The sequence below is a fragment of the Ambystoma mexicanum genome, chromosome 11, assembly GCF_040938575.1.
Source record: "Ambystoma mexicanum isolate Mex_15411 chromosome 11, UKY_AmexF1_1, whole genome shotgun sequence".
Taxonomy (NCBI): domain Eukaryota; kingdom Metazoa; phylum Chordata; class Amphibia; order Caudata; family Ambystomatidae; genus Ambystoma; species Ambystoma mexicanum.
Window position 1 is genome coordinate 59,912 of NC_090934.1, and position 144,179 is coordinate 204,090.

At 47.9% G+C, this 144,179-nt stretch overlaps 1 protein-coding gene across 1 annotated transcript; it reads right to left on the reverse strand.

Moving 5' to 3' along the window:
• Positions 1–9,620: 9,620 nt before the first annotated feature.
• On the reverse strand, positions 9,621–120,107 carry LOC138504647 (vomeronasal type-2 receptor 26-like). Its single transcript, XM_069625239.1, has 3 exons — positions 120,024–120,107; positions 119,268–119,391; positions 9,621–10,522 (listed from the first exon to the last, which is right to left on the reverse strand). The coding sequence occupies exons 1-3, from the start codon at positions 120,105–120,107 to the stop codon at positions 9,621–9,623; spliced, it is 1,110 nt and encodes a 369-aa protein (XP_069481340.1).
• Positions 120,108–144,179: the final 24,072 nt, after the last annotated feature.

The window sequence follows — 144,179 nt, forward strand, 5'->3', positions numbered from 1 at the left end:
GATAGACCCGTTTCTCCTGTTCTTCGCTCGAATGCTCTTTTGTATATCGCTAGTATTTCCGGTGGGCTAGCCTTATTGTTTTTTATGTCCTTGTCTATTAAATGTTCAGCCATTGATTGTAGTGCCTTTCTTTTCATTGGTATAGAATATTTGTCAAATATGTCATGTATGACCATTGTTGGGATGCTAGGATTCGACATCCACTTTATCGCTTCCCGTATACATACTTTCAGCTTGTCGCCCCTCTGTATAGATGATATTGAATGTCTCCTCTCTATGTATGGTTACCCCCCCTCTCCCATCTCTTCTAATGTCCCAACCCCTGTGCCCAGGTGCAGCAAACATTTCAGCACAGTCATTATCCAACTCATTTTTAATATCAAAGAGTCCATTCACATGTTCCTTTACTTCTTCTTCTTTTATCCTACAACATGCTAATTGGTTCAAATCTAACAATCGCTGTGGTGGTAATTTCCCAAGTGACTGTTTCCAATTCCCCACGAAAAATTCTCCCATGCATTCCAACACTACCTGTCTCTCATTGCTTCTTCGGTATCCATACAATGAAGCCAATGCTGCTGCCGCATCATTTCCTTCTATGTAAATTTCTGCCTCTTGCTGTAATTCAACCTTTCTTTATTTGCTGATCGCGCTGCGAGTTACCCATCCAAATCCTGTTCCTTCAGCCCCGCCTCTCGCCTCCCCGGTCTCAATTTCGACTTCGGGAGGGGCGGATGGTGCTGAATATGTCTCTGGAACGGGAGGTGCGGATGGGACAAGTGACACAGTTGGCATCTGTGAAGGGCCTTGCTGGGTGCTGTGAGATGGCGCGTGTGCGGCCTGCGCTTGTGGGGGGGCTCGAGTTGTGGGCGGGGCGTGGATTAATGCTTGCATGAGGGGAAGTGCTTGGGCTGCGGGAGGAGGCATGACAACTACTGAATGAGTCTGCGCAGTCACTACTGGCTTGTTTGGTTTCGATTCTGATGTTGGGCCTCGACCCGTATTTGTTAACAGATGTTCCATTAATTCATCTCCTATGTGTAGTTCCTGCTGCGGGTATATTCTCTCTATGTTCATTTGCTCACGTCTCCCTTCCCGTCTCAGACTTGCCATCCACTCCTCCTCCTCCTTTTCCTCTGCTATCTCAAGCTTTGTTTTGTGCCTATGCGCATGCTTTTCTCTACTCCTAAGTCGGAGCATCGCTTCTCTTCTCCAATCTTTAATAGTTTCAAAAGCTGCGGGTCACGCTTTTTTTCTTATCAACACCCTTTCCAGGTTATCTATCCTCGCAATCTCAAAACTACCATTAATCGGCCACTGATGGTCCTGCTGTTTTCTAGTTTGCCTATGCCAAATTTCACAAAATATTATCGCACCCACACCGTATTTTGCATACATATCATACGCAGGCGTTCCCCCAGGCGGTGCACTTTGGCCATTTTCCAAGGTCTGTCTACCGCAGCGGAAAAGCCCTGATAAAGTGGACAGTACTCCAGGCATGTTTTTAACCTTCCCCTTGGTTATTTTACCTTACTCTGGATGTTTGAATTTGCAAAATCAACCCTCAACCAACAATCCGTTTTTTTTTTTCTGCTATTCTAACGCAGCCCTCGACGTCGTGTCTGCGTTCCTCTGGCTTCTGCCTCGTTTCGGGACCCTCGCCTCCTTTTCCCTCTGGCCCGGTACATCGATCAGGGATCAGATGTGTGCAGATCTGCGGAGGAATCTCTCCTCACTTCTACAGGGCACCCCGTACACCTCTTGATCCCGGTTCGATCGTCCCGTCCTCGCCGTTCTTCCGCCTCTACTTTGTTATAACGTCTGCGATGGGGCAAGTGGGGGAGGGTCTCTATTCGGGCGCCATCTTGAAAGGGGCCCTTAGGGGTCCCTCGTGTTATGGAAACAAGGCAATAACCATACACGAAAAGATACGCCAGACACGAGGTTCAAATTCCCAATGCTAGGGTTTATTGCAAGCAAAATAGTCCCAATTGGCCAATGGTGGTCTCACGCCCCGCGACGTGTATCTCTAGACCTCGAGGGACGCAAGAGAGCGAATTACGTACATCAGTTACAAATATACAAAACATGTATCATATAATCAGCTGTGACACGTTTAACACTCCATTCTACTGTGTTGCTCTGAACTTGGAGTGATGATGGACATTTGTGACAATTATGATATCGTGTCTAATAACAATATGTAATTTCACAAGTGCGGAGGCATTCTCTAGTTGTTGAATAGAACACAGCGTTTCTGTTCTTAGACGCAAGCTGCACACGGGGGAAGAGTCACATTCCGGCCCTCGCTATCTATGAGGTACTATTCGTGTCCTGGGAGCCAACACGCTCTAAAGGGCTCAGTGAAGGGGGGCTGTAAGGAAAGCATAATTCAAGCCTTTAGATGCTTTATTCTAACATATTCTACCATCATACGAGACTGGCTGGCAGCCGTGAAATGATTAAAGTGCCCTGTGGCTTGTCTTCAAGGCTGCAGAGAGGGAGCGCGGGCATTCCTTTCTGGGCTACTTGTGGGGAGTTTTCAGTGAACTCCTCAGTCTCGTGGCCTTGCCCTTTTCATATTCAGACAACAATGTTAACAGTTGTGCAGCGTAGGCAGAATTTGCAAGAATCGCAAGCTGCAAAGCAGTTTAGACAGAAAGCAATGAGCAATGGTTAACAAGCAAAATGGCGATTCTTGCTATGTTTAAAATGGCCGTTCATTGGTCAAGTATAGCAATCTGTATTTCTATAATTCTGTGCATAAGACGGTTGGCCTTCGGCCATCAAGATACGTCTGTAATACGAAGAGAAGGGTATTCGTTTTTCCAGATTGACAAAATCACCTCTGCAAGACGAGTAGGTGACATCCAGGCCCTGTCCTGCAAGCGACATTACTTGACTTTTCACGAGAAGATGGTGGTGGTGCAGACGCACCCCTCGTTCATGCCCAAGGTGCCTTCGGAATTTCATCTCAACGAACCCTTGCTGTTACCTGTGTTTTTTCTGACGCCTTTGTCGCCGGCTGAAAGGACTTTGCACTCGCTGTATGTGGCTAGAGCGCTCAAGTTTTATGAGGCCCGCACAAAGAGTTTCTGTAAAACTTCTAAGCTTTTTGTGAACTTTGGTCCTGTGAACCATGGGAAGTCCCTTTCCAATTCTTCAATTTCCAGGTGGCTCTCTGGCTGTATCACCCACTGTCACCGGTTGGCACACCGACCGCTGCCTGGCCGTCCGAGAGCCCCTTCTACCAGAGTGATCGCTGTCTGGTGTGCCCCTGCTGGACATCTGCAGGCCTGCTAAATGGAGGATCCTGTGTCCTGAAGAAAGCCTTGAACCGATGCCCATTTTTTAATCTTTATGAAAGGCTAAAACTGTTCAATAACAAGGCTGGAAACAGATCTATACTGTCCTTCTCCCTAACAAGGGATCCTGTGTCCTGAAGAAAGCCTTGAACCGATGCCCATTTTTTTATCTTTATGAAAGGCTAAAACTGTTCAAAAACAAGGCTGGTAACAGATATATACTGTCGACACTGTGATTTGGGGTCTTTGCATATGTTGATTAAAATGAATGCATAAAAAGTCACCCGTAGGTTACTAACATCACCTTGATTCTGCATGGGCTAACTATTCCCCAAACAACTATTTAGGCTTCAGTGCTGTATACATATGAGATACATGTTTTAGTTTGTTTTTTGTAGTTCTTGTATGACCAAGCGGTCAGAATTTTATGATGTGCTATATTGAATACATTTTGGATATTTTCTTGTATACCCGACCTCTTCCATCTTTTGACATATGATTATCACGATGGTCCATCACTCTGTTTGTTAATTGCTGGTCTCCAACTGTTTGTGCAACATATAAGGGTAGCCTCTTGGGGATTGCTTTCTTGATGTTCCAATGTCCTCTCCCAAATAGGCCCCCTTCTATAAAAAAAAAAGGACCCCCTTTGTGCTCTTTGAGTATATACATCCATTATTTACATGCCAACTTGATGGCAAGCAGCTCCTTTTCCAAGACAGAATGATTGCATTCTGCCGGAGATAAGGTCTTGGAAACAAAGACACGAGGCTGTTCAATGTGATCTTCTAAGCACTGTTTTAACACAGCTCCTATGACTGAGTCAGAAGCATTGGACTCCAGGATAAAGACACGTTGGTAATCTGGCCGTTTTAGCAGTGGAGCGGAACTGGTAAACACCTCCTTCAAGTCTTCAAAGGCCTTCTGTGCAGTATCAGACCAGATGAATTTGGTATCTTTTTTGAGCAGTCTGGTCAGAGGAAGAACTATGACTGAAAAGCTGTTAATGAATTTATGATAGAATTTTGCCAGGCCAAGAAAGCTCTGGAGTTCTTCTACCAAACGAGGTGCAACCATCTTTAGAATTGCCTTCACCTTCTTTGGGTCCATGGATACACAGTCTCTAGAAAGGAAATGCCCCAAATAGGGCACTGACGACACATCAAACTGACACTTTTCCAGCTTAACATTAAGTGTTGCGACTGCAGTCTCTCCAACACCTGACAGATGTGACCATCATGTTCCTTCTGGGTAGCCGAGAATATTAAGTTGTCGTCAAGATATATCATGACTGCTGCATCAGTAGGTCAGCAAATAGATGGTCCATATATCTCTGGAACACCGCCAGAGCATTGGCTAGCCCGAAAGGCATTACCTGATATTGATAGTGCCCAAAAGGTGTTCAAAACGCTGTGTTCCACTTGTCATCCTTTTTTATTCTTATCAAGTGGTAGGCACCCCGAAGGTCCAACTTATTGAATAACTTGGCATCTCAAACTGCTTCCAAGATGTCAGGAATTAAAGGTAAGGGATATTTATCCTTTACCGTGATCCTTTTAAGACCCCGATAATCAAGAAAGGGTCTCAATTCCATTGAGTTCTTCTTCAGAATGAAAAATAAGGATGTTCCTCCTGCTGATCTGGATTCTGTGATGAGTCCATTGTGTATATGCTCATCTAGGTACGGCCGTAATGCTTTCTTTTCAACTGGCGAGGGCAAATACATTCTACTGAAGGGAACCGTGGAGCCGGGTATCAGGTTAATGATCTCTTCAGGACAAAAGATTTCTTGGAAGGCAGCGTACTTGGCAGGAAAAATGTTAGCTACAGAAGAAACCACGGTAGAGGCCTTGGAGGTGGTTCCATCGGTTAAACCTGGATCGTCTATCCTGCACGATTGCATGCACTGCTCTGATACTAAAAAATAGAGTCCTTGCCGCCCAATTTATATAGGGGTTATGAAGGGATAACCAGGGTATGCCCAATATTATCGGATAATGTGCCGTCCGTATCAGATCAAAACTGATGTTCTCCTTGTGTTGTTGAATTGTCATGAGTTTTCCAGTGTGATTCTGTATAGGTCCACTGGTCAGTGGTGAACCGTCAACGCCTTCCACTTGAACCGCCTGATCCTTTCTTTCAATAGGTATCTTCATATTACAGGCCCATTCCTGATCCATAAATAATCCAGCAACTCCCGAATCGACCATGGCATGTGTAATTATCTCCTCCGGTTCGGTAACGGACAAAAGTATCTGAAGGATCAACAGGCCAGATCTAGTGGTATTTCAGGTTCCATAGTCATGGGGCAAGCCGTAGATTCCCGCACATAGGTTCCAACTACGAGCAGGAGTTGGTGTTTCCCGACTTGCGCGTGGGAGCCAGAGGACACATCCTGACTAGGTGTTCTGTGGAAGCACAATACATGCACAAGCCTTTATCTCTGCATCGTGCTCTTTCTTCGCTGGTCAACGGTCCCCTTGCCGACCAAGTTTGCATGGGCTCTTCTTTGATCTTGTGTTCCAAAACTGGCTGAGGTTGGAAAGCATGAGGAGCTAGACCTCTAGCATGCCTACGTTCTTGTCTTCTCTCCTGAAGCCTATAGTCGATTTGGAGAACCAGTTTCACTAAATCCTCAAAGGAGGCAGGTCTGGAACGCAGGCAAGCTCATCCTTTAGCTCGTCCGATAACCCCCTTCTGAACAGGGTTATGCATGCCTCTTCAGGCCAGGCAGTCTGATAGGCTTGTTGCTTGAATCTCCTCACGTAGGTGACGACTGCCCTGGGTGAAATCCAGCAACGTTTTCTGCTTGTTGTAGGTGAGTTCAGGACGATCGAAGATACTGGCAAAGTCCCCGATAAAACTCTCGTAATCGTTAAGTAAATGACTTCCGACAACTACCAAGGGGGTGGTCCATGACAAGGCACTTCCAGTCAAGTGGGAGATCACTAAGCCCACACGGGAATGCTCAGAGGGAAAGGCGGCTTGCCTGAAAGTGAATGCCACGGTGCAAGCTTCCAAGAATTCTTTATACTTCTTTGGTTCTCCACCACACTTTTCTATCGGAGGTCCCTGATACTGACCTAGGTCTGCAGGTGGTTCTCGCTGCAGCAGAGCTTGTCGCAAATCTGCATTTTCTGTTTTCAGGTTTTGTACTTCCAGGGACAACCCTTGCATGGCTGCCACTAGTTCTTGAACTTGCTCCGGTCGTTGTCTTCTTTTTCATTTGCCGTTGCAAACTGTGAGTGGCAGCTCTTACCTCTTTTGGTTTGGTGTCTTTCGCAGTGAAGAGGTAAGGCCTGTCCTTCCAGGTAGCCACTGTGCAAGGCAAGTATGTAAATCCGGTGGGCACCGAGGCCACCCAGAGAGTCAGGTGTCAGGGGAAAAAAACTTTTGTGGGGAAAACCCCAGAGGAGATGATGGAGCTTTCCTGGAAAGGTCACAGTTCTTCAGTATATCCCGGCAAGGTAAGGTAGTAGAAAAGAACGCTACCGTGAACCAAGCGAGATGAGAGCAGCAGCTGACTCGACGAGCCAGCAGGAGAACCCCCCAGGGAGAAGGCCAAGGTAAGTAGAGCCCAGGTAAAAGAGGGAAAATGCCAGGGAGGAACAGGGAAGCAGGAGGCGTGGGGACACTGAGAAGGGAAGGAACTTTGAGAAGGAAACAAGCAGCGTTTGGAATGGAAAATAATTGCAAGGCAGCGCTTGCCCAGTCCGAAGGCTACTTATTTCCGGGTAGGTGGTTGTGTTTCAGAACGTGAGGGTCCTTACCTCAGCACGCAACACGAACATTGAGCTGCCATCTTGTATCAGGCTGCAACAATGTATCGCTTCCATCAGGAGAAGCGATTGGAGATCTGCCAAGATCGAGGGCGCACAACAGTAGGCCTGCTCCCAAAAGCAGGATGGTGGAAACATGTGGCTTATACTCTCCATATGGAAAGTGAGATATCCAAAAAGCGAGGTTGCCCCCCTATTTGAGAACTTTGAAAACAACTCAATAGACTCGCTAGGTATCGCATCAATGGACATGGGTCTTAAGTATACAATTAATGTGATTCCAATGTTACTGTTCGATTTCTATTCTTTGCGATTAGCAATCTTTTCTACGCCAGGACACTCATGGCTTTGTCACGTAGTTGTTAGTTAGTGGTCACTTGTGTTATATAGTCGATAAGATGAGCCTCTACAAGAGCACGCCCTTTCCCTGCACGGTTGTCAATTTTCATAAACAATATAATATCTTGAGTGCTGTGCAGTGGCGTACCAAGAAGCTGCCCCCCACTGGCTCTTTTGAGAGCCTGACCTGGACTTTTGTCACTAGGACACCTCTCCCTTTCGGCACCTCAATGAGGGTGCGCAACGGGAATGGTGTCCCGCTCGCAGGACAATGTGTGCGCATTGTCCTGGCAGCGCTACCCTTTCAGAACGAGAGAGGTGCCCCACTGCCAGGACAATGCCCCAAGGAGCTCTGTGAGCTAATGTGAGCCATTAGGCACTGATGGGAGGGAGGGGGGCTATTAGCAGGGACTTTTGTCCCTTGAGAAATATGTATGGGAGGGAGTGATCAGCAGTGAGAAGGGTGCATAATGCTGCAGGCTTTATGAAATAATGACTATGGCTTTAAAACCCAAGGGGTGTTTGTTAGGCTAACATTCATCTGCAGGATGCTACTGTGACTTTGCATGCAGGGTGGGGAGAATAAAACTAAAGCCATCCTGTTTTTGCACAACATATTTCTATGATGATGTGTATAGTGTAAATTTAATTATGAAAGGGTAGTTTCTTATGTAATGTGCTTTGCTTCCAAGGCATTGATTTAAATAATGTATTATTTAAGCACATGAAATGCAAGGGGAAACCTTAATAAATATCTATATCAACTAAACCTGCGAAGATGTGCTCAGTTGCGTAAATTGTCCACATCCCGGTATCACCATTTAACAAAAGTGTGTGATCCTGGGCATATCATTTAATCGCACTGTGTCTTATCTGCAGCTCTGTGATTCACTTCAGAGATGATGTTAATATATCATGATGTTATTTTAAAAATTCCTGACTATAGAGTTGCTCGATAACTAACGATAGTGCAATTTGAGTATTTTGCACCACAAAGTTATTTGCCACTTGGCTTACTTATGTCAACGTTTTCTAAAGTCGCTTCTATGGTGCCTCCAAGTATCAAAGACTGATGATGCTCCTTGCAATGTCCTTTTCTGTGAAGTCATTTCTGTTGGTGCAATCCATATGCAAATTAGGAGGTTTGTATGCCTGGAAAGAGCTCTAATAGATGAGCTTCCTGCATCTGTAATGATTCTGAAGTTTTATTTTATTTATGTGTTAAATGCCATCTACCACTAATGTTACCAGAAAAGTAGATTGGGGCAGCAGTGGGCAGTTTGTGGGCGTGAATGAGACCATATGGAATTGCACGCACTGCATTTGGGGGAAAGTAGCAGGACTTTTTTTGTGGCTCGCCCCCCAATGCTGGATTCTCCCCTGGTGCTGTGGCCTTGGTGTTTGATGATGTCCACCTGTCTCTCTGGTTACTTCTGTCTCTCTATTTCACCTCAGCATCTGCCCTTCCTCCCATACACCCGTATCTATTATCAATAGAATATTGTATATATAATCCCCTGCACAGCCTACTCCTGATATTACTAAACCTATGAATTGCAGTTGTGCTAGCCAATGTCTGTATAGCATATGGGATGTGATCAATCAGTCGCGCCTCATTGGTAATCCTACTGCAGGAACAGTGAAAGTATATGTCCTAACAGGTACTGCATTAAGGAATCCTGAATTCCTGCTATTTGTTCAGATATGGTATTTTATTAAAATATCACAAACTTAAAAAGTTCACTCTTTACCTTTGTTTAATCCTTCCACATCGCCCGTGTGACAGTCCACACCAGACGTGCCAAGGGAACGTACCCTCACCAACGCAAATGGTTTGGACCATTCAACTGGGGGTGCGGAGGGGTTCGGGAGTCACATTATGGACCTGCACACACATGTTTTTCCTATGTTACAGAGTTTCAAGTATAACCAGACAGTTATGCATGCCCACTCTCTAATCAATATAAATAGCTAGACTGCACCTTTCACAGAGTAGCCGTGATCTCAACTCTCTTCACAGTGAGGAAATCATGTTGTTAATTATATATCACCCCGTTGTCTATGTGCTTCAAATAGAACATGTGATATATATAGCTTAACCTGTGCAGAGTGCTAATACAATGTATACGCTATGAAGGAGCAGACAAATGCAAAGGTTGATTGCAGTGTAGAGCTGGATAGCAACACCCTTCCTCTTTCATTCATTCCTCATGGTTGAATGCTTGCTAGTGTTCAGATCCGGTTTGAATAGAATGATGTAACATTTGGGGATGAATATACAGCCCAGCAGTCCAGCGCTAGAAGCCAAGATGGCGAAGACCTCCACAGCCACCATGTACCTGCCCTTAGTGCTGAGGTAGGCTGGGATGAAAGAGACCCAGACACTGCAGAAGACCAGCATGCTGAATGTGATGAGCTGGGCCTCGTTGAATCTATCAGGCAGGTTCCTGGCTAGGAAAGCCACCATGAAGCTGGAAAAGGCCAAGAGTCCCATGTAACCAATAACACTGTAGAAGGCAGTGACAGAGCCCTCAGCACACTGCAGGATCATCTTCCCAGTCTCAGACTGCATGTCAGTGTGAGGATGAGGAGGAGAGGTGAGCAGCCAAGAGAGGCAAATTACTACCTCCCCCAGTGTGCACAAGAGAACCATAGAGAAGGACACCCGGGACCCCAGCCATCGGCTCAAACTGCTCCCAGGCCTGGTGGCATTAAAGGCAATGACAACAGTGATGGTTTTTGCCAACACACAAGACACAGCAACAGTGAAAATAATCCCAAATGCAGCTTGTTGGATGAGACATGTCCACGTCACCGGGCATCCAATGAATAAGAGAGAACAGAGAAAGGCCAGCATTAGGGAGACGAGGAGTGCATAGCTGAGATCCCGGTTATTGGCCTTCACTATCGGTGTGTCCCGGTGTCGGAGAAAGATTCCCAGCACCGCAGCCGTGGTTATAGTGAGGAGAGTAGTCATGGATGCCAATGTCCCGCCAAGGTAGTCGCTGTATGAGAGATATACAATAACCTTGTAGATACAGCCGTCCTTCCTTTCATTGGGCCATTGGTCCTCAGGGCATATCAAGCAGTTGTTCATGTCTGCAAGTAAAAATAATACATTAATATGTAACATCAAACATTTCCATCTCTTAAAGAACATGATCTAGGCTGCAAAATGGAAGGTGTTGGAGATTGGGCTAAAACTGAAAGACACTCTTGACTTGTTTCTGTGAACTGCAGACTATGGAACTCCACAGCAACTTTCCTGTATTAGATATTCCATTTATTTAAACATTTGTAGCACACCACACATCACCTTATGGTACATTGTACATGCCAGGGGGAACAAAAGCCATTAACAGCATAATCAATTTCATTGACAAGAGAAGCATTCCTGGGGGATGCAGTCCCTCCAATCTATAAAAAAAGGGAAGAGAGGGAGAGACATTTACAAGAGAGACTTTTATATGAAGGAGATACAAAATTGCAGGTGTTCTGTTGTTGGGATAAAATTGCAAAAGATTGCAAAAGTTGTGTTTGTGAATAAGACAGTAACCAATCACAAGACATGACTATACAATGTGAACCCCCCCCCCTTCCTTAAATGACTTCTTACATGCTCAAGGAGAACCAGTCATACCTTGAAACACCTGTGTATAGGCGCGTTATAAATGCCATATCATATCATATCATACATACCTGCAGTGCATGGACTCCATGTTTATGCTGAAAGGAAAACATTTATTTTAATGCACTGTTTAGGAAACTATGGACAAGAACAATTTGAGAACTTGCCCCCATTGTCACAGGATGAGTCAGTAGGTCTCACAGAAGATGGGAACTGTATAAAAATGCTTGCCAAACATTATGGAACGTCAATAAGTATTATTTTAGAAAGGTACCACTTCTGCAAAAGGAAGCAACACAATGGAGAATCCGTAGAACAATGAATCACAGCTCTCAGAGGTCAGGCCGCCTCATGTGACGAGACCAATTCATGCTGGAATGTAGCAATGAGAAGTTAAGGGACTGTCAGAGAGATCTTCCTCCGAGTCGACTGACTCAGTCTCAAAGACCCCCTCGTCCTTGATATGATATGATATGGCATTTGTAACGCGCCTATACACAAGTATTTCAAGGCGCGACGAGGCAGGGAGGGGGGAACAGGGGGAAGACAGACAACGATCCTACTAGGCCAGGTGTCATTCAGATCGCTCAAGTGCAGGGGTAGGGGGAAGGGAAAAGTGCAAGGGGAAGGGGAGGAGGGGAAGTGCGGTACAATATAAGTAGAATAAAATAAATAAATAGGGCCAGCTGGTGGCAAGTGCAAGGTAAGTGCAGGCAAGTGCTGGGAAGGGGGTGCTGTAGGGATACAGAGACAGTCCCCAGTGCAGGGGTTGCCAGGGAGGCAGTGCAAGTGGAGAGTGGCTGGGCCCAGGACCAAGGTCGCTGAGAGTGGCCCAGTTGCAGATTCAGTGCAGTTTCAGTGAAGAATTTAGCAGGGGAGAGGGAGAGAGAAAGCAGAAGCAAAGAGGAAGGTTTTGAGGTGCTTCCGGAACCAGAAGACGGAATCTTCTTCCTTCCCCTTGTCTGATACGCCTTTTTTTTTTAATGAAGATAAGGCCTACCACAGAAGGAAGCCACTGTGGCCATGAAGTATCAGCAGGCCAGTGACCTTGCTTTCGGGGCAGCCAAGAATCAGAGGGAAAAATCCCTGGTTGTTCCAAAATCCAAGCATGATGGCAGTTATGGCGATTAAACACTTTCTTGCAGATGGGTCCCTGATAAGACCCTCGGATCCAGGTCTAGTAAGAGGCAAAAAGAGGATTGTCTACCAGGCAAGGCAGAATGGTCGAGAATGCAAAGGGCGAACCCCCAAAGAGAACAGGGGAAAACGGAAAAACCCAAGTCAAGAATAACAGCCTAATAAAGGATAGGCTCAGGGAGGAGGAGCCCCAAGCGTAGAGAACCACGCACAACACAGAAGAATGTGTACACAGGGCAAGTCCTGAAAGCAGGGCGAGCCCAAGCAGAAGGCAGAGCAGCAGAGCCGGGGAGATGCGGAAAACACAGAAGGAAAGCGAACCGGAGCAGAAAGAGAGAGTAAACTGCGGTTGGGTAACCGCTGCAGAAGATGTGAGAGAGAGACGGGGAGACCGCGGGTGGGGAGGGACTGCCACAGGGAGCAGGCAAAGCACAAAAGCACAGTCAGAGGACCAAAGTAAAGCAGCGGAGCACTGCAAAAGAGGAAAACAGATTGGCGACCGCAAAGGGAAATCCAAGAGAGTTGCAATGCACCGGCCGCCTGGAGGAGGTGACATAAGAACCTCGCTGTGGCGTACATATTGCAAAACCACTAGACCGCGTAAGGAGAAGCGGCGAGCAATGTGATGGCAAGTTTCATGGAGTCGCTGCCTCCAGTGATTCCATGTGCGCCAACCCCCCGGGATCGTGACAGGAACGCTCCATGGTCCAAAAGTAATTTCCTCAATTTATGAAGTAATTATAGTGGAAAAAGAAGTAGAACGCACACACAAATGTGTGAAAGAATGAGAAAAGAAAACTGAATCAGAAGTGAAAAGGACCGAGGGCGTTATGGAAGTATGAATAGTACAACCAAGGAGGTTGGACAAGAAGAAACAAAATGGAAAAAGGGTTGGTGCTGGTGCAAAAAAGAGATTTGGCAAAGAACAAAGAAGCGAAGGAAGACGATGACAGAAAGAGATGTTTCGGCTGTGACAGTTTGTTTCACTTCGCGAGCAGCGATAAACGCCCGTTCATTAAGGCTTAATGTAAAACATGCAACAAGAAGCGGCATTTCTCAGCCTTTTGCAAGACCAAGCCTGAAAATACTGACCTTGTAGATGAGTTGTGTGATGATATGCATGAGTGCACATGCGTGGTGGATAGCACCATTGATGACACTGCCATGGTTGATGATGATGCTGACATTGAGAAACCCATGTCCACCATTGAAATTGAAGGGATAGATATTGGTACAGTAATTGACTCCGGAGCTAAGTATACCCTGCTTCAAAAATCTCTTTCTGACAACAAATGAAAGACCTGCTTCTCTCAATACTGTTGATAGCAGACGTGTGACATATGGAGGGAAACAAATAGAGCTAGAAGGTTGGTTATGGGAAAACATGAGATTTAAGGATAGGTCTGCCAAAGGCAAGCTTTATGTTTCCAAAAAAAGGATATGATCCTCTTTTAAGCTTGTCACACCAGAGAATATTGAAAACTAAAGCTTCATTTGAATGCTGAGGAAGCAGTTTACGCAATAGAAAGTATGAATGATTGTGGCAACACGAGGTATTTCGGCAAGAGTTGGGCAACCTTAAAGGTTTCATGCATAGAATAAGATTAAAGGCCAATTCAATCCTGGGGGTCTAATAATTGAGAGCAATACCATTGACAGTTAGGGCAGCTGAAAATATGGACAAGCAAGGTGTGATTGAAAGGATTGAAGGTGGGTCTCTCCTTTAGTAATGGTACATAAACCAAATGGCAAATTGAGACTTTGTATTGACCCCAGATCTGTAAATCGATGTGTGATACACAACAGACATCCCCTGCACAATATAACAGCAATGTTAGGGACCATCAAAGAGACAAATGTTATGAGCCCTAGATTTGAAATCGGCATATCACCAAATGGTCCTACACCCCTCCTCCAGAAGTATTCTGGGTTTTATCACGCCATAGGGCCTATTTCAAAGACGGTGCATGCATTTTGGTTTAGTTTCCGCTGTGTCTGTATTTCAACACGTTATGTATCAGCGTTTCCATGACATGAAAGGGTTGCTCTGTTTCAGGATGATGTTTTGGCGTATGGTCAGAGCCAGGAAGAGCATGTTGTTTGACTAAGAAAGGTGCTCGATATATTCATGAATGCAGGTCTAACTCTGAGCAAAGAAAAGAGCAACTTTAGCAGGTCCACAATTCAATATTTGGGATATAAATTCTCTTCTTCAGGCATTAGAATGAATACAAGTTTGGTAAACAATATTATACATTTTGTGAGCCCTATAGATACATTTCTGCACTTGTGCTTTTAATATGTCAAACTGCCCTTGTCATGGTGCAATCGTTTTCTAGTGTGTGCCACTCTTTTTAAAAATAGGGCAAACTTTGCCCTAGTGCTAATACCGTGCAACTTTGCACTTCCACCGGTGCAAAGTTTCTGTAATCTGGCCCCATGTAGTTTCATTTCTTGACATGTCTGAATATTCTGCCAAATTCATTCCAGGTTTGCCAAGTAAGTCTAGTCAAATGAGAAGCTTGGTTAAGAAAGGTGTGAAGTTTTTCTGGAGTGAACAGTATGAAAAAGAATTTCAGGAGGTAAAATTGGCTTTAGTAAGGGCCCCCACTCTGAGCAATTTTGAACCAGGCAGGCACAGTATTTGAACAACGGATGCAAGCAATCATTGTTTAAGTGCAAATTGTGTTTGCTTCGAGGTTTTAAGGGATGCTGAAAAACCTATTGCACAACTGAAAAGGAGCTTTTAGCCATCAAATGAGCCATTGAGAAGCGTATTTCCCTTTTGTGGGATGTGAGATTTATGGTGAAATCAGACCACAAACCTTTAAATGAAATCTTTAAGTCGAAGGGTTTGGATAAGGTCTCATCCGACATTTGCAAGTGGGTTGCAAGTTAACAGGAATACTATTAGGAGATAGACTATCTTCCAGGTGCCAAGAACAAGACAGTAGATTGCCTATCAAGACTTACGAATGTGGTTAATGATGACGGAGATGAGGAAGACAAGGAGGATCACATATTGTACATAAGCCCAGAAGTAGGGATGGAAAGTGAATGGCGCAAAGCCATGTTGACTGACGCAGTTATGGCAAATGTCAAAGAAAGGCTTGAAAGCGGCTGTAAGAGTAGTGAAAGTAACAGAGGTGGGATTCCTGATGCTATCACACATGTTTTTTTATGAACTCCTTATTAAAGATGGTTTGGTTCTCAGGGGTGACAAGTTTCCTCCCATAGGAATTTGGGGAAGGATTTTGGAAATGGCACATGAGGGCCATCAAGGAATTTCCAAAACCAAACAGTTACTAAGGCAGGGCTACTGGTGGCATGGTATGGATCTACAAATTGAGAGGGTTATACGAGAGCGTGCAGAATGTGAAACTGAAGCCAAAGGGTGTGTTACTAGAGTTGTATATCACAGGACCCATAAGATTGCAAAGCCTGCTCAGTTATTGTATAGTTTTACTTGACATGCTTTCACATTGGGCAGAAATGCACTGGGTGCACAATGTGTGCACCAAAGAAATCATTTGGTTTCTGGATGAAATTTTCAAAAGGGAGGGTTAGCCCACTACAATTGTAACGGATAATGATGTTAAACTCATTTCTGAGGAAATGGAAATGTTTTTGAAAAGTAATGGCATACAACATAAAACCACCTGCATATATCATCCAGAAACCAATGGAACGGTTGAAAGATTTAACAGAGTTATTAAGGAAAGTATCAAGTTTGCCATTTCAGAAGGGAGAGATTGGAGAAAGGCTGCAGAGGACACTGTTGCTTATAGATTCACCCCACACACCACCACTGGTGTGTCTCCCTTTGAGGTGTTTAGACGAAGGAAGCCCAATACCAGGGTTTATCCAGCGTGGCTTGGAAGAGTATGCTTAAAAGACATTGATTTAGTTGCTATCAAAGGGAATGTTAGTAAAAGGCAGGTGTAAAATAAAACTTTTTATGTTAGAAATAGCTTTAAAGAGATGTACGGTGAGGAGGAGTGATTGGGTGCATACAAAACATCCCCACAACACAATGGAAGGGGGAATAGGTTAGTATAAGCCAGTGGAAGTCTTCAAGAGACTACTTGGCGCTGTAAAGGCAGCAAATGGGAGAGTATGGAATGTTAATAGAGTCTGCAAGTGTGTGGAAAAGCAGGTATGCACCCAGAGCTTTCCTCAAAAAAGAGGCAATTTTACAGGACTCTGGTGTCCACAAAGAGAAGGTTCAATTCAGACAGGGTGATGTAAAAGTTTGTCCATTATGACTTTGTAGGAAGCCTGCGTATCTGAGAGACTATGTGGAATAATGGTGCACTCTAGAAAGGTTTGGTTGTACATGGAGGTCCATCTTTCGTCTCACGCTCAGGGGACTCCTGGTCTTATTATTCATACAACTTCAGTCGTTTGTGATTTTGCCCTCTGTAAATAGTTCATCCCATGGTTTCTTAATACTGTGTTCTTGTAGGATGTTCTCATTTTAGTTTGCCTTTATTCCTTAATGCAGTCTGCTTTTATGTCAGCATTTTCAGTTTTAGGAAAAAAGGGAGATGTGTACCATCTTACCATAAGTGGAATGCCAAGTAGAATGTAGAATTTAGAACATGTAGGGAAAAATGCAGAACCTTGGTCAGTTAAGAGGCAGCCATCGATGTATCCGGTGGGGTTGAAAAGAGCTCATAATACAGGACGCTTCGTCGCCTGCGTCACTGATCCTGTCACGGTGTCGAGGAGATTCAATAACACTCCTCACCCCGCCTGCGCAGAAGGAGTACAAAGTGGGGGTGTAGTGTTTGGCTGAATACCGTATAGATGGCCAAAGTGTTTGGCCGAAGCCGAATACGGAGGCAAATAGTTCCTTCCCGCCTATGACATTAAGCATAAGCTGTCATTGGTTATGTATTGCTTGAAACATATGTATGATATGATATGATATGATATGGTATTTGTAACGCGCCTATACACAAGTGTTTCAAGGCGCGACGAGGCAGGGAGGGAGGGAAACAAGGGGAAGACGGACAAGCGATCCTACTAGGCCAGGTGTCATTCAGATCGCGCAAGTGCAGAGGTAAGGGGAAAAGGAGAAAGTGCAGGGGGAGGAGGTGGGGGGAAAAGTGCAGTACAAGGTAAGTGGCGTAATAAAATAATAAATGATAAATAATAAATAAAAGGGCCAGCTGGTGGCAAGTGCGAGGTAAGTGCAGAGCAAGTGCTGGGTAGGGGGCTGTAGGGATACAGTGACAGTCCCACAGTGCAGGGGGAGCCAGGGGGGCAGTGCAAGTGGAGAGTGGCTGGGCCCTGGACCGAGGTCGCTGAGAGTGGCCCAGATGCAGGTTAAGTGTAGAATTCAGGGGGGAGTTAAGCAGGTTTAGCAGGGGAGAGGGAGAGAGAAGGCAGAAGCGAAGAGGAAGGTTTTGAGGTGCTTCCGGAACCGGAGGTGGTTCTCCTCAAGTTTCAGGGAGGCAGGCAGGCTGTTCCAGAGGGAGGCCCCTGCTGCGGAGTGTCCGCCAGTTACTATCACTGGGGCGGGGTGACATTACTGGTAAAAGCAGGCTTTCTACATGCTGGGCACACTATTGTTTTCCAAATGTGCATCGTATCCTTGCATTGAAAGAAAAAGACATGTGCAAACTCAAAAATGCTGCTGAAACTTGCATTCACTAGTTTTCTTTTTACTTCCACACAAATACCCTGTCATTATTGTGCCCCTTCCTTTGTCTTTTATCACAGGTTATATTTATAAAGATATTATATGTTTGTCGCACCTCTCAGGGTGGGTGACATATGATTTATTTTATTTTTGGCAGCTGCAAGCTCACAGAGACGTATGGGTTGGTTGGGGGATTGGCGGGTGAGTGGACTGATCAATTTCACTTTATTTACATCCATTTGCTGGTTTAATTACTGTGATTAGCCTGAAAGAATAAAAATACAAGTCACAGCCCTTTCACCAGGTATCAGTCTGGACGGTGGGGTGCAAGAGATGGGAAGGCAGTCCACTGTCTCCATAAATAGCAATCAAAACCAGAAACCACCCCTCCTGCCCCCCTCAACTCTCTCCCTCTCAGACATCCACACCTGCACAATGACACGCTATGACACTCACTCACAGACAGCAACACCGACACACACACATACACTCTCACAAAACATGGACACCCGCTGTCCAACACACAGATGCATACACGCATATATAGGCAGGATAGCAAACACAGGGACAGGAATTCTCAAACACCACACTTTTTCACTAAGGCGGGGGGGGGGGCTCTGCCAGAAAGAGGTGCTTTTTCGGTTGTATACTAATTGACCTTTTCACAATTGAACTCGGGAGAATTGACCTTGGGAGAATTGACCTAATTTAGAAGGTCAATTAGAACATAAATGTGGGGGGAAACCCCCAACAACCCCCCACCCAATCCAAAAACCCCTGCAACCACCCACCCAATCCCCTTATATTATTTATAATCCAAAACCAACCCAATAGATATATAAAATAACTAAAATAATATAAAGGTCAATTGTGCAGAAGGTCAATTAGGACCACTATAATTAGGGCAATTGTGCAAAAGGTCAATTGTAAAAGGTCAATTTGGGTAATACTGCATTTCCTACCCCCTGCTTCTCGATTGAGCCCCTGTGGACACACATTTAACAAGATACTAGAAGGGTATTTAGGAACGCCCCGTTAGTGGGGGCCTTTTGTTCTTCTTAAATCATCTCACCTGCCTGCACATCTTTTGGTGTTGTGCTGCAACCCCCCAGGGGAAGGGTCTATTTAGAAGACGCCACAGAGAGCCCACCATATGCTGAAGGCTTTCTTTTAGAGTTGATAGGATTGTCTTTTGTGGAAGGGCAGCCGAGTGGTGGTGGAAGGAGAGAGTGTAACTGCTATCTAGGCTCGATGGGGGACAATTAGGGGAGAATGTTGCATTTCCCCTCATTCTGTGCTTTTTCCATGCACTCTTTCGCCTGGAGTTTACCTCATGCTAGGGCATGAGAAGTGACCAAGATGGGACCCTGAACTCAGCAGTTATATGTCAAGCGACACATGCCAGCTTCACCCACTTTGAAGCGCTAGGGGTGTTATGTTAAATCTTGTTATAGTCTGACAAGGGAATTCATGGTGAATTTTCCCAGGCCAGCAAATTTCCTTTCGCACAAAAAGGCCCCTTCCATCAAGAAATGGTGACAACTTTGTGGTCACTATTGCAATGAAATTTCAAAACTGTGAATATTTGATACGAAAAACCCATAAATAGTTCTAATGTTGTGTGCAGCTGCATTGGAATTCCTTTTTTCATGAAATGGACGATGAGAAATTTCAGAGGAATTTCTCAAATTTCGTCCATTCGAGGGTGTAGGTGTGTGCTGTGTATGTGTTGGGGTGTTCGAGTTCTTGCTAATCTATATTTTACTCTTGAGCACTCTACGGCTGTGAAAACCCAAGGTGGATTGCATATATGTGGACACATTATAGTGATCTCGCGAGAGAGGTGTCGGATATTACGGCCGGGAACAGCAGCCTAACCCTCTTGCACATGTCGTGACACATCGCAGTTTCTGACTTCCTGAGGTAGGTTCTCTGGCACACAGGCACTGTATGGTAATCAGCATTGGGAATTCCCCCTACACACACACACACACGCGCGTTATACGTGTTGCTCATTGAAAGTCACTAACTGATTTTTCGCAATGTCTCTTAGGTGTCTCAGGCGCTGGCTTTCTCTGGTAATTTGTTTTAACGGGCCAGTCCTGAAAGCTGAAGAGGTGGGATGGCACAGCTGCAAGCAACGTCACTTGACCTTTGAACTCCCATGACACTGCAGGAAATGACATTAATAGGAGTAATATTTCAGGGTGTGACGTTCTCAAGATGGTTACGAAATGCTAAAAATAAATAGCAAACCAATTAACCCTGAACTTCACCTTCGAGTAAGGTTCACAGTAAATATTCGGCCAAAGTCTAATAGATGGTTTTCAGACCAATTTCGGCTGAATACTTATTCGAAGCTGAAGTTCGGTACACCCCTAGTACAAAGTGGAAAAGCAAAATTGCAATACTGCCATACAGGGTTAGAATATTTGGGGCAAGTGGCATTGCCCGCAGGAAGAAAAGTAAATGCCTGAGAGAGCCAATGCCGTGCAGAATATTCCTCAGTTAATTACTATAAAACAGATGCAGCGGTTTTTGGGATTTTGTAACTATTGTAGATCATGTATCTTTCACTACTCAAGTCACATCAGGCCCTTACTGCAAGGACTTAAGGGAGTGCAGATAGTGAAATGTCTGATTGAATGGTCTGAAGAGATGGTCACTTGTTTTCAGGAGCTCAAGGCTGCAATGGCTTATTAAAGCGACTCCTAGACCCAGTTATGCAGGACCAGTTTCATTATGAACAAGCTCTAGCAGCAGCGACTTTTGCGATACAAAAGTCTTCGGCCATTACTATGGATTGCCCAGTGACATTGTATGTGGAGCATGCAGTTTTTACGATTTTGGAAAAGTCCAAATTGACTCTGACAACACAGAAAGCCTTTGGGTCTATTATGTGCTTCCATGCATTCAGTAAGGTATCACCTAGTCAATCCTGCAACATTTGTAGTTGAACCAGTGAATCTTGATGATATTGTCCATGACTGTGCTACTTACGATGGAGTACCCCACACTTAGGGGCTGTAACTGTAACCTCTACAGTCTCCTGCCTCCTTGCAGTTACCCAGATCCGCACTGCCCTGGTTGCATTCACTAAGAGCATTGCTGCCCTGATTGCACTTCCCCTTTCCTCTCCCTGGCACTTCCCCCTCTCCCTTGCCCCTGCAATTTTGCGAAGCCACATTTGCACGATCTGAATCACACAAGGCTTAGTAGGATCATTTGTCTTGTCCTCCCTCTGTCTTCCCCGCTTGTCTTGTTACGCCTAGAAAAACATGTGTACAGGCGAGTTATAAATGACATTTCATATCATATCATATCAAGATGGCAAAGGAGAGGGTTTGGGAGATCTGACGGGACCCCTGTCCAGCCTGTTGCACTATTATCTAGACTAATCAAAGCGTTAACTTTGTGAACCGAAATAGGAATAGTTAAATGCGTTGTGCATACTAACCATACAAACCCAATAGCGCTTGGAAACAATGCAGCCAAAGAAGCAGCGTATTTGCTATTTACAGATTCCCAGGAAATTGAAACCATGTCCCAGCAGGTACAGTTGCCAGCCCTGAATACTGCGATCCCTTTTCCTCAAATTATAGAGAGGCAGGAAAGAGCACTAAAAGATGAGAAGGAGCTCTGGGCAAAGAAGGGATGTGCGTTCTCGCCCACGGATTTGCTGTGGAGATAGGAGCTTATGGGAAAGGTAGTGATGCCTGTAGAGCTACTTCTTGTGGCCCTAGAGCAGCTACATTACCTGTCACACACTTCTCAGTGACAAATAACAGAAGAGTGGTTCATACCCAATCTGCATGAGCAGGTGAGTACGTTTTTAAGAAATTGTAAAATATGTGGAGAATGTAACCCTGATAATACAATGAAGATAAGAGGAATTTTGCCTTGACTTTGACCTTTAGGGCTCTTTCGAGAGCTCCACATGGATTTTGTGGATATGATACAGGTGCATGAGGTGCAATAATTTTTAGTATCTCATTGTAGTCGTCTGCATATTTTCCTGATGGCTGGAGGCTGTGTTCTGTGTACACCCAGATGCCAAGCCTGCAGCAATGTTTTTGGTGCAGGAAGTTTTTCCACAGTGGGGAATTTGTGAGGTCCTGAATTGCGATAATGTGACCCACTTTTTTAATGCCTTGCTTTCCTAGATCACTTTGCTCCTGGGGATCAAGCACAGGTTGTGTTTGGTGTAACACCCTCAGGCTAACGGGATTGTGGAACATGTTAATGAAATTCTTATAGTCCCATTGTCTAAACTTTGCAATGATCTAGGGAAAAGTTGGCGGTACTGACTTCCGTTGGCCTTGTTTTATTTAAGGAATCAGCCAGGGAAGGAACATCATCGCAGTCCTTGCTGCGTAGACTAAACTCACCACCTTTGCCTGCATGCACAGTATCAGATGTCCACAAGTCAGCAGACATCCTTGGTGAGGAGTTTAGGGAATACCTTATGTGTTTAACCAAAAGTGTCAGACTTATATTGCCACAGGTTGTGTTTTCTCATTAACAGTCATAGGAAGGAAACATTCAAGAACCCGAAGGTCTACGTCGGCCTCTGCTGCTTCCCAGGGATATGGTTTTCATTTGCTCCTTTGTACGAAAGGTGATACCATGGGCCATACCACGTGATTTGTTTTACTCTGACTGCTGCGAAGGTGGAGGACAAGACAAGCTGGATTAATATTGTAGGGATACCAACACCCGGCATAGGAACAGGATCAGGCTCAAATTTAAGTATCTTTATGAGGACTACAGGCGTGTGGCGCATTACAAAAATTACAATAAATAAATTAATGTCCTAGGATTCGCAGGTCATTCCAGGTGGGCAAATGAAGCCAGAGACTGTTGTTATAAATATTAAGAAGAAATTTGGTTTTGAAATGAATGTTACGATATTTCATTGTATGGCTTTCTCGTTGTTCTGGTTATTTTGTTCAGGCATGGCAAACAGTGCAAATATGAATATTTTTATTTATCTAGTGATGTAGGAGTTGACAAAGTGTTATTTAGACGACAAAGAAGTATTGATTCTGAACTCATGGAAGATTAGGACAATGTAAATTCAGATCAAATAGTGGATGCACATGGCTTTGCAGCTGATAACGTCTGGCATAAGCATACTAGGAAGGTGGGGAGAGAGATATATATAGGGTCTTGCTATATATGCTCTCTTATCCCCCAAACGTCAGGTGTCCTCAGACTATTTATTGCTGATGATATAGAGTTAAACACTGAACCTTGCACAGGGCTCGAGGGCATCTTCAAGAGCAATCGGTTAAAGATTCTGTCCTACCTGTTGGCAAGGAGTGTTTGAATACGATTTTAAAGAACAGAAGAAAGTACACTGTACACAGACAGTCTGGTTACATTTGGAAGGGTCTATTGTTCTGAATAACCAATGGGAGCAAGGGGTGAAGAGTTGCAGAACTGGAGGAATGAGGGCAATTCGGAATAAGGGTTAGCATTGACTAATGTATGGGAGGGAAGGTCTTCATGGCCCCCCTCCCCTCCATTCTATCCAGGCATTCAGACTATGACTCATCCAGCGGCCACCCGTGCGCCTATGGCCAGGGACACAAGATGGCTGCTGACCGACACATGTGGCTGCAATGCTCGCTCATCTGTTAGGATGGTACCAGACTCTATTTTGTGATACACTCAGACTCCATTTTGAACATGATAATGTAGGTCTCACTGGCACAAGCAGTCTGCAGGGCTGCAGCTCTCCCCTCCAGACCGCGCACAGCAAGCCGGCGCTTCCCTCGTCTCCTCCCCTTGGCAGCTCTTTTGCAGGCCTGTTCTCACGGGAGACTAGGCGCGAACAAGCTACATTACAAACACTGTATCTTTCACCTTCCGCAGTCCATCATTGACCTGCAGATGACTGGGCCGAAGCTGGGGTTTGGAAAAACAAGCTACCTCAATAAAACTTGTCTTGTCCTCTCATTGCCCCCCCTACATTCATGACATATGCTGTGGGTAACCCGCAACCCTGTTCCCCGTTTGAAGTACCAGACATGTATGCTAAGCCTGTGTGCTACCCTGTTTCACCCTTGCAGCTAAGCCATTTGAAGGGACAGTAAATTTGCTTCGAGTCCATGAGATTGATTGTACATATTGAAATAAGATGGCCCTGACCCATCTCAGATCGCGCACGAAATGATGAAGTGTATGTTCAAACCTCTTTCATTACTAATCAGGGATTGCTGCTGCTGCACAATACACAAAGCAAAGTATGATATCCTTATATACTCTATGATTTCCTAAAAATGTACAATTCTACATGCATTCAATTAAGTGTTGCAATATGTATAGTTTTGATGCAATGGGTGCTGACTGTATAAATAGAGTGTCCTTTGTAGCATTTGTTTACCCCCTGAGTATTGAGAGATGCACGTCATATTATAAGCAGAATGTTGCAGACTTTTCCCTGCACCAATGCACACACTAACCTATTTCTACCTCAATTGAATGCAAGCTTTATGTGTGTGTCCATCACAACGTAGTAAATATACAGCCCAACATGCTACGGGCCCATTTATACCCTCAGCCCTCTCAGGTACCACCACGCTCACAGCAGCCCCCACCTACCCTCCCCCTCTGGCCGGCCCAGGATTCGATGCCTCAGCCCTGCGAATGATGTGATACTACAACTATGACCTCTCCCCCCTTTCGTTGAGCCTGAACCAAGCATGCACCCCCCCTCAGCCGCCCCCGTAACTCACAATGCTACCATGAATCTGCCAGGCACCCCCAGACTATGGTTAATGAAATATGGGCAGTAAGACCCTCAACTTAATCGTAATTCTTTTTGAAGTAAGAGTGCATGCCCTTCCTGAAGTGTACCTCCCCAGCTCACCCCTGACCCCATGTGTGGCAATATATTCTTCTCACACAAACAAATAATACATAATTGCCGTAGGAGATCTAACAGAATGATTGACGAATGTGACACCATAATCTTATGAGTACTTTTGCCTTCTGGATCATGTGTTCTCACTTTTATTGTTCATGTCAAATGTTTAAAAGTATGTCTCTCACATGTCAACTTAGATAGATGATGGTCAAAGTATGTATGGCCACAAGGGCAACTTTTATGTAGCATAAATTGTAACAGCTCAGACTTCCTTGGACCCAGCGCTCCACCCAGATGAGCCCAGCTGACCCGAGCACCCCACACTGACACCACGTGGATCTCCGCCAATCATGGAGCACCACCCGTATACCATGTATAGTAGCTAATATTCGCCACCCAATACCCACGACTGTGTGCCCCCTGTAGCTTACGCCATCCATGACGCGATTCTGTAATAAATGTGAATGTTTTACTGAGGTTTGGCAGAGCGCTCTCGGAGTTTGCAGAGTTCTCTATTTGCCTCTATTAGTTTAGATAAACTTTTACCTTTTCACTTCACCCGTGTTAGGACAGTTTTTCTGGAGTCCAGTTAAGGGCCTAGCAAAACCATTCTACTGAGGCAGTACAAGACTCCACTCTTAGAATAAGGCTGTACCACCTGAGTTCGGGGTAGCGTAGACAGAGCAGCCAGGCTTATCTTAGGAGGGAGAGAGGGCAGTAGATACAGTACAAGTAAAAATTGTAATACAAATGATCCAAAGAAACACTGAAACACTATGTATTATAAAAATAAAGGATTTATTTAAATACAAGTAGGCCCAGATAAATCTAGGGGTTAAGTAAATACTGAAACATTATATGAAATCACAATATAAAACACAACACTATACTTGAAAGTACACAGACCCAAGTATAGACCTTATTTGGAACACCTAACAGTAGTTCTAGGGAAGTCAAAACCTTGTTATACACATTTAGTATAGGCCAAGCCTATTCTTTGGGAGTAAAAGACCAATGGTTACTTTTAGATTACTTTTGGTAATACAAGGACAGTAGGCCCTTCCAGTTGTACAGTGACTCTTGTAACAAATCACATAAACAGTCAACTGGACAATATACTTTTGATGAATAGTGAAACACTTATTCTAGGTGCAGTAAAAACCTATAACTATAACACACAGTTATATCAGGTCAGTAAAACCTACGGATGTAATGTATAATTACAGATGCTTTGAAAATCAGGGAACCCCAGATTGAGGTGAGCAATAACTCTCGTAACTTGTTTTGGATGGCACACAGCTAACACAAGGTAAGTAAAACCCACTTACTTTGACTTCACAATGAAGGGGAAAGTAAAACCCAATGTCACACTTTAGTGAATATATATTCAAGGTAGGCAACAACCTAATGTAGACTTATTAAAGACAGGCTAGCAGCAAGTCAGGGGAAGCAAGACCCAGTTGGGGGACACTCATACAGTTATCCTAGCAGGACTAACCTGGTGATACCAACAGTTGGAGGACACTCATACAATTACCCTTCAGGAATAATCTGGTGAAACCAACACATTACTTTTGTAAAGAGGCACAACCTAATCACAGGAGAGTAAAATACCTTCACATCTACTTTCATTTAGACTGGCAAAACAGTGGCTAAGGAAGGAAAGATGTTAACCATACTTCTAAGAATAGTGCATCACACATCCAAGATCAGTAAGAACTTTTGTAACTGTTCACTCTTAGAATTACAGTTACCAACCAACTCTTTACAAGTAAGTAAAAACACTTGATTTCTTTTCTAGGCAGAAGTCCCAATCCCTTCAAAGTCTTTTCCCTTAGAGCATGAGTGTTCTCAGTGGCAGAAGGGGGGTCACTAGGACTAGTGACCAACAGGCAGTGTTAGAATAAGTTCTTTAGTAGCAAAAGTCAGAGTTTCCTTAGGAAAACTGGCAACCAAGTGAGTACTTTACTTCTAGGGTTAGAAGAGGGTCCAGGGGCTTCGCAGAAGACACCCCAGCAGGATTCTAGCAGTGGGACTGGGTGTACTGGACAAGGGACCTCCCAATCACAGAAAACACCCCAGGACTACACAGAAATCCCAACAGGCTTAAGGTAAGTATATACCCAAGCCAACACAGTACCTCAGCAATGAAGAAGAGATTGCAGCAGGAGAACTTCAGGGACTGCAGCCAAACACCTGGTCACTGGATTCCTTGTCCTGGAGACTGAACACAAGACCTCAGAAGGGACTTTGCAGCAGGGATCGATGAAGAAGGCTCTAGGCAAGATTTCTCTCATGGCTGAATGCGGTTCTGCGGGTTTGGCGCCTTTTCAAGGAGCACAGAAGAAGACAGAAAATCGCGGTTGAATTCTCGTCGTTTAAAAGGTCCAGCACTCTTGTGAGGGGACTTTTTGGACTCGATTCATATCTCTGGAGATAGACCAAGATGCCCACGAAGTTTCAGCGAGATTCGGAATTCGGAAGACCATGCACCGCACAGTGGCAGGAGGTCCCAGGGTATTGGGGTATTGCAAGAACGCAAGGTCGCAGCAACCCGTGGGATGGCTCAAAATGCAGGGCGTCTTGAGTCTAGTGGGTCTCATCAGGCTCTGGGTTCGGGTCGTCGTTTTCGGAGACCCCAGGTTGACCGGAAGGAAGGGCTGCAGCAGGCTCTGGTTACAAAGCAGGCTCTCCGGCCGCTGGAAATCATTCCCGCCGCTTTTCCTTCGTCATCCTCTTCAGTTTTCTGTTCCAGTGGTCGACATGACTTCAGCTTCCAGGTTTCCAGTATTTATCAGGAACTGCAACACAACCTCTGCATTCTCTCCCCGCATTTTACAAGAAAGGGGCGTTTGGCTGTCCAATCAGGACAGCCAACCCCCCACTGGGATTTGGCCCAGTTGAAGGAAGACCTAAGACAAAGGAGGGGGAAGCTTGGGACCCCTCCCCCACTTCCTGTGCTTACAGACTGACTGGAGCCTGGGCGGGGTGTCCAGGGGACTCCCGCCAAAGGCAAAACTCAAACAAAGGATTTTCCCGCCCTGGATGTCAGGGGAAGGAACAAGAAACAACAAGAAACACTAAAATGGCAGAAAAAGAAGACAGGGGCCATTTTGGTAAAAATGAGCACCCTTAGGTGCCTTTACTGCAGCTGTGATTACAGCACGCGGTAAAGGTGCACCAAATTAGTAAAAGGTATCACTGCCACCAGCCATTAAAGGTAAGGTAAGCTTGTCACTGTAACAGAATTGTTACAGTTTAAATGTGAAAGGGGATACATTGCATCTCCCCAGCACTCCACATAAGGTGGGGTGTGCTGGTTTCACAGAAGTAAATGTAAACGGGATCCAAAGATCCTTTCTACCCTTGGGAACTGTAGTTCACTCAAGGTTAGCACAAGAAAGTTAAATGGGGAGCCCCTAGGGCAACCCAGCAACAACAGGCACTTATTGCCAATAAGTTGTTAAACATGATAACTTTAAAAAGACACTATGGAGAGTCTTAAAAATGACACCCATAAAAAGAGTTAAAGACAGGTGAGTGTGGAATAAGGTTCCCACTCACTGAGGTATTAATGGAAAATATCTCACTAGAAAAGCAAAAAGTTCTGGAGTTGAACCAGGCAAGGAAGATTTACCAGCGCTGTGGAAATCTTACCTAACAACCCACACTTGGTCTCGGTCTCATTCCCAACTGGGGTGTGTCCTTTATTGACTCTCACTGGGGAGTTTTGAATGCCGTGTTGGGGGACGCTCACTTTCAAGTGGTGACCCCTTAGACGTCATTTGTCCTTTCATTCCTTTTGGCACGAGACATCCCGGCCACAGCTGGACCACGGCGCACCCCCTCAAGAGAGCTGCCCGCCTACGGCAACTGGTAGGCTTAGACGTGCCCACGCAGTAGGGCGATAGGGTATGGATCCAACTTCACAAAACTCATAGTACCGCTCGCCGGGGGCGGCCATTGAGCGTGGGGCAGCGCCTGGACGGACCGGGTCCGGAGGGTCTTGGATCAAGACGGGCAAGTGAGTATCAAGTACGAGCGACATTAAAAGGAGTTGGATGTAGAACGTAGTATACAAGGTCAGACAGAGTTAAAGGGACTCTTGGGAGTATAATAGATACTATCTTTTTCTTTTTTTCTTTCTCTGCATATGGCCATTAGGATGAGTTGAGGCGATTACAAGGTGTAAAGGGAAGACGGGAACCTAGCTCTGCAAGGGGGTAGAAGGCGGGGCCGTATAGTGCTATCTTGACTAGTACTGGGAATAAGTGGAAAATAGAAGAAATCAGTGGGAGTCTTGCATAAAGGGAAGACTCGGAGTACAACTTAGAAACGCTTTATTCTTTTTCTTTTCTGATCAACGGGAAGATATTCAGACGGCCTAAGGGATAAGGGGTGTAAAGTGCTGGGGTAACGGAGATCCTTATTAATAAGAGTTTTGAGAGAAGACTGGGAGTGCATGTGTTACGTGTTGTATGTGAACTGTCTATGGGTCAATGTCATGTACTGAATTTGTTATGTCTTTTGTGATCATTGCATTTTGAATAATTGTACTGATGTCCTATGAATAAGTGGTCATTGTAAGTGTGACACTCTTTAAGAATCGGTGTAGGTGTATAGAAGTGGTAAATCATCGACACAATACTGGTATAGTTAGCATTGTAACTATATAACACACACACACACCAGCAAGAGGTACAAAGGGGGGAGGAGAACTTAACATGGGTGCCGAAACACCACTGGCTCATATTTGTCAGAGCCTACCAGGTTATGCGGTGTCCTAGAGGGGAGGAAATCACTGACGGGCCCATAGGTCATCGCTCACCATCTGGAACCTGTAAGACAAGATAGCTGCACCATGTGAGGATAGGGGGTGCAGGATTCACCTACTCCAACACGGTTCAATGATGAGGACTCAGTAGTTTGGCAAAGGGAAGTCCGTTTAATGACATGTACATCAAATAGGGAAGCAAATGGGAATCAGCATTGTAGCGATCTCCTGTCTCGCCCCAACTTCCCCGAACTATGGCAAAACAGCAATTCTTATATGCAGAAATCGTCATTACTGACGTCTAATTTCTATAAAAAATCATCATGCAATATAATTGGTTAGGAAAGGTAACTTAAGTATACTTGCTATATCTGTATATGAAAATAAAGCATGTGGATTGGATAACTCTTATTGGCTGGGCGTCTACGCCCATCCCTCTATATCACACGTGTTTGACGTCACTACAAGTACAACGTCCCATTGGTTACAGTGTCTATAGGACCCTAGATTACAAGGTCCATTCTGATTGGGCAAGTTACACCCCTAAACATAAATCTCCACTTTAATTAGCAGCATGCAGAATTGGCACCCAGGTGCCTAGTGCCCCAAGATTCACCCTTCCTCCTTTCCATCAATCAGTGTTTTTAGGGCAATGTGTCAATTAGTTGGCTACGGACGACCTCAAAACTGTAGTCTCTTATCAGGAAAAGTTATGGCATCCTCGGGTTCTGGATGGCATCAGACGGTGGTACATCTTCACGCCTGGCTGGTCACGTGTTGGTTCACCGTGAATCTGCTTCAGTTTCCAGCTTTTCGTGCATTTAATTCTGTGTCAGCCTGGCCACCTGCATGTGCCTCCCTTATCTGACCTTCATGGGGCAGGCTGGTATGCTCTGTAGTTGAAGTCTTGTGAGCTCATGCTCTCCTCCCCTTCTCTGGTTGACCTCGATTTCCTAGGCATGAGACGCTCTTTGTTGAGTTTCGATTCCGCTCCTTCTCCTGTCTTTGGCTGGGTTTTGAAACTTGGCCTGTCAGGCCGCTGGCCGCCTAGGTACATTTCTGCTTTTACAAAATGGAGTCGCACCTGTATAATGTGCCTTATTGAGGTAGATATATGGTTGGCGCTTGCCGCTTTATCTTCTACTAAGCACTGTAAGCAGTATCGATTTCTTAGCATCTTGCGTTTCAAGCCTATCTACACACGTTTAAGAGGGCGGTTGCTTCCATCTTGTCACCTAGCACCATTTCCTTACATTTTTAACATTGTCTCTCTTCTGTGTCCATTACATTTATCTTCATAGTTACTCACGCTGGCGTGCTTGTCTTCAATAGCCACTTTTGCTCATTCATGAGTCTGTTCCGGCCCTTGTGTCATTTCCACTGGCCTTCCGTTACGGCTTTTGGAGTCTATTCATGGACCGTATGAAGGTACTCCTCATTTCGTATCAGTGGCTGGTACGGCTATCTGATAGGGTACTGTGCTGCCCAGGGTTTCCTGGTTATGGTTGCTTCAATCGGTACGGATCTTCTTATGTACACAGGGCAGAGTCCCATTGTGGCTCTCTGTTGGTTCATTTGCTCCTCATATGCCACATACCTTGGTGAGTACCCTCTTGGTAGCTCGAAATGAGGGGCAGGTCAGTTCAACACCCACTTCTGCTTCATTCTTCTCCTCTATTTCTTTTGATTCCTCAGTGTTTTGTTCATCATCTTCAGGATAGGTACATGAAGGCGTGAACATGTGCGTCTTTGGAGTCCATTTTTTTATCATGCCTTTCAAACTTCCTGCTGTTTTGACATGTTCATCTTTGTTCCAGGTCATAAGCTGGCACTGTCCGTTTGGACTGCAGTAGATCCACTTTCCTGCATACATTCTTCGCTTTTTAGGATATGTGTACTTCGTTCCTTCTTGCGCAAATTCTCTGGCCTTCAAAAAGTCCATTATTTCTTCATCTGTCAGGACTTTTGGCTTCCAGTCTGGCTCAGCGTCGACCATAATTTTCATCCCAACAGCTTTCTTTGCAGTTTTCTGGCATTGTGTGATGATTATCTTGATAACGCAGAATCCTAGCAGTACCATGGCTAGCAGGGCTCCTAGGAACTTGAATATATCAGCTATCCATTGCGGGACCCATGAGAATAGGTTCCCAAACCAGCTGTCATCGTCGACTTCGTCCGTTTCATAGGTCATCTGGTTTTTAAGAGTTGTCAACATGCTTATGGCCTCTGTGAGGGTTCCATTTTCTTTATCGTGTGATGGTATAAATGTGCAACACGATTCTCCGATTTTTGCACAAACACCTCCATCCATCGCTGTGATCAGGTCAAGCACATATCTGTTCTGGAGGGTCATTAGTCTGACTGCCCTTAGTTCTTCTTTGATCGCGTTGAATCCTTTTATTGTGGTATTGATGGTCTGAAATAGCTCCCATCTGGTTATCTGCAACCATTTAGCATTCACTCCAACTTGGATGTGGGCCAGGAGTAGCGTTGTGAATACTGTTGAGGTGAGGCTGAACAGCCTGTGTTCGTATGGCATTGCATGGAATGCCTCTTCTGATTTGGCTGAAAAGTAGTTTTCTCTCTTCATCCTGGATACCAGTTCTGCAGATCTCCTTCTCCTTAGATGAACATCTGCTTTCGGGAAACTGTCCAGATTCAGGTCATTTTTTGGAATTACTAGTGCACGAACGTGAACGTTCACCAGTGTGCATATGCCTCCCCAGTTTTTCGGCAGTCTTATATATGCCTTAGATCCGCACGCCCAGTAATGGTTCATGATGACTGTGGTACCTTGTGTCACTCCTGGAGCTTCAAAGATTCGGCCGCAGTTTACATTCTCTCCCATCTTCCTCGTGCCGTTACTTCTGAAGCATAGGTTTGGATTTTCCAGTGGTACTATTTGCAGGGGTCCTCCTCTATCTTCGACCCATGTTAGCAGTTTTACCAGTCTTGGCCACAGAGGTTTGCATAACCTCTGCGAATTCTCTATTGCTTCTCGGCAGGCTCCAAGGACCATCCACACTCTGCATATTACTACGCCATCTTCCCATCCATTTGGGGAGACCACTGACCCCCAGATCTGCATCTGGCCTCTGTTCCTCCAGATTTGTGCCTCTTCTGCAGTTTTTCCTCGGATGTTCAGTCTTGAGTTTATTTTCCATCTTATCCCTGATCCTTTGACGCCAGGGTTCTCATATCTAATCACATGATTCTTGGTGTGTGCCCTGTTTCTTGTTTTGATGTCTTGAACGAAACCGTCTTCGTCTGGGTAATCCTTCTGGTTGGCCCATATCAACGAGGCGTCTCTTCCCATAAATTGTCCTCTGGTGTTACACATTGCTACGTGTGACATGCAGTGTGCTGTAGGGACATCAATTTCTACAGCCACGAAGATCTTGGTTTTTCCCATGCTGTATGGTAGTAGAGCACAGATGAAGCATTCACCTTCTGACTGCCTTCGCCCTACTTCCTTCATGTGCTGGTACCATATGTTGTTCCCAATATGGGCTGTGCTGTCCAGGTAATCATTAAGTTCATTGTTATCTTCATGAGGGCTTCTCTTGATTCTCAGCATTCTCCTGTAGTTCTCTTTTACCACGTCTCTGAATGCATCGGTGCTGCTTTTCCACTTCGGGTTCCTCGGTGGGGCAGGCTGACTTGACTGTATCGCTGTGGTAGGGGATGGTTTTGTGCTTCCCTTCTTTTCGTCTTGTAGTCTGTTATAAGCTTAAGAGAATGCATGGGTACAGTCTTTAGCTGATTCCGGCGCTCCTCTTGTGAAATAGTTGGACGTGTAAAAGCCGCAGGCTCAAGGTCTATACCTCTTAGACTGTAGAGAGAACAAAAACTAGAAAAATCTGAATTAGACCTTAATAGGGTCCGCACTTAAACAAAAAGACTTTCAAAGGATGCCTTGTTTGGTTGTGTAAGCTAAAATAAGACAGTTAGTTTGGTTTTCTTAGCCATGATTTATTAGTTTTATTATTTGAAATATTATCTTCAAATTGAATTATAGAGTCATTCAAATGTCAACATCAATGACATTCTTGATGAAATGAAAAATTACTGTTTAGTAACAGACTTATATTTGGTATCCAATCCGTTCCCAAAAGTTGAATAGTATTGTAACAGAATTATATTTTATAATGTCCAGCCCGTTCCCGACACGTGTTTCCCCGCCTACTTCCTGGAGGTTCCTCAGGGGTTTAATGGCTGATAAGTGTCACAAAAAAATTAAACATTATTCCCATAATTTGTAATCACCATTTAAACATTTGTTTCCTGTTGGGACAAAATGAAAATAGATAAGGAACTTTGAAATTATTGAGAGAACTAGAATACAATCTTCAGGACTGTTTTCTTTAAAAATGTTTACACATGGTTGCCTTTTTGAGAACAAAGTGTAAATCTAGGGCAGACTAAATGATAGAGCGAAAGAAAAAATATATGCTGGGCTTGTGACTTACATGTTTAATCTGTAAATCGGTTCGTGAATGCAAAGGATCCCCAGTTGAAGTGAGCAAAATGTTTTCCTGGATGAGGTTCGTGATGGCACTAAGTCAAAAGAAAGCAATTGTGTGTGAATTCGCCTGTTAAATGTTTGTGTTAAACAAGCCACCATATGTTTTCTATAAAGACGAAATGATGTCGTCGTCTTACTTACATTCGGGAGTTGCCGCGCTGTAAGCAGAGAGAAATGCTGCAAGCGGTTCGATTGCCGGGAGCTCAAATGTTACGCGCGATCGCGTTTGAATCAGTATTACAAACAATGTCTGCGAACGCGAATGTCACGTGATGTCGTGACGTGATGTCGTTCGCGGAGCGCCATGTTAGATTGGGGTGAAACACATATTTTGTATATGTTTCTACGTAATTACGGAATCAATTGGATTGTGGTTCAAATAGTATTATGTTATTTTTGTAGACGTGTACACAATAAAACCAGCTTGGTTTAAATAGTTTGGAAATTATTTTGGGGGAATACCTATAACTTATACAAGACTGAAAACTGTCGTGGAGATCTCCTCATGGTTAAATGTAATCTTTAGCAGGCTAAGAAACAATTGGACTTAGCATGGTACAAATCAAGAGTTCCCAAAGGAGGCGGTCATAATAGAGCGACTTGGTGTGCCGTAACATGCATATCATTATCACAGTTCATATTTGGTACTGGTGCATGATAGGACTTAAGACTCATGATATGAAATGCCAGATTGCCATATACCATATACATATTTAAATGTAGTTTTTTTGAACCTGCTGACATGTATATTCCACTTTTAAATCAAATAGAAAAAGTAAAGCAAAGCAAATGTTGGCACATATGAAAAAATAATAAAAAAAGGAAAATTTGTTATAAGCTTCCCCTGACCACCTGCTGTCTGCCGACTTCTCCACTTGAGGCTGTGTTGTAGGCCTGTGGCTGGCCCTTTGCGTTGGGTCTGATGTGTTTGCTGTCATAGTTTCGGTAATCCTGTTTTTCAGCTCCTCGTGCAGTTTCTTTGCTCTGACTATAAATGGGAACAAATAATCCATCAGCATTTGTGTATTTTCTATGATTTCTTTCGTGGTTTCTTCCGTTCTTTTGAGGGATTTTGCTATTTCTCCCATCTTTGGTGTTTCATTTGGCTTCTTGGTCATTTCCACTATTCTCTCGAATTAATTGTTCGGCAGGCAGTCTCTCCTTCTCTGCTGACTTCGTTGGAGGCCCTGTAGCCATCGACACTTGCCCTTGTTTATGTGCATTCTGTATGTGTGTATGTGCCGTGGTTAATGCTACATTTTTATTCATTCCGTGCTGACCCTGCCTCCAGCTTTTCTCTCCATTCATCACCTCACGTGTGTATGTATCACTACTAATTACATTTGATTGCAAATTCTTAGCTTTATCATCAGCTCTTCTCGGAACAGGGATTGCTATATATGGTCTGGGTGCTTTCGTAGGCCCCAGACATTCAGTATCTGGTGGATGCATCGACATTGGGACACCTTGTGCACCAATAAAAAATACAGTTCTTATAGTCAAGGATAAAAACACAACGATAATTACTATGCATATACACATTATAGTCTTATACGATAGCTGACAGCATTTCCTTCCAGGGAAGTGGGGGCGTCCCTCTGTTTGGGGTAAAACTAAGTTACTGTTCTCGGCCCCCATATCGATCAAGTCCATAGTCAATTATTTATTCTTTTCTTGCGCCAATCTTACTGCTCCAAAGTTCTGTGACTTCTAAAGTGATGAGTGCTATTCAAATGTCCCTTCTCACGGGTGAAGACAGTAGTCTCTGGATATGCAGTATAGTTCTGTTCGCTAAACTATGGAGAAAGGTTAGACTAACGTTTTTAGCACATCACATTCATTCTGCATTTCTATAATAAACACCGTCCCTGGGCACTTCTCCACTTTGCCTCGGCCTTGAGGACATGCAGGAATCTGTTCACTGTGAAAGGCTGAAAAGATGGAACTGCTAAAAATCAAACAAAAATAAAATGTCGTAAAAATAAAAACAAAAATAAAAATAAAAGTGAACATATGAAAAAATAGGCAAAAATAAGAAAAATGAAGAAAAAGGAAAATAGGATGGTGAAGTTCTTTGGTCTGCTCCTTTCTCTCAGTCTCTCAGTGACAAGTTGAAGAACAGTGTCTCTTTTCTCTATCTGCTCCACAGTGAAACGATGACGACAAAGTTCTATTTTGGATTTCCTCCTTCTAAAGCTCTCCTCAGCAGTGGATGTCCATAGTTGCTTCTTAGTTGCACTGCAATAGCCCTCCGGAGCCTGTTTAGTTGCGCGTTTTTTGCTGGATCATTGAGGAATACGGGTATGTGAACATTGCTGGGTCTTCCCACTAGTTCTGGAAAGCTTTCAATGAGGTGAAAGAAAACACGGAATGCATAACGGCTGTCTTCGGGTGTTAATGACATTTGCTCTGATTTTCTAGCCTCTAGATCTCAGGCCTTTCTTGCAGCGTGAACAGTCTTTGTGTCCTCGATCTGTCCCTCGGCGAAAATGTCTCATTGGAATCTCCTTAGGAATTCTCGCTGGAAATTGGACAGCTCCACTTGGAGCATGATACCATGGAGAAGGGTCCTCATGTGTAGGAAATTGACTGGATATCTTAGGAAGGTGAAAACGTCAACATCAGCAGGCCTTCCCACCATTTCTGGATAGTCCGTGACTAGTCTGAGCATAACATTGTGTGCGAGCTGCGTATCTGCGGGGGATAGGGACATCTGCCTTGTTTTGCTGGGACCCGATCACAAGCCTTTCTTTTGATGCGAACAGCTTTTACACCTTCCTGTTGCGTGGGTTGCAACCAAGTTATTTAATTTGTACCATACTTGGTTGAGAAATTCATTGTTTCTTGGATCTCTGATAAAGGTTAGTGTATCTATGGTTCTCCCGACAAGTCCTGGGCACTCCTCTATGATTCGGAAAAATATGGTATGGGTGAGTTCATCGATGATCACTTGAGGTGGGAGCATTAGTGCCCTTTCTACTGTATTCAGGCAGCTCAGTGAAAGCTTCTGTGATGACAGTCAGCAGTTGCCAGATTACCTTCTTGTTATCGGGATCTTGAATACATTCTGTGACACTTGTTTCTCTTCCTACGAGTGACGGATATGATAGCACCACCAATTGAAAGTAAGTGAGCACATCCCACTTGAGGTTTCTGCTGTGGGATACCATTTAGGTATGTGAAGAAAGTCTTGATACTGGTTACTTCAGGATACTGTGTTACGTTCTCAGAAAATATTTTATTGGCAGTCTTTCAGTCTTGATTCTTTGTACTACTTGGGCGTGACGTGATTTCAAATGTTCATTTTACCACTGTTGTTGTGGCTTTGGATGTGCTTCTCTTTACCCTGCAACTAGGATGCACAGTGTCCGTTTTTTGTCCTTTACCATCTTTAACTTGGTTTGAGGAAATGTTTTGTTTTGCAAGTCACACTTTACTGGATTTTTTCGTTGGTTTGCTGCTCATGCGTCCTTCTTCCTCATCATGGATCTCGTCTGCACGTGCTGAGGTTCTTCCCCGTTGTCTGTAGATTCTTCGGAGTTGGGTGCAGTAGGAGGGCTTTCTCCTATGAAGGGTTTCATGTCATTTATGAAGATCCATGCCCTTCTGCCCTGGAGCTTGACGGCGGAGGGGGTGCAATCCTCTATGATGAACGGGCCATTAAATCTTGGCTCGTCCCACCTCTTCCTGGTAAAATTCTTCACCAACACGCTGTCACCAGGGAAGACGAGGGGCGCACAAAGGCTGTGAGCTGCACCTGCATCAGCACTGTCTGTTGTGGTTTGTGCTGTGCTATCCCCTTTCCTCTGTCGCTGCAGCTGGCCTGAAATGACAAAGGTGCTCGATGTCAAACAGTCCAGATAGGCTTTCATCTCTGCTCCTAGAACCTCCCTAATTGGCTGGGCATCACATCTAGCTCTATCTCGGGGGGTAAGAGGGGTCCTCATCCTTCTACCAGTAACTATTTCGTGCGGCGTAAGATGATGGTCGGAGCCAGGTTGGTTCCAAAGAGCATACAATGCCAGTGGTAGACAGTGCAACCATCCCTTCCTTAATGTGAGCTTCAACTTGGCTATCCTCTCTTTTAACAGGCCGTTGAGCCGCTCACATATTCCATTTCCCTCCGGGTGATACGCCGACGAGAACTTGTGCTTTAGACCAAGCAGCAAGCTGATCTGTTCAAAAAGTGTATTTACAAAATGGGCCCCGTTATCTGATCTCATTACCTCGCACACCCCCCATCTAGGGAACACTTCCCTCACCAGAAACTTTGCTTCACCTTGCTTCTGCGGCACAGGTTGCATCGAGGTGTGTACAGGGACCTGCTTCTACCCACCTTGAAAAAGGACACACCACCACAATTAGATACCTGTACCCATTACACACCTGGATCATATCGACATACTCGATATGCAGGTGCTGGAAAGGTCAATTCGGTATGGGGATGATTCCTCTCACTACTTTTAATGTGTGCCCAGAGGTGAATTGCCAGCAGATTATGCAGTTTACCATAAAAAATGCAACATGCTCTGCTAAATTCGGCGTGAAACAGTCTTCTGCGAGCGTTGCAGTAAGATTTTCCTTTGACATGTGCATGGGGTAGTGAAGCTGTTCTAACGCTACCTTTAGAAGGGTGACAGGCATTACTGGTTTACCAGTGCTGTCTTGCCTCCAAAACTCATTAGAGGGGTTTAAAGAACACCCTTGACGCTTCCACAGATTCTTCTCCTCCTGAGGTGCCTCCCCCTTGAGCTCCATTAGCTGAGTCTGCCACATATTGCTATAGGCCTCTGGAGTGGCTCGTGCTACCATCATTCTTTCATGGGTACGTGCTACCTCCACGTCCATGATTGTTTCATTCTTGGATGTCATGCGTTTGGCTTCCGTGTCCGCTTCATGGTTTCCACGTGACACGAAATCTGTCCCCTGTTATGAGCGGCACATTTCATGACCGCTATGCCCACTGGGAGCTGTAGTGCTTTTATCAGCCTGTCCAATAAGGCTGCGTGTTGCACTCATGTGCCGTCTGCTCAAAGGTAGCCCCTCCTTTTCCAGCGCGCTAGTCCTGCGTGCACTGGGGACGTCACATAGGCAGATTCACTGTACACCATTACTTCCTGGTCTGCGTGATTCTCAATGGCGAGTATCAATGCCAATAGCTCTGCAGCTTGTGCTGAATAGTGAGATGGTATTTGTGCACTATCGAGTACTTGGAATTCTTCATTCGCTATGTGTTTTATCACGGCCACGCCTGTATACCTTTGTCCGTCTTCTTGGTCAATTCTCGAAGACCTGTCAATAAAGACGTTCTCTCCACCTGCCAGGGCATTTTCCTTTACCCTGGGGATCTCATCATAGAATTCCTCATAGTTCGCACAGTCGTGCATAGGTTCTCCCTCTGTGACTGGCTCAGCTATGAACGTAGCTGGGTTCACAGTTTTACATCGCACTATTTTGATCGATGGATTAGAGATAATCACCTCATAGGCTGATACTCTCTGAGAAGTCAGTGTGCCCTTTGGCTTCTCTAGTATGATGAACAGTGAGTGCTCAACATATAATGTTATGGAGCACCCCATCACAATGGATGATGCCTTTTCAATTGCGAACGCGGCAGCAGCTAGATTTTGTTCGCATGGGAAGTGGCCCTTCATGACCGGGTCCAGACTCCCGCTGTAATATGCTAGGGGCTTGTACCACAGCGAGGTTCATTGTGCGAGCACTGCCGTCATAAAATTGCCATCGGTATTTGAGAACAAGTAGAATTCCTCTGCGTAATTAGGATTCCCGAGAACTGGGGCCTTACAAATTGCCCCCTTGAGTTCTGTAAACCCTTTCTCCATTGCTTCATTTCATTCAATTTCTTCTCTTGTTGCCTGGGCCTTTTTAAGGGCCTGTAGCAAGGGCTTGGTATATGAGCTGTAGTCAAAGACCCATGCTCTGACATAATTGCACAGGCCTAAGAAGCTTTGCATTTGTTTTATCGTGCACAGTTTGGCCGTGTTCACGATAGCTTCAGCCCTCTCTGGGGTTACCTTCTTCCCCTCATGTGAAATCAGTTGCACTATGTACAACACTTCCTGTTGGCAGTACTGCAACTTATCTTTGTCCACTTTGTATCCCTTCTCAGCCAGTATAGTCAATAGCTGGACAGAATCGCGCCTGAATTGTTCTTCAGTGGTGCTGCAGATCAGAATGTCATCTACATACTGGAAAACAACAATGTCCACCGCGATATTGCTCAGGTCCATTTGCAGGACTCTATTGAAAATAGACGGGGATTCACAATACCCCAGTGGCAATCTCATGCTTTTCAGGTGCATTTTTCTGAAAGTGAATGAGGTCAGGTCTTGTGAGTCACGGTACAACGGAATTGGGAAGAACGCATTTTTCAAATCGATCACCGTGAAATATTTTGCCTCAGTAGGTATGTTGCACAGAATTGTGGAGGGGTTAGGGACTAGAGGGAATTCGACTTCAACTATATCGTTTAATGCTCGTAAATCTTGGATTAAACGCCAAGACCCTCCCTTTGATTTTTTGACAGGGTAAATCGCTGTGTTGCAAGGTGATTCTGACGTCACTATGATGCCCTGCTCCATCATGGCAGAGATTGTCTTTGCGATTCCTTCATCTGCCTCTCTGGACAAGGGATATTGTCGCGCTCATAGTAAAATTGCTCCTGGTTTCAATTGGATTTTCACTTCACCTGCCCCTTTCAGGAGACCTACATCATAGGGCCCTGTAGTCCATACTGTAGCAGGCACTTGGGCCATGTCATTATAAAAGTATTCTGGACGTATCAGTGCCAACATCATTCTCTGTGGTACCTCCCTTTTGATCATTTTGACCCAAAATATGAGACTCACTTCCACTCTTGTCTCTTCTAGGTCAGGGTGTTCTTCGAACAGATAGTCATCAGTGACGTCAGTCACTCGATACCCTTCTTCAATAGCAATAATCAAACACCATTGTCCGCCTTCTTCATCACATCCTTCAACACAATACCACTTTTCCTCGTACCTCAGCAGATTGTATCATTAAGGGAAATACTTGTCCCTCCTCTTCGTGCATGGGTATTCTTGGTCTGAATAGAAACTCATCAGGGGTTCTCATAGTTTTGTCTGTGAGGTCTGGCAATCCCGCCATAAGCACTTGCACGCCATATGCGAAAACTGCTGGCTCTAGTGGTATAGCTCTCATGGCTGCACGTCCAGAGTATGCTCTGATCATTTCGCACACGTTTGAAAAATGCATTCCTGGGGTGGAGCACACTATACCATCCTCAGTAAATGATATGGTCATATTCAACTTTGTCATGAAGTCCCGACCCATAATATTCACTGGGGACTGACATGAATACAATAGAGGTACATTCATTTCTCACTCTTCTACAGAGACTGGGAGTGCATCAGTAAAGGGAACTCTACTATGAGCTCCAGTAAAACTCTGGGTATCTATAGCCTCGCCGGACAAGGAGAACTTGCCTTCTCATATGTTCGAACGCGTTGCACCCATGTCAACTAAGAAGGAATATTCTTTCCCCCCTATGGTGACATTTACCCTAGGTTCCCTGTTAGGGTCTGGTGTCACTGATAGGATAGAACACATCAGAGTACCCTGTGAGCTGGCCTATTTCATATACAGGTTCGGCCCACTGTATACTTGTGGGTTTCCCCCATTTCCTGGGTTAATTCCCCCTAGATTAGTGCCCTGAGCAATTTGTGGCGGTGCCTGCTGGGGCTGTCCCTGTGGCAAATTACCCATGTTCGGTGGCTGAACCACTTGCCGTGCACCTTGCTGCAAGCCGGACGCCTGCTGCTGCACAGTATAATTTTGTGCACTGCCCTGTTGCGGGAAAGCAGGTTGATTCATCATGCCTGCCCCCATCCCTTGGCTGTTTTGCCATATGCTTTGGTTTCTGCACATGCGCACCACGTGTCCTGTCATTCCACACAGCCAACATACTGGCGGTGGTCGGGCCACTTGTCCATCTGGCGTAGTTGGACTGCCCATCTGTGTGTTCTGGAAGCCACCTTGAACATTCTGAAAACCTCCTTGGTTACTCCGAAACCCTCCCTGATTACTCTGCCATCCTCTTCCTCCAGAATCCCTTCCCCTTGGGTAAAATCCCGCGTTACCCTGGGTATTCTGCGATGGGTTAGTTGCTTGTTGTGCGCTTGATTCAGCTGGGCTAGTTAGCATGGCTCCCTCGCGAGCATACTTAGAGAGCTTCCTTTGCACCAGCTTCGCCTCCTCTCCCTTACGCGTTGCCTCCTTCTTTCGATTCTTTTCTTGCAACAATCTACAGTAATGTGAAATTGTCAACTGGATTTCGGCCCATGGTTTAGCTTCTATTCCTACCAATTTCTTGAGCTGTTTTTGCACCGGTTCTGGTAACCCTTGATTTAATATATGGTAGAATACAGGGATGGATTTCGTCCAAGATTCATACGTTTCGAGCACCCATGCGTCTTGAAAATTCTGGATATAAAGCAACGTATCCTCTGACTCTTTCATTTTTCGAGTCATTATAGCTCCCATATCAGACATGTCTGAATATAGCGTAAGCAGTGCTTTCCACACTGCTGCTCTACAGTTATTAAATGGCGCTCCGTCATGGGAGGTGTTGGTTATTGTTAATCTTGGGTATCCTGCCCTTTTCCACACGTTGTCTGCTCTTTCACCAAGTATAGCAATTAGGAGCCCCTTAATGTCCCCTTTGGCTAGGGTGACACCACCTGTCATTTTCTCTAACTCGTGTATCCACTTCCCAGCTCCCGATGTTAGCATTGGAAGCTTATTTTTCAGGTTCTCTCCATCCATGTGTGGCCATGGAATATATTGAGGTCTTGCTCCCCCCTTTTCTAGCAGTGGGAATTGGAATGCGCAATCCTCCTTCTCCTTCCCCATGCCTCTCCGGTCTTTCACCGGGGTGGCATTCCCACCTTGCCGTCTACCTGGCAATGCCCTTAACCTGTCCGCATAGGCAGGGGCTGACGCCCCCCTCTGACCGTGGGGTGTTTCTTCATGTCGGCTGGACTGTCCAGCTGCCTTCGGCGTCCTACTTGTGGACCCGCTAGCATCTGACCATCGTACCTCTCGGTCCCTTGGGAGCCGTTTTTTGTACCGTCTCCCTTCGTCATGCGCCACTTCCTCTGTTTCCTCACCAGAGTCAGACTCTGAATACTCCCAGTTTACACAACTTCTTGCATCATCTTCGTTCTGCCCAATCTCTAGCCTATCTAGGGACAGTCCCCTGCTCCCACTACTCCGAGTGACATCTTCAGTGTCGTATAGCTGAGTGCTTTCCAAGCGCTCGTCCTTCCTTTGCCCTTGGGAGATTAGTTCCAGCCCCATCTCATCATATATTTTATCAATCGTTTCCCCGATGCTTCTGGTGTCGAAGTCATCGTCAATATTCGTCCCTCTTGTACCTGGTACCGCATCGCTTGCAGGAAAGAATTCTTCTATGTCTTCCCATTCTACAACAGGATTGGGTTTATTAACTTCCCGTTGCAAATATTCTAGATCTCGTGCCCTTTGTCTACGTTTGCGTTCTTCTTCCTCATCTATTTCCTTTCACTTCTTCGCTTCTTCTCTAGCCTTATCTACTTCCCTCATCCGTTCATTTCTACGTTCCTTTGCCCTTCTAATCTCCTCATCTTCTCGCTTCTTCACTTTCTTTTCGTGCACTCTCCTTTCTTCCTCCAACTTTAGCATGTTCTGCCTGTACTTTTCATAGGCAGCGTATTGTGTGCGACTGAGCGGTATTCCGTGCTCTTCGCGATATAGCTGCTCCCGCCTCAACCTATCCTTCTTTCTTACCCCCTCGTCTCTCATGTCCTGTTCTTTCTCTTTTTCCTTCTTTTTGCGCCTCATCAGACCGTTCACTCGGTCTTACGTCATCACTTCCTATTCCATCTAATTTCAATAATATCTGTCCTCCCATCCATTCGTCTTTTGCGAATGCCAACTCATCACTTCCTTTCCGCCTCTTTCCCTCTCTCTCTTTATCGAGAGGTGCACTAGTTTGTGCCTGATCCTTTCTACCATCGCCGCGCCTCTCCTTGTCCCTCGGGACTGTGGAGGCCAAATCACTTTCCTGTTCCTTCTCTTTCGTCTCGTCACTATTGCATGTAGGTGACTCATATGCGGGGTTGCTATACCCTGTGGCTGCTTTGAGCTCTCTCAACGGGTAGAGACCCTCTGACTTGCTTCCCTCAATGACTGGTTCTGGCGGGGCTGGTGGTGCGGTAGCCGTCTCACCCCCCCCATACATACATTTAATATCCAGTCTGCGGGTGGTTCTTCTTCCTTCGCTTGCTTGAACATTTTCCAAAGTTCAAGAACAGCAAGGCGTTTCTCAAGCTTCTTGCCGGTATATGTGGCGTGTAGAAATGTTGTCATGTGCTGTAAAACAGCCTTAGACAGTGACCCATTCTGGGGCCAAGGCATAAACACCTTATTGGCGGTACCCTTAACCCACTCCTGGCTGTATTTTTTCAATTTTACTGCATGCTTGGGCAGGTGCTTACATAAATGCGCAAGTGGGGTAACTTCCTCCATTCTTAATTTTGTCACCAACAATATTCACACAGTTCTTTAAGCTTTCCACTAGTATGAGCGAGCACCACATATGCAAGCTCCAATCCAACTTTTTCCCACCAAATTTTGTATCAACAATTTACTCAAAAACTCATCAATTCAAAGGAGATTCCCTCTTAGATAGGAAATCGCGTAAAGCCAAAATACATTGCAATCAATCAACATTACAATAATTTCACATTTGACATACACAGGACATATACGACAGACTAGACAGACTAGCCAGACTAGACGGACGCCAGCTGGTCATACATATACCTGCCTTCTAATCACTACCCCACCATGGGATTTGAACGAACCCCCTTAATTACGTCTTTAAACGTTATCGTAGCCTAAATGTCCCCCCTCTGTGGGCTCTGGGTTCACGTTCCTTCTGACCGCTCTTTAAAGTGCAGGAACAGGGCACATCTTTACGTTTTTGCTCAGGTGCCCCCCTGGTATTCCTTATGTTTTACTTCAGGTGCCCCTCTGATATTCTTAATGTTTTACTTCAGGTGCCCCCCTTATATTCTTTACGTTTTACTTCAGGTGCCCCCTGATATTCTTTACGTTTTTACTTCAGGTGCCCCCCTGATATTCTTTACGTTTTATTTCAGGTTCAGGTCTTTACCCCCTTTATATATACAGTCTTCTCTACTTCTAACTATTTATTTTCTTCCTCCACCCTCTGTTACCTTTCCCTTACTGGCTCTATTGCCTATACAACATTTGCCAAAGTAACGAGTTTATTGTTTCACTCACCGATCGTATTGTTTTCCTCTCCAGAGCTTCGGGATCACCGCCCCTTCCTCTTCCTGCTTTTAAGATTTTCGTCCGATCCGCTACCCGTGGGAATGAGAAAAGGGTTATACTTGGAAAGGCGGGTTCCTTCAGACCCACTGCAGATTTTTAAATTATTACTCTATCATTGTCCATGGGGAGCTTCTCAGTCTACTCAGCCGGAATGGCGAAAGGACTCGTGATTTTACCGAAGGCCTGGAGTTACTTTGTGCCGTCGGTTTAAATGTGTCTTATGATCGATAATCACAAATCGATGGCCGAAACCATCCTCACGCTACCAAATGTCCTAGAGGGGAGGAAATCACTGACGGGCCCATAGGTCAGCGCTCACCCTCTGGAACCTGTAAGACAAGATAGCTGCACCATGTGAGGATTGGGGGTGCAGGGTTCACTTACTCCAACATGGTTCAATGATGAGGACTCAGTAGTTTGGCAAAGGGAAGTCTGTTTAATGACATGTACATCAAACAGGGAAGCAAATGGGAATGAGCATTGTAGCGATCTCCTGTTTCGCCCCAACTTCCCCGAACTATGGTAAAACAGCAATTCTTATAGGCAGAAATTGTCATTACTGACGTCTAATTTCTATAAAAAAATCATCATGGAATATAATTGGTTAGGAAAGGTAACTTAAGTATAGGTGCTATATCTGTATATGAAAATAAAGCATGTGGATTGGATAACTCTTATCGGGTGGGCGTCTACGCCCATCCCTCTATATCACACGTGTTTGACGTCACTACAAGTATGACGTCCCATTGGTTACAGTGTCTATAGAACCCTAGTCCCATGGTCCATTGTGGTCCATTGTGATTGGGCAAGTTACACCCCTAAACATAAATCTCCACTTTAATTAGCAGCATGCAGAATTGGCACCCAGGTGCCTAGTGCCCCAAGATTCACCCTTCCTCCTTTCCATCAATCAGTGTTTTTAGGGCAATGTGTCAATTAGTTGGCTACGGACAACCTCGAAACTGTAGTCTCTTATCAGGAAAAGTTATGGCATCCTCGGGTTCTGGATGGCATCAGGCGGTGGTACATCTTCGCGCCTGGCTTGTCACGTGTTGGTTCACCATGAATCTGCTTCAGTTTCCAGCTTTTCGTGCATTTAATTCTGTGTCAGCCTGGCCACCTGCATGGGCCTCCCTTATCTGACCTTCGTGGGGCAGGCTGGTATGCTCTGTAGTTGGGATCTTGTGAGCTCATGCTCTCCTCCCCTTCTCTGGTTGACCTCGATTTCCTAGGCATGAGACGCTCTTTGTTGAGTTTCGATTCCGCACCTTCTCCTGTCTTTGGCTGGGTTTCGAAACTTGGCCTGTCATGCCTCTGGCCGCCTAGGTACATTTCTGCTTTTACAAAATGGAGTCGCACCTGTATAATGTGCCTTATTGAGGTAGATATGTGGTTGGCACTTGCCGCTTTATCTTCTACTAAGCACTGCAAACAGTATCCATTTCTTAGCATCTTGCATTTCAAGCCTATTTACACACGTTTAAGAGGGCGGTTGCTTCCATCTTGTCACGTAGCACCATTTCCTTACATTTTTAACATTGTCTCTCTTCTATGTCCATTACATTTATCTTCGTAGTTACTCGCGCTGGCGTGCTTGTCTTCAATAGCCACTTTTGCTCACTCATGAGTCTGTTCAGGCCCTTGTGTCATTTCCACTGGCCTTCCGTTACGGCTTTTGGAGTCTCTTCATGGACCGTATGTAGGTACTCCTCATTTCCTATCAGTGGCTGGTACCGCTGTCTGATAGGGTACCGTGCTGGCCAGGGTTGCCTGGTTATGGTTGCTTCAACCGGTACGGATCTTCTTATGTACACAGGGCAGAGTCCCAGTGCGGCTCTCTGTCGGTTCATTTGCTCCTCATATGCCACATACCTTGGTGAGTACCCTCTTGGTAGCTCGAAATGAGGGGCAGGGGTGCAGGTCATGTCTGGGACCTCCTTTACAGCGGAGAGAATTACTAAATACCATGATCAATGGATCACAGAATTAAAAGGAGAAGGGCTACCGCAGGTATGGCCCCAGGGAGGACCATTTGATAAGAATATACTAGATACGGTGGCCACATGTCTATTTGTAAAATATAAAGGAAAACAATTGCAGAATAGACGAGAGATATTAGACCTATGGAGATTATTTGAAGAAGTGCCTCCAATAAAAATAAAAGAGCCAATGAAGGAACAGATTTCATCTCCCCTGGCAAAAGACAGTAACGGAAAGGAGAGCGAAGAAAAGGAAGGGCCTTTAGAGGTCATGCAAATATACCTCCTGTTAAACAAACCAGTGCCAGCTGAGGGATACAGTGACACGGTGTATGTGTCAAAACCCACCTCCCCAACCACCCCACGACCCACAGCACCCCCACCATATGAGTGCCCAAGAACGAGTGAACAGGTGAGTACCCCGGCAATAGATATCGGAAAGTTCACAAAAGATTTAGACTCAAGGTTATCGTTAGCCCGGAGTGAACTGTCCAGACTAAGAGATATATGTGAACAGAGTGGATCAGGCACGTCCCGGGTCCATCAAACACAGAGATCACGGACACCCAAGAGATCCATAGAGGAAGGGTGGAAGAAGGGGGAGATACTGTTTCAAATAAACGATGAGCCAACAAGGATAATAGAGCTAGAGCAACACACACCTGAGGGAGAAACAATGGGAGAGGGCATGGCAGCGGGAGGAGCGGAAGAACTGTGGTGTGATATAGAGGATGAGTAGTTAGAAGGACGGAGAATAGGGATCGCAGCAGGAAGAGTACTGGTGAGACTAGACAAAACACCTCTGGGGCGGGCAATGGAAGAAGAATGGAATGGGAGGCTAAGAAACAGAGTGGGGAGGATGGCCGTGTTGGGAAAACGAGGAACAAAGGTGAGTACGGGGAAAAGAACAAAAGGAAGGTTGCAGCTGCCCCTGATACATCGGGGAGGAGGGAGGCCAAATTATATACCCTGGGCACAGATGAAAATGGCAAATTTGTTGAAATTAATGCCCCCGCTGTCAGGAGGTACAAGTAAATGGATATATGCATTCGAGAAACACACTGCAGGGGTTCCTTTGGCAGTAGGTGATGTTAAAGGTTTGCTGGTGTCCGCGTGGGTGATCAAGCAGATCGAGTTTGGGCGAAAGCAGGCTTCCTAGGAATAACATTAGATTGTGACCGACATGACGGTGCTTCTTTTTACACAGTAAGAGCAAGAATATGGGACGCATTAAGAGCCACATTCCCAGACACACCAGACTTCCAGTCAGTAATGCAATGCTCAATGAATGATGAGGAAGATGCAATGGCTTTCATTTTACGGGTGCAGGAGATGTGGAGAGCGGAGACGGGCACAGCCTGGGATCAGTCAACCTCCCTGTTTTACTTTATAATAAAGAGAGGGCTCCCGAAGGAAGTTCAGAAAGCGCTCTATAAGGCTGGCCTGGATACAAAGCATCATAGTACACCATTGCAAAAGAATCAAAGAAAGGGTGAAGGAAATAGCACAAAGAAGACTGCCAGACGAGGCAAAATTAATTCAGATGAAACTAATGAAGGTCCCAGCAGCTGTAGCCGCACTCCCCACAGACAGGGACAGAGAGGCAGAGGAAGGGTCAGCAGTAATACCAGCAAGAATGGCAGCCAATTGGGCGGGAAATGGACAGGAGCAGTGGAATGGTGAGGAACCATACGGAGGGCCACAGTGGCAACGAGGAGCGCCCGTGGAGGAAGAGGTTGGTACAGAGAGCAAAGAGGGGGTGCTCCAGGGTATGGAGTGTATGGCGGATACGGAGGTCCAGGTCTAAGGGGAGGACAAGGGAATTGTTGGAATTGTGGGAGGTGGGGACATTTTTCAAGGGAGTGTAGAAGCGGACCCATGAATAATTATCAAAATGAGCAGCAGTATGGCCACCCCCACCCAGGGAGCCCATATGGGCTGCCAATGGGAGGTGGAGGGAGAGAAGAACAGCAGGATCAGAGAAACACAGATGACCGCAGAGCACCGCCGCGTAATGTTCAACAACACCCACAATACCGCGAACACATGACGCATGTACAAGGCAACCCTTTTGTCACAACGGTAAATGGTGCACCTACACCCTTTGATGGAGTGGCAGTGGTATCGGGGAATGTTTTTGACAATGGGGGAACGACGAGGCATCCAGCATAGGACAGCCCACAGAGAGCACTTATGTGTCCAGTACTATCAACGACCCTCGATGCAGTAGAGGAACCATTGGTGGGGGTGAAGATAGGGAATAAACAATTCATTTTTATGGTTGACTCGGGAGCCAAAAAATCATGCTTACGAGAAGGCAGGTTTCCATTATCTAATCGTAAATTGGAAACGCAAGGGTTCTCTGTGGCGGTGGTCGAAGTTCCTTACACAGAGGATTTGGATGTAACAGTACGAGGGAAGACAGTACGAGCACCTTTGCTGTACTAGGAAGAATCACCAATTAACTTGCTGGGGAGGGTCCTCCTCAGCAAGCTCAATATGTCTATATCGTTCACTGAAAGAGGGATAGTCTGCTCGACACTGGGGATCTGTCCTTTGCGAGTGATGTTGGTAGTACACACACGAGCCACAGCACCGGAGATATGCGGCATACCAGTTGACCCAGACATGTTCATCCAGGGGCTAAAAACACTAGCGCAAGTGGTCCCCGAGTTGAAGCACCAAGAAAGGAGAATACCTGCAGAATTTGTTTTCTGCCCTGTAGCACTCCCAGAAATAATGCCAGGAACAGTGATGTCCTTAGATTTGCAAGCAGTACAGGTGTCAGTGCAAAGAATAGCAGTTATAGGAATGGACATACATGGGTGTCAGTGGCGAACAGTATTGTGCATTAATGCTAACATCGCACTACCAGATTTGTCCAACAAGAACCTTTTTACAGATTCAGACAGCGATGGGGAAATAATAATGGAGATAGCAATCCCCTGCGATATCATGATACAAACAAGACAAGTACCAGTACAGCTAATGGCCGTGGTAGGGCCGCCACCTTCCTTTTTCAATGACGACATGCAACTGGTGCCACACAAACTGTGGACCACAGGCCCACATGATGTGGGTCTACTGCACAAGGTGACACCAGTAAAAATAAAAGTTAAACCAGGGGCGTTACTGCCCCGAGTAAAACAATACCCCCCTGTCCCGAGAAGCAGAAGAAGGGATAGAAGAAACAATATATGCTCTGTTAGTACAGGGGATAATAGTGCCATCAAATTCACCAGGTAATACTTGTATCTACCCCATCAAGAAAGCAAAGGGCGGGGCGTGAAGGATGATCCAAGACCTGCGCCCACTTAATGACGTCATACAAAAAGAATTTCCTTTGGTCCCAAATCCTGCATCAATCTTGTGTAGTATACCAAAAGATGCATCATATTTTACAGTGGTAGACTTGAAGAAGGCATTCTTCTCAGTCCCACTGGACCCTGAGACACAATATTTGACAGCATTCACCCTGGGAGGGAAAAGATATGAGCACTGTAGATTACCTCAGGGATACTGTGAAAGCTCAAGTATATTCAACAGAATCCTACATGAAGATCTAGGCAATATCGTCACAAAGAGCACGATCATTCAATATGTGGATGATCTCCTGATTTGTGGGAAAAATGAAGACGAGTGTAGGAAAGACTCTATTACACCTTTGACATTATTGGCCCACAAATGTTACAAGGTAGACAAAGAGAAATTACAATACTGTCAGGAAGAAGTGTTGTACCTGGGTCAGTTGATATCAACGGATGGTAAGAGAATAATACCAGACAAGGCAGCTGCAGTACGTGCTGTAAATGAGCCAAAAACAGTGAAAGAAATGCAGAAATGTCTTGGCATGTGCAATTACTGCCATGCTTGAATATCAGAATATGCAGGATACACAAAACCATTACTGCAGGGACTCAAAGAAGCACAAAGAAAAAACACAGACATACAATGGACAGCAGCAATGCACGATGCATTCAGCACATTAAAAGAACTGATCTCAACAGCAACAGTGCTCGCGAACCCAGATTATGAGTGCAAGTTCTACTTGTTTTCATATTGTAATGGGACACTCATGACAGCAGTACTAACACAAAAAACATATTTGGGTCAGAAGCCTCTGGCGTACTAAAGTGGCACGCTATATGCAGTAATGCAAGGACACTTCGCTTGCGAGCAGTCTCTCGCAGCCACAGTGTTTGCAATAGAGAAAAGTGAAATAATTGTGATGGGGTGTTCTGTGATACTGTTTGTGGAACATTCATTATTCGCAATATTGGAAAGATCAAAAAGCACACTGACAACACAAAGTGCCATGGCCTACGAGATTATCCTATACAGCGCTAACATACACATAGTGAGATGTAAAACAGTTAACCCTGCAACATTTATCACAGAAGCGTGCACAGTAGAAGACATGCAAACACATGATTGTGCTACATATAGAAGAGAGGATGGAGATACACCCACAGTAAGTAAAAATGCTTTATCTAAAGGAGAAGTATATTTTATAGATGGGTCAGCATCAATACATTCATAGACAGGAGAGAAACATGTGGGAGTGGCTGTTGTGTGACTAGAGGAAGGTGAATATGAAGTACTACATGCACCAAAGGCCTGCGCGGTAACCATATACACTGACTCTGCATACATGACAACCACAGTACATGGGGGATTGGCTAGATGGGGGAGGAGAAGATTCCACAGGGCAGACGAATCCCCAGTGCAACACGCTGAGCTACTAAAAGAGTTGATAGAGGCGCTAAAGGAACCTACCATTGTGGCCATGGTGAAATGCCAGGGCCATAGAAACAACAATGACGTCATCTCTTTAGGAAACGCAGCAGCAGATGCTGCAGCGAAGGAAGCCTCATATTTAGCAACGGGAAAAATAGGTGAGTACATATTACAGAAACATGTGGAAGAAGATGGCCCTGACGGGTATAATTCAATGCCCATTTCTCAGATATTAGAATTACAACAAGGGGCGGCTGTTGAGGAAAAGGAGTTGCGGGAAAAAAGAGGGTGTAGCCAGTCATCCACTGACCTCCTTTGGCATCAAAACAATACAGGTAAGGTAGTAATGCCCCATAAATTACTGGAAATAGCATTCCAGCAGCTCCACTTCCCGGCTCCTAATGCCAAACAACACATTGCTACAGGGATACAAGAAAATTGGTTTGCACCAGGGCTGCAGGAGCAAATATCAAAAATGGCCATAGAATGCACAACATGTCAGAAATATAATTCAGGAATGACACTCAGAACTGCGAGGAACATTGGCCAAACCAATTGGCCCATTTAGAGAGCTGCATATTGATTATGCCGACATGGGAGAAAGATGCAATGGGTCACGCTACATGATAGTCGTGGTTTGTCCGTTTTCAAGGTGGGTGGAGGCAGGGCCGTGCACCCACCTGGATGCAAAGTGCGCTGCAAAGTTCCTGGTGCGGGAAGTATTCCCACGCTGGGGAATCTGCGATGTAATACGGTTAGATAATGGGACACATTTGGTCAATGATCGGTTCAAAGAAGTAACAGCTATACTGGGAATAACACATAAACTGTGCACTATTTATCACCCACAATCGAACGGTATGGTTGAGAAAATAAATGGCCTCCTAAAAGGGAAGTTATCGAAAATTGTGTTTTACGCTAAAAAAGAATTGGGTGTACTGCTTACCCCTGGCCTTGTTTGAACTGAGAAATCAACCCAGCAAGGACCACCATTTGTCCCCCCATGAAATAGTGACAGGATGACGCATGCATACTGCACACTCCCCACTCTGCAGACACTCAGATGCTCACAGAAGTCCGACAGTACAAGGGCAAGAATTTAATGAATACTTGACTAAACTCACAAAAGTGGCCCGTATGATCGACAGGCAGCTAGCACCCCCGTTCACAAAAGAGGCAACAAGTGACACAATAACACCAGCGGCAGACAGTCCAACAGGTCAGCTAATGCCAGGGGAGATGGTGTATGTGAGAAGTTTTGTACGTCGGTGGAACTCTCCAAGATTTCATGGGCCCTATGAAGTGGTGTATTGCACACCCACTGCCGTAAAGGTAAAGGGGCTGAGATATTGGATACATTTGACAGACATACGAAAAGCTTATGAGAGTGTGGCACAGGAAACTGAAACGGGAATGGCAGAAGAAGAAACACAAACTTAATAGGAGAAAAGTGTAAATTGAGAGGTACAAACGTGACGGAAAAGGAGAAGTATTAAATGAAGAGATATAAGGATGTATTTAACAATGTTAATGGAGCAAGAAGCATTATTGTCTCTCTCTCTCTGTCTCTTTGTCTCTCTCTCTCTCTCTCTCTCTGTTTTTCACTCTCACAGCTCTAAGTAATAATGTGCGATAATTGAATTTATAATCGTTATGACAAGAAAATGAAACGTACAAAAATGAAAATAAGATAAAACTGTTATGTATAAAGGTTGCTTAATACATTTTGATGTCTCATTATGTAGGAGAAACCATGGCCCCTGATGTAAACAACATTAGAATAGATAGAAATGGAAATAGTAACTTTGACTTGCGTAGATACAGTTATGAGTGTGGTCTGTTTGTGTGTGCTGTGATATTTTTCTCAATGATGTTTGGACTAGTAATATATTGGGCAGTAGCATTTATTTTGATTGATATAAATGAGGGGGGAGGGAATGGGACGAACATGATAAAATAAGGGACCCACCTCATATGGGATGGCTTCAAACTAATATGGGGACATGGTACACACCATGGTGGCACACAGCACACAAATGGTACAAGTGATGAACAGGTATCACCACGCCCTACTGCCCCGTACAATGCCTCTGAATACAACATTAACAAGCTGAACAACCCAAATTCTTCTGAATTACCTTGGTTATATGACACCACCACCACTGTAACACCGCTAGGTAATCAATCACCCACAAGTGTAAAACAAGAAAATGCGGAGACAGCCGAGAGGTTTATCGCATTGTACAATGAATTGGAAAATTGGGGGGCGGGGGGAACACCTTTAACACAGCATGATGTGGAGAAGGGAAGAGTGCATCCCAGAAGCAATAGAAGTATGATGAATATTCTAGACTGGGATTGGACACAATAGAAGATCCACGACACCCACACCAGTCCAACAAGTGGTATGCAGACATGCGTTCTACTGCAAAACAAACAACTAACGAGAACTGTTATGTGTGCTCTCTAATACCCATGCCTCAGGTACCCCCAAAGTGCTCCTGCCACAAGAATCACCTATTACAGATGCCCAGTTTCTCTTTCATCTTGCCTTATGCAGAATAAAGAACACCTTCCAGGCACACACAGTTTCTTTTGAAATGCTGCAGAACGAATAAACTTGCTATTCAAGAACCAAAGGAGTGGTGTGTCTGAAGAAACCATTTTTAGTGATTAAAGGAACATTGTATTCGGACAATAAATGGCAAGACATGCAAATTACAAGCAAGGCAGAAGCGTTACGAGGGTTGGCAGCAGAAAATTTGCAATGGATCGAGAAAACATGCGCTCCGGTATGGACCCAACACATCACAAAGCTCACTTGGGTAACAGCCGTGGAAAAGCCCCTCAAACTGCAAAAAGAAATTACCTACGAACTGTGCTTTCTCGGAGAAGGAAAAATAAACATGGGTACAAATAAGAACTGTAACAAAATGCTCATCATCCCAGACATGAAGAAAGGGACAGCTGCCTTAATGGACACTGGGTTTGCGGTAAACAGGCATACTTGCACCTCCCACAGTCATGGAGGGGCGCGTGTTCTCTGGCAATGCTGCATTCCGCCCTGATGGTGGTCCCGGAAAGTGATATTCAAGAAGGAAAGGGGCTGCCAGCCGTCCAAGAACCAGAGGCTCCACAACCAACTGATGAGGCCCCAGTGTATGCCCTATGCGCGGAGAATATGCAAAGCCCAGTATCCAGAAAAAGAAGGCCATCCAATTACATATCTAACGCATCCACAGAACTCTTGCCACAGTTTCCAGACAGGTTCCGGTTGTTCAATTCCACTGAAAGATTTTTCGGCTCCCTCTTCCCAAGTATCCAGGCATGAGCCAATGCAAAATGGCTCACAATTACACGCCGGGAGCTGATCCAACTGGCCAACAACACAGAAGAAGGATTCAACATGATCATGGTGGAGCTAAGGGCCCTACGACTAATGACAATGCAGAACAGGTACGCCCTAGACCTGTTGAAGGCCATGGATGGAGGTGTTTGCCAAAAAATCAGGAGCTCATGTTGGACATTTGTACCTTCTGCAGACACGGACAATGGGACCCTGTCCCACGTTATCGCAGCCGTGCACAAACTTGGCGAACGGATGAAGGAAGAAGGAGGGGTGCAGCCAAACTCATGGTTCGATGACATTTTTTCATGGGTACCTTCCTGGCTCGGGATGACGGTCAAACTATTGGTACCCATCATCGTCTTTTTGCTCCTGATTCTTTGGTGTGTGCCAGCTAGGTCTTCGGAGCTTCGCAAACACACTCCCTAATGGTGCAATGATGATGTTGACAATGGGCAACACTAGAGGAGTGGCACAGAAGACACCTGGAGCACAAGTACAAACAGGTGAGGATCCGGGGCCCAAATATAGAATGGTACCATTGTACTATGATGGGGACATAGTGGACAGATTATATCACACCACAATAAAGGAGCCCCGCACACTAGAGTGGTATAAGGAAGTATGGATGGTCTTGGAGGGATATGGGGGGTGTACATATATAACCTGCACTCCTGATGAATATGCTAGAGTGGGGCAGAGCCTCAGGGGAGTGTGTAGTGACTGGATGCCACGAAAGGGAACACCGGCCTGGGACAAAGCGGTAGCTGATGAGGAAGAAAGGAGAAGGTTTGGTGAGCTACAATATTCGTTACTTAAGTAACGAAAGGGGGGAATGTATGGGAGGGAAGGTCTACACGGCCCCCCTCCCCTCCATTCTCTCCAAGCGTTCAGACTATGACTCGTCCAGCGGCCACCCGTGCGCCTATGGCCAGGGACGCAGGATGGCTGCTGACCGACACATGTGGCTGCAATGCTCGCTCATCTGTTAGGATGGTACCAGACTCCATTTTGTGATACACACAGACTGCATTTTGAACATGATAATTTAGGTCTCACTGGCAAAAGCAGTCTGCAGGGCTGCAGCTCTCCCCTCCGGACCGCGCACAGCGAGCCATCGCTTCCCTTGCCCTCCTCCCCTTGGCGTCTCTGTTGTAGGCCTGTTCTCACGGGAGACTAGGCGCGAACAAGCTACATTACAAACACTGTATCTTTCACCTTCCGCAGTCCATCATTGACCTGCAGATGACTGGGCCGAAGCTGGGGTTTGGAAAAACAAGCTACCTCAATAAAACTTGTCTTGTCCTCTCATTGCCCCCCCTACATTCATGACATATGCTGTGGGTAACCCGCAACCCTGTTCCCCGTTTGAAGTACCAGACATGTATGCTAAGCCTGTGTGCTACCCTGTTTCACCCTTGCAGCTAAGCCATTTGAAGGGACAGTAAATTTGCTTCGAGTCCATGAGATTGATTGTACATATTGAAATAAGATGGCCCTCACCCATCTCAGATCGCGCACGAAATTATGAAGTGTATGTTCAAACCTCTTTCATTACTAATCAGGGATTGCTGCTGCTCCTCAATACACAAAGCAAAGTATGATATCCATATATACTCTATGATTTCCTAAAAATGTACAATTCTACATGCATTCAATTAAGTGTTGCAATATGTATAGTTTTGATGCAATGGGTGCTGACTGTATAAATAGAGTGTCCTCTGTAGCATTTGTTTACCCCCTGAGTATTGAGAGATGCACGTCATATTATAAGCAGAATGTTGCAGACTTTTCCCTGCACCAATGCACACACTAACCTATTTCTACCTCAATTGAATTCAAGCTTTATGTGTGTGCCCCTCACAATGTAGCGAATATACGGGCCCGTTTCTCTCCTCACCCCTCTCAGGTACCACCATGCACACAGAAGCCCCCACTACCCTCCCCCTCTGGCCAGCCCAGGATGCAAAGCCTCAGCCCTGCGAATGATGTGATACTACAACTATGACCTCTCACCCCTTTCGTTGAGCCTGTACCAAGCATGCACCCTCCCTGTTAGGGAGAATTCTCATTTCATGGCTAATTTCCCTTACCTAGTGAGTCCCTCAGCAGCTTTGCTGGATCTCTGGAGTTGTTTCTTTCCACTTGGTAAGAGTGTGAGTTTTTCCCCCACTCTTACTTGTGTTTTGCTATGTGTTTTCACCTGTTTTTTGTGATTGTGGGCTCTGGAGTACACCCCTTCTTTGTGTGTGTCACACAGCACCTTCTGTGCAGTGGCACAGGGTTGTCATTAAGACTCCCCACTGACTCCATTTCTGAGGTGACGATTGTCCCCTAGAAAAGGGTAATGTTACCATTAACTTTACTTAGTCAAATTTAACCACAGATCCAGTACACACCATCTTACATGGAGTGCTGGAAGGGTTAACTCTTAACTCTTTTTATCTGTACCTCCTACAGCATTGTTTTGCTCTTTTAACATTTAGACATGGCTGGTGGCAGTGGTATCTACCCTAAATTTCTATCACGGTTATCTTATATAACCGTGGAAATACTGTAGGCTATTGTGTTAGCCTCAGAACTTAAACCCGCTTGACCAAATCCTTTTTCGTTTGGCTCTGGTGCGGTTTATTCGCCATTTCCTTTTGTTAAACTCCTTCTTCTGTTTTACTTTGCATGGCAAACTAGGTTTGCCTTCTTTGTTCACTGTCTTTTGGCGGGCTTCTACCTAGAAGCCCTCCTCAAGGCGCCTGGGTGTCTAGGTGGGCTGAATGTGAGGGAGGGGTGTAGTCACCCCCTGCACAGGGTATCCTAGGAAACCCAAGTCACACTTTGTCATGATTGGGCAAGGTGGTTGTCCGGGCTGGACAACCCCCCTGCTGGGTGATTGACAGCCAGGCTGTGTGAATGGGTGTTTTGCGCATAAAAGGCAGGTCTCTTGGGCTGGAAGTCAGAGAGTCGCCACTGGAACTACAAGGAACCGACGAGAAGTGAAGGAGAGGTCGACTGCTGCAACTACCCCATACCGGTGAAGCCCTGCTGTAGTCCTGAGCTAGATGGTTAAAGAAAGACACAGTACGATCCCAGGTTAATTTGCAACTTAACCCTTTCACCCCACGTTCAGATCTATGTGGGAATTAATTTAAATGATTCCAAATATTGCTAAGGAGTTACAAGATGAGGTGAATGAAAGAATTGTCCTAATGCTAGAAAAACAAGGACAGTGTGCACAGAGAATTCTAACAGTTACCAGGGTATGGCTAGGAATACTTAGAGAGTAGAACAAAGACAAAGTATCAAGATGGGGTAGGCTATGGGTGGCTATGGGAGGGGAAATACTCACAATCCGCTCTTGGATTTGGTGTTAGGAACAGCCAACTGGGTTCTGGACTCCAAGGCTCAGGTCACCGGATAGCGAGCTCTCCTGGCAAAAGACAGCCGGGCAAAGGTCTGGTCACGACACAGCAATGCCTCAGCGGGATGGAGTGGGTAAGCAGGGCAAGCAGGCGGCACTGGAGAATCCCAAAGCCGGCTCAGCCACCTTTCCCCTTTCACCCTGAAGTTAGTGGGATTTGGTAATAGGGTTTTTAGTGGGATTTCTGGATCTAGGCCTTGCTGGATAGGATCAGCTATGCTTTGGCCTTTCAGTAGAATCTGGAATCTTGCAAAAATGGATCTGGAATGTCAGGATACTCAGGCGCTGGAAATTCAGGAGAGAGTGTGTAGAGTTCTATCAGCAATCCTTATTTATAAGCCATGGTGACATAATAATATTAAGTGGTGGGACAGGCTTAGCTGGGCACGCCTCTAAACAACTGGATTGGTCAGAGGTGATTGTTACTGCCTTCCTGTCAGCTGGTTGGACTTTTAAAGACATGGCATCAGCTTTATTATGTGGGTTTTGCTATGTCTAGAACCTCCCAGAGTTAATTTTGCCACAACCCAGTTTTGACATAAATGGCACATGTTTACAGTTGTGGCATTTTAACAAATTACCTAGGCAAATTACATACTTTACGCCGAGCATGGCGGTCCAATTATCACGGTTGTAGTACTTTGTTTCACCCGTCTAATAGTTTTTTTCTGTGATTTTCAGTGATAAATATTCGACCTAAAATTCTATAACTTTATACATGGGTATAGCTTATCATAAGGCATGTAAGTATTGAATTTCAGAGTGGAATCATGTAAACTTTCCTCAGGGTATCCAATTCTCTGCCATTTCTGTTCCCGATATGGCACTGAAGGCTACCACGTCTTAAATTAAAAACCACAAAATTACATTTAGGGGCCGATTCATGGAACAAACGTGCGCCGAAAATCTTGGCGCAAGCTGGCGCAAGTGTGAAAAAACAGGCGCACGCGTGTTTCCCTCTGGATGTGCGCTAAACCCGTGCGTGGTGCACACGGGCGCATACGTCATTGCAACATCCCGAACGCCGTGCGTGACGCACACAGGGAAAGCGCACAACGTCGGTGCACACACCAAAAAGGGGGCGGAACACGGGGCGTAAGACGCGGAATGGGGAACAACGCGTGAAAAAGAAGGCGTAACTGGGGAAGTACTGCAGGGAAATACACGTAACGCCCACACGCACGCGAACAACACGTATTCATGGAATCGAATACGGGAAACCCGCGCACGCTAAAAGACGCGCATAGGCGTCAACACATCCGCCACACGAAGGCAGGCAGAAGCGTCCCCGCACACAGTATAAAAGTGCGCGCAAACAACAAACACGTATATCCAGCTACAATGAATGCCCCATTTGTCGCAGCACTGATCGTGGGACACCGCAGGAGGAGGAGAATAGCCAGGGCCCGCATTTTTTTCCCCCGGACTAGCCTTTTTGGGATGCATGACGACCAAGTCTATGGCAGGTATAGGTTTCCACCCCGTATCATCCTAGACCTGGTCAGGGAGTGGGAAGATGACCTTACATCCCCCACCCTGTGCTCCCAATCATTGAGCCCCTTGGAGAAGGTGCTCAATGTCCTGCATTTTTTGGCCACTGGGTCATTTCAGCGGACAACTGCCATAGTGAGGGGGGTCTCACAGGCCACGCAGTCACGCTGCCTACACCAGGTGTTGGCTATCATCACTGCGTGCCCTTCAGTCCGCAGGCGCATATACATGCCCAGAACACCTGCAGAAAGGCAGGCCGTGGTCCAGGACTTTTACAGGGTGGCACACTTCCCCAAAGTGCTCAGTGCCATAGATTGCACCCATGTGGCCCTACGTCCACCTAGGGCCACTGAGCACATCTATCGAAACCGCAAGCACTGGCCTTTCATCAACATGCAGGTCGTATGCGATGCAAAGGGAATCATCACCTCTGTCTATGCAAACTACCCTGGCTCTACCCATGACAGTTTCATATACAGAATGTCTGCACTGAGCGGGGCCCTGGAAGCTGGGCAGCATGGCGACACATGGCTCCTAGGTGAGTACAAATGCCTGTGCACATGCATGCATGTCACACACAGCCAAATACACAAACCCCAATAATCACAACCATTATCACCTCCCCAGGGGACAGTGCCTACCCTCTGAGCAACCACATGATGACGCCAATCCGGAACCCCACCACACCACCCAAGGTAAGATACAACGCTGCCCATATTGCAACCAGGGGCATAGTGGAGCACACATTCGGAGTGCTCAAGTCACGCTTCCGCCCCCTTGACCGCTCTGGCGGCCAGCTACTATATGCACCCCCAGTGCAGCATGTGGCAGCATGTGTCCTGCACAATGTTGCAACACGGTGGGACGTACCGGTGAACATAGTGGTGCCCCCACATCCCCAACCACAGGAACAGGCGCTGCCCATGGGAGGGGAAAGGGCACGTGGCGAGGCAGCCCTCGACCCAGCTTGTGGCCACATTTTTCACCTAAACTCCCACCCCGCAGAGTGCACACAGGCCTGGCACATACCAAGTGACAATCGATGATAACAAAGTGACAGTCAACTGTCACAACCTTACCACCCTGAGAATGTTGCCATGGAAGTGCCACATTGTGTGCATCCCTAGCGACTTAAACATAACCAATCCTGTGTGACCAAAAGGAACACATGCAAGGTGTGTATCAGACACCCCTGCAAAACAGGCCATCACAATCCCTGGTATGTCACCCAAACCACATCACCCTTGTCTGCCACACCATGACATGGCATGCAATAGCAAAAGGCCAACACATGACCAATAAGATACGAAGTGACATGTGATAAATGGAAAGTGTCCCGAGACAATGACGCCTGACGTGGAATCTGATGAAATGACTGACCAACAACCTCCCACACATACAAAGTCAGACACAAATGCTTTCCACCAGTCGTAGCATGAACACAACACTGAATGCCCGTTCACATGCACATTAGGCAAGGCAAAATCCCTACACCCGAACCCGTGTGCTGTGTGTGTCTCCTGCAACACACTGCTCAGCACACAGCACAGTGAGCAGCCATTGTGTCGCAGATACACCTTGAGCACCACATGAAAAAGATGAATCATATCCACAACCAAATGACGCATGTACAGGATAACCAAATGGTAATAGATCATGCGCTGCACAGACACAGCGGGCCCGAGAATGCAATCTGTGTGCACCTGTGGCCATGGAAGGGTGGTTGTATGTGTGGTGGATCATTGTGCAACTGTGTGTGTCATTAGGGACATGCACTCAATATATGCATGTGAAATCAAGTGACCCTCAGTGTCCTGTACACATCACATGTGAACATTGGCCATGTGATCCCCCCAGCATGTCAAACCACAACAATCCCCTGACACCTGAGAAGTAAACACAACACAGGGACAGCCATTGACCAGCACAACACATCATGTACATAGTACCCCACAATTACAATGTCAGAGTGCCCAAAACACTGTAGCCCAGGCCAACTGTCCAACAACAAAAGGCCCTCCCTCATTTACACATCACCCTGACCTTCAGAACATCTGTCTCTGGGGCATGTAGCCTTCTTCCCGCAAGTCTACCTAGCTACAGGATCCCCCTACCCCTTGGTCTCCATGTTCCAGCTTGCGTGTAAATAGGGTCCAGCCCCCTCAGAGGCCACCTTGACTGGTAAAAACACCAAATCGCAGAGAACCCCAAGGAGCCAAACCCACAAACCAGGGAAAAGCCCGTAGGCACCAAAAAACCCTAGAAGAGTCTCCAGTAGATGACTTGAACTAGCAGGAAATGTCAAAGCACATGTACAAGCACAATGATAGAACAACCAAGGTAGCACAGTTGAACAATGGTCCTACAGGATGGGTACCATTTACGGTACATAACATACAATGATGATGCAACAACTGATGGGTAGTGTCACAGCTCCGGTGTCCAGGCGCAGGAGTGGCACGAACCAACCACCCCCTTCGTGGTCTGGGCGCCTGCAAGGTCAAACTTACACAGGCCTCTGAGACCCCGGCGGGGAAGGAGGGTCAGGGATATGTTGTTTGGACAGGCATTGGTATGCAGGATAACCGGAAAGAGGGGCAGGAGAGGGGAGTCAGATTGGCAAGGGAAAGTAGTCAAAATACAAAAAACTACTATTCACAATAACACATACTCAATCAGAGAAAACATGTTCATCATGCACATTGTACCAAATGAGTCAAATGCAAGCCAAATAGAGACTTATCTCTGGGGTGAGTGCTGGCCTGCTGCCTGCGCACTCTCAGGTCTGGTAACAGGAGCAGTTCAATGCTGCAAAGAGAGCGTGAGTTACTAGTCTGAATGTGTGTTAACAAAACACACACACACCACCATCCATGCCCCAAAGTAAGTGACTTCTCCACAAACAAACACTCCTGTCTGCTGCTTTGTACCCATACGTTAGCTTGGCCCCCTCATGGTCATACACTGTCAATGCAGTAAGGCAGGCGCATGTGGGCGCACGGGAAATGGAAGACCAATGTGTCAAGAATCACACATGATACAATGGTCTCTGGGTGAGCTGCTACACACGTATAGCGAGGGGCAACTTCAGTACAAGGTGTGTTCTGGCAGCCGCAGATTTCAATAGGTAGTGCACGTGGCAATTTGCACATGCAAAAGATATGCACTGCACACGAGTCTGTGCCTCGCAGGGTGTACGTGTGCGCTGTATCAGTTTCTGGCTAGGAACGCTACTGCCCTAATAACTCTGCTTCAATGGAGCAGGGGGTACTCGAGGATATGTTCGATGGCCCCTGCGTGTGCCCCTGACAACTTGTAAAGCCACTTGGCATTTGGCCCTCAACGCATGTCAGCTGTACTGTGTGCTTCTCCAACAATGCCTGGCAAAGCTCCCCAGCACTGGTGCTACATAGCATGCATGTGGCCTGGTAGAAGGTTGGCCACGGGGTGATCCCTTGTGCTGCTCACCTTGCCTGGAGCTCCTGGAAACACGACTGCTTCTAACAGATGTCTGAGCACAAGCCCTGTGCTTCTGCTTGCGCACACATGCACACGTCTGCACCACCGAACGTGGCCAGTTATCAGGATTACTCGTCCCTGTGTCTGCTGGCAAAGGTAGTGTGGAGGCTCATTTTCCTGCAGAAAGGGCATAAACGATATTAACCTTTTTAGTGCCAAGGACGAGCTATCTCGTCCTTGGGATTACCTCCCTGTTGCCAAGGACGAGATAGCTCATCCTTTTCGGCACTCTGTTTTGAGCGATCCCTGCAAACAAGGGATCGCTCAAAACAGTAATCCAACCCCCGGGCTATGTGAGGGGGAGGTCCCCCCTCACGGCCCGGGGGTTGGATTTCCTTCAGTTTCACGTCGGCGTGCGTAACGCACGTCGGCGTGAAACTGAAAGCAAATCCACCGCAGCAGCCATTTTCGGCTGCTGCGGTGGATTGAGAAGGTGAGTGCCCTTCTCCCTCTGCCTCGATCTCCGGCTGTATTTCAAGCCGGAGATCGAGGCGGGTATCATTGGAAAGGGGAGATTCTCCCCTTTCCAATGATACCAATTGTGTGGCATTGCTGCCCGCGGATCGGGCGCAGGGCGCCTCGATGCACGGGCAGCAACATCACGGATCAAATAAAGATCCGTTTGTGACGCGGGAGGAGGGGGGGGCTGCTTACTAGGTAAGCGGCCCCCCTCCCCCGTGGCCCCAAAGCATGGGGCCACAGCGCCAGGGACCCCTGGGGGCAGATGATCACTGCCCCCAGGGGTGAAAAAAAAATATATATATATATTGGAGGGATGGAGGGAGGTGGGAGGGGGTTTTGGGCCCTGGGGCCCACTGGGCCACCAGGGACACATACAAAAGTGGTGTCCCTGGAAAGGGGAGGGTCTCCCCTTTCCAGGGACACCACTTATATGCCGCATTGCTGGTCACGGATCAGCGCAGAGCGCTGATCCGTGACCAGCAACCCACTGAACCACCATGGATCTGTTTGTGAGTTGGGGGGAGGGGGGCTGCTTCAGGTAAGCAGCCCTTTCTCCCCACCCTGGCCCCCAAAGCATGGGGACACATGAACATGAACCCTGGGGGCAGATGGCTGACATCTGCCCCCAGGGAAATATTAAAAAAAAAAATAATAATAATGCGAGGGATGGGGGGAGGTGGGAGGGGGTTTTGGGCCCTGGGGCCCACTGGGCCACCAGGGACACATACAAAAGTGGTGTCCCTGGAAAGGGGAGGGTCTCCCCTTTCCAGGGACACCACTTATATGCCGCATTGCTGGTCACGGATCAGCGCAGAGCGCTGATCCGTGACCAGCAACCCACTGAACCACCATGGAACTGTTTGTGAGTTGGGGGGAGGGGGGCTGCTTCAGGTAAGCAGCCCTTTCTCCCCCCCCTGGCCCTCAAAGCATGGGGACACATGAACATGAACCCTGGGGGCAGATGGCTGACATCTGCCCCCAGGGAAATGTAAAAAAAAATAATAATAATAATGCGAGGGATGGGGGGAGGTGGGAGGGGGTTTTGGGTCCTGGGGCCCACTGGGCCACCAGGGATTGACCAAAAAGTGGTGTCCCTGGAAAGGGGACTTTCTCCCCTTTCCAAGGACACCACATATGAGTCCCGACGAAAAAGGTACCTCGCATGTGTGGGTGCACCTACCGGGGGCGCAAAAGGAAAAGGGTAACCCGCTGGTAACCCCAAGCCTTTCGCCACAGCACCATTTGTTCATGTGGGCAACCTACAGATTTGGGCCTAGGGTGTGGAAGCCAGCAAGGAAAACAGGGAACCCCATGCATTTCCCAAAAGAAGACACCCGTGGGAATGCACAGAGGTCTGACATGCGCGAAGCGGCCCAGAATTTATTACCCAGAACCCCAGACAAAGTGAACATTGTGTTTTTTCCCCACCAAATATCACACTTTGTCGGGGATTGTGGCTAATAAAAACTGGGGCAATTTGCGCAAGGCAGACCTCTGTGGATTCCCACGGGGGTCCTCTTTTGGGAAATGCATGGGGTTCCCCGTTTCCCTTGATGGCTGTAAAGACCGGTAGGGGGTGTCTGTACCTCTGCTCCCTATATGGTAGAAGAGAGGCACAGAGGACCCCAGCCAAGATTCTCTATTACGGTAGCAATGGACGAGCAATCAAGGCCTAGCTTCTCAGGAGGTGATGCAGGCTGGTTCTTAAGTACAGCGTATTCCCCAAGCCCCCACAAAGGAATGTCCACACACTGTATTACTGAAAACACAGTCTTTATATAATTAATATTCAAGGGTTATGTACACTTATCACAATAACGCACTTTGTGCTCAGGAAAATCAATAATGGTAAATATCTACAATTCTAAAGTGGTACCACTAATATTAGACCTCATTAAAGTGCATTCACAATACTGTCAAAATGTCACACAGATCAATAAGAAGGAAACCAGCAATAGAGAGAGGAGAGATAACAGATGGTTGAAACAATAGGCAGAAGACTGGCCCCTACTACTGGACACATTTCTGTGTGGAGATCCCCCCACCTGGGCAACCTGTAAAATAAAGAGATATAACACAAGCCCAGTCCATATATTGTTCAATAGTCTTATTCTCTCCTACAATGTTTTTACCCCCCCAATGTACCTGGTGGAGTCGAGTTCTTCGAAGAGGCGTCGACAGATCCTTCTTGAGTGACCCCCTTTAAAGCAGGAGTCACGGATCGTCGAGAGGCGTCGAGAAGCGTCGAGGAACTCGGTGTTCGGTGTCGGGGAATCGACGGCCCTTCTTAAATGCCTTCCCTTTCAAGCGGGAGACACGGGGCGTCGAACGTCCGACAACAAACAGGGTAGAACGGCGTCGATGAGGCGGCAGGCTTCGATCCGAGCGGTGCTCGTCGGCGTCGAGACGTCGGCGTCCTGCGAGGAAGAGGCGTGCGGGGCACCTCGGCGACACTAGTTCTGGACCGCAAAGATTGGGAATGACGGTGGCCCAACAAGGGCGTCGAGTCGCTCGAGTCTTTGGGGTCGTGAGGTGGCGGGAAACCCACCGGCGGATTCTCCTCGGCGCGTTGGTCGTCCTCGACTTTCTCCGGCAGGATAAAGCGGTCGACGGTGCGGACGAGGGAGTCCTTTGATTCAAATGTACTTAGGCAAGGAGCGGACGGCTCCGGCCATCGGCGGCACGGCGTCAAGTGGTTCCCACGGCTGGGCAACACAACTTCGACGGGCCTCCAGCGGTTACACAGACCTGCGAACCCTGGTCGACGGAAATGGACTTCGACAGCGTCGAGGTCCGGGTGCTTCACTTCGATCTCCTCGGCGGTCCCGTCTCGGGTCGGCAGCCTTTCGAGGGTCTGACTTCCAGGGCGCTTCGGCGAAGATTCAGCGGTGCTCGATGGTCCCTCGAAGCACGGGAAGAGGGCGCCTAGCCAGGTCCTCTCTCGGGTCAGTCCTCGACGAACACGGCAGCCTTCGGATCGGTCGAAGCAAAAGCAACAGCAAGTCTTCTTCTTCCAGCTGGGCGTCGAGGGTCAGCAAATCCAGTTACTCTTGAGTGGAGACTCAGCTTCTGAATGCTTCTGAACAATTTCCAGTGGTGAGAGGTCCCCAGATATACTATTCTGTCTCTCATCCACACTGCTGGCACACACACAGCAGCCAATCACACAGAAGGGCCTTCATGCAGTCAGTCAGCCAATCAGGCACACAGTGCATTCAGGCCACACTCCTCCCTTTCAGACACTCACAACAAGGAATGTGGATTGGGACAAGTACCCAGCCATTCAACACTACACACTGCATTCAGGCCAGTTTCGGGCAGGGCTGTCTCAGTCTTTGTCTCACATGCCAGAAACCAGACAACCACAACAAGGGGTGTATATTGGTCACCCACTCCATTCACCCAGGTCCCACCCACAGGAGGTACCCACAACATACAGTCACTGGGAAGGCTCCAGTCAGTCTAGCTGGGCCTTCACAACAACACCATATATGGAACTTCCACCCAACAGCCAGTCAGGGGGAAGGGACAGAGTCAGGGCTTCCCAGGACTTTGGGAAAACAAGGTAACAGGCAATAGAAAGCAAGAGGCCACAGGGGCCATCTTGTTTTCCATCAGGAATCAACTGATTCCAATGGCAGGGCCTGGGTGTCCCAAAATGGAGGACACTCAGAGCACCTGGCAGATTCAGCATGGAGCTGCCACCAGCCCATACCCTGCTCTGTGGGCCACCCACAGGTGCCCAAAAACATACACTAGGGGCACAGGGTTGTACCCCTACCCATGGGTGCCATAAGGGTATCCCATGGGTCTGTTCACCAAACCAAAAGAGAGAGCTGCACTGCCAGGAGTCCCACATGGACTCCTGGGCAGAAAACACGACAGAACACACGATAAAAAGCAGTAAAGGACAAGGATTCAGAGGCCCTGTCCCTCTGATGCATTTCCAGCATCACAGTCGCCCCCCCCAGACTGAGGTGGAGGGTGTCTAATCTCCCAAGGGATAGACACCCTCATCCAGACGGTCAACATACCTTCTGGAAAGGCCATCTGCATTATCGTGACTCTTCCCTGGTCTGTGCTCTATGGTGAAGTCTAGCCCTTGCAGGCTAAAGGACCACCTGAGCAATTTCGGATTCTCACCCTTCATCTGCATAAGCCACTTCAGGGGCTTATGATCTGTTTGGACCTTGAAGGTGGACCCCGTAAGGTAGGGCCTAAAACGCCTAAGGCTCCAAACTATACTAAAACATTCCTTTTCAACAGTAGCCCATCTAAGTTCTCTACCCTTGAGTTGTCTACTGATGAATATGATAGGATGTTCTCTCCCTTTGTCATCTAACTGGGACAAGACAGCTCCAATTCCGGTGTTGCAGGCATCCGTCTGGACGATAAAGGGTCGGCTGTAGTCAGGCGCACACAACACAGGTGCCCTACACAGACTTTCTTTCAAGCCCTCAAAGGCCCTCTGACAGTCTTCGGTCCAATTAACCTTCCTAGGCTGTTTGGGCGAAGTTAGCGCTGTCAGGGGTGCAGCTATGGTTCCATAGTCTGCCATGAAATTGCGATAGTACCCAGTGAGGCCCAAAAAGGCTCTCACCTGGGTTTGAGTAGTGGGAGTCTCCCAGTTCTGTACATCCTGTACCTTACTGGAGAGAGGCTGGATTTGACCCCCGCCTACCACATGACCAAGATAGGTAACTTTCCCCTGAGCTATCTGGCACTTGGTGGCCTTGATAGTGAGGTTAGCCCTTTTCAAGGCCTGCAACACCTTATCCAGATGTGTCAAATGCTCTTCCCAGGTGGAACTGTAGACGGCAATGTCGTCTAAGTAAGCCACACAAAAGGCTTCCAGCCCACTGAGCGCATGGTTGGCCAATCTCTGGAAGGTGGCAGGGGCATTCTTCAACCCAAAAGGCATGACCCTAAACTGGTAGAGTCCCTCAGGTGTGGAGAATGCCGTCTTTTCCTTGGCATGGTCCGTCAGAGCTATTTGCCAATAGCCTGAGGTGAGGTCAAAGGTGCTCACAAATTTGGCAGCACCTATGGTGTCCACGAGCTCATCAGCCCTGGGCAATGGGTGCGCGTCAGTTTTGGTGACGGCATTGACTCCTTGGTAGTCCACACAGAACCTCCAATCCTTGGTACCCGCCTGGGAACTTGCCTTAGGGACAAGGACCACTGGACTGGACCAGGGACTGGTTGAGGGTTCAATAACACCCAGATCCAACATCTTGGCGACCTCAGCCTGGATGTGGTTCTTGACGGTATCTGACATACGGTAGCACCTGCTTTTGACAGGCACACTGTCACCAGTGTCAATTTCGTGCTTACACCACGGTGTAAGGCCCGGTGTCAGTGAAAACAGAGAGGCATACTGCTGGAGCAAAGCCCTGCAGGCCCTCTGCTGCTCTGTTGTCAAATCTGGAGAGAGACGTACTCCCTCCACTGAGCCATCCTGAGGGTTGCTATGCAGCAAATCAGGAAGGGGCTCACTCTCATCCTCTTCTTGCCCTGAAGCTAGCAAGAGACATGAGACCTCTGCTCGCCTGTGGAAAGGCTTGAGCCTGTTGACATGGAATACCTGAGGGGCTACCCCAGAGGCACCCATGTCAACCAGATAATTGACTTCACCCATCTTGGAGATGATCCTGAAGGGTCCAGTCCATTTTTCGGCCAAAGCTCTAGGCTTTGTAGGCTCCATCACAAGGATTTCCTGTCCCGGAGTCCAATCCACTTGCGAAGCTTTAAGGTCATGCCAGTACTTATTCAACTCCTGGCTGGCCTTGAGATTTGCTGTTGCCTGACCCATCATTTGTGTCATCCTCCGCCTGAGGCCTAACACATAGTCCCCCACTTGCTTGGCGGGACCTGGAGGGGTGGCTTCCAAGCCTTCTCGGATCAAGGCGAGGGGCCCCCTCACGGGATGTCCAAAGAGTAACTCAAAGGGGCTGAAACCAACACCCTCTTGAGGTACCTCTCTGTAAGCAAACAGCAGGCATGGCAGGAGGAGATCCCATTTCCTCCTTAGGGGCTCTTCCAAAGCACCTAGCATGCCCTTGAGAGTTTTGTTAAATCTCTCAACCAGACCATTGGTCTGGGGGTGTTAAGAGGTGGAGAACTTGTAGGTTACCCCGCACTCTTTCCACATGGTCTTCATGTAACTAGACATGAAGTTGGATCCTCTGTCAGAGACAACCTCCTTGGGGAATCTAACACGGGTAAAAATGCCCAGGAGAGCCCTGCAACCACCTTGGCAGTAATAGTCCGAAGGGGTCTAGCCTCAGGGTACCTGGTGGCATGATCAACCAAGACCAGGATGAACCGATGTCCACCGGAAGTGGGAGGGTCCAGGGGACCGACAATGTCAATGCCCACCCTCTCGAACGGTGTGCCAACCACTGGCAATGGCTGCAGTGGGGCAATGACCCTGCCTCCAGTCTTGCCAGACAACTGACAAGTTGGGCAGGTCCTGCAGTGGGACTCCACTTCTACTCCCATCCGGGGCCAGTAGAAGTGGGCAGAGAGCCTCTGCTTAGTCTTCTTGGTACCAAGATGACCAGCCAAGGGCACCTCATGCGCCAACTGCAGCAGGAAGGGCCTGTAAACCTGGGGTACCACCAACCTCTTGAGTGCACCAGGTTCAGGCTTAGTGGGCTCACTAACAAGGAGCTCACCCTCCCAATAAATCTTGAATGTCTTAGGCACTTCACCTTGTGCCTGGGACAGGGCCTGTTTCCTCAGACCCTCGAGAGAGTGGCACTCTCTCTGTCCTTTACAGAAGTCTGCCCGGGAGGGTCCCCCTTCAGCTAACAAGCATTGAAGGTCGGGATGATCCTCCGGGTTGAGAACCTCTCCCACAGGAGAGTCTTCTGTCTCTTCTCCCACAGGAGTTGAGTTTGGGTTTTCCACTGGACCCAGCCCGTCCGGAGCATGGATCCCAATGGGTGCTGTCGGAACAGCAGGAAGAGAAGGTGTTCCCTCCACAGAGGTGGCCTTCTTGGTCTTCCTTCTTCTTGCCTTAGGCCTCGCCTTTGGCTCGGGTACCTGACTCACAGCCGGACCCGGTGTCACCTGTGACCTAGTGACCGCAGCAGCAGTCAGGGGAAGACCATCCAAGATCAACCCCAACTCTACTAGATCATTACCTAACAGAATGTTAGCAGGGACATTGTCCTGAACCAGGACAGGAAGCTTTGCTGTCTTGTCTCCAATCATGAGTGTGACTAAGGCTACAGGCGATAATTTGGGAGGCCCACCAGCTAACCTGGTGGTTCTCAGAGGAGCACCGACATAGTCCTCTGGCCTGAGCAGGGTCCTGTCCACCACTGTCATGCTTGGCCCAGTGTCTCTCAAGCCAGTAGAAGGCTGGCCATTCAAGAGGACACTTCTCAAAAACCTACGGGTGTTCTGCGGGATAGTCGCCAGTACTTCTGCGTACTGGTCCCAGGCCCCAAGGGACACTAAGGAAATCTCTACAGGAGCACCAAAGGTGATTCCTGTAGAGGAGGGGAGGACAGTGGCCTCCACCTCAGACATGGGGTAAGGGTAGCTCAGGCTGACAGCCTGTACTCCAAGTGCCTTACCTTTACACTTGGAGTCACCCCTTCTGTGGTCCAGAGCCCCACAATCCCAACAAGTGCCGGGAGTGCGGGGTACGGTACTGGAACCACTGGGAGCCTGCTTTGCAGCAGGTGGACCACTACTCTTATTTCCACCCACAGATGACTTATCCCCACTAGGTTTTTGGGTCTTAGGAGAGGGAGGTTTTGGTTTACTCGACTGTGATTGCTTTTGGGCCTCCTCAGCTTTCTGAGAGGTCCCCTTTTCTTTGTCCTTGTCCTTCCCACTGGAGTCCTTAGGGGACACCCGGTGGGAGACCCACTTGTCAGCCAACCTAGCCAGCTTAAAGGGGTCCAAAATGTTCTGGTCAGCAACATACTGACGCAGCTCTGGTGAACAGGCTTCAGAAAAATGCTCAAAAAACAACAGGTGGGATAATTCAGCAAAAGTTTTCACCTTGTAACCATCAATCCACCCCATCATGTTCATGTGCGCAGCACTCACCCAGTCAACCCAAGACGTATTCTCTCTTTTCTTAAAATCCCGGAACCTTTTAAGGTATTGGGTAGGTGTCTTGCCAAACTTGGCAATTAAAGCAGACTTCATACACTCATACTGACCCCTTTCTTCCACACTCAGCTTCAGAATACAGTCATATCCAGTTTGAGGCACTCTGCTTAACAAACACTTAGCCCAATCTCTTTTATCCACATCATGAATTGCACAAGCCATTTCAAACGCTTCAATCCATTGGAGGATATCTGAACCCTCCAAAAACACACCAACCAAATCTTTCATAAACTTGGTGGCTGGGGACCTGCCACTCTCAATTGGTTTAGCTGAAGTCTCCACTCGAGCTTTCTCTAACTGGATTCTCTGACATTCAGTGTCCTTTTCTTTGAGCGCAAGATCCCTATTCTTGAGTTCCACTTGCTGTGCCAGCTCCTCTTTCTTAAGCTCAGCTTCTATTTCCAACTTGCGATATTCAAAGGCTAACTTCATCCTTAATAACTCAAGTTCCATGGAATTGCTGGGGTTCGGAACAGAGGCAGCAGGAATGGCGGCATTCCCAGAAACAGATTCAGCGACAACCCCAGGGGCAGAGTCCTCACTGGTTGCATCCCCCCCTTCATCAAGAGTTTCACCATCAGTCTGGTAGTCCACCAGGGCAGCTATCAGCTCAGCCCTAGACTTATCCACAAAGTCTAACTCCCTGGCTTCACAAGCACTCTGGAGAGCCTCTAAGCTCATCCTAGTCAATTTACCATTCGTAATGGACTCCATTTCTTGTAATGCAGTTATTTGGTACACACCCAAACCTTAATCTAATAAAAGTGCGGATATTTTGTAAGTGGCACGGTTACACACTGTGTCTTAAAACCATAAGCATCCCACCGCTGCCACCAGCTTGTAAAGACCGGTAGGGGGTGTCTGTACCTCTGCTCCCTATATGGTAGAAGAGAGGCACAGAGGACCCCAGCCAAGATTCTCTATTACGGTAGCAATGGACGAGCAATCAAGGCCTAGCTTCTCAGGAGGTGATGCAGGCTGGTTCTTAAGTACAGTGTATTCCCCAAGCCCCCACAAAGGAATGTCCACACACTGTATTACTGAAAACACAGTCTTTATATAATTAATATTCAAGGGTTATGTACACTTATCACAATAACACACTTTGTGCTCAGGAAAATCAATAATGGTAAATATCTACAATTCTAAAGTGGTACCACTAATATTAGACCTCATTAAAGTGCATTCACAATACTGTCAAAATGTCACACAGATCGATAAGAAGGAAACCAGCAATAGAGAGAGGAGAGATAACAGATAGTTGAAACAATAGGCAGAAGACTGGCCCCTACTACTGGACACAGTTCTGTGTGGAGATCCCCCTACCTGGGCAACCTGTAAAATAAAGAGATATAACACAAGCCCAGTCCATATATTGTTCAATAGTCTTATTCTCTCCTACAATGTTTTTACCCCCCCAATGTACCTGGTGGAGTCGAGTTCTTCGAAGAGGCGTCGACAGATCCTTCTTGAGTGACCCCCTTTAAAGCAGGAGTCACGGATCGTCGAGAGGCGTCGAGAAGCGTCGAGGAACTCGGTGTTCGGTGTCGGGGAATCGATGGCCCTTCTTGAATGCCTTCCCTTTCAAGCGGGAGACACGGGGCGTCGAACGTCCGACAACAAACAGGGTAGAACGGCGTCGATGAGGCGGCAGGCTTCGATCCGAGCGGTGCTCGTCGGCGTCGAGACGTCGGCGTCCTGCGAGGAAGAGGCGTGCGGGGCACCTCGGCGACACTAGTTCTGGACCGCAAAGATTGGGAATGACGGTGGCCCAACAAGGGCGTCGAGTCGCTCGAGTCTTTGGGGTCGTGAGGTGGCGGGAAACCCACCGGCGGATTCTCCTCGGCGCGTTGGTCGTCCTCGACTTTCTCCGGCAGGATAAAGCGGTCGACGGTGCGGATGAGGGAGTCCTTTGATTCAAATGTACTTAGGCAAGGAGCGGACGGCTCCGGTCGTCAGTGGCATGGCGTCAAGTGGTTCCCACGGCTGGGCAACACAACTTCGACGGGCCTCCAGCGGTTACACAGACCTGCGAACCCTGGTCGACGGAAATGGACTTCGACAGCGTCGAGGTCCGGGTGCTTCACTTCGATCTCCTCGGCAGTCCCGTCTCGGGTCGGCAGCCTTTCGAGGGTCTGACTTCCAGGGCGCTTCGGCGAAGATTCAGCGGTGCTCGATGGTCCCTCGGAGCACGGGAAGAGGGCGCCTAGCCAGGTCCTCTCTCGGGTCAGTCCTCGACGAACACGGCAGCCTTCGGATCGGTCGAAGCAAAAGCAACAGCAAGTCTTCTTCTTCCAGCTGGGCGTCGAGGGTCAGCAAATCCAGTTACTCTTGAGTGGAGACTCAGCTTCTGAATGCTTCTGAACAATTTCCAGTGGTGAGAGGTCCCCAGATATACTATTCTGTCTCTCATCCACACTGCTGGCACACACACAGCAGCCAATCACACAGAAGGGCATTCATGCAGTCAGTCAGCCAATCAGGCACACAGTGCATTCAGGCCACACTCCTCCCTTTCAGACACTCACAACAAGGAATGTGGATTGGGACAAGTACCCAGCCATTCAACACTACACACTGCATTCAGGCCAGTTTCGGGCAGGGCTGTCTCAGTCTTTGTCTCACATGCCAGAAACCAGACAACCACAACAAGGGGTGTATATTGGTCACCCACTCCATTCACCCAGGTCCCACCCACAGGAGGTACCCACAACATACAGTCACTGGGAAGGCTCCAGTCAGTCTAGCTGGGCCTTCACAACAACACCATATATGGAACTTCCACCCAACAGCCAGTCAGGGGGAAGGGACAGAGTCAGGGCTTCCCAGGACTTTGGGAAAACAAGGTAAGAGGCAATAGAAAGCAAGAGGCCACAGGGGCCATCTTGTTTTCCATCAGGAATCAACTGATTCCAATGGCAGGGCCTGGGTGTCCCAAAATGGAGGACACTCAGAGCACCTGGCAGATTCAGCATGGAGCTGCCACCAGCCCATACCCTGCTCTGTGGGCCACCCACAGGTGCCCAAAAACATACACTAGGGGCACAGGGTTGTACCCCTACCCATGGGTGCCATAAGGGTATCCCATGGGTCTGTTCACCAAACCAAAAGAGAGAGCTGCACTGCCAGGAGTCCCACATGGACTCCTGGGCAGAAAACACGACAGAACACACGATAAAAAGCAGTAAAGGACAAGGATTCAGAGGCCCTGTCCCTCTGATGCATTTCCAGCATCACAGTCGCCCCCCCCCAGACTGAGGTGGAGGGTGTCTAATCTCCCAAGGGATAGACACCCTCATCCAGACGGTCAACATACCTTCTGGAAAGGCCATCTGCATTATCGTGACTCTTCCCTGGTCTGTGCTCTATGGTGAAGTCTAGCCCTTGCAGGCTAAAGGACCACCTGAGCAATTTCGGATTCTCACCCTTCATCTGCATAAGCCACTTCAGGGGCTTATGATCTGTTTGGACCTTGAAGGTGGACCCCGTAAGGTAGGGCCTAAAACGCCTAAGGCTCCAAACTATACTAAAACATTCCTTTTCAACAGTAGCCCATCTAAGTTCTCTACCCTTGAGTTGTCTACTGATGAATATGATAGGATGTTCTCTCCCTTTGTCATCTAACTGGGACAAGACAGCTCCAATTCCGGTGTCGCAGGCATCCGTCTGGACGATAAAGGGTCGGCTGTAGTCAGGCGCACACAACACAGGTGCCCTACACAGACTTTCTTTCAAGCCCTCAAAGGCCCTCTGACAGTCTTCGGTCCAATTAACCTTCCTAGGCTGTTTGGGCGAAGTTAGCGCTGTCAGGGGTGCAGCTATGGTTCCATAGTCTGCCATGAAATTGCGATAGTACCCAGTGAGGCCCAAAAAGGCTCTCACCTGGGTTTGAGTAGTGGGAGTCTCCCAGTTCTGTACATCCTGTACCTTACTGGAGAGAGGCTGGATTTGACCCCCGCCTACCTCATGACCAAGATAGGTAACTTTCCCCTGAGCTATCTGGCACTTGGTGGCCTTGATAGTGAGGTTAGCCCTTTTCAAGGCCTGCAACACCTTATCCAGATGTGTCAAATGCTCTTCCCAGGTGGAACTGTAGACGGCAATGTCGTCTAAGTAAGCCACACAAAAGGCTTCCAGCCCACTGAGCGCATGGTTGGCCAATCTCTGGAAGGTGGCAGGGGCATTCTTCAACCCAAAAGGCATGACCCTAAACTGGTAGTGTCCCTCAGGTGTGGAGAATGCCGTCTTTTCCTTGGCATGGTCCGTCAGAGCTATTTGCCAATAGCCTGAGGTGAGGTCAAAGGTGCTCACAAATTTGGCAGCACCTATGGTGTCCACGAGCTCATCAGCCCTGGGCAATGGGTGCGCGTCAGTTTTGGTGACGGCATTGACTCCTTGGTAGTCCACACAGAACCTCCAATCCTTGGTACCCGCCTGGGAACTTGCCTTAGGGACAAGGACCACTGGACTGGACCAGGGACTGGTTGAGGGTTCAATAACACCCAGATCCAACATCTTGGCGACCTCAGCCTGGATGTGGTTCTTGACGGTATCTGACATACGGTAGCACCTGCTTTTGACAGGCACACTGTCACCAGTGTCAATTTCGTGCTTACACCACGGTGTAAGGCCCGGTGTCAGTGAAAACAGAGAGGCATACTGCTGGAGCAAAGCCCTGCAGGCCCTCTGCTGCTCTGTTGTCAAATCTGGAAAGAGACGTACTCCCTCCACTGAGCCATCCTGAGGGTTGCTATGCAGCAAATCAGGAAGGGGCTCACTCTCATCCTCTTCTTGCCCTGAAGCTAGCAAGAGACATGAGACCTCTGCTCGCCTGTGGAAAGGCTTGAGCCTGTTGACATGGAATACCTGAGGGGCTACCCCAGAGGCACCCATGTCAACCAGATAATTGACTTCGCCCATCTTGGAGATGATCCTGAAGGGTCCAGTCCATTTGTCGGCCAAAGCTCTAGGCTTTGTAGGCTCCATCACAAGGATTTCCTGTCCCGGAGTCCAATCCACTTGCGAAGCTTTAAGGTCATGCCAGTACTTATTCAACTCCTGGCTGGCCTTGAGATTTGCTGTTGCCTGACCCATCATTTGTGTCATCCTCCGCCTGAGGCCTAACACATAGTCCCCCACTTGCTTGGCGGGACCTGGAGGGGTGGCTTCCAAGCCTTCTCGGATCAAGGCGAGGGGCCCCCTCACGGGATGTCCAAAGAGTAACTCAAAGGGGCTGAAACCAACACCCTCTTGAGGTACCTCTCTGTAAGCAAACAGCAGGCATGGCAGGAGGAGATCCCATTTCCTCCTTAGGGGCTCTTCCAAAGCACCTAGCATGCCCTTGAGAGTTTTGTTAAATCTCTCAACCAGACCATTGGTCTGGGGGTGGTAAGAGGTGGAGAACTTGTAGGTTACCCCGCACTCTTTCCACATGGTCTTCATGTAACTAGACATGAAGTTGGATCCTCTGTCAGAGACAACCTCCTTGGGGAATCTAACACGGGTAAAAATGCCCAGGAGAGCCCTGGCAACCATCTTGGCAGTAATAGTCCGAAGGGGTATAGCCTCAGGGTACCTGGTGGCATGATCAACCAAGACCAGGATGAACCGATGTCCACCGGAAGTGGGAGGGTCCAGGGGACCGACAATGTCAATGCCCACCCTCTCGAACGGTGTGCCAACCACTGGCAATGGCTGCAGTGGGGCAATGACCCTGCCTCCAGTCTTGCCAGACAACTGACAAGTTGGGCAGGTCCTGCAGTGGGACTCCACTTCTACTCCCATCCGGGGCCAGTAGAAGTGGGCAGAGAGCCTCTGCTTAGTCTTCTTGGTACCAAGATGACCAGCCAAGGGCACCTCATGCGCCAACTGCAGCAGGAAGGGCCTGTAAACCTGGGGTACCACCAACCTCTTGAGTGCACCAGGTTCAGGCTTAGTGGGCTCACTAACAAGGAGCTCACCCTCCCAATAAATCTTGAATGTCTTAGGCACTTCACCTTGTGCCTGGGACAGGGCCTGTTTCCTCAGACCCTCGAGAGAGTGGCACTCTCTCTGTCCTTTACAGAAGTCTGCCCGGGAGGGTCCCCCTTCAGCTAACAAGCATTGAAGGTCGGGATGATCCTCCGGGTTGAGAACCTCTCCCACAGGAGAGTCTTCTGTCTCTTCTCCCACAGGAGTTGAGTTTGGGTTTTCCACTGGACCCAGCCCGTCCGGAGCATGGATCCCAATGGGTGCTGTCGGAACAGCAGGAAGAGAAGGTGTTCCCTCCACAGAGGTGGCCTTCTTGGTCTTCCTTCTTCTTGCCTTAGGCCTCGCCTTTGGCTCGGGTACCTGACTCACAGCCGGACCCGGTGTCACCTGTGACCTAGTGACCGCAGCAGCAGTCAGGGGAAGACCATCCGAGATCAACCCCAACTCTACTAGATCATTACCTAACAGAATGTTAGCAGGGACATTGTCCTGAACCAGGACAGGAAGCTTTGCTGTCTTGTCTCCAATCATGAGTGTGACTAAGGCTACAGGCGATAATTTGGGAGGCCCACCAGCTAACCTGGTGGTTCTCAGAGGAGCACCGACATAGTCCTCTGGCCTGAGCAGGGTCCTGTCCACCACTGTCATGCTTGGCCCAGTGTCTCTCAAGCCAGTAGAAGGCTGGCCATTCAAGAGGACACTTCTCAAAAACCTACGGGTGTTCTGCGGGATAGTCGCCAGTACTTCTGCGTACTGGTCCCAGGCCCCAAGGGACACTAAGGAAATCTCTACAGGAGCACCAAAGGTGATTCCTGTAGAGGAGGGGAGGACAGTGGCCTCCACCTCAGACATGGGGTAAGGGTAGCTCAGGCTGACAGCCTGTACTCCAAGTGCCTTACCTTTACACTTGGAGTCACCCCTTCTGTGGTCCAGAGCCCCACAATCCCAACAAGTGCCGGGAGTGCGGGGTACGGTACTGGAACCACTGGGAGCCTGCTTTGCAGCAGGTGGACCACTACTCTTATTTCCACCCACAGATGACTTATCCCCACTAGGTTTTTGGGTCTTAGGAGAGGGAGGTTTTGGTTTACTCGACTGTGATTGCTTTTGGGCCTCCTCAGCTTTCTGAGAGGTCCCCTTTTCTTTGTCCTTGTCCTTCCCACTGGAGTCCTTAGGGGACACCCGGTGGGAGACCCACTTGTCAGCCAACCTAGCCAGCTTAAAGGGGTCCAAAATGTTCTGGTCAGCAACATACTGACGCAGCTCTGGTGAACAGGCTTCAGAAAAATGCTCAAAAAACAACAGGTGGGATAATTCAGCAAATGTTTTCACCTTGTAACCATCAATCCACCCCATCATGTTCATGTGCGCAGCACTCACCCAGTCAACCCAAGACGTATTCTCTCTTTTCTTAAAATCCCGGAACCTTTTAAGGTATTGGGTAGGTGTCTTGCCAAACTTGGCAATTAAAGCAGACTTCATACACTCATACTGACCCCTTTCTTCCACACTCAGCTTCAGAATACAGTCATATCCAGTTTGAGGCACTCTGCTTAACAAACACTTAGCCCAATCTCTTTTATCCACATCATGAATTGCACAAGCCATTTCAAACGCTTCAATCCATTGGAGGATATCTGAACCCTCCAAAAACACACCAACCAAATCTTTCATAAACTTGGTGGCTGGGGACCTGCCACTCTCAATTGGTTTAGCTGAAGTCTCCACTCGAGCTTTCTCTAACTGGATTCTCTGACATTCAGTGTCCTTTTCTTTGAGCGCAAGATCCCTATTCTTGAGTTCCACTTGCTGTGCCAGCTCCTCTTTCTTAAGCTCAGCTTCTATTTCCAACTTGCGATATTCAAAGGCTAACTTCATCCTTAATAACTCAAGTTCCATGGAATTGCTGGGGTTCGGAACAGAGGCAGCAGGAATGGCGGCATTCCCAGAAACAGATTCAGCGACAACCCCAGGGGCAGAGTCCTCACTGGTTGCATCCCCCCCTTCATCAAGAGTTTCACCATCAGTCTGGTAGTCCACCAGGGCAGCTATCAGCTCAGCCCTAGACTTATCCACAAAGTCTAACTCCCTGGCTTCACAAGCACTCTGGAGAGCCTCTAAGCTCATCCTAGTCAATTTACCATTCGTAATGGACTCCATTTCTTGTAATGCAGTTATTTGGTACACACCCAAACCTTAATCTAATAAAAGTGCAGATATTTTGTAAGTGGCACGGTTACACACTGAGTCTTAAAACCATAAGCATCCCACCGCTGCCACCAGCTTGTAAAGACCGGTAGGGGGTATCTGTACCTCTGCTCCCTATATGGTAGAAGAGAGGCACAGAGGACCCCAGCCAAGATTCTCTATTACAGTAGCAATGGACGAGCAATCAAGGCCTAGCTTCTCAGGAGGTGATGCAGGCTGGTTCTTAAGTACAGTGTATTCCCCAAGCCCCCACAAAGGAATGTCCACACACTGTATTACTGAAAACACAGTCTTTATATAATTAATATTCAAGGGTTATGTACACTTATCACAATAACACACTTTCTGCTCAGGAAAATCAATAATGGTAAATATCTACAATTCTAAAGTGGTACCACTAATATTAGACCTCATTAAAGTGCATTCACAATACTGTCAAAATGTCACACAGATCAATAAGAAGGAAACCAGCAATAGAGAGAGGAGAGATAACAGATGGTTGAAACAATAGGCAGAAGACTGGCCCCTACTACTGGACACAGTTCTGTGTGGAGATCCCCCTACCTGGGCAACCTGTAAAATAAAGAGATATAACACAAGCCCAGTCCATATATTGTTCAATGGTCTTATTCTCTCCTACAATGTTTTTACCCCCCCAATGTACCTGGTGGAGTCGAGTTCTTCGAAGAGGCGTCGACAGATCCTTCTTGAGTGACCCCCTTTAAAGCAGGAGTCACGGATCGTCGAGAGGCGTCGAGAAGCGTCGAGGAACTCGGTGTTCGGTGTCGGGGAATCGATGGCCCTTCTTGAATGCCTTCCCTTTCAAGCGGGAGACACGGGGCGTCGAACGTCCGACAACAAACAGGGTAGAACGGCGTCGATGAGGCGGCAGGCTTCGATCCGAGCGGTGCTCGTCGGCGTCGAGACGTCGGCGTCCTGCGAGGAAGAGGCGTGCGGGGCACCTCGGCGACACTAGTTCTGGACCGCAAAGATTGGGAATGACGGTGGCCCAACAAGGGCGTCGAGTCGCTCGAGTCTTTGGGGTCGTGAGGTGGCGGGAAACCCACCGGCGGATTCTCCTCGGCGCGTTGGTCGTCCTCGACTTTCTCCGGCAGGATAAAGCGGTCGACGGTGCGGATGAGGGAGTCCTTTGATTCAAATGTACTTAGGCAAGGAGCGGACGGCTCCGGTCGTCAGTGGCACGGCGTCAAGTGGTTCCCACGGCTGGGCAACACAACTTCGACGGGCCTCCAGCGGTTACACAGACCTGCGAACCCTGGTCGACGGAAATGGACTTCGACAGCGTCGAGGTCCGGGTGCTTCACTTCGATCTCCTCGGCGGTCCCGTCTCGGGTCGGCAGCCTTTCGAGGGTCTGACTTCCAGGGCGCTTCGGCGAAGATTCAGCGGTGCTCGATGGTCCCTCGGAGCACGGGAAGAGGGCACCTAGCCAGGTCCTCTCTCGGGTCAGTCCTCGACGAACACGGCAGCCTTCGGATCAGTCGAAGCAAAAGCAACAGCAAGTCTTCTTCTTCCAGCTGGGCGTCGAGGGTCAGCAAATCCAGTTACTCTTGAGTGGAGACTCAGCTTCTGAATGCTTCTGAACAATTTCCAGTGGTGAGAGGTCCCCAGATATACTATTCTGTCTCTCATCCACACTGCTGGCAGACACACAGCAGCCAATCACACAGAAGGGCATTCATGCAGTCAGTCAGCCAATCAGGCACACAGTGCATTCAGGCCACACTCCTCCCTTTCAGACACTCACAACAAGGAATGTGGATTGGGACAAGTACCCAGCCATTCAACACTACACACTGCATTCAGGCCAGTTTCGGGCAGGGCTGTCTCAGTCTTTGTCTCACATGCCAGAAACCAGACAACCACAACAAGGGGTGTATATTGGTCACCCACTCCATTCACCCAGGTCCCACCCACAGGAGGTACCCACAACATACAGTCACTGGGAAGGCTCCAGTCAGTCTAGCTGGGCCTTCACAACAACACCATATATGGAACTTCCACCCAACAGCCAGTCAGGGGGAAGGGACAGAGTCAGGGCTTCCCAGGACTTTGGGAAAACAAGGTAAGAGGCAATAGAAAGCAAGAGGCCACAGGGGCCATCTTGTTTTCCATCAGGAATCAACTGATTCCAATGGCAGGGCCTGGGTGTCCCAAAATGGAGGACACTCAGAGCACCTGGCAGATTCAGCATGGAGCTGCCACCAGCCCATACCCTGCTCTGTGGGCCACCCACAGGTGCCCAAAAACATACACTAGGGGCACAGGGTTGTACCCCTACCCATGGGTGCCATAAGGGTATCCCATGGGTCTGTTCACCAAACCAAAAGAGAGAGCTGCACTGCCAGGAGTCCCACATGGACTCCTGGGCAGAAAACACGACAGAACACACGATAAAAAGCAGTAAAGGACAAGGATTCAGAGGCCCTGTCCCTCTGATGCATTTCCAGCATCACACTGGCTTCTACACCCTAGGCCCAAATCTGTAGGTTGCCCACATGAACAAAATGGGCAGTGGCGAAAGGCTTGGGGTTCCCAGTCGGTTACCCTTTTCCTTTTGTGCCCCCGGTAGGTGCACCCACACATGTGAGGTACTGTTTTCATCGGGACACCTGTGGGGACGTGGGAAGGTAGGCCACGTGTTGTTGGCGGTGTGTTTCGGTGTGTGGCCAGAGCGAAATGTCTGAGAATTGTCTTCATTTCCGGCCAATTTCAGAGACATTTCCCTGTGTCCACTCACCGAAACACGTCACCAACAGCAGATGTCATACCTTCTCGTGTTCCCACAGGTGTCCCGACGAAAAAGGTACCTCGCATGTGTGGGTGCACCTACCGGGGGCGCAAAAGGAAAAGGGTAACCCGCTGGTAACCCCAAGCCTTTCGCCACAGCACAATTTGTTCATGTGAGCAACCTACAGATTTGGGCCTAAGGTGTGGAAGCCAGCAAGGAAAACAGGGAACCCCATGCATTTCCCAAAAGAGGACACCCATGGGAATGCACAGAGGTCTGACTTGCGCGAAGCGGCCCAGAATTTATTACCCAGAACCCCAGACAAAGTGAACATTGTGTTTTTTCCCCACCAAATATCACACTTTGTCGGGGATTGTGGCTAATAAAAACTGGGGCAATTTGCGCAAGGCAGACCTCTGTGGATTCCCAAGGGTGTCCTCTTTTGGGAAATGCATGGGGTTCCCCGTTTCCCTTGCTGGCTTCGACACCCTATGCCCAAATCTGTAGGTTGCCCACATGAACAAAATGGGCAGTGGCGAAAGGCTTGGGGTTCCCAGTCGGTTACCCTTTTCCTTTTGCGCCCCCGGTAGGTGCACCCACACATGTGAGGTACCGTTTTCATCGGGACACGTGTGGGGACGCGGGAAGGTAGGCCACGTATTGTTGGCCGTGTGTTTCGGTGGGTGGCCAGAGCGAAATGTCTGAGAATTGTCTTCATTTCCGGCTAATTTCAGAGACATTTCCCTGTGTCCACTCACCGAAACACGTCGCCAACAGCAGATGTCATACCTTCTCGTGTTCCCACAGGTGTCCCGACGAAAAAGGTACCTCGCATGTGTGGGTGCACCTACCAGGGGCGCAAAAGGAAAAGGGTAACCCGCTGTTAACCCCAAGCCTTTCGCAACAGCACCATTTGTTCATGTGGGCAACCTACAGATTTGGGCCTAGGATGTGGAAGCCAGCAAGGAAAACAGGGAACCCCATGCATTTCCCAAAAGAGGACACCCGTGGGAATCCACAGAGGTATGATATGCCCAAATCCCCCCAGAATATATTACCCAGACACCCCTGCAAAGTCCGAAATGTGGGAAAAAAAACGCATTTTCCGCACATTTCGCTCGGCTCACCCATCGAAACACGCCCCCAACAACACATGGCCTACTGTCCCGCGTTCCCACAGGTGTCCCGATGAAAACGGTACCTCACATGTGTGGGTGCACCTACCTGGCCGCCAAGGGGAAAGCCTAAAACACAAGTAATCCCAAGTCTGTTTTCGCACCGGAAATGTCACACTCTCACATCATACAGATATGGGCCTCCGGTGTCCAAGCCACCAAGGAAAACAGGTAACCCTATGCATTTCTGAAAAGAGGACTCCCATGGGAATCCGCAGAGGTATGATATGCCCAAATCGCCCCAGAATTTATTACCCAGACACCCCCGCAAAGTCCGAAATGTGGGAAAAAATACGCATTTTCCGCACATTTCTCTCGGCTCACCCATCGAAACACGCCCCCAACAACACATGGCCTACCGTCCCGCGTTCCCACAGGTGTCCCGATGAAAACGGTACCTCACATGCGTGGGTGCACCTACCTGGCTGGCAAGGGGCAAGCCGAAAACACAAGCAACCCCCAGTCTGTTTGCAGAGGGGAATCTCAGCCATTCTGCCGACCGGCACAACATACAGATATGGGCCTCGGGTGTCCAAGCCACCAAGGAAAACAGGGAACCCCATGCATTTCTGAAAAGAGGACACCCGCGGATTCCCACGGGTGTCCTCTTTTCGGAAATGCATAGGGTTCCCTGTTTTCCTTGGTGGCTTGGACACCCGAGGCCCATATCTGTATGTTGTGCCGGTCGTCAGAGCGTCTCAAATTCAGATGTGAAAAAAGACTTGGGGTTACTTGTATTTTAGGCTTTCCCCTTGGCTGCCAGGTAGGTGCACCCACACATGTGAGGTACCGTTTTCATCGGGACACCTGTGGGAACGTGGGACGGTAGTCCATGTGTTGTGTTTGTGTGGTTTTCATAACGTTTTGACCCATTTGCTGGTGCCCTTTGTCACACAACCCTTTCATTTCCCAAATGTGACCTACATTTAGTCGCTGCTTTAGGCACCATACTCTTTTGAAACCTGCACAAGTCACCTGCCCTTGAAAAGGTCTCCCTGTGCTCTTTCAAAAAATGTATGCTTGCCGTTCTTCACCACATTGGTTTTCCCGATTTACACATGCTAAGTGCGTCTGTTCAGGCCGTGAGCGTAAAACTCCTGTGTACCATGGCTCAGTGTTTGGCTTGTGGTATTGCTTGTTTTGTAAAACACTATAAAAACTGTGTGCTCTCCTAACTGCAAGAGTCGGGGAATGTAGCGGAGCATTGCTTTTCACAAAAATTCATAGAAGCCATTGCCGTACCAAGCCAACCATGTCCAACACATACCTTTTTTTTCGGTCATTTTCCCGCTTTTCCCCCAATCTATGGCAGTTTCCCCTACTTAGTTGTTGCCTGACCTACACAAATCACCCCTTCCTAAACTTGGAATTTTGTCTACTTTTCAGAAATAAATGCCTTTCTGTCCTCCAATTCGGCTTTCCTACCTTTTTCCTCCATTCCGTCCATGCATATCCAATTGGCAAAAATGGCCAAAATCGCCTACCTCTCACAAAACGGTTGATAACCACATCAAAATATTTTTTTTTTGTTTCCACTCAACCTGTTCTTGAAAGCCAGGAAAATGGGGAACTCAGCACAGCAAACCATTTGTTCCTAGCACTTACAAGGAAAAAACCACAGGCTTCTTTGTACATCATTTTATTGGCATTTTTTGAAAAAACCCAAAATTTTTGCCCTTTTTGCTTATTTTCTCTCACCCCCCTACAGCAACCTAGGATTCCTGGGTGGCGTTATGACCGCCTACATGTGGGAAAAAAAGGAGCCAAATTTGGCCGAGATACCTCATGTAACGAAAAAGTTACAAGCCATTGAATGGCCACATACCAAAATCACCAAAAAAGGCCCTGGCACTGGGGGGAAATACCCATGGCAGTTAAAGGGTTAATAAGGCTGGAAAGTTCCCTGTGTGTGTGTCTTCATGCTGGCTGCCAGTGGGCCAGGTTACAGACCTACATCCAAACTCCTCTCACCATCAGTGTGACTTTGACAGGCCAAGGGTGCAGGCTACTGTCTACAGCATGAAGTGCATAAAGCACATATACAGGCAAGAAAATAACATACATCACAATCCACATCAATTAATGGAGACATCAATCACGTACTCACCCAAATTGATTACAGACATGGGGTGGATAAAACACTACCAATCCCCACTAGGGGTGTTAACACAAGTAGTACAGCAGCAGACAGGCCACAGTTATGACGAATGTCCAAAGCCCTTGTGTAAATGTTTGTTACACCAAACCATCCTAACAAGCCCATGGATAAGGGAAGCAGGAGTGGCCTATGTGAGTCAGGACCCTAAGCTGCAAACACATACACGAGACAATCTTGAAGGGCCCAGCTGGAACAGAAGACTCCTGACTGCTATTCCATCGCTCCACAGCCCAGCCCCAGGACCCAGTCGCCCACCCATACCTGCCTCTGGGGTTGCCATGTCGGAAACAACACCATCTGGCACCACTGGCAACCCCCAGCCAGAGAGGCAGAGGCCTACCAGCTTCAGTGCCAATAAAGTTGGTATCCTGGTGGAGCGAGTCCTGGGGCAGTATGATGCCCTCTTTGGAAGTTCGCGTGCCGACAATGAAGGATGGAAGAGGATCTGGATGGAGGTTGTGGCTGCCATCAATGTGGAGAGGGTGGCAGTCCGCGACATTCAACACGTCCGGAAGCGCTGGGAGGACTTCAGGTCCAGGACCCTCAACAAGGCCCGGCGCCTCTTGAAGGCAGCGGATGCTGAGGGGTGCTGGGTCCGCCTAACCAACAACCAGATGAGGGTCCTGGAACGTATACGCCCAGCGCTCCACCTTCAGGTCCTTGAGAGGCTGACCCGTCTGGAGTCAAAGCGGTAAGTGTACATGCGTACTGATTGGACGCTGTGCATGCTGAGGTGTGGCAGGAGTGTGCAGGTTGCACATATGTCTTTGTAGGGCCATGTATGGATGTGTATGTACAGGGACATGAGCCTGCCGCATGTGAGTCCTCTCATGTGTGAGACACATCCATGGTGTATGTGTTGGTAAGCATGCTGGCCAAATGCAGGTGTGGGTGCACACATTTTTAAATTTCTGTGTATGTACTGTGGCATGGTTGTGGTGTCACACATGGATACTGGTTCCACCTGCATGTATCTGCACTATGTACATGTGCATGTGTGTGTATTTGACAAGTGTGCAACTGTGATACACCATGGATGCATGTGACACTGTCATGTCGGAGGCTGATTGCCAGATGTGACATGGATGGCGATGTTATCACTGCGACAGGTGGTGGAGATGTACAGATGCATGTATGTCTGGTGGTGTGTGTGCATGTGTTCTGCACTCCCCATGTTGCATGTGATGTCAGGCTCACCTTCGGCTGCTCATGCTATTGTTTGTGTATGGATGGTGCTGCCTGGTGCAACATTCCTGTTGATTTGCCCATCTGTGTGAGTTGAAATGACATGTGTGTTGGGGAGTGTGATGCCATGTGTGAAGTTTGAGACTTCCACTCATCTGCAACTGTCATGTGTGTATCAGACCATTGTACATTGCCCTGATGCCTGTGTTCTGTCTCTCCCTGTCTGCAGCGTCAACTGATGAAGAGGGCGGAGACGGTGCTGTGGAGCACAGCGGCAGGGATCCCACCGCCAGCCGGACACGCAAGGCACAGCTCCCCTCCCAGGTTGACATCTCTTTGGGGAGTGAAGAGTCTGGTGCCGCAACCGCAGCCGCAGCTGCCGGGGGTAGGTCCAAGAGGCGGAGGTCGGAGGTGGACTCCTCGCCAGCAGAAGGGGCAGCTGAGACCCCACAGGAGCCTATGGAGGAAGATGGCACGGAGTCATCCAGGTTGGTGGGGGGTTTGATTGAGGAGGAGGCTGTGGAAGTCACACGCACAGGGCCTGGAGGGGGGAGTCCACTGGTGCCAGTGGTGCAGTCCAGGGGCAGGGACAGGAGGCAGCACAGGCCGCCGCGGAGGTGCCTGTGTGTAATCCTGTCCCCGATCCTGTGACTGCATCATCCGGCGCCAGCAGGGATGCCTTCGTCCAGACCCGTTTTCAGGGAGGGGATAGCCGCACAACAACTGGCCTTCCTCTCCCTGCGGACGTGGCAATCTGGGACCGTGTTGAGCCTGTCCTGGCTGGGGTGGCGTTGTGTGTTCGTGACATTCGGGTTGACATGCAGGGTTCTCGTGAGGACAATGCACGGCATTTCGAATGCCTCGAAGACTGCGTCAACCTACTAGGGGGGTCACCAGTGCTGGGGTCCTCCGTGTGCTGGAGCTTCTACCAACCCCCTCCTCAACTGAATGCCCTATGCGCCGGTCATCCTCCATGCCATCTTCCTGCCCAAGTGTCACCCAGGCACCCTGTGGAGCTGCCCCTGACCCAGCGGCCAGGCTGGTGAAGGACAGATCCCTGCCACAGTCGGGAGTCGGAGGTCCAGCAGGGGTGGCCACCCCAACAACTGGACCCCAGCAGGAGGAGGACGTGCAGGCAACAAAAGGCAGGGCACATGCACGGCAGCAGCAGGCTCAAGGTGGGAGCGATGATGGCTCGGGGCCATCAACATCAGAGGGGCAGGCATCGGCCGGAGGGCAGGAGGATCCTGGATTGGGAGTGTCTTCCATGTGGCAGCGGTTGGGCCAGCACATAGATGCGGAGCGGCGGCGGGCGGAAGAGGCACGGCTCACTATGGTCAGGGCAGAGAACTCCATGCGCAGGGCACTGAGGCAGGCCGAGTGACTCGAGGCAATTCGCAGGGAGTTGGAGCTGGACATGGCTTTATCCCTGTGAAACCTTGGATCCATGGAACAGGCCCGCCTCCAGGACATAGACCAGGAGTTCGATGATGCCCTGTCCCGGGAAATCGACAAGTGAGCCGAAGGACTTGCCCGCCGCCATTGTATAGAGTTAATTAGTGTTAGGTTTCCTTTCTGTTTTTCTTTCATTTTTCTTTCATTTGGGGTGCTTGGACTATGCCCCACCTTTTTGTATATAGTTGTTCATTAGGTAGGGTTTTTGTTAGGTTTCATTTGGATTGTTGGACCCTGGATTTGCAAATTGTATATAGTTGAACACTGGATTGGACTTCATTTTTTTCATTTTTTTCCATGGAGCAATGGATTAATTTTTTTATTTGGATTTTGTTTGATGGACAAACACTTTGGAGACATTTTCATTTGGATGTATTTGGACTGTGCATTCATTTATTTTTTCTTTCATTTTGGACATGTTTTGTTCATTATTTCTCTGATTACGTGATTTTCTTTCATTCCATTGCTTTAGTTTTGAATACATTTTTGTTTCATGCTTCATTTGTGTGGTATTCTCTACTTGGTTTCATGCATGTCACAATGTGGGTTTTCGCATTCACTTACACCCATTGTGTGTGTGTGACAGACATGGATTGATGTGCATACTTGCCATTTGGGATCTATCATGACATGGGGATTTCAATGTGGGGTGCATGTAATGCTTGGTTGGGTGTATGAACTGGGGTGGCGTAGGGTGGGATTTGGGTGGCCATAAGGGCCAGGAGAGTTTATCGTGATGACATGTTGGGGTGGCGGGACATGAGTCAGGGCCTGCTGGCAGGTGCCCCTCACTGCTGGGTGGGTGAGTGGGTGGGGGGACTTGAGTCGGGGCCTGCTGGCAGGTGCCCCTCACTGCTGGGTGGGTGAGTGGGTGGGGGGACATGAGTCGGGGCCTGCTGGCAGGTGCCTGTCACTGCTGGGTGGGTGAGTGGGTCGGGGGACATGAGTCGGGCCTCCTGGCAGGTGCCTGTCACTGCTGGGTGGGTGAATGGGTGGGGGGACATGAGTCGGGGCCTGCTGGCAGGTGCCTGTCACTGCTGGGTGGGTGAGTGGGTGGGGGAATATGAGTCTGGGCCTGCTGGCAGGTGCCTGTCACTGCTGGGTGGGTGAGTGGGTAGGGGAACATGAGTCGGGGGCCTGCTGGCAGGTGCCTGTCACTGCTGGGTGTGAGTGGGTGGGGGGACATGAGTCGGGGCCTGCTGGCAGGTGCCTGTCACTGCTGGGTGGGTGGGGGTGCAGGGGGACATGAGTCAGGGCCTGCTGGCAGGTGCCTGTCTCTGCTGGGTGGGTGGGGGTGCAGGGGGACATGTGTCGGTGCTCTCTTGTGCATGGTGACATGTGGGCTGGCTGGGGGGCATGGCCAGGGTGGATGGGCTGCCTGCGGGGCATGGCCAGGGGTGCAGGGTAGTCCCCTGTGTTGTGGGCTGCCTGCAGGGCCTGGGGATGGGGGGAGAGGGCACACCTGGGAGGACACACACTGCCAATTCGCGTTGGGGCACCCCAGGAATACACATACCCCGCTCGCCAAACGAAATCGCGTGTGGAACTCCCTGCACACCCCTCAGAATACACATACTCCACTCGCACAAGGCCTATCGCATGTGAGACTTCCCGCGCACCCCCAAAATACATGCACCCTGCTCGCACAAGGCCTATCGCATGTGCAACATCCCACGTACCCCCGAAATACACGTACCCTGCTCAGCCAGGGCCTATCGCGTGTAAAACTTTCCACGCACCTCCAGAATACACGTACCCCGCTCGCACAAGGCCTATCGCATGTGAAACTCCCCGCGCACCCCTCAGAATACACGTAGCCCACTCAGCCAAGGCCTATCGCGTGTAAAACTTCCCGCGCACCCCCAGAATACACGTACCCTGCTCGGCCAAGGCCTATCGCGTGTAAAACTTCCCGAGCACACCCAGAATACACGTATCCCGCTCGCACAAGGCCTATCGCGTGTGAAACTCCCCGCGCACCCCTCAGAATACACGTACCCCGCTCGGCCAAGGCCTATCGCATGTATGACTTCCCGCGCACCCCCCAAATACACGCAGGCACCCCATCCACCCTGGGCATGCCCCACAGGCAGCCCACGCCACAGGGGGGGGTGATTTTTCTACGCTATTTACCTGGCATGAGCGGGGTACATGTATTTAGAGGGGTGCGCAGGGACCCGTGTACACGTGTTTTCGCTGCCGCGGGAGGGGTACGTGTATTCTGGGGCGTGCGCAGGAAGTTTTACACATGTTTTCGTGGTTGGGGGGCTTTGCGCCATGTACTGTTTTTGTGCGCTGTTCATGGCGCACGGGGCAGGGTTTGGGGAGTAACTGTCCCTGCTGCAGGGTCGCTGCGCCACTCTGCACCACGGCTGGTTATGGATGTTGAAATCCATGAATACGCTGTGCGCTGAAATGGGTTTTGTCGCACGCGGCTGGCACAGACTGCCGCACGCGCACACTGTGCGCCAGCCGCGTGCGCCGAATTCTATTAATTGCCCCCTTAAACTGTTAACTTTTTATATTCCTGCGAAGTCCTGTTGCAAAGATAGGTCTTAAAAGTTTATTAATAAATAGTCTTTTGAAACAAATGGTCTACCTTTGTCCTCCAAATATGGTCATCTACTTCCAGGCTGCTCTTGAGTTGGCTTCAAAAGCTCCCAGCAGAAGTTGCAGGGATGTGTGATTTCCTACTTTGCACCTATGTGTCCCAGAATATCTATTGTAAGAGGCCTCAGCCCAGACAAAAGTCTGACGAGCGTGTGATCTTTCTTTGTGTTGGTCATTGACAGTTTGCAAAGGCAGCAATTATCAGGCATGTGTCCCATATCTCCATTGTGGCTTCTCTTGAGGGTAGGGCAATGCTGTCATCAGCACCCAAATGTCCCTTGGGCTATGGCAGAAACCGGTTTGGCTAGTTTTCAGAAGGCAGCCCATGGCCCTCATTACAACACTGGCGCTAAACCATGGCGCTATTAGCACCATGGTTGGTGCCGGTGTTGTAACGGGTCCGCCATGGTTCAATGGGGAATTACCACCCCATTCCATGGTTGGCGGGGTGGTAATTCCCCATTGAACCATGGCCCTTCCCCATTCCCATTTTCGCCCCATAGGGCTCTATGGGAATGGGGAAGGCGCTAAGTACGGTACCGCAAATTGCGGTACCGTACTTAGCACCAAGGTCCCTTTGCGGGTCCCTACTTTAACGGCTGGTGTAGACCAGCCGTTAAGGTCGGGTCCCGCAAAGGGACCTCGTAATTAGGCGCTAAGTGTTTAACGGCGCCGCAGCCTTTTACGGAGCCGTTAAACACTTAGCGCCAGGGTCGTAATGACCCCCCCATGTCTTTATTTCTTATGTTATTTTATTTTTGTTCTGAATCAGAAGCACGACTGTTAAATAAAACATCCCATATGTGTTTCTCAGCAAAATCCCCTTTACATGCTAGGCAAAGACAAGTTTTTATTCAACATTGTACTTTTAAAGCATGCCTTTTTTTTGGTTTGCAAAAGCCCATTTTGACAAATGGTAAATGCTGCTGGGATTTCTCTTAAAATGTTTTCTCTTCCATCTGAATTTCCCACATGGTTCTGCAGCCACGATCAGTTTCTTTTATACAGCAATTTGTTTGAAACACAGATTCACTATAATTGACATATGCCCAGAGAGCCAGGGCCTCTTTAAAGCATTGATTTCTGACATTTTGTAACTCAAAAGTCAAGCGATTTTCCATGTAGCTAATAGAAAGCTTCTGTGGATTCCCCAGTTCTGACCTGACATGGCCTGTCATTCAGGGATAATGCTTTCTTCTGCTAGAGCACAATCTGGATATGGATGGGCATGGCAGGTCCTCATTGATAAAAGCAGTGTGATGTTGAATAGATGAAAATAGCATCAGTGCAGTATAATTTTCAATGTAAAATGTTCCCTTTTCAATGGGAACTTTTTGCAAGCTGCAGAGCAGCTCTGCTTTTGAATTCACTTCTTTTGGTGCACACAAGAACACACACTGGCACCTTTCTCGTTGGGCTCCCTGTTCCAACTTGTCCAATAGGTTTTTGGCAAGATGGTGCAGCCATCATTTTGCAGCTGCAAAATGCAGTTTTGATGCAGGGCAATGGTGCTCCAAGGAGCCAGCACATCCATTTAGCTGTTTCTGCTGAAGTGCAGCTCGGTGATGTGGGGAATTACTGCTGAGTGGGTAAATATATCCCACAAATCCCCTCCCGACTCTTCTGTGATTCCTTGTCGACAGAGAGTAGGGCAAAGTGGGATTCATTAGGTGGAGTCCTTCCATCATGGAGCGAGACATCACGACCCTCCCGTTCTTTCTCGTCGGATTGTAGAGCGACACCCACAGTTGTCCCTTAGATCTTCCTTTGTGGTGTGGAGCGACACCCCCAGCTTTTCCTTAGCTCTTTCCTTTCCACGTCCCCGGGAGGTCCTTCTTGCTTATGAATGGGCGGAACCAGTAAGAATCTAGTGAATAAATAAGAACCGGTTACTGTATTTTCCCACTATCTGCCTTCCGGAAGGTTGACAGCAGTGGGACACACATATATTACAATTATTACAATATGGAGAAAACAACACACGTAATCCTTCACACGACACAGATAATTATTGATGTTTACTATAATTTTTAGTGATGTGAAAAAATATACTCCCTGTTAGATAATTATACCTATAAACCTACCTGTTCCCTCCATGTTCTTCTTTTTTTTGTTTTTATGCTTCAGATGTCTCCTCTATTTATTTTTCCCTTGGCTCCTCAATTTGCTGCAAAGTGTGTCTAGGGTGACAACTTTTTAACTGATTAATATGGACCCCTTTCTCTTCTGTCAGCTCTCCTTTGGGGATGCGGATTCTATAGGCGACAGGTGAAATTTTATCTACAAAAGGTCCAGGCCAGCTGTGGAGAAATTTCTGCTCATTGGTATGGTTCCTTTGGAAATTGTACAAGCAGACCCTGTCTCCTACTTGGTATTCCATTTTGGTTGTTTTAAGTCATATTGAGTCTTCATCCCCTCTGCAGATTTTTCCAGATTCCCCTGAGCGTACGCAAAAGCATGTTGAAGGTGTTTTCTTAGATTCTCAATATACTCATGGGTTGTGGAGGCGTTTATCAGTGTCTCCTCTCGTGTTCTGTAGAGCAGATGCTGAGGCAGCAACATCCTTCGTCCAGTCATTAACTCTAATGGAGACATCTTGGTTGCAGAAGATGGGGTAGATCTGATGGAAATCAGGACAAGTGGTAATTGGATGTCCCAACTTGGCCCCGCATCTGCCACAAACATTTTTAGAATGCTCACAATGGTTTTGTTGTACCTCTCAACTCCCCCACTAGAGGACAGCGGTATGCAATGTGAGGTTTCCTTTTTCTAAGTATCTCCCACATCTTTATCATCACTTTGCTGGTGAAGTGACTACCTCGGTCTGACTCAATCCTTTGGGGTAGGCCAAAACGCGAGTAGATGTGGGGTTGATCATCAGGGCAGCTGCTGTTTATGCCTTGTAATTTGGGGCCGGGAGACATTCAACCCGTTTGGTAAACAAGCATGTTACTGTTAACATGTACTTTTTCCCCCTAGAGGAGCGAATCACGGGCCCGATGAAATCTACTTGTAAATCTGACCAAGACAGTGTCATCCCCCTCTTCCGTAGGGGAGCTCGGTGTGTGAGGGAAGTTGGCTGAAATTGTGCACACACAAGACACCCCTTCAAATATTGGTCGAGGTCCTGAACCCATGTGTGGCCAGTATGCAACCTCCCCCAAGATTTGTAAAGTAGTGTGAAACCACCGATGACCAGCATTGGCCACGTCATGGGCGTGACTTAGCATCAGGCTTCGGAATGAGGTAGGTACCACCCACTGGTCACAACCAGATATGGATCTCCTTACCAACAAACCGTCTTGGATTCTGAACATTTTGGGACACTTCATCAACACCCTGAGGTCCTCTTTCCCAATGTAATTGGTATCTGTCAGAGGAAAGTTCTCAGGGTCCTCAATGTGTTGATAACATTTCCCAATAATCAGAACCCCTTTTTGTGCTGTGATTAAATCAGCATCTGGGCTCTCCTTAGGTCCATGGTTTCACAGAACTCTCCAGTTGAGAGTTCTGTGAAACCATATTGTATGGAGAAGCCTGGTTTGTTATCATTAGAGAATCATTACCCATTTAGGGATTTAGTTATCCATCACTCTAATTAGGAGTGATATTAGTTATCCACATATTATGTAGCCATTTGCATTTGCTAGAATGAGGCCTGTTATATTTGAAGTGCCTTTCTAGAGACACATGTTATATTTGTAGAGACATGTAGACACATGTAGAGATATGTTATATGTATTATGTATGCATTGTAGAGACACGCATGAGTGTGCACTTAGAGTATGCTTTGAGTCTGCGTTATAGATAGTGCTCAGAATGAGTGAATGCGTTAGGCACTACATACGAGAATAGAAAGCATGAGGCCTATGATTTTGAAGCCATCCTGAATGAGACAGACAGAAGAGAAATGCAGCTGCACTGCAAAGTTGTTATGGTACACTGTGAAAGATTGGAATGCGTAAACAGTTTGGCTGTTCAGACACAGATAAGAGGTTACCTTTTCATTAGTAGAGAACGGAGAAGGGCATGGTATCAGCAGGTCCTTTAGCGGGTCCCGCTAAGGGCGGCTGGTTTTACCAGGCGCCCTTAGTGGGAGCTGATAAAGGACCAGAATGCTAACAACGGGCCCATTATTAACCAGCCCGTTGTTAGCATGGTCCCCATTCCCATTGAGCCCTATGGGGGCTCGAATGGGAATGGGTTCCCTGAATGGGGAAATACCGGGTCCTCCAAGGTTGGAATGGCCCGGTAATTCCCCATTCAGGGAACCCGGACCCGGCATGCGGTAAAGGAATAATCATGGCGCTAATAGTGCCATGGCTACCTTCAACCTTGTAATGACCCCCTATAACTGAGAGGTAGGTGTATGATGCTGTCTCTGAGAGATTGAGAGATCGAGAGGAGAGAGATCAAGAGACTTTTGGATGACTCTGAGAGAGGAAGCATTGTTGAAGCATTCTGATGAGAGCTGATGAGATCGACCTGGCAGAGAGAGTTGGCAGGAAGACCAGACCACTGAGAGGAGAGGCCTGTTCCTAAATGACTGGCTGGTTGCAGAGTTAGATGGAGAGGAGAGACATGGCAAGAGGGGAGTATTGATCTGAATTAGACACGTGCATGGGGAATTAGGACAGACTCTCACACGGAGCGTTGGCTGACATGATAGATGGGGTAATCAGACAGGGATTGTCTTAGAGAGAGAGTGTGAAGTGTGGTGTGGATTGGAGAGGAATGGTGTGGATTGGCGTTGCTATTAGATTGCTTGCATTAGAAGCCTGTAAGGCTTATAGTTATTGCATTGCATTGTAGATTTGCACCAAAAGCATAAAAGGTGCAAATTCGAGATTTGCATTATAGTAGTGTTTGCATCATGCCTTGCTGTGGATGAATAAATGTATTCTATTGTTATAATTGAAACTGAAACAGTTATAATTGAAACAGTGTTGACTGGTCGGGCGTGGGAAGCATAGGTGGAGAGTAGGGTTATTTGGTTCCTATTGTCAAGGAAGGATGCTATCCATTTGAGAGCATTTCCACGGATTCCCAGGGAGTGGAGGCGGTCAAGGAGGATTGAGTGGTTGATTGTGTCGAAGGCGGCGGATAAGTCAAGAAGGATTAGTACGGCGCATCCCGCAGAATCAGCAGTGTTTTTAAGGTCATCCCAGATTGAGGTTAGGGCGGTTTTGGTTCCGTGTCGGGCTCTAAAACCTGATTGAGCGAGGTCTAGGAGATTGTTGGCTTCGACAAAGGCATTTAGTTGGGAGTAGGCGGTCAATGAGTTTGGCAAGGAACCTGGTGTTTGAGATGGGGTGGTAGTTTTTGGGCTCGAGAGGGTCGAGGGAAGGTTTTTTAGAAGAGGCTTGACATGAGCAGTTTTGAATGCGTCGGGAATGATTCCCGAGGAGAGGGAGTCATTTATGATGGTTCTTGCGTGTTCTCCTGCGCAGGTAGATGCGAAAATGTCTTTGAGGGTTGTGGCAGGGCAGGTGTCCAGCGGGGAGCCGGATGGCTTGCGGGCAGAGAGAAGTTTGAGAAATTGGTCAGTTGTTATTGGAATGAAGGAGTTGAGCGTCGGTTGGGTTGCGGTCACAGGCGGTGGGATGGCAGGAAGGGTGGGTGGGTTGCCTGGTGGGTGTAGGAGAGCTAGTTTGTTGGTTAGAGAGATTGTTCTTTCGAGAGCTGTGGTGTAAATGTGTAGAGAGAGTGAGTCACAGAGTGATTGTGAGGGGGTGGGAAGGGTGGTGGTACATGATGGTCTGGTGAATTCGGAGATGATTTTGTGAAGTTTTTTGCTGAGGTTTTTACAGTTTAGGATTCGGGAGTTGTAATGGGCTTTTTTAGCTTTCCGGATTTCGGCCTTGTAGTGGCGATGGTGCCGGGCAAGGTGGATCTGCTCAAGGCTGTTTTGTCTTTCCACCATTTGCGTTCTAGGGATTGATATAGCTGTTTAGTGGTCTTCAGTTCTGGTGTGAACCATCTAGGAAAGAGGCCATGGTGAGCTGATGGTTTGCAAGAGTGGGTGAGCGGGATTAGTGAGGAGTTGAGCCATGAGTCAAAGGCGTGGAAGGTTAGGAATTCGTTGGGTAGGCGGGTAGTGGTAGGAGCTTGAAGGAGTGCATCGGCTAGGTCGGGCAGAATTTTTAGTTTCTTCCAACATTTATGTAGATTTGGAGGTTCTGGTTCGAGTAAGAGGGGTGGGTTGGGTGAGCAAATGGCGAAGGAAACAATGAAGTGATCGGACCAGATGATAGGGGTGGAAGGGTTAAGATGTATCAGGTTCTGGGAGCTGAAGATGGCATCGAGGGTGTGTCCTTTATAGTGAGTCGGCCCGTTTATGTGGGTAAGGAGGTTAATCGTTGCAAGGCCGTCAACCAGAGAGTGGGTCATAGGGTTGGTTGGGATGTCAAGCCATATGTTGAAGTCTCCTAGAGGGGTGAGGGTGGGATAGTTCATAAGTACAGTGTAGTCCCCAAGCACCCACAAAGGAATGTCCACATACTGCATTAGTGAAAACAAAGTCTTTATATAATTAAGGTTCAAGGTTATATACACAATCACAATAACTCACTTTGTGCTCAGTTAATCTACAATGGCAAATATATACACAGTTCTACATGGTACCACAATTACTATTAGATTTCATTAAAGTGCATCAACTGGACTTAGGTTAAATGTTACACAAATCAAGTAATAAAGAGATCCAACAATCGACATAGGAGGAAAGCAATTGGTTAGAACTATTGGCAGAATGCTGAGCCACTACCACCAGGCACAGTTCTGTATGAGGAACCCCCCACCTGGGCAACCTGTAGATAAAGATATCATACAAGCCCAGTCCATATATTATTCACAAGTGTCTTATTTCCTTCTAAATAGTATTACAAGTTGGGTCGTCGATGGCTCCTTCTTGAGCGGCTCCCTTTAAGGCAAAATTCACGGAACGTTGAGATCCCAATTGGAAAAAGGGTAAATACAGTCATTGCGACAGCAACTCTGGTTCTTCCGGTGCTCGTTGACGATCAGTCGAAAATGTCCTGTAAGCGGAGGCGTGCGGTGCACCTCGATGATGAGTGTTCATTGCCGCAAAGAGTCAATGAAGAACTTTTGCCCAGCAAGGGTGTTGGGTCATCGGCTTCTGGCGTCGGGGAACGGGACATGACCATGGCTAGCTTCAGTAGCTACGTCAGTGTCTCTGAGGTCTTGGGGTGGCAGGAAACCCACCAGCGGATTCTCCTCGGTCGTCGGTGGGCTGGACTTTCTCAGGCAGGACGAAAGCGGTCGACGAGGTTGAATGCGGGAGTCCTTGGATCGAAATGTTCTTAGGCAAAAGGGAGCACAGTGGCTCCGGTCAGTGACAGCGGTCGGGCACGGTGGACGGCTGTCCGGTGCTTCTCTCCGTTCTCCTTGGTGGCCCCTTTCTCCGGTCGGCAGCCTTTCGAGGTTCTGATGTCTAGGGAGCTTTGGCAAAGATCAGCTGGTGCACGATGGTCCCTCGTAGCTCGGGAAGAGGTCTCCTAGCCAGGTCCTCTCTTGGATCAGCAGAGCAGCTTTCAGATTAGCAAGGACAGCAGCAGCAGTCCTTCTACCAGTGGGCTTCAAAGTTAAGCATCAGTTCCAACTTCAGCTTCTGAACGATTTCTAGCAGTGAGAGGCCCCCAGATATACTGTTGATCTCCCATTCACTCTGCTGGGTCACACTCAGGCGTCCAATCACTCAGAAGGGCATTCAGGCAGTCAGGCAGTCAGGCAGCCAAACGGCTCACAAAGCATTCAGGCCATTCTTCTCCATCCAGACACTCACAACACAGAATGTGGATTCAGACAAGCACTCTGCCATTCAGCACTACACACTGCATTCATACCAGTTTTGGGCAGGGCTGTCTCAGTCATTGTGTCAATCACCAGATACTAGACACCAATAACACAGAATGCATATTTGTCACACACTCCATTCACCCATCTTCCACCCTACGGGTGTACCCACAACATATAGTCATTGGGAAGGCTCCAGCCGGTCTGGCCTGGACTTCCCCAGAATACCATATATGGAACTTCCACCCAACAACCAGTCAGGGGTAAGGGACAGAGTCAGAGCTTCCCGGGACTTTGGGATAAGTAAGGTAACAGGAGATAGAAAGCAAGAGGCCACAGGGGCCAACTTGTTTCTTATCGGGAGTCCACTGATTTCAATGACAGGGCCTGGGCATCCCAAAATGGAGGACGCTCAGGGCACCTGTCAATTCAGCACGGAGCTGGCACCACACAGTTGCCCAAAAGCATACCCTAGGAGTACAGGGTCGTACTCCCACCCATGGGTGCCATAAGGGAATCCCAAGGGTCTGTTCACCATGCCAAATACAGGAAGAGCTACACTGCCAGGAGTCCGACATGGACTCTTGCGCGGAAAACATGTCAGAACACGTGATAAAAAGCAATAAAGGACATGGATACGGAGGCCCTATCCCTCCGATGCATTTCCAGCATCACTGGGATTTGGGCTGATAAAAATGTAAACCCTATACTCCAGTCTGACCAAGATGATACCAGATCTGGCTTTTGCCCAGAGGAACGACCCATATCTAACCAATTCATCAACTGCTTGGGAGATTCTGACCTTCGTGTGGTCTAAAATGACCACATCATCGGCATATGATATCCAAATAATCGTATAATCCCCCAATTTGGGTGGAACATTTCGAATTCCCATCAATTGTTATTTTAATCTGCCATGCATAGGTTAAAGAGCATGGGTGCCAGTCCACAGCCTTGTTTAAGAACTTTGGCCATATGAATCTCTTTGGTGGAGGAGCCCATGCTGTCCAACCTAACCTGAGTGTGCGTTTAGTGTGACATTTTCTAAGAATGAACATTTTTCTAAGATTTCAGTGGGAATCCCCCAATCCTCTATCTTATTGCATCATTTTTCTACATTCATTGTATCGAAAGTCAATTAAAAATTGGCAAAGCTCATGAATAATCGGTGTGTTAAAGCCGTTTAGTGCCTTAATTATAAGAGTGTTTAACATCAGTAGGCTATGTACCATGCTGGAAGCCAATCTTAGAAGTGTCTAGAGTAGCTTTCTCCTCAGCCGACTTTTTTAGTCTATCAAGAACTAGGGTACCAAATAATTTCCCAGTTAAGTCTAGAATTGACAGTAGCCCATAATGAGATGGCTCGTCTTGCTTTCATTTCCCAGCTAAGTCTAGAATAGACAGTACCCTATAATGAGATGGCTTGTCTCGCTGTCATTTCCCAGCTAAGTCTTGAATTGACAGTAGCCCATAATGAGATGGCTCGTCTCGATGTCTTGTTTTATAAATTGGTGCGACAATCGCTCTTTTCCAACTGTCCGGTATTCTACCCTCTACTCATACCCTACAAAACCTACAAAACAGGATGATCATGTTGTGCCCACATCTATCCAGTTCACTTTTGAGGACTAAATTAGGGAGGCTGGCAGCTATTTTTAATATAATATCCAATTTTTCAAAAGTGATCTTAAAAGGCTTGTGTTCGTTGACAGTATTTAGAGCGCTACAGTCCTCACCTCTCCCATCCTGTTGACTGATGGGGTTAATGATGCTTCCCGCTTTGTTGTCCTAATGCTGTTAAATTCCCTCTACATCTTTTTAGAATCTGCGTTTGCTATTGTTTTTAGCATATTCTGCCATTGTGCATTTATTTCACTTATGCGCCACCTTTCAATTCAGTTTCTGTAGAAGTTTTTCTCAGGATGGCTTTTCATTGCCACCTTTCAGCCCTGTCCTGAGGTAGTGATGGTGAAACCAGATTTTGCCCCTTGTTTACCCCTAGGACTTCATTCAGGTTCTTTCCTTGCAGTGAATCTACTTGGCAGGGTTTCGTGCTGTCGTTGATAACAGCAGGTGCCTTTTGCCAGGAAGACAGGGTGGCCACAGTTCTAATGACCTCGATGCAGTACCCCATTTAAGCTGAATAGTGAGCAATCGGGTTCTACAGTATCATGGGAGTAACAGTACACTACAGTTTTCTTAGTTTGTAGACCTTCTTCTTGCTCTACATAGTCCATGTTGCTAGAGGATAAGACACGTAATTGAGGTCTATAATTCAAAACTTTAGTATCGCCTGCCTGTTCAGTCAATAGTCAGTTTCACTGACTGTTAGGGAGAATTCTCCAGAATGGCTAATTGCCCTTACCTACTGAGTCCCTCAGCAGCTTTTCTGGATTTCTAGATTTTATTTTTTCACCTGGTAAGAGTGTGTGCCTTTTTTTCCCAGTCTTACATGTGTTTTGCTTTCTGTGTTACATTTTTGTGTTAATAGACTGTGGAGCCTCACCTACTCCATAGGCATCATCTTTTTTACTGTGTCACACAGCACCTTTAGTGCAGTGACACAGGGTTGTCTTTTTCAGACTTCCCACTCTAAGCTCCATTTTCTGGGACTGACTACTGTCTCCCAGAACATGTAAAGTTGCTGTTGATTTTATTAGTATTTTAAAATCCACAGACCCAGTACAAACTATCTTCCATACAGTATTGGAAAGGGTTAATAGTTATCCCTTTTTGTCTGTGTCTCATGGAACATTATTTCGTTCCCCTTTCTTTAAGATTTGGCTGGTAGCAGTGGTATCTACCATATTTTTTCTACCGCGGTCTATGAAAATAGCCTTGGTACTGTTTTAGGCTAAGTTAGTAGCCTCGAACGTTAATCTGCTGGACCCCCTTTATTTTTATTTGGTTCCAGCTGGGTTTATTCACCATTTCTTCGTGTAAAGGTATTTCTCGTGTTTTACTCTGCGCGCCAAACATGGTTTGATTCCTTTGTTCGCAGTCCTTTGGCGGGCTTCTGCATAGAAGACCTCCTTAGGCGCCTGAGAGTCTGGGTGGACTGAATGTGAGGGAGGGGTTTTAGGCCCCCTGCACAGGGTCTCCTTGGAAACCCAAGTCGCACTCCTGTTTGATTGGCTAGGTGACTGTCCCGCCAGGACAGCCACCCTGCTGTGTGATTGGCAGCCAGACTGTGTGAATGGGGGAAAACTGCATAAAAAGCAGGTCTCTGGGACTTGGAAGGCAGTGTTGCCACTGGATTGAGAGAACCGAAGAGAAGCTGAAGGAAGAGGACCACTACCACGACTTAACCTCCCGGTGAAGCCCTGCTGCGAGTCCGAATCTCCAAACTTCGATGACAGAGAAGATCTGCAAGGAATCTTCTTCCCTTGAGCTGGTGGGCCCAACCAGTTCGCCAAACACCAAACGCCGGCCTCCCTCTCCTGTTCGAATTTGCTATGCATTACTGCAGTGAACCAGATAGCCAGGAGGAACGGAACCTGTTTGGGTTTTAAGGAGCGTACCTTTTATTCGACGCTTTGCTCTGCTGCTGGCTTATTCCCTGGGCAATGCAGGACCCTCCAGCCTTCCTCCTTCTTGTCATCACAACAGTCGCTTCAGGAACCGTGAGCCTGCAGGAACTGCCAGGAACAACCTCCTCAGCTACAGCATTCTTCTTCATTTAAGTTACTGTTCAAATCCGGTTGTTCGTTCCGTCCGACCGCGGTGAAAGTGTTTGAAATCCTTCGCCTCTCCGAAGGCTTGTCCTTCTCTTCTCCTTTGAATAACCTTTCCTCTGACCAACTTTGTTTTGAACTCTTGGCAAAGACTTAACCGCAAACTACTCTGAACTGTGTGATTGTGATGCTGGAAATGTATCAGAGGGACAGGGCCTCTGAATCCTTGTCCTTTTCTGCCTTTTACCGTGTGTTCTGTTATGTTTTCTGCCCAGGAATCCATTTGGGACTCCTGGCAGTGCAGCTCTCTTTTGGTTTGGTGAACAGACCCATGGGATACCCTTATGGCACCCATGGGTAGGGGTACAACCCTGTGCCCCTAGTGTATGTTTTTGGGCACCTGTGGGTGGCCCACAGAGCAGGGTATGGGCTGGTGGCAGCTCCATGCTGAATTGGACAGGTGCTCTGGGTGTCCTCCATTTTGGGATACCCAGGCCCTGCCATTGGGATCAGTTGATTCCTGATAGAAACAAGATGGCCCCTGTGGCCTCTTGCTTTCTATTGCCTGTTGTCTTGTTTTCCCAAAGTCCTGGGATGCCCTGACTCTGTCCCTTCCCCCTGACTGGCTGTTGGGTGGAAGTTCCATATATGGTGTTGTTGTGAAGGCCCAGCTAGACTGACTGGAGCCTTCCCTTTGACTGTATGTTGTGGGTACCTCCTGTGGGTGGGACCTGGGTGAATGGAGAGTGTGACCAATATACACTCCTTGTTGTGGTTGTCTGGTTTCTGGCATGTGAGACAAAGACTGAGACAGCCCTGCCCGAAACTGGCCTGAATGCAGTGTGTAGTGTTGAATGGCTGGGTACTTGTCCCAATCCACATTCCTTGTTGTGAGTGTCTGAAAGGGAGGAGTGTGGCCTGAATGCACTGTGTGCCTGATTGGCTGACTGACTGCATGAATGCCCTTCTGTGTGATTGGCTGCTGTGTGTGTGCCAGCAGTGTGGATGAGAGACAGAATAGTATATCTGGGGACCTCTCACCACTGGAAATTGTTCAGAAGCATTCAGAAGCTGAGTCTCCACTCAAGAGTAACTGGATTTGCTGATCCTCGACGTCCAGCTGGAAGAAGAAGACTTGCTGTGGCATTTGCTTCGACGGAACTGAAGGTTGTCGAAATCGTCGAGGACTGACCCGAGAGAGGACCTGGCTAGGCGCCCTCTTCCCGTGCTCCGAGGGACCATCGAGCACCGCTGAATCTTCGCCGAAGCGCCCTGGAAGTCAGACCCTCGAAAGGCTGCCGACCCGAGACGGGACCGCCGAGGAGATCGAAGTGAAGCACCCGGACATCGACGCTGTCGAAGTCCATTGCCGTCGACCAGGGTTCGCAGGTCTGTGTAACCACTGGAGGCCCGTCGAAGTTGTGTTGCCCAGCCGTGGGAACCACTTGACGCCGTGCCGCCGACGACCGGAGCCGTCCGCTCCTTGCCTAAGAACATTTGCCTTGAAGGACTCCCTCGTCCGCATCGTCGACCGCTTTGTCCCGCCGGAGAAAGTCGAGGACGACCAACGCGCCGAGGAGAATCCGCCGGTGGGTTTCCCGCCACCTCACGACCCCAAAGACTCGAGCGACTCGACGCCCTTGCTGGGCCACCGTCACCCACAATCTTTGCGGTCCAGAACTAGTGTCGCCGAGGTGCCCCGCACGCCTCTTCCTCGCAGGACGCCGACGTCTCGACGCCGACGAGCACCGCTCGGATCGAAGCCTGCCGCCTCATCGACGCCGTTCTACCTTGTTTGTTGTCGGACGTTCGACGCCCCGTGTCTCCCGCTTGAAAGGGAAGGCATTCAAGAAGGGCCGTCGATTCCCCGACACCGAACACCGAGTTTCTCGACGCCACTCAACGATCCGTGACTCCTGCCTTAAAGGGGGTCATTCAAGAAGGATCTGTCGACGCCTCTTCGAAGAACTCGACTCCACCAGGTACATTGGGGGGGTAAAAACATTATAGGAGAGAAATAGACTATTGAACAATATATGGACTGGGCTGGTGTTATATCTCTTTATTTTGCAGGTTGCCCAGGTGGGGGGATCTCCACACAGAACTGTGTCCAGTGGTAGGGGCCAGTATTCTGCCTATTGTTTTCAATCACCTGCTATCTCTCCCCTCTCTATTGCTGGTTTCCTTCTTATTGATCTGTGTGCCATTTTTACAGTATTATGAATGCACTTTAATGAGGTCTAATATTAGTGGTACCACTTTAGAATTGTAGATATTTACCATTGCTGATTTTCCTGAGCACAAAGTGCGTTATTGTGATAAGTGTACATAACCCTTGAATATTAATTATATAAAGACTGTGTTTTCAGTAATACAGTGTGTGGACATTCCTTTGTGGGGGCTTGGGGATACACTGTACTTAAGAACCAGCCTGCATCACCTCCTGAGAAGCTAGGCCTTGATTGCTCGTCCATCGTTACCATATTAGAGAATCTTGGCTGGGGTCCTCTGTGCCTCCCCTCTACCATATAGAGAGCGGAAGTACAGACCCCCCTACCAGTCTTGACAGCTGGTGGCAGCGGTGGGATGCTTATGGTTTTAAGACTCAGTGTATAACCGTGCCACTTACAAAATATCCGCACTTTATTAGATTAAGGTTTGGGTGTGTTCCAAATAACTGCATTACAAGCAATGGAGTCCATTGCGAATGGTAAATTGACTAGGATGAGCTTAGAGGCTCTCCAGAGTGCTTGTGAAGCCAGGGAGTTAGACTTTGTGGATAAGTCTAGGGCTGAGCTGATAGCTGCCCTGGTGGACTACCAGACTGATGGTGAAACTCTTGATGAAGGGGGGGATGCAACCAGTGAGGACTCTGCCCCTGGGGTTGTCGCTGAATCTGTTTCTGGGAGTGCCGCCATTCCTGCTGCCTCTGTTCCAAACCCCAGCAATTCCATGGAACTTGAGTTATTAAGGATGAAGTTAGCCTTTGAATATCGCAAGTTGGAAATAGAAGCTGAGCTTAAGAAAGAGGAGCTGGCACAGCAAGTGGAACTCAAGAATAGGGATCTTGCGCTCAAAGAAAAGGACACTGAATGTCAGAGAATCCAGTTAGAGAAAGCTCGAGTGGAGACTTCAGCTAGACCAATTGAGAGTGGCAGGTCCCCAGCCACCAAGTTTATGAAAGATTTGGTTGGTGTGTTTGTGGAGGGTTCAGATATCCTCCAATGGATTGAAGCGTTTGAAATGGCTTGTGCAATTCATGATGTGGATAAAAGAGATTGGGCTAAGTGTTTGTTAAGCAGAGTGCCTCAAACTGGATATGACTGTATTCTGAAGCTGAGTGTGGAAGAAAGGGGTCAGTATGAGTGTATGAAGTCTGCTTTAATTGCCAAGTTTGGCAAGACACCTACCCAATACCTTAAGAGGTTCAGGGAATTTAAGAAAAGAGAGAATGTGTCTTGGGTTGACTGGGTGAGTACTGCACACATGAACATGATGGGGTGGATTGATGGATACAAGGTGAAAACTTTTGTTGAGTTGTCCCACCTCTTGTTTTTTGAGCATTTTTCTGAAGCCTGTTCACCAGAGCTGCGTCAGTATGTGGCTGACCAGGACCTTTTGGACCCCTTTAAGCTGGCTAGGTTGGCTGACAAGTGGGTCTCCCACCGGGTGTCCCCTAAGGACTCCAGTGGGAAGGACAAGGACAAAGAAAAGGGGGCCTCTCAGAAAGCTGAGGAGTCCCAAAAGCAGTCACAGTCGGGTAAACCAAAACCTTCCTCTCCTAAGACCCAAAAATCTAGTGGGGATAAGTCCTCTGTGGGTGGGAATAAGAGTAGTGGTCCACCTGCTGCAAAGCAGGTTCCCAGTGGTTCCAGTACCGTACCCCGCACTCCTGGCACTTGTTGGGATTGTGGGGCTCTGGATCACAAAAGGGGTGACCCCAAGTGTAAAGGTAAGGCACTTGGAGTACAGGCTGTCAGCCTGACCTACCCTTACCCCATGTCTGAGGTGGAGGCCACTGTCCTCCCCTCCTCTACCGGAATCACCTTTGGTGCTCCTGTAGAGATTTCCTTAGTGTCCCTTGGGGCCTGGGACCAGTACGCAGAAGTACTGGCAACTATCCCGCAGAACACCCGTAGGTTTTTGAGAAGTGTCCTCTTGAATGGCCAGCCTTCTACTGGTTTGAGAGACACTGGGGCAAGCATGACAGTGGTGGACAGGACCCTGCTCAGGCCAGAGGACTATGAAGGTGCTCCTCTGCAAACCACCAGGTTAGCTGGTGGGCCTCCCAAATTATCCCCTGTAGCCTTAGTCACACTCATGATTGGCGACAAGACAGCAAAGCTTCCTGTCCTGGTTCAGGACAATGTCCCTGCTAACATTCTGTTAGTAAATGATCTAGTAGAGTTGGGGTTGATCTCGGATGGTCTTCCCATGACTGCTGCTGCAGTCACTAGGTCACAGGTGACACCGGGTCTGGCTGTGAGTCAGGTACCCGAGCCAAAGGCGAGGCCTAAGGCAAGAAGAAGGAAGACCAAGAAGGCCACCTCTGTGGAGGGAACACCTTCTCTTCCTGCTGTTCCGACAGCACCCATTGGGATCCATGCTCCGGACGGGCTGGGTCCAGTGGAAAACCCAAACTCAACTCCTGTGGGAGAAGAGGCAGAAGACTCTCCTGTGGGAGAGGTTCTTAACCCGGAGGAGCACCCCGACCTTCAATGCTTGTTAGCTGAAGGGGGACCCTCCCGGGCAGACTTCTGTAAAGGACAGAGAGAGTGCCACTCTCTCGAGGGTCTGAGGAAACAGGCCCTGTCCCAGGCACAAGGTGAAGTGCCTAGGACATTCAAGATTTATTGGGAGGGTGAGCTCCTTGTTAGTGAGCCCACTAAGCCTGAACCTGGTGCCCGCAAGAGGTTGGTGGTACCCCAGGTTTACAGGCCCTTCCTACTGCAGTTGGCGCATGAGGTGCCCTTGGCTGGTCATCTTGGGACTAAGAAGACTAAGCAGAGGCTCTCTGCCCATTTCTACTGGCCAAGGATGGGGGTAGAGGTGGAGTCCCACTGCAGGACCTGCCCCACTTGTCAGTTGTCTGGCAAGACTGGAGGCAGGATCATTGCTCCACTGCAGCCATTACCAGTGGTTGGCACACCATTTGAGAGGGTGGGCATCGACATCGTCGGTCCCCTTGACCCTCCCACTTCAGGTGGACATCGGTTCATCCTGGTCTTGGTAGATCATGCCACCAGGTACCCTGAGGCAATACCCCTTCGGACTGTTACTGCCAAGGTGGTTGCCAGGGTCCTCCTGGGCATTTTCACCCGTGTTGGATTCCCCAAGGAGGTTGTCTCTGACAGAGGATCCAACTTCATGTCTAGTTACATGAAAACCATGTGGAAAGAGTGCGGGGTAACCTACAAGTTCTCCACCTCTTACCACCCCCAGACCAATGGTCTGGTTGAGAGATTTAATAAAACTCTCAAGGGCATGCTAGGTGCTTTGGAAGAGCCCCTAAGGAGGAAATGGGATCTCCTCCTGCCATGCCTGCTGTTTGCTTACAGAGAGGTACCTCAAGAGGGTGTTGGTTTCAGCCCCTTTGAGTTACTCTTTGGACATCCCGTGAGGGGGCCCCTCGCCTTGATCCGAGAAGGCTTGGAAGCCACCCCTCCAGGTCCCGCCAAGCAAGTGGGGGACTATGTGTTAGGCCTCAGGCGGAGGATGACACAAATGATGGGTCAGGCAACAGCAAATCTCAAGGCCAGCCAGGAATTGAACAAGTACTGGCATGACCTTAAAGCTTCGCAAGTGGATTGGACTCCGGGACAGGAAATCCTTGTGATGGAGCCTACCAAGCCTAGAGCTTTGGCAGACAAGTGGACTGGACCCCTCAGGATCATCTCCAAGATGGGCGAAGTCAATTATCTGGTTGACATGGGAGCCTCTGGGGTAGCCCCCCAGGTATTCCATGTCAACAGGCTCAAGCCTTTCCACAGGCGAGCAGAGGTCTCATGTCTCTTGCTAGCTTCAGGGCAAGAAGAGGATGAGAGTGAGCCCCTTCCTGATTTGCTGCATAGCAACCTTCAGGATGGCTCAGTAGAGGGAGTACAACTCTCTCCCGATTTGACAACAGAGCAGCAGAGGGCCTGCAGGGCTTTGCTCCAGCAGTATGCCTCTCTGTTTTCACTGACACCGGGCCTTACACCGTGGTGTAAGCACGAAATTGACACTGGTGACAGTGTGCCTGTCAAGAGCAGGAGCTATCGTATGTCAGATACCGTCAAAAACCACATCCAGGCTGAGGTCGCCAAGATGTTGGATCTGGGTGTTATTGAACCCTCAACCAGTCCCTGGTCCAGTCCAGTGGTCCTTGTCCCCAAGGCAAGTTCCCAGGCAGGTACCAAGGATTGGAGGTTCTGTGTGGACTACCGAGGAGTCAATGCCGTCACCAAAACTGACGCGCACCCATTGCCCAGGGCTGATGAGCTCGTGGACACCATAGGTGCTGCCAAATTTGTGAGCACCTTTGACCTTACCTCAGGCTATTGGCAAATAGCTCTGACGGACCATGCCAAGGAAAAGACGGCATTCTCCACACCTGAGGGACTCTACCAGTTTAGGGTCATGCCCTTTGGGTTGAAGAATGCCCCTGCCACCTTCCAGAGATTGGTCAACCATGCGCTCAGTGGGCTGGAAGCCTTTTGTGTGGCTTACTTAGACGACATTGCCGTCTACAGTTCCACCTGGGAAGAGCATTTGACACATCTGGATAAGGTGTTGCAGGCCTTGAAAAGGGCTAACCTCACTATCAAGGCCACCAAGTGCCAGATAGCTCAGGGGAAAGTTACCTATCTTGGTCATGAGGTAGGAGGGGGTCAAATCCAGCCTCTTTCCAGTAAGGTACAGGACGTACAGAACTGGGAGACTCCCACTACTCAAACCCAGGTGAGAGCCTTTTTGGGCCTCACTGGGTACTATCGCAATTTCATGGCAGACTATGGAACCATAGCTGAACCCCTGACAGCTCTAACTTCGCCCAAACAGCCTAGGAAGGTTAATTGGACCGAAGACTGTCAGAGGGCCTTTGATGGCTTGAAAGAAAGTCTGTGTAGGGCACCTGTGTTGTGTGCGCCTGACTACAGCCGACCCTTTATCGTCCAGACGGATGCCTGCGACACCGGAATTGGAGCTGTCTTGTCCCAGTTAGATGACAAAGGGAGAGAACACCCTATCATATTCATCAGTAGACAACTCAAGGGTAGAGAACTTAGGTGGGCTACTGTTGAAAAGGAGTGTTTTAGCATAGTTTGGAGCCTTAGGCGTTTTAGGCCCTACCTTACGGGGTCTACCTTCAAGGTCCAAACAGATCATAAGCCCCTGAAGTGGCTTATGCAGATGAAGGGTGAGAATCCGAAATTGCTCAGGTGGTCTATTAGCCTGCAAGGGCTAGACTTCACCATAGAGCACAGACCAGGGAAGAGTCACGATAATGCAGATGGCCTTTCCAGAAGGTATGTTGACCGTCTGGATGAGGGTGTCTATCCCGTGGGAGATTAGGCACCCTCCACCTCAGTCTGGGGGGGGGCGACTGTGATGCTGGAAATGTATCAGAGGGACAGGGCCTCTGAATCCTTGTCCTTTTCTGCCTTTTACCGTGTGTTCTGTTATGTTTTCTGCCCAGGAATCCATTTGGGACTCCTGGCAGTGCAGCTCTCTTTTGGTTTGGTGAACAGACCCATGGGATACCCTTATGGCACCCATGGGTAGGGGTACAACCCTGTGCCCCTAGTGTATGTTTTTGGGCACCTGTGGGTGGCCCACAGAGCAGGGTATGGGCTGGTGGCAGCTCCATGCTGAATTGGACAGGTGCTCTGGGTGTCCTCCATTTTGGGATACCCAGGCCCTGCCATTGGGATCAGTTGATTCCTGATAGAAACAAGATGGCCCCTGTGGCCTCTTGCTTTCTATTGCCTGTTGTCTTGTTTTCCCAAAGTCCTGGGATGCCCTGACTCTGTCCCTTCCCCCTGACTGGCTGTTGGGTGGAAGTTCCATATATGGTGTTGTTGTGAAGGCCCAGCTAGACTGACTGGAGCCTTCCCTTTGACTGTATGTTGTGGGTACCTCCTGTGGGTGGGACCTGGGTGAATGGAGAGTGTGACCAATATACACTCCTTGTTGTGGTTGTCTGGTTTCTGGCATGTGAGACAAAGACTGAGACAGCCCTGCCCGAAACTGGCCTGAATGCAGTGTGTAGTGTTGAATGGCTGGGTACTTGTCCCAATCCACATTCCTTGTTGTGAGTGTCTGAAAGGGAGGAGTGTGGCCTGAATGCACTGTGTGCCTGATTGGCTGACTGACTGCATGAATGCCCTTCTGTGTGATTGGCTGCTGTGTGTGTGCCAGCAGTGTGGATGAGAGACAGAATAGTATATCTGGGGACCTCTCACCACTGGAAATTGTTCAGAAGCATTCAGAAGCTGAGTCTCCACTCAAGAGTAACTGGATTTGCTGATCCTCGACGTCCAGCTGGAAGAAGAAGACTTGCTGTGGCATTTGCTTCGACGGAACTGAAGGTTGTCGAAATCGTCGAGGACTGACCCGAGAGAGGACCTGGCTAGGCGCCCTCTTCCCGTGCTCCGAGGGACCATCGAGCACCGCTGAATCTTCGCCGAAGCGCCCTGGAAGTCAGACCCTCGAAAGGCTGCCGACCCGAGACGGGACCGCCGAGGAGATCGAAGTGAAGCACCCGGACATCGACGCTGTCGAAGTCCATTGCCGTCGACCAGGGTTCGCAGGTCTGTGTAACCGCTGGAGGCCCGTCGAAGTTGTGTTGCCCAGCCGTGGGAACCACTTGACGCCGTGCCGCCGACGACCGGAGCCGTCCGCTCCTTGCCTAAGAACATTTGCCTTGAAGGACTCCCTCGTCCGCATCGTCGACCGCTTTGTCCCGCCGGAGAAAGTCGAGGACGACCAACGCGCCGAGGAGAATCCGCCGGTGGGTTTCCCGCCACCTCACGACCCCAAAGACTCGAGCGACTCGACGCCCTTGCTGGGCCACCGTCACCCACAATCTTTGCGGTCCAGAACTAGTGTCGCCGAGGTGCCCCGCACGCCTCTTCCTCGCAGGACGCCGACGTCTCGACGCCGACGAGCACCGCTCGGATCGAAGCCTGCCGCCTCATCGACGCCGTTCTACCTTGTTTGTTGTCGGACGTTCGACGCCCCGTGTCTCCCGCTTGAAAGGGAAGGCATTCAAGAAGGGCCGTCGATTCCCCGACACCGAACACCGAGTTTCTCGACGCCACTCGACGATCCGTGACTCCTGCCTTAAAGGGGGTCATTCAAGAAGGATCTGTCGACGCCTCTTCGAAGAACTCGACTCCACCAGGTACATTGGGGGGGTAAAAACATTATAGGAGAGAAATAGACTATTGAACAATATATGGACTGGGCTGGTGTTATATCTCTTTATTTTGCAGGTTGCCCAGGTGGGGGGATCTCCACACAGAACTGTGTCCAGTGGTAGGGGCCAGTATTCTGCCTATTGTTTTCAATCACCTGCTATCTCTCCCCTCTCTATTGCTGGTTTCCTTCTTATTGATCTGTGTGCCATTTTTACAGTATTATGAATGCACTTTAATGAGGTCTAATATTAGTGGTACCACTTTAGAATTGTAGATATTTACCATTGCTGATTTTCCTGAGCACAAAGTGCGTTATTGTGATAAGTGTACATAACCCTTGAATATTAATTATATAAAGACTGTGTTTTCAGTAATACAGTGTGTGGACATTCCTTTGTGGGGGCTTGGGGATACACTGTACTTAAGAACCAGCCTGCATCACCTCCTGAGAAGCTAGGCCTTGATTGCTCGTCCATCGTTACCATATTAGAGAATCTTGGCTGGGGTCCTCTGTGCCTCCCCTCTACCATATAGAGAGCGGAAGTACAGACCCCCCTACCAGTCTTGACAGTGATCCTCTGCAAAGACTCTGAACCGCTAACATTGGGCCAGGCCTATTGACTTGAATCCTAGTTGTAGTAAGCCTTTTCTAGATTGCCCTGCCTATAGCTTGTTGGTGTTGTTGATTTTTAATAGCCTTGTCTTTTCTCCCTTTTAAATTGCTGGAGTGCCATTTTGCTCACACTTCATTTTGAGCTTAACCTGTGCATAATTGATTGGGTGTTGTTGTAGTGTATTAATATTGTGATTTTCTGCTTCTTTATAATAGTGAACTGTTTTATAACTGATGCTGTAAATAAATGTACATTCTTTGACTCAGAAACCTTGAATCAGTGTTTGTTTGAACCATAGTAATTGCTGTCCTTTGTGTAACTTCTGATACTGCTCACTTTACTCTTGAGATAAGCCTGGCTGCTCAGCCATCGCTACCACTTTACTGTGTAGTGCAGGCTTGTACCAAAGGTGAATTTGTATTTGCACTTGTAGTCTTAATTGTGTGTGGTGTTCCCAAAGGGTACTGCATATGACTCTGCCTAACATGTGGCACAAATGACCAGATACCACAAGTGAATACCCATACCAATATTGGTAAACTCCATGTGTTTGGGACTATCAGCACTAGCATTCAACTTATCAAAGGAGTTGTATTATCAGGGAAGATGTTGCAATGGGACATTGCCTGGGTGAAAGTGCAAGACTACCTGAATAACAAGAGCTTATGCACCAGGGAAGACATTCTGCACAACAGCTGGCCAACAATCCTCAGTAATGACTCCAGAATTCCAGAGGAGCTGGGCTCTCGGGAGACTTGTGGATTTACCGTGGAGTGATGTGCATGCACTTTTAAAGCAAAAGGTCCAATAAAAAGAGATTGGGCATCGACCACACAGTGCCCTTGGCACCTGGCCCCTGGCAAGGCTGTGCTGGGGCTGGGTGACTCATTGAGATGTGAGGGAAGGGCAATCTCCTGGAAGGTCTGCTCATAACCTAACTACTGTCCCAGAGGCAACCTCTATCTATGGTTAGATATCCGTTCCAGTTGGAAATGCTGGCCCCTGCAATCTCCCCAGCTGCAGTAACTAAGCAGGTTAGTAAGAGGTCAGGTGGTAGTGGTGAGTAATAGTGATTTGAGATTGGAAGGCAACAGGATTTTTTCATGGTAAGCTATTGTTTCCGAAATTATGATAACACTAGTGTCTGTGCTGTCTGTCGATATATGTTTTATCTTGTAGACAGGAACTCGATAATTTGCTGTTTTCTGTCCCACAGAAGAGAGAAGGCGATTAAGCTTACACAAAGAGTTTCAGCAGAGATGGCCTGATGTTGTGCCGAGAGAGATAATGCGAGAAAAATCGGAAGATAGGCGATATTAAGAAAGGTTTGAAGGTTTTGGGAGTTGTATTCAATGAGGATAAAAAGTCATTTTTAGACAGACCATCGTACAGCCACCATGTGTCCTACATCTAATGTCTTTTGTTAGTTTGGTAATTATATCTCTGAAAAACCTTACCTCGCCACTACTCTGTGTGCAAACCTATTTTTTTTCTTTTATGGGTATTATATTTGTATGTTGCAGATGCTGCTGTAGAGACAATAAGGTGGGAGTAGTTAATGGGCACCTCAAGATCCGATCAAACCTTGTATTATGAGGATGTGTATCTGTCAGTCATGTTGCAGCAGATGTGTGAGGAGTCTGACTGGTTACAAATTGCATTAGAGATGCCCACAGCTGTGTAAGTTGAATAAACACATTTCTGAATTAGTTTATAGTTTAGGGGAGCAGTAATAGCCTCTTCCCATCAGCCGGTTCCCATGAAATCCTTTTCTCATGTAACTAAAGAAAATGTATGAAAATGATGAAAGAATACTTGGTTGAGGCAATTCCTGCACTGGAATGCATAAGGGGGGACTAGAAATATGTTCTTTAAAACATTCATTTGTTTGTTTTATTTGCTTGTATTGCGTGCCAAACCCACAGGTATCTGGGCGCTTTTCTTAGGAATAAGGTTACAATATTTATACACAATAATATACAAGATACAGAAATGGATGCAGTAGAATATACAGTAGAAAATAAAATATTTTACAGATATATACAATGTGAAGGATATATACAACAAGTACAGGATCATTACAAAGTTTGTACCATAGGTTGTGGAAGGCCTGAGCCGGCTCTTAGGCATGTCAAACTAAGCTAAGTGCAGGTCGATAGGATAGCTGAGTCTAGTAGTCACGATAGTACATAGTGAGTATAGTATGAGTTAGCTTGTTTGCCAGAACAGCCAAGTTTTTACTTTATTCCAGAATGAAAGGAACATGGGGTCATTCCTGAGTGCCAGAGGTAACTTGTTCACGTCTTAGCCGCAAGCACTAGAAAGCTAGTTCCCCCTGCTTTGCTGAGTTTGAATTTTGGAAAGTTAAGGCAATAGGCATAGTTAGATCTAGTTGGTCTGATGGACTCTTTTCTAGTGGATTTGTCCATCAGGTATTTGGGATCTGAATTGTTTAGGCATCATTGTAAAGGTGATCTATCTTGGATAGGGAGCCAGTTAGTATTGCGTCGGATTTGTGAAACGTGGTTAGATCGAGGAATACATAAGGCAGATCTGAGTGCATTATTTTGCAATACTTGTAACTTGTGAAGGTTCCTCTGGCTGGTGCCCAGGTAAAGAGTATTACAATAGTCCTGTTTGGATAGTATAAGGGCTCTTGCAAGGGTGATACGACTAGTGGTGGTCAGAAATGGTCTGCAGGCATTTATCAGTTTTGAGGTGTAGCCAGTTGATGAGGAGGTGGTGTTGATTTGTCTTTGAAGAGTTAGGGCAGAATCTAGGTAGAAACCTAGGGTTTTTGCTTCCTTGTTGATGAGGTTGCCATCAATGCTGAAGGAGGAGTATTTGGGGCCTAGCTTATTAAGTCTGAACTTGGATCCAATGAGCAGGAGTTCGGTTTTGTTGTCGTTAAGATTTTAACGACAGCCTGGATTTTGCTGTAGATTTTGTTTACGAGAATAGAGTCTGATTGGTAGTCGCCTGAGAGAGTGATGAGTATTTGCGAATCATCTGCGTAATTTGTATATGATATGCCTAGATCATCTAGATGGTCAAACAGAAGCTTCATTAATATATTGTAGAGGGTGGGGGACACGCAAGAGCCTTGTGGGACTCCACATGTGATGGGGGAGGGGTCGGCTGAAGTGGTGGGGGAGAAGACCCAAATGGATCTGTCTGCCAGGAAGGAGTTGACCCAGGCAGCGTATTTTGTCAAGAATGAGGCGGCTGTGGTGAGATGGTTAGTTAGGATATTGTGGTTGACTAGGTCGAACGCTGCGGACAAATCCAATAGGAGGAGGAGAGCAGGCTTTCCATTGTCCCTTCGCTCATCAATTTGGATTTTCAGATCCAAGAGGGCGGTGTCTGTCCCATGTCTTGGTCTGAGGCCGGATTGTCTGAGGCCCAAAAGATTATTATTCTCGAGATGATTTTGGATCACGACATATGCAGCCTTATCTAAAATGTTTAGGAGGAAGGGCACAGTGGTGATTGGCCTGAAATTAGTCGGAATATTGGGATCAAGATTTGTTTTTTTAATACGGGGCATGACCCAAGCGTCTTTGAGGTTTTCGGAACGGTGCAGGAGGCGAAAGAGGCATTTATGAAGGATGTGATAAAAGGTGCAAATTATTTGGCTCCTTCTTTTATGACGGAGAAGGGCATATGTCTCCTTGGCACCTAGACGGCTTGAGACTTCTCATAATGGCCTCAACCTCTGTAGTGGTGACAGGGGTGAATTCGAAGACATGGTTTTGATTAGGAGGGGTAGTGGACTGGGGGGCTGAGATTTGGTAGTGTATTACCTTGGTTGATGCTTTTGGCAGTGGTGGAAAAGCTGGTTCTTGTTGCTTCTATTTTTGCTTGAAGTAGACAGATTTTGTTGGGTAGGGCCTCCTGGATGTTGGTACACCAGTGGTCATATTTCTTACAGGAGTCTGGAGGAATGATGGGAGATTTTAATTAGTTGAGGATAGTGAAGAGCACCTTGGTGCTAGATTTGGCATTAGAGATTCTATTGTTGTAATTTTCCTTTTGTGGTTCTAAGAAGGCAGTTTTGTAGATGGCAGTGGCAGTAGCAAATTTGTCTTTATTCTGCGTAGATGGATTTTATTTCCAAGATGCCTCTGCATCTCTTTTAGCTTTACGGAGTGTTTTCAGCTCGGTGATGAACCATTTATTCAGATGTGCTAAGGGTTTGGCTTTCCTTAATTTAAGAGGGGCTAGTTGGTGTAAGGCCTGTAGTAAATTCTGGTTATATAATTCTACCATAATGGCAGGATCTTGGCTAGTGGACGACTGATGATGGGTGATGGGATGGAGCAAAGGGAGTACGTTTTCTAAAGAGATAAGGCGGTTGTTTCTAGTTAGGGCTGGTGGGGATTGGAAATCCTTAGGTGACGGTTGTTTGGCATCATGGATTTCAAAGGAGATCACATTGTGGTCTGACCAAGCACAATGCGCATTAGAAAGGATTTTTGTGTTGCAATTAAAGTCTGCAGTCTAGGATTTTGCCCTTGCAGAGAGTAGGGTCATATACCCATAATGAAAATCCTAGTTCTGAAATAGTGTTTTGGATGGCTAAGGCATTGGAATCAGAGTTGTCGTGTAGGCCAAGGTTCAGGTCGCCTGGAAGCAGGATTTGCGAGCCAGGTTTTGTGTTTTGTGTGAGGAGGCCAGTTATGTCATCCTCAAAGGAGAAAAGTTGGCCGGGTGGTCTATATAAGGTGTGGATAAGGAGAGTCCGCTCTGATGAGAGAGGGATATAAATGTACAGGAGAAACAATCAGGGTGATTTATTTGCAGGAGGGACCATGTTAACGTCCACATGAAATGCGCCAACACCCGCCGTGTACCAATGATACTGTGTCGCCCTAAGACTCCTAGCTTCTTTTTCTAGCAGACTTTTACTAGGCTACCACTTCCCATATTTTATCTAAGACAATCGGGGTCATTACAAGGTTGGCGGTAAGGGGTTAACGGCGCCGGTAAAGGTGCCGGTGCCGTTAACCCCTTACCGCCGCATTATGAGGTCCTTTAGCGGGTCCCGCTAAGGGCGGCTAGTTTTACCAGGCGCCCTTAGTGGGAGACGCTAAAGGACCAGCATGCTAACAACGGGCCCGTTATTAACATGGTCCCCATTCCCATTGAGCCCTATGGGGGCTCGAATGGGAATGGGGATGGGTTCCCTGAATGGGGAAATACTGGGTCCTCCAAAGTTGGAATGGCCTGGGAATTCCCCATTCAGGGAACCCGGACCCGGTATGCGGTAAGGGGGTAGCCATGGCGCCAATAGCGCCATGGCTACCTCCAACCTCGGAATGAGGCCCAATGCGTGTTCTGCCACATACTGAAGGACGAATACACAGAGAACAAGAACTACATGGTCCATCACCTCTGGGCTTCCTGGGTCAAGGACGCCAGTTTAAGCCCAGACGAATAAACCGTCATGAACTGCACTAAACCATGGGCTGTTGTAAGTAAGCAATTATCCCCACCTAGTGGTGAAATGGTAAACAGCATCCCACAAGCATGTGTGTGATCCATATTGAAAATAGGATTGGGACAAATTAGCACTGAGATCTTTGGCCTTTAGAAGAGCGATATGTTCAGAACCCGCTCCCATGGACTGTGGTGATCATATGAAAAATAACCCCACAAGTTTCAGAGCAGCTAGCATACCTATGAAGGGTGAAAAGACAATTATTCATTTTTACAATGCATTTGAATCTCTAATGTGACGCTTTGGGCTGCTGACATGTGTCACTCACCGGTGCTGTTTGAAAACTCCCCCTCTGCACAAGGCAGACAGTAAAAGCAGCAGCTGGGACGCCCCTCCATATGGACTTTCCAGTGCCCAGGAAGGCAGCTCTCACTGCAGACAGAGCGCGGAACCTAGGGAAAAAGAGAGATTTTCAGAGAAAGATGACATCTTAAGAGTGAGATTGCAGCTGGGAGTCTTCTGTGACACCTGTCAGTTGGGATTAACAAGCTCACACAGCCCTAGCCCTTTAACAACAGCACTACTGATCCCAGTCATAAAGGGGCAACAGCACTACTGACCCAAATCATAAAGGTGCAACAGCACTACTGACCCCAGTCATACAGGTGCAACAGCACTACTGACCCGAATCATAAAGGTGCAACAACACTACTGAACCCAATCCTAAAGGTGCAACAGGCTCAGATGAGAGATGCACCTCCTTTGCCTTTTGTGTTAACATAGGCCGGGGCAGGCTATGCTCTCAGGTGGGGTGTGAATATGAAATAGAAGCAACCCAAGCAGCATTAGTGCAACAGTCCAAAATAAAGTAATGCCCAGTCAAGGTTCTATAAGAAATATATATACTAACAAACACTAAGAAGACTGAGAAATGCAGAATGTCAAGATACAAGGACTCTGGATGCTTCTCAGCGAAGGCAATACATAACCACAATGTTCAAAAGGATAAAGATGCAAAGGGGGCTCAGCCAGTCTCTAGGGTCCCGGCCAATGGACCAGGTGGACTGGGACCTGCCAACAGTACCTTGCTCAGTTCTTGGCAGTTCAACTGATTCCAGAGCAGGAAGCTTCTGGTTTGAGCCAAGGCAATGATGTGATCATTTGTCATGGTGCGGTGGCAAATTCATTCAAAGATGCTGTTACCACGGTTCAAAGATCATGAGAGTGCCATACGCATCACTGGCAGATCCTTTTGGTTTGATTGCATCACACAATGCTTGATTGCTGTCTGGTGCAGTGTGCTGTGCATTCGGTCAAATTTGCAGCCATGATCGCTGTCCTCGGCCGCTGCAGGAGGAAGAGGAGGGTACAAAACATACAGCAAGTCACCCTTGCGGCATAAGCCAACCGTGGTGAAGGCTGCCACTGTCTGGTGCTGTATTTTGTGCCCCGGTTAAATTTGCAGCTCTGAACACTGGCCCGCCCCCTCCAGGAGGAAGAGGCGGGTACAAAACATACAGTGGGTCACTCTTGTGGTGTAAGGCCACTGTGGTGAAAGGTGCCGTTGTACCGTGCTGTCCAGTGGCTGGAGGTGCTGTGCTCTCTGGGACCTTGAATGGCGACTGACTGAATTCCATTGTATGCACAGAGTGTACTGCAGAGTGTTGCTTTGTGGAGAGTGGAGCGGGAGATTCTTTCATCAATTCTATCATTTGTAGATGCTTCCTGGATGAAACCTTACCCGTTTCACGAAGTGAACTGCAGAGTGTTGCAGTATATAGAGTGGAGCGGGAGAGTCTTTCCATCATTTCTATCATTGACAGCTGCTTCCTGGTGAAAGCGTTCCCCACTTCCTGGAGTGTACTGCAGAGTGTTGCAGTGTGGCGAGTGGAGCGGGAGTCATTCCATCATTTCTATCATTAGCAGCTGCTTCCTGGTTAAATCCTTCCCCGCTTTGCAGAGCAAATGCGGAGTGTACTGCAGAGTGTTGCAGTGTGGAGAGTGGAGCGGGAGTGTCTTTCCATCATTTCTATCATTGACAGCTGCATCCAGGTATAGTTAAAACATTCCCCGCTTTGCAGAGCGAACAGGGAGTGTACTGCAGAGTGTTGCAGTGTGGAGAGTGGCGTGGGAGAGTATTTCCATCATTTATATCATTGACAGCTTCTTCCTGGTTAAGACCTTGCCCGCTTTGCGGAGCATACGCGGTGTGTACTGCAGTGCGTTGAAGTGTTTCGGTGTGACAGCGTGTCAGAGTGAAAACCACACAGAAGGGCAGGAAACTCAAGGCTGTGATACCTGCTATCATCAAAGTTTGTGCAGAAACCCTGTGAAGATTGGGAACATAGCTAGCGCCCAGTTTGGAGCCTGCAAAAGGTGAGGAGGACCTGAGGGTGGGGAAGTGCGGCACAGTGACTGATATGCCAGGCCTGGGTGTGATGCTGGAAATGAATTGGAGAGAAAGTGCCTCCATGTCCTTGTCCTGTAGTCCTTTTATCATGTGTGTTCTGTTATTTTCTGCACAGGAGTCCATGTGGGACTCCTGGCAGTGCAGCTCTTCCTCTTTTTGGTTTGGTGAACAGACCCTTGGGATACCCTTATGGCACCCATGTGTTCTCCGGAGACCCCCAGCGGCCCATAGAGCCGAGTTTTGCTCCAAAGACGAGATAGCTGCACCCTTGAGATGGATGGGGGTGCCGATTTATTTCTCCAACACCAATCAATAAGGACAACTCAATGGTTTGGCAAAGGGAGTCCGTTTAATGACAAGTACAAAAAACGGGGATTCATGGAAATCAGCAGTGATGCGATCGTCCTTCTTGCTTCAACTCCAAAGAACTTCATAAAAATCATAGCATTTATACTGAAAACTCGTCATCACTGACGTGTAACACTTAAAAGTTAATATGCATTTCTATTGGTTAGGAAGAGGTAACTTAATTATAGGTACTATATCTGTATATGGTAATGGAGTGAGGGGATTGGCTAAAACACTGTCAGGTGGGCATCTAAGCCCTTCCTTCAACATGACTACTGTAGACGTCACTTAAAGTACGACGTCCCATTGGTTCTACTAACTATAGGACCCTAGATTATTTGGTACATTATAATTGGGTTGGCACCAACCCCAAGCATAAATGTCCACTTTGCTTAGCAGCACGCAGAACGGTCAGCCAGGTGCAAGGTGCCCCCTAGTTACCCGGCCTTCCTCCAATTAAGGTTACAATCAATCATCACTTCAGTAACTATGTGTCAATTATTTTACTGTGGTTGGCCTCGAAACTGCATCTTCGGTCTGGAAAAGTTCTGATATCTCTGCCTGGGCGGGTGCCAAGCATAGGTGTGAACCTGTGCTTCTTCTCACTCAGCTGGTCATGTGCTACCCACACTGTGAATTTGTCTAGTTTCTCTCAATTTGTGCATTTAATTTTTATTCAGCTTGTCACCTGCCTACACCTCCTTATCTTGGCCTTTTAGAGACAGGATACTCTGTTCTTAAGTTTCAATTATGTGTAGCTACTGTTCGTTCCTTCTATTGGTATGACCTTGGCTCTCCTGGCACGAGTTGCATCTTCTGAGTTTCGATTCAGCCATCTTTTCTCGGTTTGCTAGAATATGAATCTTGTCTTGTTTGGCCTCTAGTAACCTGGGTTGATTCTGCTTTCCGTGCAAAGTGGAATTGCACTTATAATACTGTGCTTCGTTTTGAGGTAGATTGTGTATAATGGCACTTGCCGCACTATTCTTCTGCTTGCATAGCAAGCCGCACTGTTTTCTTAGCTTTCTTGCGGTTCCAAGCAAATTTACAGCTGTTAGCTGGTTGGATATCTTCATCCTGCTTAATGCTTAAGCTTCTTTGTATTTCAACATCGTTCTCCCCTTTTAGGTTCACGATATCCTTATTCATGGCGTTTCATCTCTGTGTGTCATTCTCGGGTCATCCTTTCTTCTTTCTGTGAGTCTGTCCGGGCCCTCGTGACGTCACCATTCGTCTTCCATTAAGGCCTTTTTTGGTCTCTTCCGGGACAGTACTGAGGCAATCTTCATTTCGTCTCATTTGCTGGTAGGGTTTTCTCAATGGATACCTTACTGTCCATGGTTTTCTCGGTATTGGGACTTCAATAGGCGTTGCTTTTCTGTTAGGTACTGGGCAGAGCCCTACTGCGGCTCTCTGCTGATTTATTTGATCATCATACGTCACATATCTTGGTGTGAATGTTCCTGTAACTTCAAAATGGGCAACTGGAGTGCAGGCTTTATTCGGGACCTCCTCTACACTCCCCCCTCTGGGCGATTCATTGACCACTTTCACCTCCGTCTTTGGATTCAACTTACTCGATTCTTCTGTATTTATTTTCACTCCATCGCCTGGGTTCATTCTTTCTTCATCTTCTGGGTCTATACATGATGATTTGAAGAAGTGTCTCTTTGGTGTCCATATTTTTATTACTCCTTTCAGGCTTCCTGCTGTTATTACATATTCGTCTTTATTCCATGTCATTAATTGACATTGTCCATTTGAGCTACATTAAACCCATCTTCCCACATAATTTATGTGTTTCCTGGGATAGAGAAACTTTGTTCCTTCTGGTGCGTGAATACTGGTCTTCACAAAGTCTCTTATTTCTTCATCAGTCAGGTCTTTGGGCTTCCATCCTGGCTTGACATCAATCATGATCTTCATCCCTATGGCTTTTTTCGCAGTCTTCTGGCATTGCGAGATTATTATCTTGATAACACAAAATCCTAGCAATATCATCACTAACAGGGCTCCCAAGAACTTAAATGCATCTGCCATCCATTGTGGAACCTACGAGAATAGTGATCCAAACCAGCTGTCATCATCAACTTTGTCAGTTTCATTGATCATCTGGTTCCGCAGGTTTGTTAGCATACTTATGGCTTCTGTTAAGGTTCCATTCTCCTCATCGTGAGATGGTATAAATGTGCAATATGATTCTCCGATTTTTGCACAAACTCCTCTATCGATGGCTGTGATCATGTCAAGGACATATCTGTTCTGGAGAGACATCAGTCTGATGGCTCTAAACTCTTCCTTAATCGCATTGAATCCTTTTATGGTCGTGTTGATCGTCTGCAGTAACTCCCATCTGGTTATCTGTAACCATTTAGTATTTACTCCAACTTGGATTCTTGGCATAAAAATTGTTGTGAACACTGATGAGGTGAGGCTGAACAGCCTGTGTTCATATGGAATTGCATGAAATGCTTCTTCTGATTTAGCAGAGAAATAATGTTCTCTCTTCATTTACGTCAGCAGTTCCACTGATCTCTTCTTCCACAGGTGAGCATCTGCTTTCGGGAAACTGTCAATATTCAGGTCACTTTTCGGGGATCACCAATGCTGGAACGTGGACGTTCACTATTGTGCATATGCCTCCCCAGTCTCTTGGCAGTCTGATATATGCCTTGGATCTGCATGCCCAATAATGATCCATAATTACTGCAGTTCCATGCACCATTCCAGGAGCGTCAAAAACTCGCCCACAGTTCTGATTCTCTCCCATTTTTCTTGTGCCATTGTTCCTGAAGCACAATTTCGAGCTCTCCAGTGGCACTATCTGCAAGGGTCCTCTTCTGTCTTCGACCCATGTCAGTAGTTTTGCAAGCTTTGGCCACAATGGCTTGCAGCCATTCTGCACGATGTCAACAGTTTCTTTGTAGAGTACAGTGATCACCCAGGCTCTGCAAATCACCACTCCTTTTTCCCATCCATCTGGTCAAAGCACTGTTCCCAAAATCTGCATTTGGGCTCTATTCTTCCACTTTCGAGCTTCCTCTGGAGGTTTTCCTTGGACATTTAGTCTTGGGTGCACTTCCCATCTTATTCCTGCTCCTTTAACTCCAGGCTTCTCGTACCTGATCACATGATTCCTAGTATGAGCTCTGTTTCTTGTCTTAATGTCTTGAACATAATCATCTTCATCGGGATAGGCTGTTTCAGTTGCCCATATTATACTTCCCATGACCTGACCTCTAGTTTTGCACATGGCTACGTGTGAAAGACAGTGGGCCTCATTACGAGTAGCCCGGTAAAAACAGGTTCATTACCGGCATGCCGGTAAGAGCGGGTCCATGCTTGTATGAACCTGCTAATAGCGGGTGATTACGAGTGCGCGAGCACGCGTGAACCCCCATGCCGGTAATGGTAATACCGGCATGCTGCTAAAGGCCCTCCAACCCCCCGATAGCGGCATCATGGGACCCGTCGATACCGGCACCGCCTCAGAGCAACCCCTAAATACCGGCCCGGTAATACCACCATGCTAATACCGGGTTCGCAAAACCGGACCCGGAAATTACGTCATCACGCAGGAACGGGGAATGGGCCGGCGGCCATCTTTAAAAACACAATCCATTGCCATCCTCCCTAACCACCAGTCTTTTTGTGTCGTGCTGTGTTGGAAAACCCTGAGGATGTCCAAGGCCACCCGGAAGACGACCACCCGGCAGCGGAAGAAGCGTTTTTCAGACGCTGAGCTCAATATGCTTGCTGACACTCTGGCTGCACATGCAGCCATAATGAAAAGCAATGATATGAAGCGAGAAGCCCAGATGAGGAGAAAGGAAATCTGGCAGGAGGTTGCCCGGAAGGTGTCGGCCGTGGGGACCACCCCACGCACCGTGCGTGACTGCTGCAAGAGGTGGGACGACCTCCGCTTGAGGGTGCGAAACATCCTATCGAGCAACAGGAGGGCTGCCATGGAGACAGATGGGGGTCCACATTCACCTGCTAAGCTGATGCCCTGGGAGGAGACTGCCAGCACTTTTATTGATCCTGAGTCAATAGAGGGATTTGGAGAGATGGAGATGGGTGCGGCATCATCCACAGAAAGAGGTTAGTGACCCTGCACATCCCTGTAGGGGAAAACATGACTTAGCACTAGTGACGTGGATTTGAGACTAGGCAAGGCAATGCATGTCCCTACACCCACATCAACATATCCAAGTCAAGATTGCGGCCCAAACCCTGCCACACAGAAATGCATGCTGAGTGCCAATCCCATAACCTACACACGGGCAACATACCAGGACCGTGTCCATGTAACCCAACACACAAACCCCATATCAACGGCATGCCACCTGCCATGCAGTGAATGCTAACATGCCCCCTCTGAATACCCTGCGTGACACACCTGTAAGACATGAATGCATGATCAAATGAATAATGAACAGCACCATCGTATGCCTCTGCCATGTCACCCCATCACTGATGCCCTGCATCTCTTCTACCCCCCAGGCACCGATGAGGTAGAAGCAACCCAGGAGACCACCGCAAGGGCATCCACCTCACACCCTAAGAAGAGGGCTACCACCACCACCAGCTCCCCCGCTGGAGGCAAGCAGGCCACAGCCACTGCCAGTGTGCCTGTGCGAGCTGGGACACAGCTAGCAACACCTGCTGCCAGTATGCCTGACACACTACTGACCCAGCAGGCCACACCAACACCTGTCGAAGGGGAGTCCCTGGAAGCACCCGCCTCCACTGGGGAAGAACTTGATGCCAGTGTGGAGCCTGAGGGAGACACCGAGGTGACATGCCCGGCCACCCCGAACCCCGTGCCCACCCCCTCGCCCCAACACCTGCAGTCACCCACCTGCAGTGAAGCTGATCCCTGCCTCCGTGACTGTGACCTACCCACCTCTGAGGAGTACAGTCCCAAAAATGACATCCACGTGACTGCACAACCCACCACTCCAGCCCCCTCCAAAACCCTGGAGACACGATTATCGACGGTGGAAGTCCAACAGGAGGCCATGTTAGACCTACTCCGCCAGTACATAGCGGATGGGGAGGAAACCAGGTGGGGTATTGCCACAGCAATTGCGGGGACCACAGCGGCCATCACAGCCAACACAGCCGCTGTTAATGCATCGGCTCGGCTAATGAGGGATTGCCTGGGGGCGGTGACACAGGTGCCGACTTCAATGCTGCTCCATATGCAGTGGCCACGGCTTGCAGGAGGTGTGGAACCTGCCAGCGACTCACCTACTACCTCCACACCAGCTTCATCTGTCCCCACCAGCCCAGTGCGCCAGACACGTAGGAGTGCAAGGCACACTGAAATGCCGCCTCCGGACAGGAAGAAGTCCCGGAAGTAGTGTGGGCGGACAATGGGAGGGGGACACAAGGTTGGGGGTGAAGGGGTGCATCTTGTGGAGTCTATTGGGGGTATTGGTGTTGGTTGGGAGGGTTTTGGAGTTTGTTCGGGGGGTCTGGGAGTTTGTTGGGGTGGTTATGGAGGGGGGAGTGGACACATTTCTGCTGTTGTAAATAACACACACGTTGTGATAAGAAAAATCCATGGCTGGACATTGTTATTTTCGTGTGCATCCATTTAATGTGTTACGGTGTTCAGTGCCCAACTCCCAACATTCCCTGTGTGCATGTCCACATTGGCCCAGTGTCTGACTGACACATGTCTTTCATAGTCCCTGTGGGTCAGGGGTATTCGTGAATCTGTGCTTGGCGTACTGCATGGCCATCCCATGCATCATGTACTAGCAGGGGGGGCTACTTCACCTCTGTCTCCATCCTCATCATCCTCACCCCGGGCATGCATGTCAATGTCAGGTGGCAGTGGTACATTTCTCCGGACGCACATGTTGTGAGCATCACACAGGCCATGGTAATCTTTGCCACCTTCTCAGGCCTATATAGGAGTGCCCCACCAGACCTGCTTAGGCAGAGGAAACGCACCTTCAACAGGCCAAAGGTCTGCTCTATCACAATACGGGTGCAGGTGTGCACACAATTGTACTCCTCTTCATGGCTGTTCTGCGGATTCCGCACAGGGGTAAGTTACCACGGCCTCAAGGGATATCCTCCGTCACCTGCAAGCAAATACAAATAGGTGTGTGTCACTCTGAGCTGGCAGCTTCAGGAAGCACAGTCATGGCTGCATCTGTTTTGTGTGGACATGCACATGTCCCTGTACGTATGCAAAATTGTCACCTAGATGCATTCTAAACTGTTGTGAGGTGTGGTAGTCTGGATGGCGTTCAATAGATGATGCAGGGTGTAATCATGCATGCTGAGGCGGATGTACTGTGGTCGTACGACAATGTTTAGCCTCCCATTCAAGCAGGTAGTTTTATGCATGGTCCCACTAGCCACATTGGCCCAGTTGCCATCCTGTACAGTCATGCATTGCTTGCCATCACCATGGTGGCCTGGTTGTGCCTCTTACTTGTTGTCATCGATATGCATTATTTGTTTAATTTGTGCCAGTGATGTGTCATGTTCCGTTTGTGAAGTTCAGGTCTGGAGTGTTTAGATCTGCATGCATTCTCCAATCACCGACAATTGCCACCCAGGTGGGGTATGCATCCCCCCACCCCTTTCCCAACCAGGTGGAGTATGCATCCCTACACATCAGTACCCCAGAGCACTGCTATGGCCCCTCACCAAGCAGCCAGGCACGTGGTCCAGCATGTAGCTCCATGTGACGGGGTAGGGTGGAGTTGCGCAGTACCATGGCATCATGTGTTGATCCGGGATATCGTGCGCAGCAATGTGTGATGATCTTGCTGGAGTCACATGCCATCTGCACATTGATGGAGTGGTATTGCTTGCGATTGCGGTACACCGCCTCTATGGCATGGGGGACTACCAATTCAACATGGGCACCAACACAATTGGGCATGCCTGCCAGTGCATGGAAGCCTACTTTGGTGTCGGCTATCACCTGGCCAGTCCGTGGTAGGGATATGTGGGTGCTTGCATGCTTCAGTAGGGCATCCAGCACTTGGTTCAACATGCGTGAAAAAAGGGGTTGTGAAATGCCATGCAGCTGCCCCACTGTGTGTTGACAGGTGCCTGTGGCCATGAAGTGGAGCACGGACACCACCTTTAGTAGCGGGGGGGGGTGGCAGTGCATATTTCTATGAGGCTGCCTATGTCGTTGTGTATCATGTGCACTATGGTAGTGATGGTGTCACGGTTCAACCGGTACAGGGTGTGGATCTGCTCAGGGGTTAGGTTGAATGGGCTGGGTCTGGTGTGAGGAATTGGTGGCTGCCTACGAGGCACTGCTGGCTGCGCTGGTGGTATTTGCTGGGCCTGTCTCACCCTCCTTCTCCTCCTGCGTCTCCTCTGTGCTGCCTGTTGTTGCTGCTGTAGTTGTTGTTGTAGTTGGTGTTGTTGCTGTAGTTGTAGCAGTATTGGCATGTCCTCCAGCGCCATGATTGCAACAGCTAGTGGTGGCATTTTGGTGTTGGAAGGGGTGTGGTGTGTGGGTGTGCTCATTTTATACTGGCCCAGCCTCCATTGCCTCCACCTGTGGGGATTGTGTGCACCTGTGGCAGTTGGCTTGTTTCCTGATTGCTGTTTGCGGGTGGTCCGCGATGCCTGTATGGCCGGCAACGTGCAGCCCGTGATTACCGGCTTTGCAATGCCGGTATTTGCATGTCCGCGTGGGTTGGGATGTCCCCCTATTACCGGCATGCCGGTATTTGCTCCCCGAAGGGGCGTGTGTACGCACCCATGCCGCTATTAGCGGCGCCGTTATTTCGGGTGCCGCTAATACCGGGTTGCCGGGTCAGAATACACCGGAGCGGTAAACGATGCCGGTAACACCATACCAGCATCGTTTTTGCCTTACCGCCAACCTTGTAATGGGGCCCAGTGTGCTGTCTGGACAACAATTTCTACAGCTACAAAGATCTTGGACTTCCCCATGCTGTATGGTAGGAGTACACAAACAAAGCATTCCCCTTCTGAATTCCACCTTCCAACTTCTTTCATGTGCTGGCACCAAATGTTGTTTCCCAGATGTGCTGTGCTGTCCAGGTAGTCGTTTAGTTCGTTGTCATCCCTGTGCGTGCTTCTCTTGATTCTCAAGGTTTTCATGTAGTTTGCTATGACTACATCTCTGAATGCATCTGTATGGCTTTTTCTTGCTGGAGGATTCTCAGGTATCCCGGTCCATGGTGCAGGTCTCTTCATCTGCGCCATTTGAGTGGACAAGAGTCTAGCAGCTCATTCCCTCTCGTCATACATCATTCTCTGTCGGGCTAGAAATGTTCATATCCATTTTGGCATTGGTCTAGTATATGGTTGTACTGTGGAACTAGTGCTTGTTCCTCTCGTTGGAATATATATGCTAGGCAATGTTGTCTCTGTTTGCTGCTTCTCCAGCTTCTTCCAACTGTCCTTTTATTTCAACTGTTTTTATAGCATGCAGTCTTTTCTTCTCTAATGCTATGGATTGTAGTTCTGCAGTCATTGATGCTAGGCCTGTTGCGTGTGCATTCAGTGTTTGCATGCGTGTGGTTGTTAATAATTTTTCTTCATTCACTCTTTGCCGACCCTGTCTCCGGCTTTTCTGTTTGTTTGTTACCACAAGTCTGTGTGTATCGTTGCTAATCACATCCATTTCAAGTTCATTCATTCCTCCGTCAGATCTTCTAGGGACAGGAATGACTATGTAAGGTCTGGGTGCTTTTGTGGATTTCATGCGTGCATCATTAGGTGGGTGCACTGGAATTGGAAAGCTTTGTGCACCAATGGAAAATGCAGTTCTGATCGTTAATGACAGTAAAGCAATAATGAATATGATGCATAGATACATTATGCCCCTGTATGTCAGGCGGCAGCATTTACTTCCAGAGAAACGTGGTCGTCTCTCCTCCTGCAGGAAGACCAGATTGCTGCTCTGGACCCCCATCTCGATCATTCGTCAAATGCCAATTTTATTGTATTCCCTTAACCAATATCGTCTTTCGAGTTCTGTGTTTAAGAGTGTCAGGTGCTCCACAAGTGTCCCCCCTCCTGTGGATGATGAGTTGTCTCTTATCTCAGGATACAGTTCCTTTGCTAGAGTTATGGAAAAGATCAAATTAAATAACACCTCAGTAAGTCACTTTACTGTGCATGTTCAAAGTAAGTAAGCTCCCAGTCCACTCCTCGGAGTTGCTTCAGTCCTGAGGACATATTGTATGCTGATCAGTGTGAAGAAATACGGACAAAATAACAACAAATGCAATAAGTGAAGTCCTTGACACTGTTTCCTTGATCTGTCCCTCGGCGGAAGGCTTTTAGAATCTCCTCTGATAGTTCTGCTGATGGTTAGAGAGTTCTATTTGCAGTACGATTCCATGCAAGAGCATGCCCATCTGTGCAACATTAGCTGGATCTCTGATGAATGTGAGGACGTCAACATCGATCGGTCTCCCCACTAGCTCTGGAAAGTCAGTGACTAGACGAAAAAGGGCATTGTGAGCCAATCTGATGTCTTCTAGTGACAGGGACATCCGTCCTGTCTTGCTGAGGTTCAGGATTGTATACTCTCTTTAATGTAAACAATGTCTGCAGTGTCCGTTCGCGTGGAGTGCGACTAGAATTACAATTTTATTTAGGAGATGGCTTAGGTGTTCTGTATTTGCTGGGTATCGAAGAAACGTGAGTGTGTCTGTTGTCCTTCCGACAAGAGTTGGACAGTCTTCGATTATGCGAAAGAACAATGTGTTGATAAGCTCATTGATTTCCGCCTGTGTTTGAGACATTTGGTTCCTTTTCATTGTACTCAGGAGCTAAGAGAAATTGTTCGGCAATGACAGTGAGCAGTTGTCTTATTGTCTTTACGTTTTCAGGATCTTGAAGAAATTCAGTGACATTGGTGAGCCTCCCTACCAATGACGGGTATGATCTTAGCACTAGATCAAAATAGGTGACCACATCCTTGGAGATGTCGCTACTGCGGGACACCATAAGTGATTCCGAATAGGGTCTCGGTATGGAATGAGTCGGATATTGTATTTGCCTCCAATGTAAGTGTCCTCGGTCAAAATTTGGCATATTCTTTTCTCATCAAGGCTTAAGTCTGCCTCAGTTCAAAGTTCACAGGCTATGTTGTGGCTTATGCGTGCAATTCTTCTTCTTCACCCTGCAACTAGGATGCACAGAGTGTCTGTTTTTATGTCCTTATCCCATTTTTTGCTTAGAGGAAGTGCCCTGTGCTCATCGTCTGCGATAATTGCTACGGTGCCTGTTGGGATTGTCCTGGTGGAAAATTCCCCATATTCTGAGGTTTCACACCTTGTTGCGCTCCTGGCGATTGTTGTTGCATTGTGTGATTCTGTGCAACACCCTGCTGTAAAACTGCAGGTGGATTTGCCATGCCTGCTCCTGTCCCTTGGCCATTCTGCATCATGCCTTGATTTCTGCATGTGCGAGCTAAGTGCCCTGTCATTCCACACAACCAACATACTGGCGGTGATCGGATCATTTGCCCGTTTCACATATCTTGATTACGACTTTGCATATTCTGGAACCCTCCTTGATTATTTTGGAAACCTCCCTGGTTACTCTGCCATCCTCTTCCCCTAAATCCTCTCCCCCTGGCATAAAACCCAATACTGATTTGATAATTCTGTTGTGGATTAGTCACCTGCTGCATGCTCGATTCAGCTGCGCTAGTTATCATGGCTCCCGCAAGAGCATATTTTGACAATTTCTTTTGCACCAATTTTGCCTCCTCCCCCTTACGTGCAGCTTCCTTTTTGCGATTCTTTTCTTGCAGCAGTCTGCAATAGTGTGCAATGGTCAACTGTATTTCAGCCCAAAGCTGGCCTCAATTGCCACCAATTTCTTGAGTTGTTTCTGCACCGGCTCTGGCAGCCCTTGGCACAATATATGGTAAAACACAGGTATAGATTTCGTCCAAGATTCATGAGTCTCGAACACCCATGCGTCTTGAAAATTCTGTATATAAATTAATGGATCCTCAAACTCCTTCATTTTCCGCGTCATTCGGAAGTATCTGGGTATAGCACTCGTAGCGCTTTCCATTCTGCGGCTCTACAATTGTTAAATGGAGCTCCGTCATGAGAGGTATTCATTGTGGTTACACCAGAGTAGCCTGCTCATGCCCACACATCATCTGCGCTCTCACCAAGTATGGTGATTAGGATGCCTTTGATGTCCCCTATAGCTAGTGTGTTTCCTCCAGTCATTTTTTCTAACTCATGTATCCACTTTCTGGCTCCCGATGTCAGCATTGGAAGCTTGTTTTATAAAATGTTCTCGATCCATGTGTGGCCATGGAATATATTGCGGTCTTACCCCCCCCTTTCTCAAGCAACGGAAATTGGGATGCATAGCCCTCTCTCTCTTCTCTCATTGTTCTCCTGTCTATTGCAGGGGTAATAATCCTGCATCACCGTCTGCCTGGAAATGTCCTGAGCCTGTCTACAAAGGGCGGTGATGACACCCCCCTCTGACCGTAAGATACCTCTTCGTGTCGGTCTGACTGCGTGGCTGACTCTGATGCCCTCGGTGCAGACTCACTAGTGTCTGACCATCTTATTCCTTTTTCCCTTGGTAGTCGTCTTTCGCTTCGTCTCCCTTCTTCATTTTCCTTGCGCTCCTCCCTTTCCGAGTCGGACATTGTCTGTCCCCAATTCGCGCCACTTCTTGTGTCCTCCTTACTCCTACTTATTTCTAGTCTATCCAGGGATAGGTCTCTATTCCCACTACTTCGGGTGACATCCTCAGTGTCGTAGAGCTGAGTGCTCTCTAGGCGCTCGTCTTCCCCCTCCTCTTGCGCTGTTTGTTCTAACCCCATTTCATCATATATTCTATCGATCGTTTCTCCGATGCTTCTGGTGTCGAAGTCATCTTCTATATTTGCCCTAGATGTGCCTGGTACTGAATTGTACGCAGGAAAGAGTTCTTCTATATCTTCCCAATCTATTACTGGATCAGGTTTTTTAACCTCTCTTCCCAGATATTCAAGATTGCGTGCTCTCTGTCTTCGCTTACGTTCTACATCGTCATCCAATTCCTTGCGTTTCCTCACCTCTTCTCTGACTCTATCTTCTTCCTTTTTCTTTTCATTTCTACGTTCATCTGCCCTTCGTATTTCCTCATCTCTTCGACTCTTTATTCTTTTCTCATGTATCCTTTGCTCTTCCTCTATCCTTTACTGCTTATTTCTGTCTTGATCATTGGCTGTTCTTGGGTTGCGATCGAGCTGTCTTTCTTGCTCTTCGCGATATGGCTGTTCTCGCCTTTGTCTGTCTTTCTTTCTTATTCTTTCGTCTCTAAACTCCTTCTCTTTTCCCTTTCTCTGTACCTCATCTAACCTCTCCTTTTGGTTTGCGTCATCAATGCCTTTGCCATCAAGTTTCAATAAAATGTGTCCACCCATCCATTGGTTTTTTTGCGAATGCTATCTCATCACTCCTATCTTTGTTTCCCTTCCATCTTTTCCCTTCTCACTCTTTGTCGAGAGATGCACTTGTCTGTGCCTGATCCCTTCTTTCGTTATCGCGTCTCCCCTTGTCCCTTGTGACTGTGGAGGTAATATCCTTGTCCCTATCTTTCCCTTGATTTTCATCACTACTTTGCGTAGGTGACTCATATGCTGGATTGCTGTACCCCGGGGCTGCTTTATGCTCTCTCAGCGGGTATAATCCCTCGTCCTTACTTTCTTCAACTTTCGTTTTGGATGGGGCAGGTGGCGCGGTAGGCGTCTCACCCCCTCTGTGCATACATTAAGTATCCAATCTATTGACGGCTCCTCTTCCTTTCCCTGTTCATACATTTTCCAAAGCTCCAGAACAGCCAGGCGTTTGTCTCGCTTCTTGCCTGTGTATGTGGCATGCAAATATATTGTCATGTGTTGCAAGACGGTTCTAGATAAGGACCCACCTTGTGGCCATGGCATATACATCTTGTGGGCAGTTCCCTTAACACACTCTGTACTGTATTTCTTCAGTCTGGGTGCGTGTTTTGGCAACTGCTTGCATAAGTGTGTCAATGGTGTCATATCTTCCATACTTAAATCTGTCCCCTTTCCTCTTATTTAACACTTGTCAACACTTTTGTGTGGCTCATACAGTTCTAACAATATGAGCTAGCACCAAACATCGCAAGCTCCAATCCAAATTTTCACAAAATGTTATACCTTCTAATTTACTCAAAAAACATCAATTCATATGCAATTTTATCTCAGCTGTTAAATCGCGTAAAATTTAAATCAGTTTTCTCAAGGAAAATTTTCGATGTATGACGTCACAACAAAATACATGTAAGACAGACGCTTGACAGACTAGACGAACACCAGCTGGTCACAGTTATCTCTGCCTCTAATCATTACCCCTTCATGGAGTCTAAACGTAGGCCTTTCACAATGTCTTTAACCGTTGTGGTAGTCTAATCGTTCCCCCTTTAACTGGGACTTTGGGTACACGTTTCTTCTTGCCGCTTTAAAAAAGCGTAGGAATAAGGCATCTCAGGCATCCTCCCCGGGAACCTCTCTCTTCTCGGGTGTCCTCCCCGGTAACCTTTATTTACTTAATTATTCTCGAGTCATTATACCCATATATCTATATATATTATTCTCTACTTCTAACTATATTTTGTTTTCTCACCTCCATCCGTTACTTTTTCCCTTTACTTGTTCTAAAGCATGCACTTTTGCCAGAACACTTAGTTTTTCTTTTTTTTCACTCACCGTTTGCATGGTTCCTCTCTGGATCCTCGGGATCACTGCCTCTGTTACCGCCTTCATTCGGCTTTTCACCCGCTCAGCTGCCCGTAGGAATGGGAAGGGATATGTGGGGAACATGGGTCCCTTCAGGCCCTGGTCTGCAGTTTTTCTTACACTACCACTGTCTACGGGGAGCTTCAGGGTCTACTCGGCCGAATGGCAAAGGACTTGTGATATTGCCGAAGACCTAGAGTTACTTTGGGGGTCATTACGAGTTGGGCAGTAGCCATGGTGCTATTTGCACCATGGCTGCCTCCCATACCGGGTCCGGGTCCGGTCTGGTTCAATGGGGACTTACCGGGTCATTCCGACCCTGGAGGACCCGGTAAGTCCCCATTGAACCAATTATTCCCCATTCCCATTTGAGCCACCATAGGGCTCAAATGGGAATGGGGAAGGTGCTAATAACGGGCCCGCGAATTGCAGGCCCGTTATTAGCACCCTGGTCCCTTAGCGGGACCCATAAGGGACGTGTTGTCAGATCACACGTCCTTTACGGTTCCCGCTAAGGGAGCTCGGAATTGGGCGGTAAGGGATTACCGGCACCGGTCTCCTTAACGGTGCCCGGTATCCTTTACTGCCCAACTCGTAATGACCCCTTTTATGTCGACAGTCAATGGGTGTCTTATTCTAATCAATAATCGATAATCGATAATGTTAGGGAAAGTTCTGTTATAAGGCTAAATTCCCAAACCTAGTGAGTCCCCCAGCAGCTTTGCTGGATTTTTGGGGTTTGTTTTTTTCTCCTGCTAAGTGTGAGAATCTTTTCCTCCCACTCTTAGCCATGATTTGAGGTATGTCTTTGACTTTGTATGTGCTTATGGGCTATGGCGTCTTTCACTCCATAGGGTATCATCTGTTTTTGTGTGTTACACAGCACCCTAAGTGCAGTAACACAGGGGTGTCATAGTGACCCCCAAACATAGATTCCATACCCTGGGACTGACTACTGTCTCCCAGGGCATGTAAAGTCACCATTGACTTTACTAGTCCAAAATTGTGAACAGAACCAGTACAAACCATCATAATGTGGAAGTACTGGAAGGGGTAATTAGATTGCCCCAGGGTCTGTTTCCAAGGGGGCACTGTCCAGTCCCCCCTTGTTGAGTTTCTGGCTGGTGGCAGTGGTTACCACGCGAAATATTCCACCGGAATATTTCCTATGGGATTTTCCCATTGGTTTTAAACGCACCACTTTTTGGTGCAATGTTAAAGATACCGCTGGTTTATTTATTTAATATAAAATCACCGGTTGGGTTTTTTCACCTTAACTCTTTTCTAAAATGGCGTTTGTATCTGTCTCTGTAACTCTAACCAAGGTCGGGCCCTTTGTTCCACTTTTTGGCGGGCTTCTCCAAAGAAGCCCTCCAAATGGTGCCACTCTGACTGGGTTCCACAGGATGTGTGGGTGGGGGAATTGGCACCCTGGACTGCATTGCCTTAGCAACCCAAGTCGCACTCTATTCTGATTGTGTGAGTGACAGCTAGGCTGTTGAATGGGGGTTTTTTCTGCATAAAAGCAGGGCTTTGGGGACTGGAACTTCAGAAGTCACCACAGGACCTAAGAAATCCGAAGAGGGAAGAAGCTGAGCCATCTGCAACAACGAAACCACCAGTGGAGCCCTGCTGCAACAACCTCACCACTTTCCCAACGACAAGAGTAGATCTTCTGCTGAACGAGTCTTCTTCCTTTGAGCTGGTGGGATCAACCAGTTCGCCATTTCGCCTTCCAGGATGTCTCTTGGTCGAATCGCCCCGGCGGCCGGATAGCCAAGCTTCACCACTGTGACCGCGAATAAAAGGAACGCACCTTTTAACCGACGAACTCTGCGGCTGGTCTCTTCCCTGGGCAGTGCAACGACTCCAAGTTTCCTCCTCGACAAGATCCTCTCTTCCCGTGGTCAAAACAACGAACTGCACCCGCTGCCAGGAACACCTGCCACCGTTGGAGCTTCCTCTCTTTTAAAGGTACTGTCTTCCACCTGGCCTCCCTTTCTACGGTTTGCTAAAGGTGACCCTTAAATCCTTGGCTTTCCAACTGGGTTGGCCCCCAGACTTTCTAACTTTACCTCCTGAACCATCCCAACCTCTTTTGAACAATGTGCAAAGACGTTTAGTGCATTTTAAACTGTGTGATCTTGGGCACATTTCGCCTTGCTCCATTTAAAGTGGGCCCGGCCTATGCATTTTGGCTCTACAGTGTATACTGCCTTTACTAACTTGCTTTGAACTTAGAAAAGTGTTGGGAACTGTTTTATTTCCATGAACTGTCTTTTCCTCTCCCTTTTACTTAATTATTAGAGTGCCATCTAGGTCACGCGCTCACATCTGTTTTGACAAATAGTAGTGTTTTGACCTAGACTTGTCTAATAATTCTTAAGGGAGGTGTGTATACTTTGCCTGACTGTGTTTTAACTTGCTTTTGGTTTAGAGTGCTAGTGTATTGCCTAAAGTGTGTTTTAAATAAATAATTATATACTTTTGATACAAAGCTCTGGTCAGTGTTTGTTTGCTCTACTGTGTTTTTGGCCCTATTGTGTATACTCTGCATTCTGCCCTACTCATCTTGAGAGAGGTCTGACTGCTCAGCCACAGCTACCAGGTAAATCTGGGTGGTGCAGACTGCTACCAATTGGGTTTACTGCTTACTCCTGTAGTCTTAATCTTTTTGCAGTGTTCCCTAAGGGATCTGCACAGGATTCTGCCTAACAGATAACCATCCAATCTCTGCTACCAAGTGTACTACGGAGACCCCCGGCCGGCCCATAGAGCCGAGGTTTGCTCCGAAGTACTTAAAGATGAGATAGCTGCACCCTTGAGATGGATGGGGGTGCAGATGTATTACTCCAACACCAATCAATAAGGACAACTCAATGGTTTGGCAAAGGGAGTCCGTTTAATGACAAGTACAAAAAACGGGGAGTCATGGAAATCAGCAGTGATGCGATCGTCCTTCTCGCTTCAACTCCAATGAACTTCATAAAAATCATAGCATTTATACTGAAAACCCGTCATCGCTGACGTTTAACACTTAAAAGTTAATATGCATTTCTATTGGTTAGGAAAAGGTAACTTTACTATAGGTACTATATCTGTATGGTAACGGAGTGAGGGGATTGGGCAAAACACTATCAGGTGGGCATCTTAGCCCTTCCTTCAACATGATTACTGTAGATGTCACTAAAGGTACGACGTCCCATTCGTTCTACTAACTATAGGACCCTAGATTATTTGGTCCATTATGATTGGGTTTGCACCAACCCCATGCATACATTTCCACTTTGCTTAGTAGCACGCAGAACGGTCAGCCAGGTGCGAGGTGCCCCCTAGTTACCCAGCCTTCCTCCAATTAAGGTTACAATCAATCATCGCTTCAGCAACTATGTGTCAATTATTTTACTGTGGTTGGCCTCGAAACTGCATCTTCTGTCTGGAAAGGTTCTGATATCTCTGCATGGGCGGATGCCAAGCGTAGGTGTGAACCTGTGCTTCTTCTCGCTCAGCTGGTGACGTGTTACCCAAACCATGAATTTGTCTAGGTTCTCTCAATTTGTGCATTTAATTTTTATTGAGCTTGCCACCTGCCTACGCCTCCTTATCTTGGCCTTTTAGAGACAGGATATTCTGTTCTTAAGTTTCAATTATGTGTAGCTACTGTTCGTTTCTTCTATTGGTATGACCTTGGCTCTCCTGGCACGAGTTGCATCTGCTGAGTTTCGATTCAGCCGTCTCTTCTCGTTTTGCTAGAATATGAATCTTGTCCTGTTTGGCCTCTAGTAACCTGGGTTGATTCTGCTTTTTTTTGGGCAAAGTGGAATCGCACTTCTAATACTGTGCTTCGTTTTGAGGTAGATTATGTATAATGGCGCTTGCCGCACTATTCTTCTACTTAGCATAGCAAGCCGCACTGTTTTCTTAGCTTTCTTGCGGTTCCAATCATATTTACAGCTGTTAGCTGGTTGAATATCTTCATCCTGCTTCCAGCGCAAACTTCTTTGTATTTCAACATCGTTCTCCCCTTTTAGGTTCACGATATCCTTATTCATGGCGTTTCGTCTCTGTGTGTCTTTCTCGGGTTGTCATTTCTTCTATCTGTGAGTCTGTCTGGACCCTCTTGACGTCACCATGAGTCTTCCATTAAGGCCTTTTTGGTCTCTTCTGGGACAGTACTGAGGCAATCTTCATTTCGTCTCATTTGCTAGTAGGGTTTTCTCAATGGATACCTTACTGTCCATGGTTTTCTGGGTATTGGGACTTCAATAGGCGTTGCTTTTCTGATAGGTACTGGGCAGAGCCCTACTGCGTCTCTCTGCTGATTTATTTGCTCATCATACGTCACATATCTTGGTGTGAACGTTCCTGGTACTTCAAAATGGACGACTGGAGTGCAGGCTTTATTCGGGACCTCCTCTACACATGGGTGGGGGGTACAACCCTGTAGCCCTACTGTATGTTTTTTGGGCACCTGTGGGTGGCCCACAGAGCAGGGAACGGGCTGGTGGCAGCTCCATCCTGAATTTGACAGGTGCTCTGAGTATCCTCCATTTTGGGATACCCAGGCACTTCCATTGGAATCAGTTGATTCCTGATAGGAGACAAGATTGCCCCTGTGGCTTCTTGCTTTCTATTGCATGTTACCTTGTTTTCCAAAAGTCCTGGGAAGCCCTGACTCTGTCCCTTCCCCTGACTGGCAGTTGGGTGGAAGTTCCATATATGGTATTGTGGGGAAGTCCTGGCCAGACTGGCTGGAGCCTTCCCAGTGACTGTATGTTGTGGGTACACCCTTGGGTGGGACCTGGGTGAATGGAGTGTGGGACCAATATGCACTTCATGTTATGGTGTCTGGTTTCTGGTATGAAACACAATGAATGAGACAGCCCTGCCCGAAACTGGTATGAATGCAGTGCAGAGTGCTGAATGGCTGGGTATTTGTCCCAATACACATTCCTTGTTGGGAGTGTCTGAGAGGGAGGAGAATTACCTGAATGCACTGTGAGCCTGATTGGCTGCCTGCTTGCCTGAATGCCCTTCTGAGTGATTGGTTGCCTGAGTGTGACCCAGCAGAGTGAAATAGACAGAACACTATATCTGGGGGCCTCTCACTACTAGAAATCCTTCAGAAGCTGAAGTCGAAACTGATGTTTAATCTCGAAGCCGAGCCTGACGAGGAAGGTTGACTGCTGTTACCTTCACTGCAATCCGAAAGCTGTCATGCTGTTGAAATGGTCCAAGAGTGGACCTGGCTAGGAGACCTCTTCCCGAGCTATGAGGGACCATCGTGCACCGCTAACCTTTGCCCAAGCGCCCTGGAAGCCAGCCTTCGACAGACTGTCAACCCGAGACGGGGACTGCCGAGGAATCCGAAGAGAAGCTCCCGGACAGCCGTCCACCGTCATCAACCAGGGTTCGCAGGTTTGCTATAACCACTGGAGGCCCATCGAAGCCTTGTGGCTCAGAAGCGGAGGACCGCTTGACACCGTGCAACCGACGACCGGAGCAGCAATGCTCCATTGATTAAGACATTATGAATTCAAGGACGCTCTCGCCAGCACCGCCGACCGGTTTTTCCCGCAGCAGAAAGTCGAGGCCGACGACGCACCGAGGAGCATCCACCGGTGGGTTTCCCGCTGCCCGAAGACCGCAGAGATGCTGACGACTCGACGCCCTGGCTGGACCAAAGTTCTTTATAAACTCTTTGCGGCAACAAACTATTGTTGTCCAGGTGCATCGCACTCCTCATCTTCTCAGGATGTCCACGACTGATCGTCGACGAGCACCGCCAGGACCGAAGCTGCTGCCTCAACGTCTTTGTTCATCATTACTTTGAGGGATCTCGATGATCCATGGCTCCTGCCTAAAGGGAGCTGCTCAAGAAGGATCCGTCGACGACCCGATGTCGAACTCTGCTGTTCCAGGTACTTTGGGGTGGTAGAACCTTTTTAGAGGGAAATATGACTCATATAAACAATATATGGACTGGGCTTGTAAAATTTATTTATTCACAGGTTGCCACATGGGGGAATCCTCACACAGAACTGTGTCTATTAGTAGGGGCCAGTATTCTGCCTATTGTTTTAACCAACCTGCTTTCCTCCTATGTCTATTGTTGGTTCATATTATTTACTGATTTGTATGACATTTGAACTGAGTACAGTTAATGCATTTTAATGGAATCAAAGAGTAATTGTGGTACCACATAGAAACTGTATATATTTACAATGTTTAGAATTGCCTGAGCACAAGTGAGTTATTGTGATTGTGAATATAATTAAAACCTTATTTATATAAAGAACTGTTATCACTAACATAGTGTGTGGACATTCCTTTGTGGGTGCTTGGGGACTACACTGTACTGAAGAACCAGCCTGCATCCCCTCCTGAGAGCTTAAGCCTTCATTGCTCGCCCATAGCTACCCTATAGAGAATCTTGGCTGGGGTGTTCTGTGCTTCTACTCTGCCATATAGAGAGCAGGAGTACAGACACCCCCTCCGGTCTTTACACAGGGCTCATAGACCAGCCTGCAACTGAGGCAGCAAGGTCAGGTGGAGCTCTCGAAGATCCAATCTCCCTGGGAAGCTGGCAATCGGCTAGACCCTGCCCCTTTGGACCTGGATACCCAGGGTGAATAGCTCAAAAGGGATTTTGCAGGTGTGGACCCCCAACTTTAAACCCTATAACTGGAGGTAGTATTATATCCATACCATTGGATTTGACCCCATAAAAAGACCAGGACCGGGACATGACATGGGGCGGTGCTGTGCTGCCTAGTACTTCACCAGAAGGCGGAAATCGAACATACCCTCAGCCCATGAAGGTCTTGAATGTGATGCAAATAACCAGCTGCTGACCCCTGAGATCAGGACTGTTGGCCACAAAAGAACAGTGTACTCATAAAAGTAAGAAAGGGGCATCCCTCCCACCATGGTAACCAGGGTTGGGGAGGAATCACCACAGGATGACCTAGTGAAGGAACCGAGTGAGGCACTGTTGGACAAGGCATCTTGGGCAGTGTTAACAGAGGAAGTGGGGACCACTGCTGGAATATAAACCACCCAAAAAGGCTCTAATGAAAGGGATCAGTGTGATGCTGGAAATGCATCGGAGGGACAGGGCCTCCAATTCCTTGTCCTCTATTTCTATTTATCATGTGTTCCGTCTTGTTTTCCGCGCAGGAGTTCATGTGGGACTCCTGGTGGTGCAGCTCTTCCTGTATTTGGTTTGGTGAACAGACCCTTGGGACACCTTTATGGCACCCATGGTTGGGAGTACGACCCTGTACTCCTAGTGTATGTTTTTGGGCACTTGTGTATGGCCCACAGAGCAGGGTACGGGCTGGTGGCAGCTCCGTGCTGAATTGACACGTGCCCTGAGCGTCCTCCATTTTGGGATGCTCATGCCCTGTCATTGGAATCATTGGATTCCTGATAGGAAACAAGATGGCCCCTGTGGCCTCTAGCTTTCTATCGCCTGATACCTTACTTTTCACAAAGTCCCGGGAAGCCCTGACTCTGTCCCTTCCCCCTGACTGGCTGTTGGGTGGAATTTCTATATATGGTGTTGTGGGGGAAGTCCATGCCAGACTGGCTGGAGTCTTCCTAATGACTGTATGTTGTGGGTATGCCCGTGGGGTGGGACCTGGGTGAATGGTATGTGTGACAAATATGCCTTTCATGTTATGGGTGTCTATTATATGGTGTTTGACACAATGACTGGCACAGCCCTGCACGAAACGGTATGAATGCAGTGTGTAGTGCTGGATGGCAGAGTGCTTGTCCGAATCCACAATTTGTATTGTCAGTGTTTGGATGAGAAGAATGGCCTGAATGCACCGTGCGCCTGATTGGCTGCCTGACTGCCCTTCTGAATGATTGGTTGCCTGAGTGTGACCCAGCAGAGTGAATGTGAGATCATCAGTATATCTGGGGACCTCTCACTGCTAGAAATCGTTCAGAAGCTGAAGGTGATACTTGATGCTTTACCTTGAAGCCCACTGGAAGAAGAATTGCTGCTGCTGTCCTTCCCTAATCTGAAAGCTACTGTGCCTTCAAGGAACTGATCCAAGAGAGGACCTGGCTAGGAGACCTCTCCCCGAGCTACGAGGGACCATCCTGCACAAAGCACCCTGGTAGACAGACCTACGAAAGGCTGCCGACCGGAGAAGGGGACCCCCGAGGAGAATGAAGAGAAGCACCGGGCAGCCGTCCACCGGCACCAACCGCCGTCGCCGACCGGAGCCGCAGTGCTACCTTTGCCTAAGACCATTGAAACAAGGACTAGCTTGCTCATCCTCGTCGACTGCTTTCATCCTGCCGGTGAAAGTCAAGGCCGCCGACGACCGAGGGGAATCTGCTGGTGGGCTTCCCGTCACTCGAAGACCGCAGAGACGCTGATGACTCAACAACCAGGCTGGACCAAAGTTCTTCATTGACTCCTTGCGGCAACGAACACTTGTTGTCGAGGTGAAATGCACGCCTCCACTTGCAGGACATTTTCAACTGATCATCAATGAGCACTGCAAGAACTGAAGCTGCTGCCACAATGACAATGTTCACCCTTTTTCCTCGTGGGATCTCGACGATCCATGCTCCTGCCTTCAAGGGAGCCGCTCAAGAAGGATCCATTGATGACCTGATGCCAAACTCTACTATTCCAGGTACATTGGGGTTGTAGGACTATTTGAAAGGAAATAAGACTCTTGTGAACAATATATGGACTGGGCTTG

Bases quoted from the DNA above. Each gene is read 5' to 3' on its own strand.
- LOC138504647 (XM_069625239.1), bottom strand. From the start codon at position 120,107: ATGACAAATGATCACATCATTGCCTTGGCTCAAACCAGAAGCTTCCTG. The intron at 119,392-120,023 runs GTACTGTTGGCA...CTTTTTCCCTAG, and splicing joins ACTGCCAAGAACTGAGCAAG to GTTCCGCGCTCTGTCTGCAG. The intron at 10,523-119,267 runs GTGAGTGACACA...TTTTACTTGCAG, and splicing joins GGAGTTTTCAAACAGCACCG to ACATGAACAACTGCTTGATA.